Source organism: Dermacentor andersoni, chromosome 7 (genome assembly GCF_023375885.2).
Source record: "Dermacentor andersoni chromosome 7, qqDerAnde1_hic_scaffold, whole genome shotgun sequence".
NCBI classification, from domain to species: Eukaryota; Metazoa; Arthropoda; class Arachnida; order Ixodida; family Ixodidae; genus Dermacentor; species Dermacentor andersoni.
In genome coordinates, this window is record NC_092820.1 from 123,895,630 (window position 1) to 124,039,808 (window position 144,179).

Genomic DNA, 144,179 nt, shown 5'->3' on the forward strand with positions numbered 1-144,179 from the left:
GGGATTTTTTTAAGGTTTCGATGGCCTCTCGCGAGTAGCATACGGTTGAAAGAATGCCCACATTAGGGCTGGTGGGACTTTTATGTGAGGGATATGTATAAGTTGCATAGGATGTGATGTCCCTCATTTTGTGGTGCATAAGACGTTATTTACATGAGCAACAGTCGTCCTGCGTGGCTACATTGCGAATGGAGCCAAGGAGTGCGAATTCTTTACTTAAAGGCTACGTCACACAACTTCAAAAGAAGCCCTGCTCGACAGCAGGTTATCCTTCTAACTGTTGCTTGCAATTTTAGGCGGAGCAAGCTGCGCAAGAATTGCAATACCACCCGACAATAGCATAGGCCTGTTTACCAAGAAAAACAAAAAAAATATTTTGACGTGGCTCTTGCATGCACATAACAGATACGTAGTCTGCGTTGCTGTAAGCATTGTGGCGTTTTGTTTCCGAGATTCGCCAACATATGGCAGCACCAGAAGTTACACTTCTTACAATCTCCTATGGCTACTTCCTTTCCCCCACTGCCTGATCGCTCCCTGAAGAGGGGGCGCACCGATGATGTCTTAGAATTCTTCGCCCATCGAAAAGAAATATTCCCTCGTTTCCATGTAGTCCACTCCGAAACACAAAACAAACCCGTGCGAACAATCTCACCATTCCTCATGTCCAAGTCTCTTACCCAAGTTTTTGGTACAGGTTACAAATGATCCAGAATGGCAAGCGGTGATCTCCTCTTGGAGCTCCGCAGCCAGAAGCAATAAGAAAAGCCGCCCATTCTAGTATCATTTGGCGACGCCAAAATAACAGTAACTCCGCATCGTACTATGAATACGACCCATGGCGTAGTCTCCGATGATGATCTCTTGGAGCTGACTGAGGCTGAGCTCTTGGAGGGCTTCAGCGAGCAGAATGTCATCAATGTTAAGCGAATTAAGATGAGGTGTGATAATAAGGAAATACCGACCAAACACCTGATACTTACTTTTGGCACAAGTGTTCAGCCCGAGTCCATCGAGGCCGCGTATATCAAGCTCCGTGTTCGCCCATATGGTCCTAATCCCCTGCGTTGATTCAAATGCCAGCGTTTCGGTCCCAGCTCACAGAGCTGCCGAGGCCGTGAAACCTGCGCGAAACGCAGTGCTCATGAGCACACCTCTGAACATTGTGAAAACTCTCTCCATTGTGTAAACTGTGAAGGGGAGCACGCTGCACACTCGCGGTCGTGTCCAACCTGGAAAAAAGAAAAACAGATTGTGACGATAAAACTAAAGGAAAACATAAGTTTCAAGGAGGCACAGAGGCGGGTATCCTACCTGCCCAAGAACACATTTGCCGAAGTAGCGCGTCAGGGGGCAGCGCCACAACGGTCTCCGGCGGCTGTCCGATGCATACGTCCCTTCTGCCTCATCTTAAATGGAATGGGATCAAGAATCCTTTTGGAAGTGACCCAGTGAGCCGGCAGTGACGCCATCCCCCCCCCCCCCCCCCCCCCCCTCCGGCGGACGCAGCTAGTGCTGCTACGCCAACCCAGCAGACGGGGCCATCTACCTCCGGGAAGGTGACCTCAATGGCCTCGTCCAACGTGTCGAGGCCTTCACGCCAAACAAAGCGCTCGGAAGAGGGCGTGTCCAGCGCCTGGCAACAGGTGATGGACACAAGCACCAGCAAGACGGCGCCACCAGCGCCTAAGGAGTGGCGAGGCACTCTCGATCGCTCAAAAAGAGACAAAACTCCGGTCACGGCGCCAGAAAAAGGCCCGTAAGCTAACCTCAGTCTCTTAAAAACACACAGCATACAACACATATTGCATAATGGATACACGAATACTGCAGTAGAATGTTAGAGGACTTCTCCATAACCTTGACGGCATTAAAGAACTACTACACAATCACAATCCCAAGTTGCTGTGTGTTCAAGAGACACATCTAAAACGCACACAAACAAACTTTCTTCGCCAATACACCATCTTCCGCAAGGACCGTGATAAGGCTAACACCTCGTCCGGCGGTGTAGCAGTGCTTGCAGACAAGTCCGTAGCTTGTCGCCAGGAAGCATTACAGACACCCGTCGAGGCAGTGTCAATGAGAGGGACTATTTTCAAGAAGTTGGTAACCGTCTGCTACATTTATATACCTCCAAGCTATCATCTCCAAAAAACCGATTTCTATAACCTGATAAATCAGCTGCCGGAACCCTACATGCTTGTAGGTGATTTTAACGCCCACAACACGTTGTGGGGAGACGCGCGTTGCGACGCAAAAGGCCGACTTATTGAACATTTTATTCTGACCTCTAATGCCTGCCTATTTAATAAGAAGGAAACAACATATTACAGCCTTCAACACAATTTATATTCATCCATAGACCGAGCAATGGGCTCTGCTTCTCTTCTGCCTCATCTTGAATGGAATGGCATCAAGAATCCTTGTGGAAGTGACCACTTCCCTATAACTTTAACATTAATAACGCAACATGACAACCCTCCCCGGTTTCCCATTTGGCAATCAAATTGGTTGACTGGGAGCATTTTAAGGAATCTACTCATTTACCACTCGACCGTATAAACAATTTTAGTATAGGTGAAGTTGTCACATATTTTACTGCTTTTATTATTGATGCTGCTGAAAAGTTTACCCCCAAACAAATGGTGGTTCACTTAAAAGACGTGTTCCCTGGTGGAATGATGACTGTAGAAATGCGCGAAGGAGGCAGAATAAGGCATGGGAAATACTGCGTAGGGCGCCGAATGCAGAAAATCTTATTTAATTTAAACACATAAAGTCACAGGGAAGGCGCATACGGCGTCAGGCGAACAGAGAAGGCTGGGAGAGGTTCCTTTCAGGCATCAGTTGTTACACACAGGAGGCGAAAGTTTGGAATGGCGTAAGAAAGCTAAATGGGCAGCAAATAAATCCGTTACCTTTGGTGAACGATCAAGTAAATACCTTAGAAGAGCAGGCAGACACCCTAGGGGAGCACTTTGAGCGTGTGTCGAGCTCAATCCACTATTCCCAATCCTTCCTTAAACATAGAGAAATAGAGGAACGAAAGCCAATCACACGAAAATGCAGACAGAATGAACCGTGTAACCAGCCTTTTAGTATTGCCGAGCTGAGAGCCGCCTTGAACACATGCAAAAGCTCTGCACCGGGACCTGACAGGGTAATGCATGACATGATCACAAACTTACATACTGACACAAAAGTCACACACTAGTCACACTTTTTAACACAATTTTGGCTGCGGGATACGTAATATCCACATGGAAGGAAGCGATCGTAGTTCCTGTTCTGAAGCTGGGAAAAGACCCTTCCTTGGCGGCGAGTTATTGTCCGATAGCTCTAACAAATTGTCTGTGTAAGCTTATTGAAAAAATGATAAATCGCAGACTTACACATTTCCTTGAGCTCAACAATATGCTCGATCCTTATCAGTGTGGCTTCAGAGACGGGTGGTCGACAACCGATAATCTTGTGCGCATTGAAGGAAATATCCTCGATGCATTTATACATAAACAGTTTTTCCTATCGATATTCCTCGACATGGAGAAAGCGTATGACACGGCATGGCGTTACGGGATCTTGCGAGACCTGTCGGAAATTGGCATCCGTGGAAACATGCTGAACAAAATTGAAAGCTATTTGTCAAATCGTATCTTCCGCGTGAAAATCGGCAACGTACTATCGCGACCTTTTAGACAAGAAACAGGAGTACCCCAAGGAGGAGCACTCAGTTGCTCTCTCTTTATCGTTAATATGAATACACTTCATTCTTCACTGCCCCCAGTCATTTTTTATTCCGTCTACGTAGACGATATACAGATATGTCTCAAATCCTGCAACCTTACAGTGTGTGAAAGTCAGGTACAGCAGGGCTTAAACAAGGTGTCCAAGTGGGCAGACCAAAATGGATTTAAAATCAACCCCCACAAAAGTTCTTGTGTTCTCTTCACAAGAAAGAGAGGCCTGGTACCTGATTCCTGTGTAGAACTGGGTGGACAACAAATCCCTGTTAACAAAGAGCACAAATTTCTAGGTGTTATCCTTGACTCCAGGCTTACATTTATTTCACACATAAAATGTCTTAAAGCAAAATGTCTAAAAACCATGAACTTACTTAAAGTTCTATCCCACACTACAAGGGGTCGCGACAGGAGGTGTCTGTTGAATCTTTACAGGAGCCTAGTTAGACCACGATTAAATTATGGTGCCGTAGTATATCACTCTGCTGCACCGAGTACGCTAAAAATGTTAGACCCCGTTCATCATCTGGGTATCCGCCTGGCCACTGGCGCATTTAGAACAAGCCCGGTGGAAAGTCTATATGCAAAGCCAGACGAGTGGTCACTACATTTTCAGAGAACGTACACCAGCTTTACCTATTTTCTCCGTGTGCGCTCCAATAAAGAACATCCGTGTTTCAAAACTGTTAACGACTTGACGGGTCAAATATTTTTTTTTCAAAATAAACCCTCCATGAAACTTCCTTTCTCACTGCGTGCAAGAGAACTTAGCGCGGGAATGGATGTCCCTGTTCTCGAACACCGACTAATGCCTCCAACTAAGCTATTACCGCCTTGGGAGTGGCAGGTGATAAACTGTGAAGTATCTTTTGTAGAGGTCACAAAACACGCACCTGACATCGAAATCACTATGAATTTCCGTGAACTTCAATAGAAGTACAGCTGCTTCGAATTCTACACAGACGCGTCTAAATCACATGCTAGTGTATCTTATGGTGCTGTCGGTCCCTCTATTTCTAAATCTGAATTATTGAACCCGCAAACAAGTATCTTCACTGCAGAAGCCTATGCAGTACTGTCTGAAGTGAGACATATACAGAAATTAAAACTCGACAGAGCAATTGTATACACCGACTCGCTAAGTCTCGTTAAAGCGTTAATTTCATTACAGAAGCTTAAAAATCCTGTTTTTATTGAACTTTACTCCCTCTTATGCTATGCAGTATTTACATGTCAGATATACACGTAGTAATATGCTGGGTGCCTGGCCATAGAGGTATCGAGGGTAATGTACTGGCTGATAAAATGGCCACATCACTCACACCACTAGACACTTTTCCTACAGCTGCTGTCCCTGTCACAGATCTGAAGCCTTTCTTGCGTAAGAAACTACGACAACACTGGAAACGTACGTGGAACGCAGAAATAAACAATAAACGGCACGTTATAAAGCCACAGTTATGTTTTTGCCCCTTCCCAACAACATCACTTCGAACAGATGTCCTATTCTGCCGCCTCACAATAGGGCACACATTTGGCACTCACAGTTTTCTGCTTACTGGAAATGAACCGCCAACCTGTGGCCTGTCCTCTTGGAGTGTCCCAAAACCGAATCTGAAAGAAAGAAACATTTTGCTCTTGCATATCATTATTGCATACCTCTTCACCCAGCTATGTTTCCTGGTAAGGAACCATTTTTCAACAACAAACTAGTCATCAATTTTTTTTAAATGAGGTTGTCCTACATGTTATGAGCCCAATAATTCGTAGCGCATCCTCTTTGCAGAGGATGCCGCTGCGATAGTTGTCTTATATTGCACATGCCTCCAGGCCCTTGTGACGCGAGGGCTCTAACGAGGCCATGGTACGCTAGTGAATTTTAGAAATATATCCATTTTTTTATATCGTATCATTATATCGCAATGCATCTTAATGCTCATAGTACACGTCATTTGTCATCGCCACAATTTTATTACACGTTCATATTACGCACTTTACACTGACTGTATTTTAGGCCCCTTTACAGCCACCTCACATCAACTTCATGGACCCCATCACTCGATTGCGGAATCAGTAACACTTGCATGGCGCTCTTTGGCCACACCTGGCCCTTGCGCCAATAAAAACCACACATTCATTCATTCATTCATACGCACACTAACAGAAACGCACACACACACACAGAGATACGACACATGCTCGCCCGCATTCACAATTATACGCGCCCACGTACACACATATGCACAAGAATGTACGCACGTTGGCACACACTAACACAATAGTACACACAGAGAGATATGACACATGCTCGCCCGCATTCACATCTATACGCGCCCACGCAGACACATATGCACAACAATGTACGCTCGCACGTTCGGACACACTAACGCATACGCACACACACAGATATTCGACACATGCTTGCCCGCATTCACATTTACAAGCACCCACGCACGCAAACATGCACAAAAATGTACGCACGTTCGCACACGCATATACAAATGAAAACATAGAGAGATATTGCACATGCTCGACCGCATTCACATCTATACGCGCCCACGCACGCACATGTGCGCAAAGATGTACGCACGCATGCACGTTCGCACACACTAACACAAACGCGCACACACAAATATACGACACGTGCTTTCCCGCTTTCACATTTACATGCGCCCACGCACGCACACATGCACAAAAATGTACGCACGTTCGCACGCACTAACAGAAGCGCACACACATGGAGATACGACACACGCTCGCCCACCTTCACATTTATACCCGCCCGTGCTCACCCATATGCACAAAATTCTACTCACGCACGCACGTTCGCACACAATAACAGAAACGCACACACACAGAGACATACGACACATGATCGCCCCGCAGTCTCATTTGCACGGGCCCACGCACGCACATATACACAAAAATGTAAGCACGCACGTTCGCATGCCCTAACACAAACGCACACACAGAGATAAGACACAGGCTCGCCCGCATTTACATTTAGCAGCGCCCACGCACGCACGTATGCACGAAAATGTACGCACGTTGGCACACACTAACATAATCGTGCACACAGAGAAATACGGCACATGGTCGGCCGCATTCACATCTATACGCGCACGCAGACACGTGCACAACAGCGTACGCATGCACGCACGTTCGCACACACTAACACAAACGCACACACACATATACTCGACAGATGCTTCCCCGCATTCGCATTTACAAGCACCCACGCACGCAAACATGCAAAAAATTGTAGGCACGTTCGTACAAACAAATACAAACACACACACACACACAGATACGACACATGCTCGTCCGCATTAACATTTATACGCGCCCACGCACGCACACATGTACAAAAACGTATGTAAGCACGCACGTTTGCACACACTAAGACAAACGCGCACACACAGAGATACGATACATGACCGCGCATTCACATTTGCACACGTCCACACACGCACACATGCAAAACGATGTACGCACGAAGCCAAGTTCGCACACACCAGCATAAACGCACACGCACAGACATACGACACATACTCACCCGCATTCACATTAAGACGCGCCCGCGCACGCACTTATGCACAAAAATGTGCGCGTGCACGCACATTCGCACACATTACCACAAACGCACACACACAGAGATGCGACACAGACTAGCCAGCGTTCCCATTTGCACGCGCAAACCCGCGCACACGTGCAGAAAAATGTACGCACGCACGCAAATTCGCACACACCAGCACAAACGCACACACACAGAGACAAGACACAGGCTCGCCCGCATTCACATTAACACGTGCCCTCCCACGCACAAATGCACCAAAATGTACGCACGTTTGCACACACTAACACAATCGCACACACACAAGACATACGACACATGCTCACACGCATTCACATTTACACGCGCCCACGCACGCACATTCGCATACACTACCACAAACACACACACAAGGAGATATGACACACGCTCTGTCCCATTCACATTTACACGTCACCGCGCACGCAAATATGCACAAAAATGTACGCACGTACGTTTGCACACACTAACACAAACGCGCACACACACGACACATGCGCGCCCGCATTCGCAATTACACGTCCCCACGCACGCACATATGAACAAAAAGGTACGCACGCACGTTCGGACACTAACGCACACACACAGAGATACGACACATCCTCGCCCGTTTCATATTTACATGCGCTCACGCGCGCACACACGCACGAAAATGTAAGCACGCACGCAAGTTCGCACACGCCAGCACAAACGCACACACAGAGAGATAAGACACAGCCTCGCCCGCCTTCACTTTTTACGCGTGGACGCACGCACTTATGCACAGAAATGTGCGCGTGCACGCACATTCACACACACTAACACAAACGTATGTACACAGAGATACGACACATGCTCACCCGCATTCTCTTTTACCAGCGCCCACGCACGCACACATGTACAAAAGTGTACGCAATTTCGCACACACTAACAGAAACGCACACACACAGATATGACACATGCTCGCCCGCATTCACATTTATACACGTCCGCACACGCACACATCCACGAGAATGTACGCACGTTCTCAAAGAGTAACACAAACGCACACACACAGAGGTTCGAGACATACTCCCCCGCATTAACATTTATACGCACCCACGCACGCACATATCTATATGTACGCACGCATGCATGTTCACACAAACTAACGCAAACGCTCACACAACACATACTCGCCCGCATTCACATTTATAAGCGCCCACGTACGCACATACGCACAAACATGTACGCACGCACGTTAGCATACACTAACACAAATCCACATACATAGAGATACGACACAAAGTCGCCCAAATTCAAATTTACACCCGTCCATGCACGCACACATACACAAAAATGTACGCACGTTCGCACATACTAACACAAACGCACAGACATGGAGATACGACACATGCTCGCACGCATTAACATTTATACGCACCCACGCACGCGCATACGCACAAACATGTATGCACGCACGTTAGAAAACACTAACACAAATGCACATACACAGAGATACGACACAAAGTCGCCCAAATTGAAATTTACACCCATCCATGCACGCACACATGCACAAAATGTACGCACGTTGGCACGTTCTAACACAAACGCACGCACATAGCGACACTACACAAGCTCGCCCGCATTCACATTTACCTACACCCAAGCACGCACATATGCACAAAAATGTACTCACGCACTCAAGTTCGCACACACCAGCCCAAACGCACACACACAGAGATAAGACACAGGCTCGCCCGGATTCGCATTAATACGCGCCCACGGACGCACACATGCACAAAAATGTACGCACGCTGGCACACACTAACACAATCGCACACACACAAAGATACGACACATGCTCGCCCGAATTCACATCTATACGCGCCCACAAAGAAACTAATGCATAACAATGTACAGACGCACGCAGCTTCGCACGCACTAACAAAAACGCACACAGATATATACGACACATGCATGCCCGCATTCACATTTACACGCGCCCACGCTCGCACATATGCACAAAAATGTACGCACGCACACACTTTCGCACAACCTAAAAGAAACGCACACACACGGATACAACACAGGCTCGCCCGTGCGCACATTTGCAAAGCAATGTACGGACGCACGCACGTTAACAGACTCTAACACAAACGCATACGACACATAGAGATACGACACAATGTCACTTGCATTCACATTTACACGCGTCCACGCACGCACACATGCACAAAAATGTACGCTCGTTGTGACAGGCTAACACGAACACACGCACACAGAGGTGCGACAAATGCCCGCGCGTATTCACATTTATACGCGCCCGCGCACGCACATTTGCTGGGAAATTTACGTACATTCGCACACACCCTCACAAACACACAGAGATATACAACACATGCTCGCCCGCATTCATATATATACGCGCCCACGCACGCAAAAATGCAGAAAATGTAGCCACCTTCGCGCACACTGACACGTACGCACACATACAGAGATACTACACACCCTCGCCCGCATCCATATTTACACGCGCCCACGCACGCACACACGCACATAAATGTGCGCACATACGCACACCTTAACACAAGCGCACAGCCATACAGAGATGCGACACATGCTCGCCCGCATTCACATCTATACGCGCCCGCGAACGCACATTTGCAGAAAAATGCACGCACATTCTGACACACTTGCACAAACACACACACAGAGAAACAACACATGTTCAACCGCATTCACATTTATACGCGCCCATGCACGCACACATGCACAAAAATGTACGCACCTTCTCACAGTCCACTACAAACACACACACACAGTGAAAGGACACATGCTCGACCGAATTCACAAATATACGCGCCCACGCACGCACTTATGCACAAAAATTTACGCACGCACGTTCGCACACACTAAAAAAAAACGCACACTCACTGAGATACGACACAGGCTCACCCGCATTCACCTCAGTACGCGCCCGCGCACGTACATATACACAAATGTGCACGCACGTTCGCACACACTAAGACAAACGCACACACACAGATATACGACAAATCCTTGCGCGAACTCACATTTACACGCGGCCACGCTCGCAAAAACTCATAAAAATTTACACACGTTCGTACATACTTGGATATGTGCGTACACACGTTCGTACACACGTTCGTACATTCACGCGTACACGTGCTCACGCACGCAGACATGCACAAAAATGTACGCATGCGCGCATTTTCGCACCCACTAACACCAAAGCGCACAGACAAAGATAAGGCACATGCTCGCTCGCAGTCTCATTTATACGTGCCGACCCACGTACATATGCACAATAACGTACGCACGCACGTTCGCACACACTAAGACAAACGCGCACAGACAGTGATACGACACATGCGCGCCCGCATTCATATTTACACGCGCCCACGCACGCATATATGCACGAAAACGCCCGAACGTTCGCACACACTACCAAAAACACACAGAAAAAGAGACACGACACCAACTCGCCCGTATACATATTATTACGCGCCCACGCACCCACATATGAACAAAGATGTGCGCGCGAACGCACGCTCGCACACACTAACAGAAACGCAAGACACAGAGAGATATGACCATGCTCGCCCGCATTCACATTTACACGCGCCCACGCGCGCACATATGCACGAAAATGTATGCATTCACGCACGTTCGCAAACACTAACACAAACGAACACACACAGAGATACGACACACGCTCGCCCGCATTCACACCTGTACGCGCCCACGCACACATGTACAAAATGCACGGACGCACGCACTTTCGCGCCCACTAACACCAAAGCACACACAAAGATAAGAAAAAAGCTTTCCCGCAGTCTCATTTACACGCGCCCACACAAGCACATATGCGCAATATTGTGCTCACGCACGCACGTTTGCACACACTAAGACAAACGCACACAGACCGAGATACGACCCATGCTCGCCCGCATTCGCATTTACACGCGTACAGCCACGCACACATGCACAAAAATATACGCACCCACGCACGTTCGCAAGCACTAACACAGACACACACACACACAGATACCACATAGGCGCTCCCGAATTCAAATTGATACGTGCCCACGCATGTACATGTGCACAAAGATGAACGCACGCACGCACGTTCACACACACAACACGTGCTCGCGCGCATTCATTTTATTACGCGCCCACGCTGGCACATATGCACAAAAAATGTACGCACGTTAGCACACACTAACACAAACACACACACACAGAGATACGACACATGCTAGCACGGATTCACATGTATATGGCCCTACGCACGCACGTACGCATGCACGTTCGCACACACTAATCCAAACGCGCACACACAAAGATACTACGCATACTCGCCGAATTCCCATCTGTACGCGCCCACGCTCGCGAACATGCACAAAGATGTACGCACGTTCGCTCACACTAACACAAAAGCACACACACACAGATACGACACATGCTCACCCGTATTGAAATTTATGCGCGCCCGCGCACGCACATATGCACAAAAATATACGCACATTCGCGCACACCATGAGAAACACACACCGAGAGATACAACACATGCTCGCCCGGATTTACATATGCGTGTCCACGCACGAAACATGCACTAATATGTACGCACGTTATTACAGACTAACACAAACGCAACACACACAAAAGTACGACACATGCGCGCCCGCATTCACATTTATACGCGCCCAAGGACGCACATATCCAAAAAAAGTACACACGCACGCACGTTCGCGCACACTAACACAAGCGCGCACACACACAGACATGCGACGCAAGCTCGCCCGCATTCACATATATAAGCGCCCACGCACGCACATATGCACAAAAATGTTCGCTTCTTCGCACACAGCAACACACACGCACACCCACAGATATTAGACACATGCTCTCCCGCATTTATATATACAGGCGTCCACGCACGCAAACATGCAGAAAAATGTACGCACGTTCGCACATACACAGAGATACGACACATGCTCGCCCGCATTCACATTTATACGCGCCACGCTCAGACATATGCACAAGAATATACGCACGCATGCACGTTCGCGCACAAACAGAGATAGGACGCGTGCTCGCCTGCATTCACACTTACACGCACCGACGCACGCACATATGCACATATGCGCACATATGCGCAGGCACGCACGTTCGCGCACACTAACACGAACGCACACACAGAGAGATACGACACACGCTATATGCACAAGAGTGTACACGCACCTATGTACAAGAATGTACACGCGCATATGTACAAGAATGTATGCAAGAACGCACGTTTGCACACACTAACGCAAACACACACATAGAGATATACGACGCATGCTCACCCGCTTTCACATTTATACGCGCCCATGCACACACATATGCGCTAAAATTTACCCACGTTCACAAAAACTACCACAAGCGCACACACACACACATACACGACACATGTTCGCACGCATTCACGTTTATACGCGCCCACGCAGGCAAAAATGCCCAAAAATGTACGCGCGTTCGCACATACTAACACAAACGCACATACACAGAGATACGACACAGGCTCGCCCATATTCATATTTACATGCGCCCACGCAAGCAGGCACGTTCGCACACACTAGCACAAACGCAAACTCCCAGAGCTATGACACATGCCCGCTCCATTCACATTTACACGTCCCCGCGCACGCAAATATGCACAAAAATGTACGCACGCGGGTTTGGACACACTAACACAAACGAACCGACACAGAGATATGACACATGCTCGCCCGCAATCACATTTACACGCGGCCACACACGCGCACATGCACAATAATGTACGCACGCACGCACGTTCACACACACTAAGACAAAACCATACAGGGAGATAAGACATGCTCGCCCGCTTTCACAATTACACGGGTCCACGCACGAATACATGTACAAACATGTACGCACGCACGCACATTCGCACACACTAGCACAAACGCACACAAACACGACACATGCGCGCCCGCATACACATATACACGTCCCCACAGACACACATATACAAAAAGATGTACGCACGCACGCACGCACGGTCGCACACACCAGCAAAAAAGCACACACACAAAGGTAAGACGCAGGCTCGCCCGCCTCACATTTATACGCGCACACGCCGCACGTATGCACAGAAATGTACGCGTGCACGCACATTCGCACACACTAATACAAACGCACACACACAGAGATACGACACATGCTCACCCGCATTCACATTTACCAGCGCCCATGCACGCACATATGCACGAAAATGTACGCACCTTCGCATACAATTCCACAAACGCACACACACAGAGATAACACACATGCTCGCCCGCATTGACATTTATACGCGCCCACGCACGCACATGCGCACAAGCATGTACGCACGCACGCACGTTCGCACATACACAAACGCGCACACACAGAGGTACAACACTTGCTCGCCCACATTCACATTTCTACGCACACACGCACGCACATACGCACAAACATGTACGCACGCACGCACGTTAGCACACAATAATACAGACGCTCATACAGAGAGGTACGACACCGTGTCGCTCTGAATTCAAATTTACACGCGTCCATGCACGCACACATGCGCAAAAATGTACGCACGTTCGCACACACTAACACAAACGCACACGCACGGAGATACTGCACATGCTTGCCTGCATTACCATTTATACGCGCCCGCGCACGCACACTTGCACAAAAATGTACGCACAATCTTACACACCATCACAAACACACACACACACAGAGCTACAACACATGCTCGCCCACATTCACATTAATACATGCCCATGTAAGCACACATGCACAAAAATGTACCTACACATGCACGTTCGCACACACTAAGACAAACGCGCACACACAGAGATACGACACATGCTCGCCCGCATTCACATTTACACGCGCCCACACACGCACACATGCACACCAATGTACGCACGCACGCACGCAAGTTCGCACACACCAGCCCAAACGCACACGCGCAGAGATAAGACACATGCTCGCCCGCATTCACATTAATACGCGCCCGCGCACGCTCATATATGCACAAAAATGTACCAACGCACACACGTTCGCACATACGTGTGTGCGTTGTGCGCACGTGTGTGTACGCACGCACGCACGTTCGCGCACGCCAACACAAACGCACACTCACAGAGATACTGCACATGGTCGCCTGCACTGACATCTAGACGGGCCTACCCTATTGCAAAACCCAGTGCCACGGGGACCCACTGCGCCGGATTATGGGCCCAGTGCAGCGCGCTGGATGCTGGGGCGCTGGGAAGGTGCAGCGTGCTGGGAGGCACTGGCTACTCGCGCGAAGAACAGCTCTAGCGCGTTAAATATGCGCTGCCTGGACGCCGCATATATTTTTTTGAATACAGAAAGCAACAAAGAGCGTTATTGTGCAATAAAAAAAAGAAAGAAAACGTAAAAATAAAACTGCTCCGACCAGGATTCGATCGTCGGACCTACAGATCCCAAGCCCGGCACTCTACCGCTACGCTACGCCAGCTTCTTTTTTCGTTTTAGTTCTTTTTATTTCCTTTTTTTACATAGCAGGTACCATGCACGGAAGCGTTCTTTCTTCACAGCTTTTCTAACACACACACACATACACAGAGAATTCCACATCTATATAAGTATTCATCTTTGCTGCAGGCGCTTCTGCCACACCTGCCATCGCTTGCTAAACTCATCTTCGCCGCCCAGCAGCGAACTTGTATACGAAAAAGCATCACAAAAGTGCGTCCACGCAGGTTTTGCGTTTTCTAGTGCTAGGACGTAATCAGTTCGGGATCTCCAAATTGCATACAAACCTAGCAATAACAGGGTTTCAACACTGTTGTTATTTTTGTCATCTTCCAGTGTCAGATATTTTACGTTATCCCAATTCGGGTATATCTGCACGTCAAACACAATTCGTATGTTGTGCCAAAATAGTACTGCATTTGTACAAAACAAAAATACGTGCTGCAACGATTCTGGATAGGGACAGAGCGGGCAGTCCGTTGACCACGGCACGAAGAAACCCTTGTTACATAGCCATGTTTTTACAGGTAGAACTTCGACATGTGACCTAACAAAGAAATCCTCAATCGCTGTTTTTACAGGATATTTTGGTAGACGCTTGAAAACGTCAGACTCCAGCTGGCTTCCAACTCGAGACCGATATAGGGGTGGTGGGAATAGCATATCTATAGTGTTCCAGTACAGACACTTCCGTTTTACATTTTTTAGGTACTCTTGAGAAAAATGCTGCTCGAAGAAGCGAGCTGCCTGCTCCACCTCCCTGTAGAATTTTAGGGTGCGGGCTCGTGTGACTCCTTGGGCACCTTCGATCCACTCGCTTAAGTACGCCCCTCCTAATTGTTTGAAAGAATGACGTATAATATGATGGGTTTGGTTTTTGAAAAGAAGGTGCCTGTGAACTTTGAGTTTTACCTCTACGTTTACTAGCCCTAGGCCTCCTTTTGCCTTACTTAAGAATAAATTACTGCGTCTCATGCGCTCAAACCGTGACTCCCAAATATATGTTGCGCAAGATCTATGCACTCGATTCACCTGAGCCGGCAAACAGGGCATCACCTGCGCTGAGTACCATATAGCTGGAAAGAACACAGTGTTACATACAAAGGTTCTGTTCATAAGCGGGACCGTTCTCCCATGCCACCGTTGCACTTTTGCCGCGAGGGTACCACTTCGAATTGTATTTTGTCCATTCTGTAGGTTGGCAGAATTAAAACACACACCGAGGTAGCTGATGATTTCAGACGTCCACTTCACCTCTAGGAAGGTGGTTGGTTTTAAGTCCCAGGCACCTAGCTATGCACCCGCGCACTTTTCTCGATTCACTTTAGCACCAGAAACTTTACAAAAGTCCATGACATGCTGCACTCCTTGGCGGATTTCCTCTCTGGAGTCACCCACAAGCGTAAGGTCGTCGGCGTAGGCGAGGACTTTCAGAGAAGTATCTGCGAAACTGAAGCCTGTTATGTTGCTGTCGTTCAGAATTGTTCGGCACAAGGGTTCTAAGTACAGAGCAAAAAGAACTGGTGACATGGGGCATCCTTGCCTAACGGATCTGTTGAGCTGTATGGTGGGAGTTGTTTGTCCGTTGATTACCAGTCGCGTCGTCACTTGTCTGTAGCAGACACCAATATATTTTAGAAGTCGGTCCCCAATGTTGCAGGCCTTAAGCAAGTTTAAGAGAAAGTCATGTGTTACTCTATCGAAAGCCTTGCTCAGATCCACTTGCAAAACCGCTGCCCTGGATCCACCAACGGAGGTAGCTTCGCACAGTATCCTCATAGCATGCAGGTTATCACTGATGCGACGTCCTTTGATGCCATAAAATTTATGGTTGCCTATAACTGATCCGAGGGCAAAGTCCAGCCGTCTAGCTATAATTTTAGCAAGTATTTTGTAATCAGTTGTTAAAAGACTAATGGGGCGGAAATCGCTCACTGTCGGCACTTGCCATGAATGCTTCTTTGGCAGTAAGACAGTAAGACCTCGTCGCATAGATGGCGGCAGTAATCCTCGTTTCACAATGTCATCGTACACGTCGCGTAATATTGGGACTAATTCCGGTGAAAATTTCTTGTAAAAGGCAGTGCTGAGTCCATCTACTCCTGGCGATTTTCTTGGTTTTAGCTTCTGTATGGCCCATTCTATTTCGCTTTCTGATATGCACTCATCTGTTTGCTGTTTTGTCTCGTCATCTATGCAGTTTAACGTTGAGGCATACTTTTGCAAGAGTTCACGGTTGCATGTGTTACTTCCGTATTCGAAGAGGTCTTTGTATGCTTGAGTGAAGGCAGTCTCGATGTCATTCTGTGATTTGAGAATACTGTCCCCACTCTGTATTGCTTCTATTCTGTTTTTCATGCCGCGCTGTCTTTCTTTTGTCTTGAAAATCTTGAGCGGTTCCTCATCTCTCTGCTGTGATTCCGTCCTAGCCCGGATCATAGCGCCTTTATATTCCTTCTCCATGATTGACAGCAGCTGGCCTTTGCACTCTTTGATATCTTCTGTGAGGGTACCCGGGTGACAGTTTTCGGCTTCGATTAGATTTTTGAGAGTTCGTATCAAGCTCAACTTTTCGCTCTTCATCAGTGCTGATTTTTCCTGTCCTTTTGCAAGTAGAAACATCTTACATTCTTCCTTTATCTCTTCCCACAATATCGCGTCTACCTTTCGTCCTTTCGTTTTTTCCTTGATTAGATTCTTAATGCTGCCGAATATTTCTTTGTCATCCAGCAGACTCTCATTCAGCTTCCACAACTGCCACTCTTTGTGCCTCTTTCTTGTGATTTCCTTTTCTTCAAATATGGCTGTGACAAATGCATGATCTGAGAATGCACCAGGTTGTACTTTATAACGCACGCTGTACGATGAGAGGTCACTAGACACGTAAAACCGATCAAGCCTTGAATGACAGTCCCCTTGCCAATCTGTAAAACCGTCATTATCTCCTGGCGCAAGCTCGGTAACATCTTGCAAGTCATAGTCTCTCAAAAGCTTCCTGAGCTCTGCTAGGCTGGTATCTGAAGATCGCTTTTTCTAACAGTCTGAAGCACGTAAAACACAATTAAAGTCTCCGGCAAATATGGTACGGCATGGTGAGTCAAGATACTGCCTCAGGCCTGAAAAGAATTCTTTTCGTAGCGGTGCGTCATTCGGAGCATGAATGGAAACAAGCTTGTATGGTTCATTCCGGTATATCAAATCCACACTACATACACGCCCGTTTCGGTCCTTGTCCCACTCGGGGTACATTAGTACCGCTGTGTGTTTCTTTACCAAAACTGCCGTCCCTCCACTGTAACCACAGGCAGGCGAAAAATGAAACGAGTAATGGTTGCGAACAAAGTGGTCCATCTCTTCCAACTGCACACTCGATGAAAGTTTTGTCTCCTGAATAAACGCAATGTCAACATTTTCTTGCAGCAGGAGATTTAGAAACCACTGCTTCCTCCTGCGTGCGACCAAGCTCACGCAGTTAAATGTTGCTAGCTTTAAGTAAGCCATAGTGATAAAACTGCCGATAGTCCGGCCAATGATGCATACCTTTGAGGCGTGATCTTTACAGGTCACAAGGAGCGCTTGTGACGTTTTTCTACGTGCGGTATCCGAGGAGCCGTGGTAACACGGTTCCTCTTCATGGCCGCTTTCGATTTTACTTTTTGCACCATGCTTCTCATCTCCGTAATGCTTCCTGATGTGCCTTCATCCTCGTCCGAACCAAGCTCAGGCATCCTTGTAGCCCTATTGCTTGCGTCCTCCGGCTCAGACTCCAGGGAATGGTACGCCTCTGGCGTCTCCGCTTCCGTTGGAAGGTACGGGGCTTCAGACGCCGCTGGCGTCTTGGGACGGTCCTCAATCTCTGCTTCTGTCGCAGATATTGCGTCGTCAGACGCCACGGGCGTCTCCGGGCGTTCTGGTTCTGCTGGGTAGCTCACTTTAGACGCGGTCGGTGACTCTACAGGCACTGAAGGGCACGGAACTTGAAACACTACACTGCACTTTTCTGCGGGCTCCCCCGAGATTTTATCCGTTGTTACAGAGACAACAGGTGATACAGCCTTCACTGGTGAGTCGGCCTCAGCTTCTTTTTGCGTGGTTGGTGTTGCAGGCTCAGGTACCCACGAGGAAAGATTAATGTTACGAGGCTGTAAAGTTTCTACAGCTTCATCCTCGTCCATGAGCGCATCTGTGTCGTCGTTCTCGCCGTCTTCCCGTGTAATGGTAGCGTAAGTTTTCCTGCAGTCGTCAGCTTCATGACCAAATTTGCGGCATGCAGAACACCGCGGGATACGACAATCCTTTCTTATATGGCCCGATTTCTTACATCTCAGACACAGGGGTGGTCGTCCAGGCACAATTACAAGAGTTGCTGCCCTCAATACGAATCTGATGCGGAAGCGATTCGACAGTAAATCCGTGTTTCAGTCTCAAAATCACCGACCTAGATGAGGTTTGCGCTCCCTTGAATTTTCCAGTCAGCCACGTTTCTCTACTCATTTCTTCAATTTTCCCATATGGTTCCAACGCTTTTCGAACGGCGTCGTCACTGATATGGTAAGGAAGCCAGTGAAGTTTGACTCTCACCTGACTGTCGTTGGGATCGATGAAAAGGCATCTTTTACCTTTGATGCGCAGTTCCTTTGCATCTACGAGCACTTGTTTTGCGGCCATGGAATATGTCGTTAGCGCCCAGACATGATTCATCTGGTAGGCACCGATCGACGCTACATCCTTGACTACTTGTAGGCGCTCAATTTCTTCTTCGAAATCGTTGATTCGGTAGGGCCTCGCAGACACATCACAATGAAGAAATACAGTGTTCAGGGAAGCGTTTCCAGTTGGCAGTTGGGGCAGAATAACCTTGTAATCCTCAGCAGATGTACGCACGTTCGCACACACTAACACAAACGCACACGCACGGAGATACTGCACATGCTTGCCTGCATTACCATTTATACGCCATTACCATTTATTCGTGGGCGCGTATATATGCGAATGCGGGAAAGCATGTGTCGCACTTCTCTGTGTGTGCGTTTTTGTTAGTGTGTGCGAACGCGCGTACATTTTTGCATATTTGCGCGCGTATAGATGTCAATGCGGGCAAGCATGTGGATTATCTCTGTATGTGTGCGTTTGTGTTAGTGTGTGAGAACGTGAGTACATTTTTGTGCATATGTGCGTACGTGGGCGCGTGTAAACCTGAATGCCGGCGTGCATGCGTTGAGTGTGCGTTTGCCTTAGTGTGTGCGAACGTGCGTGGGTGCATCCATTTTTGTGCTTATGTGCGTGCGTGGGCTCGTATATTTGTGAGTGCGGGCGAGCGTGTGTCGTACTTCTGTGCGTGTGCGTTTGTGTTAGTCTGTGAGAACGTGCGTACATTTTTCTGCATGTTTGCGTGCGTGGGCGCGTTTAAATGTGAAAGCGGGCGAGCGTGTGTCGTGTCCCTATGTGTGCGCGTTTGTGTTAGTGTGCGAACGTGCGTACATTTTTGTGGATATGCGCGTGCGTGGGCGCGTATGAACGTGAATGCGTGGGAGCATGTGTCGTATCTTTGTGTGTGCGTTTGTGTTTGTGTGTGCGTGCGTGCTTTCGTACATTCTTGTGCATATGTGTGAGCGTGTGCGCGTGTAAATGTGAATGCGGGTGAGCATGTGATGTGTGTGCGTTTGTGTTAGCGTGTGCGAACGTGCTTGCGTGCGTACACTTTTGTGCATTCGTGCTTCCGTGGGCTCGTGCAAATGTGAATGTGGGCGAGCATGTGTGGCAACTCTGTGCGTACATTTTTGAGCATGTGTGCGTGCGTAGGTGCGTAAATTTGTGAGTGCGGGCGAGCATGAGTTGTGTCTCTGTTTCTCTGTTTGTGATGGTATGTGCGAATGTGCGAACATTCTTCTGCGTATGTGAGTCCGCGGCCGCGTATAAATGTGAATGCTGGCGAGCATGTGTCGTATCTGTGTGTGTGTGCGTTTGTGTTAGTGTGTGCGAAGATGCGTACATTCTTTTGCATGTTTGCGTGCGTGGGCGCGTGTAAAAATAGGTGCGGGTGGGCGTATGTCGTATCTCTGTGTGTGTGTGTATGGGTTAGTGTGCGCGTACGTGCATACATTTTGTGCATTTATGCGTGTGTGGGCGCGTATAAATGTGAAAGTGGCGAGCATGTGTCGTATCTCTGTGTGTGTGCGTTTGTGTTAGTATGTGCGAACCTGCGTACATTTTTGTGCATGTTTGAGTGCGTGGGCGCGGGTAAACGTGAATGCGAACGAGCATGTGTCGTATATCTGTGTGTGTGCGTTTGTGTTAGTGTGTGTGAACGTGCGTAAATTTTTGTGCTTGTGTGCGTACGTGCGCGCGTACAAATTTGAATACGGGCGAGGATGTGTTGTGTGTGCGCTTGTGTTAGTATGTGCGAACTTGCGTGCGTGCGTACATTTCTGTGCATATGTGCGTTTCTGGGCGCGTATAAATGTGAATGCCGGCGAGCAAGTGTCGTACCTCTTTGTGTGTGCGTTTCTGTTACTCTGTGAGAATGTGCGTACATTTATGAGCAGGTGTGCGTGCGTGGACGCGTTTAAATGTCAATGCGGGCGACCATGTGTCGTATTTCTGTCTGTGGGCTTTTGTATTAGTGTGTGCGAACGTGCGTGTGGCGTACATTTTTATGCATATCTGCGTGCGTGGGCGCGTATATATGTGAATGCAGGAAAGCATGTGTCGCACCTATCTGTGTGTGCGTTTCGGTTAGGGTTTGCGAACGTGCGTACATGTCTTGCAAATTTGCGTGCGTGCGCGTGTATAAATGTCAATGCGGGCAAGCATTTGGAGTATCTCTGTATTATGTTAGTGTGTACGAACGCGAGTACATTTTTGTTCATATGTGCGTACATGGGCGCGTGTAAACGTGATTGCCGGCGTGCTATCACATATATATTGTCGCACGGTAAGGTAAGAGCAAGCAACAGCACCACCAGCAGCCAGACACCAAAGGACTCTTCTGTAGCTGGCGCGAGACATTTTTTCTCCTCCGCGTCTTCTTCTACGTTTGTGCTGGAGACTCAATGCTGACCGTTTGCTAGCTTCCCCTGAATGACGCATTGACTCGATGCTCGAACACAAGACGTACAAGGAAAATACACAAATGTGGTAAGACAAAAGAAACGAAACGCACTACATATACACGGACATGAGACGAGGCAAATAAAATCAGTTCGGTGGTCGGGAACAAAAAAAAAAAGCTTTTTGGAGGACGACGAGACTAGATCAAAAAAAGAAAGTTAGTTTCACCAGTACACTATATTAACATGACTGTGTAACATAAGGCTTGAGGCGCACGACGTGTACAATCTCTGCACGTTGTAATCGGCGTTGAGCGATCGCAGGTCTCCGTCTCGAATCAGTTTACAGTTCACGTCGCTTAAACGCCTTAATAGGGAGTTTTAGAATAAGGGCCCCAATAGTTTGGTGCCCCAAAGTGCTTTGCGGGTGTTAGCGTTGGGGCACGTAGGAGTGAAGAGCTTTAGAATAGGGTTTTACGTTTGCGGATAGCGTCTTGCGCTGACAGCGCCACTACGGCGTCAAAGAAAAGCTATTAGAAATAATTAAATAAAATATGCCATGTTATGATAGGAATAATAATTTTGACTTTCGTGCATTCGCATTTACTTTCAATTTAGAGGTTATTCTGTAAGCAGCGAACAATTAGTTGTGCTTAGTTTTGAGCAAACCAACTTTACTAGCCTTCACCAGCCAAGCTTAGCCGCGTTAGGCCTACGAGCCATAAAATCCACAATCGAATTCAATATCAACGGCGTCTAATGAGTCAATCTTCATAACACACGCTAGTTGAGAGAAAGCGATAACCGCAGTCACTTCTCTTAGCTTGCGAACTTCACGCGTTACCGCGAATCGAACCCAGTTTGGTGCTAGGTTAGAGCCGTCGCTTCGATAAGTACCGCCATGTTTGCCGACGCAAAACTTTTGGGGCCGCTGTTTGGGCTCCCGCTAAATCGGTCAAATAGCGTTCCCAACGCAAAACCCAAAGGCAGTTTGCGTCTTGCGCATGCGCAGTGGCTTCGACGCTATTTCTTTGGGGCCCCTATTCTAAAACTCGCTAATACTGTGTATCGTCCGAAGTACTTGCTCAGGCGTTTCTCGCAGAGGCCGTCTAATGGGGGTCCAAATCAAAACTTGGTCACCAGGCTCATAGGTAACTTGTCGATGTTGGAGATTGTACATTATTTTATCTGTACACTGCTGCTGTTTTATGTGCACACGGGCCAGGTGACCTGCTCCCTCGGCGCGATGAATGTACTCCTCAACGTCGGGAGCTAACTGGTAGAGCTGATCGATGTATTCATATGGAATCATGGAGTCTAGCATAGTCTGAACATCTCGACCATTAACAAGGGGAAACTGCGTATATCGTGTATCTTCCTGCGTGGCAGTCTTTACGCAAATGTTACGTACGGCAGGATTTCGTCCCACATTTCGTGCTGCATATCCACGTGCATAGATATGTCTGCCAGTGTTTTGTTTAGTCTTTTTGTCAAGCCGTTAGTCTGAGGGTGGTGTGCAGTGGCCTTTCGATGACTCGTGTAACTCAACTTGAGGATGTCGCCCAGAACTTTGGCCGCAAATGCTTTCTCTTGGTCAGTGATGATGAATGACGGTGCGCCATGCCGAAGCACAATGTCATACATAAAAAACTCGGCAACTTCAGATACTGTCTGGCGTGGTAGTGCCTTAGCCTCAGCGTAATGCATGAAGTAATCAGTGGCGACAATGATCTACTTATTGCCGGAGGAATACAAGGGAAATGGTCCGTGACGCTTCATTCCAACTTGATCAAACGGCGTACGTGGATGGTCGATGGGTTGTAGAAGGCGTGCAGGCTTGAAAAATGGTGACTTGCGGCGCTCGCATTCGCGGCATCTTTTCACGTAGCGTTTGACGCAGAGTCCGTCTATGTCAGTAGTACAGTTGTGTTGGCCTGTTCAGAGTCCTTGAGTAGCCCAAGTGACCAGATGTCGGCTTGTCGTGGCAGGCTAATAAGATGTCGTCACGAAGGCCTTGGGCACTATTAGAAGATGTGTTTTGTCGCCGGCACCTGTGTTTCTTTTGCACAAGATGCCCTCTCGTAGGCAAAATAACGACAACCGTCGCCAAATAGGGCGTGGAATGGACGCCATGCCGCCTTCTAAGTCATCGATGATGGGCCTTAACTCAGCATCCAATCGCTGTGTAGTAAGCAGCCCTGACCCGCTGAGGGCTCCCAGGAAGGGACTGTCGTCTTCCTCGTCGGGATAATGAGATTCAACAGGTGCTCGTCATAGCGTGTCAGCATCTTCATGTTTTCTGCCTGACTTGTATGCGATGGTGATGTGAAATTCTTGGAGTCGCACACTGCAACGTGCCACTCGTCCAGAAGGGTCTCGGAGTTTGGCCAACCAGCATTAAGAGTGATGATCGGTGACAACTTTAGGTGGCCGCCCGTTCACATACGGCCTAAACTTTGCAGTAGCCCAAATGAACGCAAGGGACTCCTTCTCTGTGGTGGAACAATTGGACTGGGCGTGTGACAGAGTGCGGCTCACATAGGCGATAACTCGTTCAGTACCGCCTTGCCATTGCACTAGGATAGCTCCGAGACCAATATTGATGGCGTCAATGCGTACTTCTATTTCAGAGCCTCATCAAAATGACCGAGCACAGGAGGATAAGACAATCGACCTTGTAGCTACGCAAAGGCGGTCTGTTCTTTATCAGTCCAGAGGAAGGGCGCCGCGCCACGCATAAAACGAAATAGTAGCTCTGCACTCTTCCAGAAATTGTTAATGCAGCATCGTTAATTGCATACAAGCATGAAAATCGTCGGATACTTTTCTGGTTTGTTAGAGCTGGGAAAGCACCTATGGTAGCAGTCTTCTCGTGATCGGGCCGAACCAATGCCACGCTCACGACGTGACCAAGGAACTTCAGTTCCTCGTAACCGAAATGTAATTTCTCTGGCTTGAGTGTCAGATCAGCGGATCGAATTGGTTTGAGTACATTCTGAAAGCGTCGAAGGTGCTCGTCTAAAGTTTCCAAAAAGATAACGACATCATCGAGATAGACGAGGGAGTTTTCCATTTGACGTCAGCGAGAACGGTATACATAATACGCTTGATTGTGGCTGGAGCAGAACAGAGGCCAAAAGGGAGTACTCTAAATTCGTAAATACCGTCCGCACTCTCAATGTCAGTTTTCTCGGGGTCCCGCTCATGTACTTCAATTTGCCAGTAGCCGCCTTTCAAAATCGATTGAGGTGAAATACTTCACGCGCCTCAGCCTGTCCAGAGAATCATCGACACGAGGCAACCGGTACACATCCTTTTTGTGACGTTGTTTAGCTTCCAGTAGTCAACACAAAACCGAAGCGTGCCATCTTTCTGTTTATTAAGAACAGCCGGCGGTGACCAGGGACTGCACGAAGGCTGTATTACGCCGTCTTGAAGCATTTCCTTCACCTGCGTATGTATCACATGTCGTTCGGTCGGGGAAACACGATAAGGCTGTTGCCGTATGCGGGGCACATCGTCTTATGTGATGATACGGTGTTTCGGAATCGAAGTTTGACGTACCTTCGGCGACCGTGGAAAGCAAGAGTAGAACTCAAGCAACAGCTCGCACAGGGGTTGTTTGTTCCCTTCGGTAATTGTTGGACTAATGTCGACGTTGTGTATAGGTGCTTCAGCGGTGCCGTTTCCCTCGGAAACAAAGCACTCAGTTACATCGGCGATCTGGTCGGCGTAGGCGATGACAGTACTGGGGAAAAGGTGCCGGGGTTCACAGCCGATGTTCATCACAAGAACCTCACAGTGGCCATCATGGAGATCAATGAGGCTTCTTGCTACGCAAACACCTTGAGAAAGCAGGAGAGAGCGATTGCTTTCTGTGACCACTTCACTGTGTAAGAGTCTGTCATATGCCACTTGAACCACGACACTTGCCGCGGTGGTTTCGCGACAGCGTCGACGATGACACAAAGAGATGCTCGAGAGTGGATAGCGCTAGTCACCACCGCGGCGCTCTTAGTCAAGAAAATGATGCAGCGTTGTCGAATGTCGATGATAGCTCCCTGCTCCCTGAGAAAGTCCGTGCCGATGATTATGTCTCGACAACACTGAGGAAGAATGCTCAAGATGGCAACAAACGTAGAGCCGCGAACTCGTATGCGTGCCGTTTCAATTCCGAGGGGAGTGACAATGTGCCCACCAGCTGTACGATCTGGCGGATCATTCCAAGGCGTCGTCACTTTCTTCTGAAGGGTGACCTGTTTTTCACGGATTATAGAATAAACCGCTCCAGTGTCCACTAAATCAGTCAATTCACGACCTTCTAGAATTCAAGGAATGTACAAGGAAACTCTTCTTCCGTAATCAGCAGGTACTGTCGCCGTCGATGTATCGTGGGTCCGCGTACGCGTCAGTGTGTGTCCTTGAGCACGTCTAGACTGAGCGGCCTCGCCACAGAAGTACGTCGTGGTTAGTATTCCTGGCACGGGCTGGGCGACCATACCTGCACCACGCTCGAATACTTACGACGAATCTGAGAAAACCAACGCGCCGAAGGAGAGTGTGACTGGTGTCGAGCTGATGGTGATCCAGCCTGCTGGGCAACATATTCTTCAGTTTCAGGAGAGCACTGGCGAAACCTATGTCACGGCGAGTTTTCGGAGAATCCGCGTAGTCCGAGCTCTCGTTTGGAGCACTGTCGGTAGACATGCCTAGCTTCGCCACAGTCATAGCGAAGGGGACGGCGGTAGGGTGACCGCCACACATCTGATTTCTTTGTGGCCTGTCGGTGGTCCTGGTAGTCCGAGGCCGCTTGGACGGGTTGTAGCATGGCCTGGCACGCGGTGCGAAGCGGGGACGAAGGAGGGCCAGGTTGCCTCAAAGCTTGCGAATATGACATACGGGGTTGTCAGCTCCTTCGCGGTCGAGCTTATGTGTTGAAGGATGGTTCTCTTATCACATGCTGGACTTCGTCACGGAGAACGCTGGACAAAGCTGAGCATCGCCTGTGAGGGTACCGGCAGTTTCTGGGATTCTTGGCGGATGATGGAACGAATGAGCTCTCGAAAGAAATTGACGTGGCTCCCGAGAGCTGCGAAGGAGTCTGTAGGTGAGGCAGCGTTCACTTGGCGCTCGAATGATGGTGTGCGGTGCCGAAGAGTCTGTTCCATGGCGACGGCCTCGGAAAGAAATTTTTATATCGTCTTGGGAGGATGAGCACAGGACTGCCGAACAGCTGCTCTTTCACTCTACGCATCAGGTGCAGCACCTTCTTTTCTTGCGGTGTCCTGGGGTCGAGCCATCGAAAGTGATGCTTCATGTCCTCGACGTACCTTACGACGACTTCGTTCGGCATTTGTATACGTGACTGGAGGTCACGCTCAGCTCGCTCTCGGCCACCAAGGTTAGCATTGGTCTCAAGAAGACGGCGTTTGAATTCTGCCCTTGAAGTTAGGGCATCTGCACGGTTCTCATACAAACACGCGCGCTCACGTTAAGGCTGAAATATACGTTTTTCAGTTTGCCTGCGTCATCCCACTTCTTGAACGCAGCGACACGTTTATAGTGCACTAGCCAATTTTAAACATCCTCATATATGGCGCTTTGGAAGGAATTCGGTGTTCCCGGATTGAGTAGCCTGCAATGAATCGGCATTTAGCCTTCCATACCAATTGGGGTGGTCGGAGCTGGTATTTTCCTTTGGGACGAGTACAAACTCAAGGGCCTGTCCACGGACCCTTCTGCTGGCGCGGTGTACAGGCGTAACCACCAGTGCGGGGCTGGAGCTCCTGCTGCTCGGATAGGTTTGGTGGACAGATTATATTACTGCGCGCCTACCCCAGTTTGTCCCGCGCTAAGGCAAGAGACAGCAACAGTACCAGCAGCCGAAGACGAAAAAGTTCCAGACACGAAGCGACGGTTCTCCAGCATGCGCGGGATCTTTTTTCTCCTCGGCTCGGCCATCAAAGGGGTGCAAGATGAAAGTACTTCGTGTCTAGGCGCCTTTCCGGTAAGATAAGCGAACAGTTTCTCACCATTATCTTAGCCCTCCATGTTCTAAGCGCTGCCAATCGCGGCCGAGACGACTTATATCTTACCGGGTTCTCGGCATGCTGCGCACGTGTGATTCCGGAGCTACGAGGCCATAACCGTTTAGGAATCGTTATATATTGAGTCACCCGTCGCGACCAGCGAAAGGCGTCTATCACGGACAACTCAAGAAAATTTTTAGGCACGTAATATTCACGAAATAGGCAGCAGTAACTCTTGGAATGCGTCGCCGAGGGGTGCGAACTGAGATGCATGCGCCCCTTTTGTGGTGAAAGCGAGCTCATAGTGAACGTTATTTCTGTTCTTATCATTTTCAAATGAGAGTAGCGCATTGTTGACTCTGTGCCGTAGAAAAAATCTGCGTTCGCAGCCTTCCGATTCACCAGTGAGCGAAAGTTTTCGTGTATAGAGGTGTATATATAGGCTTTCCTGGTGTCAACCGACGCAGCAAGTTCACCCGCTTTGGTCACGCCGTCTGTAATCATCGTATGTAAAATCAGCGACGACAATAAGGAAACAAGCAGGTGCATTGACCTCGACCCAGCATCGCTACCCTCGAGCCAAGGCTTTGTAACATAACCAGGCACAGCTATAAAGGAGAGACCCTTCATCGGCAGCACCAGTGGGCACGGCGTAAGCGTAGGGAGCAGTGCATTTACTATGCGACTGTGTTTTCTTGTTCAGGTTAGTAATTATCATTCGATCCGCAGCGGTGATTGTTGCTTGATGGCTTCGCCGTGCCAGCGTAGATCTGAACGTATTTTTTATGAGTGTCTTTGTGTATGCGAGCTTCTTGTGGGCACAGATGTTGAGGAAAATCGCTGACCCACAATGGAAGAAATGTTTCACACTATTATTAATGGGCAGCAAGCTATTGGTTCTGACATTGCTGAGAATCAAAAGTCGCCTGGACAAGACAGAGTCAGCCATAAGAGCTTTTTGAGAGCGATTAGTAAACTTAGTAAACAAGGTGAAAGATTTGCAAATTAATAGTTGTGCCGTGGATGAATTGAACGCATCTATGACTACTATACATGCTGCACTCAGGTCCCAGCAAGCATAACTAGTTGACCTCGAGGATCGAAGCCGCAGGAGTAACCTTGTTGTGTTCGGCATTCCAGAAGAACCAAACGAATCTGAATCTGTCTTGCACAACAATGTCACTAAAATGTTTTAGAGCATAAATTGGAAGTGAAACGCGTATCAATCGCTAGAATCTATAGACTAGGAAAACCTTCCAAAAAGCGGCCTATAATTCTTTACTTTGGATGCAGTGGTGGCGTAGAGGTAGAACACTCGCCTCGCGTGCAAGAGGTCCGTGGTTCGAATCCCGGTGCCGGCAATTTTCCACCGGATTAAAAAAAAAATCCGCGTGTTGATAAAATTGCACAAACAGGCCTGGAGTGTGGCCTGATGCCGGTGACCAGAACCGGTAACGCACTCCCTCACCAGAGCAGGATTGGCCACCCTGGTGCAGTACTTGGCCGCAACCTCCTATATGAACACAACAATCAAACCCCGGCCCTCAGTGCCCAGCAGCTGCGAAGCAACTGACCACGGCGGCGGTCAGACCTGCGGCGCAGCAGAGGGTGCTAAGAATCACTGGCTCCGGGCAGGCCGCCATTGGAATATGAACCTGGCAACGTTTAACGCTAGAACGTTATCTAGTGAGGCGAGTCTAGCAGTGCTATTGGAGGAATTATAGGGCAGCAAATGGGATATAATAGGGCTCAATGAAGTTAGGAGGCCAAAAGAAGCATGTACAGTGCTAAATAGCGGGCACGTCCTGTGCTACCGCGGCTTAGCGGAGAGAAGAGAACTAGGAGTCGGATTCCTGATTAATAAGAATATAGCTGGTAACATACAGGAATTCTATCGCATTAACGAGAGGGTGGCAGGTCTTGTTGTGACACTTAATAAGAGGTACAAAATGAAGATTGTACAGGTCTACGCCCCTACATCCAGTCATGATGACCAGGAAGTCGAAAGCTTCTATGAAGACGTGGAATCGGCGATGGGTAGAGTGAAAACCAAATACACTATACTAATGGGCGACTTTAATGCCAAGGTAGGCAAGAAGCAGGCTGGAGACAAGGCAGAGGGGAATATGGCATAGGCACTAGGAATAGCAGGGGAGAGTTATTAGTAGAGTTTGCGGAACAGAATAATATGAGGATAATGAATACTTTCTTCCGCAAGCGGGATAGCCGAAAGTGGACGTGGAGGAGCCCGAACGGCGAGACTAGAAATGAAATAGAGTTCATACTTTGCGCTACCCTGGCATCATACAAGATGTGGACGTGCTCGGCAAGGTGCGCTGCAGTGACCACAGGATGGCAAGAACTCGAATTAGCCTAGACCTGAGGAGGCAACGGAAGAAACTGGTACATAAGAAGCCGATCAATGAGTTAGCGGTGAGAGGGAAAATAGAGGAATTCCAGATCAAGCTACAGAACAGGTATTCGGCTTTAACTCAGGAAGAGGACCTTAGTGTTCAAGCAATGAACGACTATCTTGTGGACATCATTAAGGAGTGTGCAATGGAAGTCGGTGGTAACTCCGTTAGGCAGTATACCAGCAAACTATCGCAGGAGACGAAAGATCTGATCAAGAAACGCCAATGTATGAAAGCATCTAACCCTACAGCTAGAATAGAACTGGCAGAACTTTCGAAGTTAATCAACAAGCGTAAGACAGCTGACATAAGGAAGTATAATATGGATAGAATTGAACATGCTCTCAGGAACAGAGAAAGCCTAAAAACAGTGAAGAAGAAACTAGGAATTGGCAAGAATCAGATGTATGCGTTAAGAGACATAGCCGGCAATATCATTACTAATATGGATGAGATAGTTCAAGTGGCTGAGGAGTTCTATAGAGATTTATACAGTGCCAGTGGCACCGACGACGATAATGGAAGAGAGAATAGTCTAAAGGAATTCGAAATCCCACAGGTAACGCAGAAAGGAGTAAAGAAAGCCTTAGAAGCTATGCAAAGGGGGAAGGCAGCTGGGGAGGATCAGGGGAACAGCAGATTTGTTGAAGGATGGTGGGCAGATTGTTCAAGAGAAACTGGCCACCCTGTATACGCAATGCCTCATGACCTCGAGTGTACCGGAATCTTGGAAGAACGCTAACATAATCCTAATCCCTAAGAAAGGGGACGCCAAAGACTTGAAAAATTATAGACCGATCAGCTTACTGTGCGTTGCGTACAAACTATTTACTAAGATAATCGCAAATAGAATCAGGAACACCTTAGACTTCTGTCAAGCAAAGGACCAGGCAGGATTCCCTAAAGGCTATTCAACAATAGATCATATTCACACTATCAATCAGGTGATAGAGGAATGTGCGGAATATAACCAGCCCTTATATGTAGCTTTCATTGATTACGAGAAAGCGTTTGATTTTGTCGAAACCTCAGCAGTCATGGAGGCATTGCCGAATCAGGGTGTAGACGAGCCGTATGTAAAAATACTGAAAGATATCTATAGCGGCTCCACAGCCACCGTAGTCCTCCATAAAGCAAGCAACAGAATCCCAATAATGAAAGGCGTCAGGCAGGGAGATACGATATCTCCAATGCTATTCACAGAGTGTTTACAGGAGGGATTCAGAGACCTGGATTCTGAAGAATTGGAGATAAAAGTTAATGGAGAATACCTTAGTAACTTGCGATTCGCTGATGATATTGCCTTGCTTAGTAACTCAGGGGACCAATTGCAATGAATGCTCACTGACCTGGAGAGGCAAAGCAGAAGAGTGGGTCTAAAAATTAATCTGCAGAAAACTAAAGTAATGTTTAACCACCTCGGAAGAGAACAGCAATTTACAATAGGTAGCGAGGCACTGGAAGTGGTAAGGAAATACATCTACTTAGGACAGGTAGTGACCGCGGATCCGGATCATGAGACTGAAATAATCAGAAGAATAAGAAGGGACTGGGGTGCGTTTGGCAGGCATTCCCAGATCATGAACAGCAGGTTGCCATTATCCCTCAAGAGAAAAGTACATAATAGCTGCGTCTTACCAGTGCTCACCTACGGGGCAGAAACCTGGAGGCTTACGAAAAGGGTTCTACTCAAATTGAGGACGACGCAACGAGCTATGGAAAGAAGAATGATAGGTGTAACGTTAAGGGATAAGAAAAGAGCAGATTGGGTGAGGGAACAAACGCGAGTTAATGACATCTTAGTTGAAATCAAGAAAAAGAAATGGACATGGGCAGGACATGTAATGAGGAGGGAAGATAGCCGATGGTCATTAAGGGTTACGGACTGGATTCCAAGTGAAGGGAAGCGTAGCAGGGGGCGGCAGAAAGTTAGGTGGGCGGATGAGATTAAGAAGTTTGCAGGCACGGCATGGCCACAATTAGTACATGACCGGGGTTGTTGGAGAAGTATGGGAGAGGCCTTTGCCCTGCAGTGGGCGTAACCAGGCTGATATAGGCGTTAAGATAGTTGCCCGCAACTATTCTAAATAACACAAGAGTCGGGTGTGCTTAAGTGCAGGCACGTGCAGATAGTTCAACGAAAGCTCGTGGTCCACAGAAGCAATTTTCGAGCGCGTACTGATCACCAAACATGTTTACACTTCGGAACACAAGCCAAAGTTCGAACAAGTGCTGCCCCAATGAGGTGATGCAGTTCCGATGCGGCTTAAGTTTACTGTGATGTATATCACAGTAAAGGAATACTCCTGCATTAACAAGCTCCACCATAAAACACCGTTGTTTACGTGCTTAGCTGACTGCAAGTACTGCATCGGCTGATGGTGGCACTGGATAACGAAAGGTTTTCCGCAAAGGCAAATGTGGAACTTCCGGACAGGCCAGAGAAAGGCTAGACACTCCCGTTCTATTGTGGAATAACGAGTTTCTCTAGGCAGGCTTGGCTCTCTAATGGGCAAGATTTTCATATACAAAATTATCGTTTATTTCGATTGGACCGTCCATCGAGAGGTGGAGGACTTGTTTTCTTGATAGCAACTAAAATATGCCACAAAGTAAAAATTTCCGACCAGTACATGTCTACGGAGTGTGAGATACTAGCAATAGATGTAACTATTCCTGGTTGTTCCCCATTTTCCTTAGTTAATACAGACTTTCCCACAGGCGTGCATGATACTCGGTTCCTCGATACCGTTGTCAACTCTTGTAGGAAAGAAATTGTGATAGCCGGAGACTTTAATTCGCATCATGTATCTTGGGGTTTCAAAACGGACTCACGTGGAAAGCGATTATCCGACTGGGCAATTAATCAAAATTTTTGTTGCTTAAACACGAAGTCAGCTACCTTTATTCAGGGTCTTTCTAAATAGGCATTGGATCTAACATTTGCCAGTTCAGGACTTTCCTTAACTTCCTGGTCTACTGTCGACTCAGCTTCAAATAGTGACCATCTACCCATTAGGTTTGACATTGTCTGCCCTGTTATTCTCCTGGAGTCTCCGACGCGTACTTTTGTCAACTACCAGAAATTTCAGAGTATCTTGAAAACGGTACTCAGTTCCCAGAACATGCTACCGAATGACATCAAAGCCATGAGGCTTTGCGCAGTAGTCAAAAGTTTCTATAAAAAGTCCCAATTTAATGTTAAGATAAACAAAAATACAACCTCCCCTTGGTGGAATTCGGAATGCACGCGGGAATATAGAAGACGAAAAGCCGCGTGGAAGAAATTACTTTACAATCAGTGCCCGAGTAACTGGAGTGATTATAAATTTGCAGCTGCTGCGTTCAAGAGAACAGTTTCGAATGCCAAACACGAGTATGACGTAATACAACATGAATTCCTGTCTAAGCCCAGCAACAAAAAAGCTCTGTTCAGATTCCTTCGATATAGAAAATTCATGCCAACACCAGCGAATACTGAATCGATAATACTTTCACCACGCGAGTTATCTGCTTCTTTAGAATTCATAGGAAAGGGCTTAGCGCAACGCTTAACATCACGTTTGCCGATTGGGCCACTAAGACCTCCCATCGCTGATGTCTTCGTGGAAGTCACAGTGTCAGAGCTCTCTAATGTCCTTAGATCTCTGCCTGCCTCAGCTCCAGGTCTTGACGGCATTTCCAATGCCATGCTAAAAATGTTGTTTGAAATGTCTTCTGATGACATTCTGAACGCAGTTAATTATTCTCTAAAAAATGCTTGGATTCCACCAGAATGGAGGACAGCCAAAGTAATTCCGCTGCTTAAAAAACAAGGAGCTGGCTACAACCTTGACAACATTAGGCCTATCTCTCTTACGTCAAATATGGTAAAACTAATTGAAAGAGTTTTATATGATCGTATGATGGATTATATGTCTGAAAATTCGTTGCTGAGCCCAAGTCAAATAGGTTTCCGGCCCGGTCTCTCCATTTGGTGTGCGCATGTAGATTTGGAAAGCCGCACCCAACTTGCTTAGCATAGAAAAGAAATTAGCGCTTTAGTGACACTTGACATAGCAAAAGCTTATGACAGCGTCGAGTACTCTCTACTGCTGGACACATTACAGTCCTACAGTTTTCCTAAATATATAACGGCATGGATTTTTGAATTTCTGAGAAACAGAAAATTTCATTGTTTTCAAAACGGATTTTCTTCAAGAATGTTCGATCAGACAAGAGGGGTGCCTCAGGGGGCTGTTCTGTCTCCTATACTATTTAACATGTTGACGAGTTCAGTACCACTGCACCAGGATGTGAATCTGTATGTCTATGCAGATGACATTGCATTTTTCGCGACAGCTAGAGACCTCAATTCCCTTCACCTGTCTTTGCAAACGTACCTCTATACTCTACAGACGTGGCTTCACAACCTGCACCTGTCACTAAACGTAAACAAAAGTGCAGTCCTTGTTTTTCCGCTTTCCAGGCCGTTACAGTTATCATTAGTATATGAACAGAGAACCATTCCTCAGGTAGAGTCGCTTAAATACTTGGGTATCACATATGACGGAAAACTGAACTGGCGTTCTCACATAGAAAATATTGGAACGAAGGCGACACGAGCCATAGGTTTACTACGTAGAGTCAGTAACCGACGCTCTGGTATGCGAAGTGACACATTAATTATGATTTATCGTATGTATGTACGACCGATCCTAGAATTTGGTTGTGTTTTGTTCTCCGGAAGTGCAAAATATAAATTAAGGCCCCTTGCTCTGTTAGAAAGAGAAGCTCTTCGACTATGTTTAGGTCTTCCTAAATTCGTTGCTAATAATGTATTATACCAGGAAGCGCGCCTACCTACTCTTCACACACGATTCCGCATGCTTAGGGTTCAAACCTACTTAAGAGCTTATGATTCTTCGCTACGACGTGGACAATATGCATTTATTAGTGAACCAGGTCCATTTTTTGAGACCACGTGGTCACGGTTCCATACCCCGCAAGTTGTATTTGTGCAAGCGCAATTAGCACCTTTAAATGTTCGCCTTAGAGAAATAATTCCGCTCGATAGGTCTCCGCGGGGTCACTGAAAATAAAATTTGCAGACATTTTTCCACACAATGCGAAATTTCTGCCCACAACATATATGAATGACCGTTTACAAGATTATTTGGCCCGTTTCAAAATAAACGTAATTGCGACCGATGCTTCTTCGTGTGAAGAGAAGGCAGGTGTGGGTATCTACTCACCATCCCTCAATTGGTCCTTTTCACTTCGCCTACCAGATTACACATCAGTTTTTCATGCCGAACTTCTGGCTATAGTTCTTGCCTTGCGGAAATTACCCATTCATATTACAAGAGTTATTATCGTCACAGATTCTCTGTCTGTATGCAGCGCACTTACTGCGTCTACAAAGTCGCCAACCGGAAACACGTTTTATTCATTAGCTCCACCTCACTTAAGTTTAGTGCATATAGTATGGGTCCCTGGCCACCGAGACATTGATATAAATGAAAAAGCCGATTCCTTAGCAAGAGCTTCTTTAGCAGGTCCTGTGCTATTTGTGCTGCCGGCAACTGCGCACATTACTGCAGCCAGATATCGCAGATTTTCTTTGAGCGAGGACGAAAAAGCTCTGTCATTAGCAAAATCTTCAGATTTTTTACAATTAAATTATTCTTGGAACCGGCAATGGTGTCCTAACCGGAAATTTGAAGTTTCATTAACTAGGCTGCGTTGCCGCATTCCATCACTTAATTTTTACTTGCACAGATGTGGTCTGGCGGTATCCCCTCTATGCTACCTCTGTGTCAGGAGTGACAAGCGTAAACGAAGAAAGAGGACGAGGAAGAAGGAGTGGAGCGGGCACGTGGAGCCGCCATCTTGGAGAAGGGGCGCGCGCAGGGAAGGACGTGGTGGCCGGGCGCAGCGTTCCAGGAGAAGACGGCCGGAGATCGCCTCTCTGGGTTCTGCCCCAGGTCCTAGGGGGACACATCGACGTCCCGCCCGAGTACCAGGCTCGGCGAGCAGATGTCCGACGTCCCCGGAACTACCGCTGGCCCGGACCTACCTGCCAGGGCACGTCAGCGTTTGTGCCGCTGAACGTAGACGCACGGAGGCTGACTACAGCCAGTCACCATCCCATCCAGAGAACTAAGCTGGGCCGGCGCGCACCGGGAGCGCCAGCCGGCACGAGCCGCGCTCTGCCGGAGCGCGACAGCTCCTCAGCGACCGTGCTTTCGTCACGTCGGCCGGGGCATCGGTGACGCCGGTCACCAACACCGACTAAGGACTACCAGATTACAAAGATGGACCACAGACCGGGGGACGCCGATACCCGCGTCGAACAGAACCGGTACGATAAGCGCCCCTACTACAGCGAATAGACGATCGCCTCACAGACGTTTGTAAACGCGGTAGTGTGAGCGGAAAGCTTAGGAAGGGAGGACGCATTCTGTGTGCAATAAGTGTCAAAAGTTACCCTGTGTTCCTGTAGTTAAAAGTCCATATTGAATTAATGTTACGTGTGCTGCATCTTGCGTTCGTGTGTTCCTTCTGCCCGCTCAAGCTAGCGTACCAGGCGTTAACGTATGCGTGACACTCTGTAATGAACCAGAATCTATAGACCATTTTTTATTATCATGCCGGCGGCTTTCTAACCATCGAAAACTATGTCTAGAAATTCCACTTCAAAATTTTAGAAATTTTAGCTTGTTTCGAGTATGAAGGGGTACAATCTTGAATATATACCTAGGGATGAGCAAAGCAACCCAGACGAAGGACAAAAAGAAGTGCACAATACCAGCGCAGACATACAACTGGTTTATTTTTTCAAACAATAAATTAAATATACAGAGAATCTGACCATGTGATGAAGTGATGCGTACAAGTGGTTAAAGGGTGTCAGCCTCTTGCCATTCAAAAATTGCATTTCTTTATCACGAGGAAAGATAGAAGTCTGGCTGACGCCCGTGCCTGAGTTTACATGCATGATGTAGGTTTCCGCAATCTAGCGGTCGATTTGCTTTCCTTTTTTATAAAATGATTCAGTTTTTTCGAACAAAGGTTTCCGTGGGCAATTTCAACAATGCGTGGCCAGATTCGAGCCTCTTGCATTCCTGATCGCATTTTGGTGCTCCCTGAGGCGGATGTTTAGGCCGCGTTCCGTATGCGCAAAGTACTTTTTTGCAGCACAAAAGTGGAATAGTGTAGACAACTCCAGCCCCATGTGTTTCATGCGCCATATGGCCTTCGATGCCTGTTTAGTTCTATTGACGCGATTGCAAATTTTGTTTAACGAGTTTTTATCTGAAAAGACGACTTGAACAGCACATTTCATGGCTTACTCTTTTAACCCATGCCCCGTCTGATGTGCATTATGAGATGACTGCAAACTTTTTTGCCGCTCAATCTGTTTCTGGGGTTAGGATGGATAGTTGGGCGTGTTGGTTAAGCATGATTTCTGAAGTGAAGGCGCTAAAAAGACGGAGGACAAAGAAGAAACACACACACACAGGGCGCCACTTCCAACAATGTTTATTCAGAAAAAAACGCCACTGATTTATACTAGGAGCGTAATCACAGTTTCTCAGGGCGCATTCGCGTTTGGGTAGAACAGTTCTTTGCGTGACAGTGATATGGATGCAACACTTACGCAGTTATCAGCTGCTTCAATGATTCTTTTGGCCTCAATTATTAATCTAACCCATTTGTCACGGCTTCTGGCGACCACAGCGCAGGCGTGGAAGTCTGGCTTACATCTGCAATTTCTACAATGAATTGCCAAGTGGCCCTCCCTCCCATTGTTCACTTTGTTATTGTGTTGCCTCAGCCTGTCATTCAGGCACTGCTCTGTTTGGCCCACGTACTTTTTACCACAATCTAAAGGAATCTCATAAACAACTCCTGCCTGACATTCTACGTATTTGTTATCGTGTTTAGTAGCACAGGCCGGTGCCTTGCGGGAATAAGGGTTGGTCATTCGACAGAGCTTAGAGAGCTTGCACGGGGCAGAAAACACAACATTTACGTTAGCTCGCTTTGCAATCTTTTTCAAATTATGTGACATACACATAACTACTACATACACCGCATGTCACATAATTTGAAAAAGATTGCAAAGCGAGCTAACGTAAATGTTGTGTTTTCTGCCCCGTGCAAGCTCTCTAAGCTCTGTCGAATGACCAACCCTTATTCCCGCAAGGCACCGGCCTGTGCTACTAAACACGATAACAAATACGTAGAATGTCAGGCAGGAGTTGTTTATGAGATTCCTTTAGATTGTGGTAAAAAGTACGTGGGCCAAACAGAGCAGTGCCTGAATGACAGGCTGAGGCAACACAATAACAAAGTGAACAATGGGAGGGAGGGCCACTTGGCAATTCATTGTAGAAATTGCAGATGTAAGCCAGACTTCCACGCCTGCGCTGTGGTCGCCAGAAGCCGTGACAAATGGGTTAGATTAATAATTGAGGCCAAAAGAATCATTGAAGCAGCTGATAACTGCGTAAGTGTTGCATCCATATCACTGTCACGCAAAGAACTGTTCTACCTAAACGCGAATGCGCCCTGAGAAACTGTGATTACGCTCCTAGTATAAATCAGTGGCGTTTTTTTCTGAATAAACATTGTTGGAAGTGGCGCCCTGTGTGTGTGTGTTTCTTCTTTGTCCTCCGTCTTTTTAGCGCCTTCACTTCAGAAATCGTAATTCTGTTTCTGGGGTTCTTCCCCTTTTTTATTTTATTCACTAGCCCTTCAAAAATTTACACAACAAGAGATATTGGATAACCGTCGTCCTCTAGACGATTAAGCTGTTGCGAAAATATCAGATTGGTGAGGTGGCCGATGGCACGACTTTGCAAGTGCGGAACCTAGACATGTCATAGCAATGCCTCTTCACAATAGTTTTGAATGTGCCGACGCATATGGTTTAGAATTGGTTTGCTTGTCCTGGGGTTAGATTGCCAACAAATATGTTGTGCTGTTATTCTTGAGTGTAGATTTAAATTTTGAATTTCTAAATTTACTGGCAGTTCATCAGTAAATCTGAGACCCATTCCTTCTTCACGAAAGGCTGCGAGATTAACGCCAATATCTTTGGAACTTCTTTGAGAACGGACAGCTACCAAATAGTCATCAGCAAATCCGCGGCACAAAACCATTGTTCCCCCCAAGACGCTCTCGAGCACCTGGTCGACACTGCCGTGAAAGATCTTGCCAAGATTAGGTATGACCTTAGAGCCAAAGCAGACATCCTGCATCTAAATTATAACATCGTTATCTCAGATAACGAACGTGGAATTAAGACTAATATCCAAGTGTTCGAGCAATGACTGAACCGGGACTCCACTCTCATTCATAGAATAACTCGTCTTTATCCATAATGAAATCTTCATCCTCATCAACTGTTTTCTAGGAAGGGAACAATATAAATATGTGATATCAACACTGAAGGCTCTGCATGCTGTATACGCGCCTTCTTGGACAAAAACCGAACGGCTTCTGAGCTTTTTACTCTGAATGTGTTTTCTACCTGGAGGCCTGTTAAGTTTTTGTGAAGATAACCAGAGACTACGTCTAGCAAAGTGTTTCTCTCAGACACAATTGCGCATAAAGGTTGCTCACGCTTATGGGCTCTTATCACGAAGATAACCTCAAAGTTCAACTCCTGACTTTTCATTTCGGTACTACATAGATGCCCAAGGTTCAACTCCAGCAACAATTTCTTTGCTTGATCTTATACTTTTAAGGTTCAGTGTGTGTCTTCTTGACGTTTCTTGTCAAAGTGGTTCAGGCTTTTTCAGAAAACCACCCTTCGGTTAGGAGGACGAAGTACCAGGCCTTATGAGAAGTCAAAACTTTCACTTCGTCATCTCTTAAAAATTGCACATGGGGTTGGATCTTTGCACTCTGCCATTCCGGTTTCCATGAGATTTGACGAACACTTCAACGCCCTGAGAAATGCGCCTGAATTTTCGATCTACTTCTACATCCCTGGACGCTGATCTAATGGCGGCTATCTTACTGACTGGGTGTAGGCAAGGTTCTAGGCATACCTTTGGACGTAATTTCGGAATGTTCATGTGCTTATCTGGAACTACAATATGAGTCAGATTCAGCACTTTGGTGTGGGTTTCGGTTTCTTCTCCTTGGGGTTAGGTTGCACCGGCCTTTGCTACAGAGGAACTCCTGCTAATACTGGCTTGTCCTAGACCACTCGTGGTATCGACGGCACTCTCGTTGTCTTAATTTCATGAAACCGCAAACGGACTTGAGGCAGTCTCGTAGCATCCTGGCTTGGCTCATCCACTCTGACTGCAAGATCTTGCAGATCCTTCTCGTGTGGCCAACCGTGCGGCAAGAAATTCTGTACAGAACCATAACTTCTTCTGAACACGTGCCATGGCGAAGAGGCCAAGACGCTTCCCTTGTACCTTTTGGCAAATTGGACGTCTTGCACGAAATTGCACGAAGCGCGAAATTTTCCGCCCCACGGTGGGTCAGCTTGCAGTCCGATTAAATGAGCCAGGTCAAGATACTGCGAGACTGCCTCATGTCCGTTTGCGGTGTTATGAACCTGGTGCCCCGTCTATGTAGTAAAGTAAATAAAAGTCATGGGTTGAACCTTGAGCTTTTCTTTAAGACAAAAAAGCATAAACCTCAGCAACCTTTAGGGACAATTTTGTCAGTGAGAAAGGGCAACACATAGTATCTTGTTATCTTCAGAAGAACTTAATATGGCTCCCGGCAGAAACCCCATTCAAAGTAAAAAATTCAGAAGTTCGCTTCTTTTTCACGAAGGGGTGTATCCAACGTTGCACAGACTTCACGATTGACGTCACAGATTTATATTATTCCCTTTCTAGAAATCAGCTGATGCAGACAATCAAAGCTGCATCATGGATAACGATCTGCTGAAGCTTAGGGGTGAGAGTGACGTCCCGGTTCAGTCATTTCTCGAACTATTGTTTTTTTTCTATTTAAATTCCGCGTTCATTATGTGTGATAACGAAGTAACGAGTCAGAAGCAGGAGGTCTCCATCGGCTCTCAGGTCGCACCAATTCTTAGCAAGATCTTTCTCGCCAGCGTTGACCGGACACTCGAGAACGTGTCCGCAGGAACAATGATTAAGTGCTTTAGATTTGTTGATGACTACTTAGTAGTTATGTACGCAGAAAGAAGTTCCAAAGATATTGGCGTTATTCTTACTGCCTTTGATGAAGAAGGAATGGGTCATACATTTACTCATGAACTGCAGATAAGTAATGAAATTTAATTTTTGGATTTACAGATAATATTAACAGCCCAACACATATTTGTTGGCAATATAACCCCAGGACAAGAAAACCAATACTAAACTACGCGTCGGCACTCTCAAAACTAGTGAAAAGAGGCAATGCTCAGCAATGCCATCACGTCGCCAATCTGAGCTTTTTCAAACAGCTTAATCGGCTAGAAAAGGCCAGTTTTCCAATATCTATCGTCGTATCACTATATGAAGGGCTGGTGAAGAAAATAGAAAAAAAAGGGGAGCACTTCAGTAACGGATCAAAACGGTAAAAGAGTGCGCAGCCGTCCCTTATGTGCATCAAATGGGGCATGCGTTAAAAAAGACAGCCATGAAATATGGTGTTCAAATCATCTTTTCAGCTAAAAACTCGTTAGACAAAATTTGCAATTGCGTCAATAGACCTAAACAGGCGTCCAAGACCGCGTGCCGCGTCAAACACACGGGGCAGCTTGTGGCATGGTCGGTGGGAGTGGTCTACGTTATTAATCTTTCGTGCAGCAAGAAGTACTTTGGGCAGACCGGACACTGCCTTAACATCCACCTTAAGGAGTACCAAGGTGCGACCAGGAATGGAACAGGCTCGAATTTGGCTGCGTATTGTTGAAGTTGCCCTGGCAAATTTATTTTATTTATTTATTTATTTATTCATTTATTTATTTATTTATTTAAAAATTGAGAAATGGGTAACAAACGAACTTCGGCAGGTAACAAATTCCACTGTTCAATCATGCAGGGGAAAAAAGTGTATTTGAAAGGGTTAGTGCGTGGATGGAGTGGTCTGATATTAGAGGCATGATAAGTTCTGGTTGCAGTCGGGCAAGCAGACATTAAAATGGAGGGATCTGATAGGTGACAAAGAGAGTTCTCATACGAATAGAAAATCTTCAGAGATTCTATGTGCCCCCGTCTAGAAAGAAACAGGAGGATTCATTCCGCAAGAGCAGCTGACGGTGAAATGTCTCGGTCGAAGCGACGGTAAACAAAACGAATAGCCTTCCTCTGCACCGACTCAATACAATTAATTTCACATTGTTTATACGGGCTCCATACGGAGAAAGCATATTCTAAAATTGGGCGAATCAGTGTTTCAGCAGATAACGTCCGGCGGATGTAACCAAGTTTTTTTAACGCTTTACTACAAATGTAATCTATATGTTTAGACCAAGACAAGGTGGGTGTAAAAATGACGCCTAAATATTTGTATTGAAAACCTCTTGTTAGTGGTACTTCGTTGCCTATATAATCATAACATAAGGGCATGTGTCTGTTAGCAAAAGACATAAGTTTTATCAAAATTTATGCTCATTTTCCAAGTAGCACACCAGTCACAATACAAAACAAAGTCATCTTTAAGGCGCTGAAGATCAGCGAGTGAGTCAACTGGGCTGTACATAACACATCTGCATAGAGCCGTATCTTTGAAGTAACATGGTCTGGAAGGTCATTAATAAACAATAAGAATAGTAGACGGCTAAGTACGTATCACTGTGGGACTGCTGAGGTGACGTGGACTGAGGACGAATCCGCAGAATCATTGCATACGAATTGGGAACGCAAAGAAAGAAAACTGGAAATCCAAGACACTAACTGAGAGTTATTTAGAATATTATGGAGTTTCAAAAACAATTTAGAGTGTAGTACTGTGTCGAAAGCTTTCCTAAAGTAAATGAAAATGGTGTCAATCTGATTACCGAAGTCGATATAATGGGAAATGTCACGAGTGAAGTCAGTAAGTTGGGTTACAGTACTAAAACCGCCCCTGAAGCCGTGCTGAAAGCTATTCAATAGGTTATTATGCTCAAGGAACACTATTATATGCTTATAGATTATGTGTTCTAGTATTTTACAGGAGGTTGCAGTTAAAGAAATAGGCCTATAATTATATAAAAGCTGTCTGTCACAAGATTTATATAAAGGTAGTACTTTAGCTCTTTTCCAGGAAGACGGCACAACGCCACTATTAAGGAACTTCTTACATATAGTGAACAGATATTTAGATGTCCATAGCGACAATCGTACTAAAAGGAATTCTGAATTCCATCAGGGCTGGCTGCTCTTATAGTATCTAAGTTTAGTATGAGATTGAAAACACCTTCTAGGCTAATGTTGATATTATCAACAGCATATCAATCGTTAGTTGTAAATGTTGAACGACTGGAATCATCCGAGGCGAATACTGACTGAAAATCGGTATTCGTAAAAAAAAATCTTCGTTAAAAAAACTGAAATGCTTTTCGAAAATTGGGATGAAATCAACCGCGAGATTGAGGAAGCCTACTTCATGCATGTCAACCGAAACGCATGCGTTAGCCAGACTTCTATCTTTCTGCATAATAAAGAAACAGTTTTTGAATGGCAAGATAGGCTGGCACTCTTTCACCACTTGCACACACACACACACACACACACACACACACACACACACAAACGCACACGCACACGCACACGCACACGCACACACGCACACGCACACGCACGCACGCGATCGCATTCTCTGTATATTTAATCACTTGTTTGAAAAAAATAAACTAATTGTTAGTCTGCACTCGTATCATGCACTTCGTTTTGTCCTTCGTCCAGGGTGCGCTGTACTCCCATAGGAATGTGTTCAGTCACCAACTCGCTCAGCTTGCTGTGTTAATACAATCTTCAACCTGAATATGTCAAGCTTACTGTTGTGTTAGTATTGTTTTACAACCCTTGGTCGAATTTGCACCGGAATAGAATTCAATATTTTCATTATTACCTCTGTAAATTACGTGGTAATAGATACATGGTGATGGTATTTATTTTTCTGCACTGCCTTTCTTTTTGGCGCATTGGTCAGACCTGCCGCATGAAACTTGCTCTCTACACCAATGTTTTGCGTTGTTTTCTATTTAATAAGTCTCTTAATTCCTTTGCTATTTACGTTTTCCGTGGTTCTCGTTCCCAGGCTACCGTCGGCCCGCCGACTATCTCCCAGTGTCTATCCTTTGGACACGGCCGCTACCTGTGGACGGCGCTGTTGCTGGGGGCCGCCGTTCTCAAGACTGTGGCCCGCAGGGACCTGGCACATTTTGTTATGCGCAGCCGATGTCCCCTGAAGCTGCGGCTGGTCAACGAACTCCACAACACGGCGTATTGTTTAGTAGGAGTGTTTGCCATTTGTGGTCTACCGGTTATGGATGCCCACAACCATGAGCGGTGGCACGGACTCCTGCTAACGGTATACGTCTTGGGCGCCACGAGAGACGCCATCTGCAAAATGAAGATACTGCAGATGGTGTCATCACCGGTACGTGTTTTCACTATAAGCATCTGTGCATAATTTTGTGATGGATTAGGGGACATGTGTGAAGAAAAATATTTCCATACGGAGGAAAACGATTGGTCATCTCAATATCACGAAGCATGTTAAAAAGCATGCTTTTCTTGTTCTTTATGTAGTTTACGATTATGCACTTGCAGCTAGGCTAGTTCTCAGAGTGGAGGTAGAGGCGTGCACAATGGACACACTACGTGTCATGACGCGATTCGCTCCTATTATGACAAAGTTTTCTTCACCTCTTTTCTTTTTTCGCGACTTCAAGTTTCCTAATATAGTTTGGAACAATAATCTACCTGACTTATTTTACTTTCTTATTCAAAAGAATTCTTGGATATTTCTACTTCATTTTCTTGAACTCGATTAGCTACACAAGACACAAAAATCACCCCCAATACTCTAAATATTCTCGATTTCATCTTAACCAATCGTCCCGATTATGCCTCTTTCATCCATTACTTATCCAGCATTATCGACCATCTAATACTAAATATTCACTCTAATACTCCATTTCCACAACTTCCAAATAGTAAAAGAATCCTTAGAGACTATAAGAGAGCTAACTCTGAATCAATAAATGAGCCAAGTCCATTTCTTAAGATATTCTTGAGTGATTTTGAAAATCTTACTGTGCAGTCAAACCAGAATATATTTTTGACAGAGGTAAATCACTCCATCAAAAAGCACATCCCAACCCGTACTATACCTTGCAACCCGCACGCGCCTAGGTACAACACTCATTTAAAGCGGCTATCCAACAAAAAATAAGACTATCATTCTGCGATGCAATCAACCACTGACTCATGTTAGAAAGCCTTCACGTTAGCGTCATGCGCCTATGTAGCCACACTCAAATGCGCTCAAGAAAGATTCTTATCAACCACATTACCATGTACGTTGACAACTAACGTAAAAAAATTCTGGCGCGTCATACATCCTCCTTCCAAAAATTCTATCCCTCTTAACAATTGGTCTGGGAACCCTGTTCCCAAAAATTTATGCGCAACTTTTCTGAAAGATACCTTTGTTAAAAATTTCTCGTGCACTACAGATATTGAACTACCTGTCTTGAGGGACTAACTTTTTAACCGTCTTCAGTGAATGCTGAAGCTCCCAGTGGTATTTGACTAATAGATTCAATGAAGATACATTCGTCACCTTGCTTTGGTAACATCAGTGATAATTTTCTGAAAAACACCTGCTCTTGTAATTTCATTATATTAACTAAAATATTCCAACAATCGCTAAACACATATAGAGTTCTGTTAGAATGAAAGAAGGAAAATTATTCTTTTGCGCAAATCCGGCGGCAAATCATCACCTACCAATTATCATGAAACGGTACCTGCTTCAAACTACTAGAACAAATCTACACTAACCTTGCGGATTTTCTTGAGTCGAATTAATTTTTTCGCCATCACAACCCGGATATAAAAATCATTCTCATACGAATCGCAAGTATTAACGTTTACTCAAAGACTGCACCAAATATTAGACCAGTCTTCTTTTGCTGATTTCATCTGCATAGACTTTTCGAAAGCCTTTGACAAAGTGTGCCATATACACTTGCTTTATAAATTAAGCAAGTTAAACATTGATCATAGTGTTCTAAAATGGATAGAGTCACTTCTCGTTAACCATTCCCAGTTCGTGACAGCTAATGGTCATAATTCACCGCATAGCGACTTTCAATCTTGTGTGCCACAAGGCTCCGTCCTGGGACCTTTCTTATTCGGTATCTACGTTGATCCCTTACCTTCAGAAATTACTTATGACGTTCACTTATTTGGAGATGAATGTCTCATCTTGAGATAAATACCTAACGAGCACGAAATTACCCTGCTTTAGGCCGACTGTCATAACGATAGCAATTGGTGCCGATAGTGGTGCATGGAACTTAAGGTTAACAAGTATAAATTTATGAGAGCATCCCGGTCTAACGATAACCTTCCTGTGTACCACCTGAACAAAGTTGCTTTAGAAACGACATGTAAATGTAAGTACTGAGGCACGCATATAAAATGTAAATTATTGTGGAATGATCACGTCGAATACTTAATTAACCAAGCCAGCCGCTTGCTCGAGCAGCCAGTAACGCACCAATTTTGCGTGTATTTGCGGGTTACTTTGACATTTGCAAAAACTTTCATGAAGCACGTATTGAGCAACAGAAAGCTGTATCAGGAGATCATGTTGCTCCACAATTCTGTCATTGACATTTTTAATCTAAATATAACTTTTGGGAAGTTGAACAATTAGAGACCTCCAAATGTGTAGTTAGGCGGAATGCAAGAAAATAATATGAGTATCTCCAAGTGACGGCGGACAACAATACTTTGGTTCTGTCCAGCTATGTGACATTTGGAAATTTTTAAATCTGTGTGCATAATAGTTCGGACACCCAGTATATATATATATATATATATATATATATATATATATATATATATATATATATATATATATATATATATATATATAGAGAGAGAGAGAGAGAGAGAGAAGCTGTTTATAAACTATAATTACTTATAATGTGACACTGACACATTCGTAAAATGTACCGGCTGTTTTCTGTTACAGCAGAGCGTCGCGAAGGCAGCCGCTTTCATGAGGTTGTCCACGAGACTCGCAGCCTATTTTCTTTTCACCGCCGGTATATGTAAGGAGATGCTGTCCAGGTACGGCCGTTTCTGGGCTGAGTACGAGCTGTGGGTAGTGATAGGTAAGTGAATGCCGATTTTTCCATTTCAGTTTTCGTGGCTACTTGTTTGCAAAGACTCTCTTTATTTTCTCGAAATATAAATCTTAGATAGAGAAAGGAATAAGTCTGCGTACAATAATGGTGAGCGTCAATGGGAGCGAATAGCCGAGTGATTCTAGCTAGGTATTTGCTTTAATTAGAAGTTGATGAGGGCAGTCATTCATGAGCACTACACCAAAATTTTGAATTGTTCAGGCACTCAGAGCTGTCACAGTGCAGTGCACGCCTCACCGAGCTATACTAGTTATGTTCAGTATCACAACTGTCGTGTGAGAGCACATGGCCATTGCATCAGCACCTTTTGGCTGCAAAGGTTTGACAACCGAAAAGAGCCAAAGAACGATGGCTATTCACATATTAAAAAAAAAAAGATCACTTGCGCTGGTTAGATTCTTGTCGCCCTCATCTGATGTTGATGTAACATAATTTGTGATTTATCTTTTATTTTTTCATACACGCGTGAACTTTGTATAAAACAGTTTTTAAAGAAGAATGCAATCAAATGCACTTCACAGAACTTGTAGGTCAGTGGAGCTTACCTTACGGGTATCATATAAGCAGGTAGAGGTGTACTTAGTCTCCTTGATCCCACAGGAGTTGCAGTAACTTAAACAAAGAACAAAGGGAACACTACGCTGGCAGCTGTGATCCCTCGTGTGCTCTATGCTAACACTAAACCCACACCCCTACATCGCACTCGCTGCATCTTTGCTTCCTTACGGACGGCGCTGAATGTGCACGTGGTTGTATTGATAGGCTGCCGAATTTTCTTTTGTTATTCATAACTCCACTGAATGTAAGCGCCAGCTTGTACAGCAGATGCGAATTGTAGTTTTGAGCAAACTAAGGTTTTGTAGAGTTCTAGTTTTGTAGACGTCAGAACAGTAGAAAAATTACGATCAAGATATCCTAACATGCGATTAGCATTAGCATGCATATCCCATGACAGATCGTTATATATGGGAAGGATAAGGTATTTGTTAGTGATAAAGTATGTTGCCACTTTTGGAAACCACGTTTTTGTTCAAAAACAGCGAATTTCATTTTTTTATTATTTTAAGAATCTACAGACATTCAGAATTGCGCTGCTGCAAAAATTATCTTTTTATCTGGTTCTGTCGAAAGTTATGATGTTTCTGCAAGTACCGGCAGACCTCTCTAAAACTAAAACTTACTTTTTGTGAAAATGAAGCCTACATTTAAAATTTTAAAAGAAACTTACGTTTGTGCACAAATACGCAGGATACATTTAAATGAGTTTGTGACGACGTATTCTAAAGGTTGATAGGATTGAGCAATGGTGATCGTAATCATTTCTTTATTCAAATTGAACACATTGCCATGCGGGTCGCACGACGTGACATCGTGTTTACACTGACGCGACGCGTTGTACTGCCATTTAAAGCTATTGTTTCATCACTTCAGTTACCTACATTGTTGTCTTACATCACATAACAAGCTGTGGCTATGTTACGAGGGAAACAAATGCCGAAACGCAAGTTTTACGGCAATCGGTGCACGACGAACTATTCTATGAAGTGTGAAGTGAATATTGCTCTTCCCGCAAGTGAAGTGAAACTGGGCCAGCTGCAGGAAAACTTTTAAGTGCCAGCGGAAGTGTTGTGGTACAGGGGAAGAGGATTGTAGATGTCGAAATTCTTTTCTCAGTTTTGCCGTCGCTGGCGTGCCCGGAATGCAAAAACATTTCACTGAAGCTTGAGGAGCGTTCGCGCCAAGGGGTATGTTTTGCATACGCCGTGTTATGTAGTGCATGTGTCCACGAACGTTTGTTTTCCTCACCAAAAAAAAAAAAAAACCAGCAAATGCAGCTGAAAACAACGTTCTGCTTGTGTGCGCTATCCGCCAGCTGGGGAAAGGCACTACTGGTATTTTGACATTTCCGAAGGGTATGAATAGACCACTGCCACTTTGTCATTCCGCCTATGACAAGGTTTCTTGCGAGCACTTTGATGCCGGGAAAATTGTCGCGTCTAAGTCAGTGATGGATGCTGCTGCAGAAGTGGTCCAGGTTGTCGGCAGTAACGAGTGTAGCGTATCGGGGGACGGCCCTTGGGAAAAGCATGGACATTCTTTGAATGGTTGTGTCTCTCTGATATCAGTAGTCACAGGAAAGGTGATTGATGTAGAAACAATGTCTAAAAATTGCAAGGCATGTGAAAATATAAAGATGTCAATATCAAAATTCAAGGCAATGTTAATCTTCTCCTTTGATATTAATGGAATTTCATGATTGAGCCGGTTCCCAGAGGTCAGACTGCTAATCAACACTACTAAATTCAAGTACTAAACAAAGTTCGTGAAAAAATTAGAAAAAAGGAGTCACATTTGTGGAGTGATGGATGGCTGTTGCACCAGGACAATGCACCCGCTCACACGGCCCTATCTGTCACGCAGTTTCTGACCAGTAAAAACATTACTGTGATGGGGCATCCTCCCTATTCACCTGATTTGGCTCCATGCGAGCTTTTTTTGTTTCCTAAAGATAAATCTTGCTCAAAGGGAACCCATTTTACCTCAGTTGAAGAGGTTTAGGCAAAAACGAAGAATCTCCTGAAGGGCCTTCCAAAAGCCTCGTTTCAGAACTGTTACCAGCAATGGCCGCATTGAATGCGGAAGTGCGTCAATGCTGAAGGGGGCTACATTGAAGGTGATAATGTCACAGAGAACTGATTCTGTGTGTACAATAATTTATTGTAACAGTCTCGTTTTTTTGTGTCACACCTAGTATATTACATAATCATCTTCAACCAGAATTATTGATTGTGTTGTTATACTCTAGGCAGATTATTAACATAAATCAAGAAGAGCAAAGGCCCCAAGACAGATAGATGCCCGTGGCACTCCGGATGCAATTGATGACATTTATTTACTTATCTCTTTTTTGTTTTCAACACTGTTAGCCCTGCCTGGCTGTTACAGGGTGGGAATACACAGCAGAATGTTCACGCAAAGAGTGCTTTCAAATTTTCTTCAAAAGGGTCAAGCGTGTTATTCGACGGAAATACACACGAAAACCATGAAAAGCGATTGGCTGTGACATGTTCAGCTCTATTGGGAAGCATATATATATATATATATATATATATATATATATATATATATATATATATATATATATATATATATATATATATATATATATATATATATGGCTGAGTAGTTCACGCTGGCCCCTGTAATACATTGAAGAAAAAGAGTACGAGGTACGTTGAACAAGCACAGTGTATTTGACTGACGTTTTGGCAGGCGCGCCAGCCTTTGTCAAAGTGACTTTGACTTTGGCAAAGGCTGTTTCACCAGCCGAAACGTCAGTCAAATATACTGTGCTTGTTGAACGTATGTCGTCGTACTCTATTTCTTCATTACATATATATATATATATATATATATGTGTACAGATTGTCACACATTAAGGCAAGAGTAAGCAACAGTACCAGCAGACGCACACCAACGGACGGTTCTCCAACTGGCGCGGGATCCCTTTGTCGTCATCGTCTTCTTCGCCGTTTTTGCTGGGCACGCAATGCTGAACGTTTGCTGCCTCAAAACACCAGATGGCATTATTTCCCCTCCCAATTAAGAATCGACACGATGCTCAAACACAAGACGTACACGGAAAATACACAAATCAAGTAAGACAAAAAAAGGAAAAGGCGCTAGCACCTACATGTACATGACATGAGGCAAATTAAATGGTTTCGGTGGTCGGGGACAAAAAAAAAAGGCATCGCAGTTAATTAGAGGACGACGGGACTACGGCAAAAAAATAAATAAAGTTTGTTTCACCACTACACTATATTAACATCACCGTGTAACATATGGCTTAAGGGGAACGACAAGTATAGTCTTTGCACGTGTTAATCGGCGCTTGAGCGGTGGCAGGTCTCCGTCTCGAATCACCTTATAGTTCACGTCGCTTACAACCTTAGTACTGTGTATCGTCCGATGTACTTTCTCAGGAGTTTCTCACAGATTCCTCGCCGTCTAATTGGGGTCCAAACCCAAACTTGGTCATCACGCTCATTGTAAGTCGCCGATGGTGGAGGTTGTACATCATTTCCTCTGCGCACTGCTGCTGTCTTATGTGCACACCAGCAGCCGACGCGTTTCGTCGGCGCGCTGAATGTACTCCCCGACGTCAGGAGCTACCTTGTGGAGCTGATCGACGTCTTCATACTAGCATAGTTTGAACATCTCGACCATAAACGAGGCAAAACGACATGAATCGTGCAGTTACCTGCGTGCCAGAGGTCTACGCAAACATTACGTATGGCAGGATTTCATCCCACGTTTTGTGCGGCACATCCACGTACATAGATATCATGTCTTTCAGTGTTTTGTTTAGTCTTTCTGTGAAGCCGTTAGTCTGGGGGTGGTATGCCGTGGTTTCGATGACTCGTGTAACTCAATTTGAAGATGACATCCAGAAGTTTCGCCGTAAAAACTTTCCTTCGGTCAGTGATGATGAATGACAGCGCGCCATGCCGAAGCACCATGTAATGCATAAAAAACTCGGTAACTTCAGAAGCTGTACGGCATGGTAGTGCCTTTATCTCAGCGTAACGCGTCAAGTAATCAGTTGCGACAATGCTCCAATTATTGCCCGAAGAAGACAAGGGAAATGGTCCAAGACGGTCCAAACCAATTTGATCAAACGATGTACGCGGAGGGTCCATGGGTTGTAGAAGGCCTGCAGGCTTGAAGGATGGTGACTTGCGGCGCTCGCATTCATGGCATCCTCTCACGTAGCGTTTGACGCATGCAATCAGTCTAGGCCAGTAGTACAGTTGCCGTACCTTGTCCAGAGTCCTTGAGTAGCACAAGTGGCCAGATATCGGCTCGTCGTGGCAGGCTAATAGGATGTCGTCACGAAGGGCTTCAGGCACTACTAGAAGATGTGGTTTGTCCCCGGCACCTGTGCTTTTTGTATGAGATGCGCTCTCGTAGGCAAAATGACAGCCTTCGTGAAATAGGGCGAGGAATGGACGCCATGCCGCCTTCTATGGGATCGATGATTGGCCTTAACTCAGCGTCCGATCGCTGTTTACGGAGTTGATCCGGCCCGCTGAAGGCTCCCAGGTAGTCGTTGTCGTCTTCCTCGCCAGGATTCTGAGATTCAACAGGTGCTCGTGATAGTGTGTCAGCATCTTCATGTCTTCTGCCTGACCCATACAACGATGGTGATGTTAAATTCCTGTAGTCGCACACTCCAGCGTGTCACTCATTCAGGATGGTATCGGAGGTTGGTCAACAAGCACAAAGAATGATCTGTCACCGCTTTAAATGGCCTCCCGTAGAGATACGGTCTAAACTTTGTAGTAGCACAAAAAACCGCGGGGCACTCCTTCTCTTTGGTGGAACAATTGGACTCTGCGTGTGACAGAGTGCGGCTCGCGTAGGCGATAACTCGTTCAGTGCCGTCTTGCCGTTGCACAAGGATGGCTCCGAGACGGATATTGCTGGCGTCAGTGCGCACTTATGTGTCAGCATCCTCATGAAAATGACCGAGCACCGGAGGAAAAGACAAGTGACGTTGTAGCTTCGCAAAGGTGGTCTGCTGTTCATTAGTCCACAGTAATGGTACGTCGTCACGCGTAACGCGAAATAGCGGCTCTGCAATCTTCGAAAAGTTTTGAATGAAGTGTCGATACTATGCATACCAGCACAAAAATAGTCGGACAGCTTTCTTGTCTTTTGGAGCTAGGAAAGGAGCTTCGGCACCAGTCTTCTCGAGATCAGGCCGACCACCTGGTGCGCTCACGACTTGACCAATTAACTCTGGCTTGAGTGTAATATCAGTCAATCGAGTGGCTTGGAGCACTTTCTGAAGGCGTCGAGGGCGCTCGTCAAATGTTTCCGAGAAAACAACATCATCGAGATAGACGAGGCAGCCTTTCTATTTGAAGTCAGCGAGAATGGTATCCATCATTCGCTGGAATGTGGCTAGAGTGCAAAAGAGGCCGAAAGGGGATACTCTAATCTTTTAAACGTCGTCCGGAGTCACAATAGCAGTTTTCTCCCGGTCCCGCTTATCTACTTGAATTTGCCAGTAGCCATATTTCAAAATCGATCGAGGAGAAATAATTCGCGCCCCTCAGCCTGTCCAGAGAATCGTCGACACGAGGTATCCAGCAGACGTCATTCTTTGTGAAGCTGTTTAGCTTCCAGTAGTGCACATTTAACTGATGTGTGCCATTTTCTTTAACAAGAAGGACTGGCGATGACCAGGGACTGCACGAAAGCTGTATTACGCCGTCTTGAAGTGTTTCCTTCACCTGTGTATGAATCGCATGTCGTTCCGTCGGGGAAACACAATAAGGCTTTTGCCGTGTGGGGGGCACGTCGTCATAGGTGATGATGCGGTGTGTTGTAATCGATGTTTGCGTATCTTCGACGACCATGCAAATCAAGAGTGGAAGTCGAGTTAGAGCTCGCGCAGGAGCTGTTTGTTTTCTTCAGGACTCGTTGTACTAATGTCGACGTTGCGTAGACGTACTTCGACAGTGCCGATTGCCTCGGAACAAAACACAGTTTCATCGGCGATCGAGTTGGTGTAGACGATTACAGTACCGGGGAAAAGGTGCCGATGTTCGTAGCTGAAGTTCGTCACAAGAACCTCACAGAGACCGTCATGGAGATTAATAAGGCTTCTTGCTACGCAAACACCTTGGGAAAGCAGGAGCGAGCGATTGCTTTCTGTGACCGCTTCATCGTGTAAGAGTCTGTCACATGCCACATGAACCACGACACTTGCATGCAGTTGTATCGTGACAGCGTCGTCGATGACGCTAAAAGATGGTCTAGGGTGGATGGTGTTGTTGGTCGTCGCTGTGGCGCGCTTTGTCGAGAAAGTGATGAAGTGTTGCTGGATGTTGATGATAGCTCCGTGCTCCCCGAGAAAGTCTGTGCCGATGATTACGTCTCGAGAACACTGATGAAGAATGATAAAGCTGGCAACAAAGGTAGAGCCGCGAACCTGCATTCGTGCCGCGCACATGCCGAGTGGTGTCACGATGTGCCCTCCAGCTGTACGGACCGGCGTTTGATTCCAAGGCGTCGTCACTTTCTTCAGAAGTGTGGTCAGTTTATCGCTGATTATAGACTAATCCGCTCTAGTGTCCACTAAATCAGTCAATTCACGACCGTCTAGCAGTACAGGAATGTCCAAGGAAACTCTTCTTCCGTAATCCGCAGGTACTGTCATCGTCGATGCATCGTGCGTCCGCGTACGTGTCAGTAGGACACCATGAGTAGTAGGAGTCAGTAGGACACCTTTCTTCACAGTCACTACCACGTGACTACTGCCTACCATACCAATACCATGCCATACCTACCAATACGCCTACCACGCTAGGCATATTGTTATGTAGAAACAATATGCCCCCCGATCACTCAAAACTGCATTGTTCCAAAATAATTGCAGCGGAAGTTAAAATTCTGGCGTATCCGGATGATGTGATAGTCTGTTGTAAACATCAAGAAGGTGCAGCTGCAGGAATCGCAATAATGAAGGGTTTCTCCAAAGTAACCGGAAGCCTGGTAAACTGGGGAAGTGCCTTAGTTTCTCGCACGGAGAGTGGCCTTCGACGAGGGTCACATTCGCCAATGTTAAGTGGTTGACAACACCCGTTGAATACTTAGGCGTCCCGCTAGAATATTACAAAAATAACGATGAGTATTGGCTATAGCGAAAAAGAAAAACGCAGATAAACTGGAACAAATGGAATGGTGGGAATCTGTCAATGTTTGCAAGAGCTACAGTTTGCAATCTATTTTTTGACGCAAAACTCTGGTATGCGATGCAGGTATTGCGTTCATCATCATTATCAGCAGCAGCAGCGGTGTATTTTATGTCTACTGCAGGACGAAGGCCTCTCCCTGCGATCTCCAACTACCCTTGTCTTGCACCAAATCATTCCAACTAGCACCCGCAATTTCCCTAATTTCGTCACACTGCCTAGCCTTCTGCCGTCCTCTCCTGCGCTCCCCTTGGTACCCATTCTCTCACCCTAACGGTCCAACGGTTATCTAATCGGCGCATTACATGACCTGCCCAGCGCCATTTTTTTCTCCTAATCTCTATTAGAATATCGTCTATTGCCGTTTGTTCTGTGATCCAAACCCCTCTCTTTCTGTCTGTTATAGTTATGGATAGCATTTTTTCTTCAATCGCTTCTGGCGCGGTCCTTGCTCTCAAACATCTTTGTCAGTTTCCAAGTCTCTGTCCCATGTATCAGAACCGGTGAAATCCACTGACTGCATACATCATCATCATCATTATCATCATCATCAGCCTCGTTACGCCCACTGCAGGGCAAAGGCCTCTCACATACTTCTCCAACTACCCCGGTCATGTACTAATTGTGGCCATGTTGTCCCTGCAAACTTCTTAATCCCATCCGCCCACCTAACTTTCTGCCGCCCTCTGCTACGCTTCCCTTCCCTTGGAATCCATTCCGTAACTCTTAATGAACATCGGTTATCTTCCCTCCTCATTACGTGTCCTGCCCATGCCCATTTCTTTTTCTTGATTTCAACTAAGATGTCGTTTTCCCGCGTTTGTTGCCTCACCCAATCTGCTCTTTTCTTATCCCTTAACGTTACGCCCATCATTCTTCTTTCCATAGCTCGTTGCGTCGTCCTCAATTTCAGCAGAACCCTTTTCGTAAGCCTCCAGGTTTCTGCCCCGTACGTGAGTACTGGTAAGACACAGCTGTTATAAACTTTTCTCTTGAGGAATAATGGTAATCTCCTATTCATGATCTGAGAATGCCTGCCAAACGCACCCGAGCCCATTCTTATCCTTCTGATTATTTCAGCCTCATGATCCGGATCCGCAGTTACTACCTGTTGTCCTAAGTAGATGTATTCCCTTACCACTTCCAGTGCCTCACTACCTATCGTAAACTGCTGTTCTCTTCCTAGACTGTTAAACATTACTTTAGTTTTCTGCAGATTAATTTTTAGACCCACTCTTCTGCTTTGCCTCTCCAGGTCAGTGAGCATGCATTGCAGTTGGTCCCCCTAGTTACTAAGCAAGGCAATGTCATCAGCGAATCGCAAGTTGCTAAGGTATTCTCCTTTAACTCTTATCCCCAATTCTTCCCAATCCAGGTCTCTAATACCTCTTGTAAACACGCTGTAAATAGCATTGGAGAGATCGTATCTCCCTGCCTGACACCTTTCTTTATTGGGATTCTGTTGCTTTCTTTATGGAGGACTACGGTGGCTGTGGAGCCGCTAAAGATATCTTTCAGTATTTTTACATACGGCTCGTCTACACCCTGATTACGCATGCCTCCATGACTGCTGAGGTTTCGACTGAATCAAACGCTTTCTCGTAATCAATGAAAGCTATATATAAAGGTTGGTTATATTCCGCACATTTTTCTATCACCTGATTAAGAGTGTAAATATAGTCTATTGTTGAGTAGCCTTTACGGAATCCTGCCTGGTCCTTCGATTGGCGGAAGTCTAAGGTGTTCCTGATTCTATTTGCAATTACCTTGGTAAATACTTTGTAGGCAACGGACAGTAAGCTGATAGGTCTATAATGTTTCAAGTCTTTGGCGTCCCCTTTCTTATGGATTAGGATTATATTCGCGTTTTTCCAAGATTCCGGTACGCTCGAAGTCATGATGCATTGCGTATACAGGGTGGCCAGTTTCTCTAGAACAATCTGCCCACCATCCTTCAACAAATCTGCTGTTACCTGATCCTCGCCAGCTGCCTTCCCCCTTTGCATTGCTTCTAAGGCTTTCTTTACTTCTTCCTGCGTTATTCTATTCTATTCCATTCCATTTATTACTATTCTCTTTTCCATTATCGTCGTCGGTGCCACTGGCACTGTATAAATCTCCATAGAACTCCTCAGCCACTTGAACTATCTCATCTATATTAATAATAATATTGCCGGCTTTGTTTCTTAACGCATAATCTGATTCTTGCCAATTCCTAGTTTCTTCTTCACTGCTTTTAGGCTTCCTCCGTTCCTGAGAGCATGTTCAATTCTATCCATATTATACTTCCTTATGTGAGCTGTCTTACGCTTGTTGATTAACTTCGAAAGTTCTGCCAGTTCTATTCTAGCTGTAGAGTTTGAGGTTTTCATACATTGCCGTTTCTTGATCAGATCTTTCGTCTCCTGCGATAGCTTACTGGTATCCTGTCTAACGGAGTTATCACCGAGTTCTATTGCACACTCCTTCATGATGCCCACAAGATTGTCGTTCATTGCTTCAACACTAAGGTCTTCTTCCTGAGTTAAAGCTGAATACCTGTTCTGTAGCTTGATCTGAAATTCCTCTATTTTCCCTGTTACCGCTACCTCATTTATCGGTTTCTTATGTACCAGTTTCTTCCGTTCCCTCCTGAGGTCTAGGCTAATTCGAGTTCTTGCCATCCTATGGTCACTGCAGCGCACCTTACCGAGCACGTCCACATCTTGTATGATGCCACGGTTAGCGCAGAGTATGAAGTCTATTTCATTGCTAGTCTTGCCGTTCGGGCTCCTCCACGTCCACTTTCGGCTATCCAGCTTGCGGAAGAAGGTATTCATTATCCGCATATTATTCTGTTCTGAAAACTCTACTAATAACTATCCCCTGCTATTCCTAGTGCCTATGCCATATTCCCCCACTGCCTTGTCTCCAGTCTGCTTCTTGCCTACCTTGGCATTGAGGTCGCCCATCAGTATGGTGTATTTTGTTTTGACTTCGCCCATAGCCGATTCCACGTCTTCATAGAAGCTTTCGACTTCCTGGTTATCATGACTGGAAGTAGGGGCGTAGACCTGTACAACCTTCATTTTGTACCTCTTATTGAGTTTCACAACAAGGCCTGCCACCCTCTCGTTAATGCTATGGAATTCCTGTATGTTACCAGCTATATTCTTATTAATCAGGAATCCGACTCCTAGTTCTCGTCTCTCCGCTAAGCCCCGGTAGCGCAGGACGTGCCCGCTTTTTAGCACTGTATATGCTTCTTTTGGCCTCCTAACTTCACTGAGCCCTATTGTATCCCATTGACTGCCCTCTAATTCCTCCAATAGCACTGCTAGACTCGCCTCACTAGATAACGTTCTAGCGTTAAACGTTGCCAGGTTCATAATCCAATGGCAGCCTGTCCGGACAGGCCGCCATTGATTGTATACATTCCTTTTCAATGATAACGATTAGCTCAAAGTCAGGAGCTCCCGATGTCTGCTGTATGCGATCCCTCCCATTTTTATTCTGTCAATTTCTTTCTTACGGTCAGGGTTCCCTGTGACTAGCTGACATAAACGTACTCATTCACAGACTCCAGAGCCTGACTTGCGATCTTGAACTCTTGATCCCTTGACATGTTATTTATCATTATCTTTGTCTTCTGCATATTAATCTTCCACCCGACTCTTACAGTCTCCCTGGTAAGGTTCTCGATCATTTGTTGTAACTCGTACGCACTGTTGCTGAATAGAACAATGTTATCGGCAAACCGACGGATGTTGCGGTATTCGCCGTTGATCTTTACTCCTAAGCCTTCCCAGTTTAATAGCTTGAACACTTCTTCTATGCACGCAGTGAATAGCATTGGAGAGATTTTGTCTCCTTGTCTGACCCCTCTCTTCACAGCTTCCGACTTTGCTTGTCTAGAATTAAGGTGGAAGTGGAATTTCTGTAGATACCTTCCAGGGTATTTGCGTAAGCTTTCTCCACTCCTTGATTACGCAATTACACAACTTGAGTACGATTACACAACTTGATTAATGACATGGATGTGATCTATTGTAGAGCATCCCTTCCTGAACCCAGCCTGTTCCCTTGGTTGACTAAATTCCAGTGTAGCCCTCATTCTATTGTAGATTGTTTTGCTAAATATTTTATATATTTCTGCGAGTAAGCTATAGGGCCTATAATTGTTCAGCTCTTTAACGTCTCTCGTTTCGTGGATTAGGCAAATGCTTCCATTATTCCAGTTTTCTGGGACCCTTCCACTCAATAGACACTTCGTATAGAGAGCCGCCAGTTTTCCTAGCAGTATGTCTCCTCCATCTTTGAATAAATAGTCCGCTATTCCATCCTATCCTGCCGCTTTTCCTCATTTCATGACTTGCAAGGCCCTCCTGACCTCATCTCTAGTTATACGAGGAGCTGCTACATACTGCTCATTATTATTTCGAATAGAGTACTCCTGAGTCCTCTGGGTACTGTACAAGTCAGGATAGAATTCTTCCGCTCCTTTTATTGTGCCATCGAGATTGCTGTCTATATTACCCTGCTTATCTTTCAGTGCCTACATCGTGGTTTGTCCTATGCTATGTTTCCATCTCTCTGATTTCGAGTTGCGTTCATATTTTAGAGCTTCTTCAGTCTTTCTCGCGTTATAATTTTGAATATCACTTATTTTGGTTTTGTTGATCAGTTTTGACAGTTCCGCGAATTCTATCTTATCTCTCGAATTGCACACTCATTCTTTGTCGTTTCTTTAATAGGTCCTTTGTTACTTGGGAGAGCTTGCCTACTGGTTGCCTTGGTGCCTTGCCTCCCACTTCAATTGCTGCCTCTGAAGCCAGCCGCGTTACGGTTTTGTTCATTACCTCTATTTCATCATCATCATCATCATCATCATCATATCTCTGTTCTAAGGCTGCATATCTGTTTACAAGTACCAGCCTGATTTTGTCTGCTTTTACCCATATTGCCTCTAAGTTAACCTGTTCTTTCTCCACCAATTTTACTCTTTCTCTATTCAAATTTAGCTGAACTCTAGCCCTCCCTATCGTATGGTCACTGCACTGTACCCTACCTGTCACTTCTACATCCTGCGCTATGCTGGGATCCGCATCCTTACGCAACTTCCCAAATGACAATACGGGTCGGTATGTAATACAGTAAATAAAAGTCATGGGTTGAACCTTGAGCTTTTCTTTAAGACAAAAAAGCATAAACCTCAGCAACCTTTAGGGACAATTTTGTCAGTGAGAAAGGGCAACACATAGTCTCTTGTTATCTTCAGAAGAACTTAATATGGCTCCCGGCAGAAACCCCATTCAAAGTAAAAAATTCAGAAGTTCGCTTCTTTTTCACGAAGGGGTGTATCCAACGTGCACAGACTTCACGATTGACGTGACAGATTTATATTATTCCCTTTCTAGAAATCAGCTGATGCAGACAATCAAAGCTGCATCATGGATAACGATCTGCTGAAGCTTAGGGGTGAGAGTGACGTCCCGGTTCAGTCATTTCTCGAACTTTTGTTTTTTTTCTATTTAAATTCCACGTTCATTATGTGTGATAACGAAGTAACGAGTCAGAAGCAGGAGGTCTCCATCGGCTCTCAGGTCGCACCAATTCTTAGCAAGATCTTTCTCGCCAGCGTTGACCGGACACTCGAGAACGTGTCCGCAGGAACAATGATTAAGTGCTTTAGATTTGTTGATGACTACATAGTAGTTATGTACGCAGAAAGAAGTTCCAAAGATATTGGCGTTATTCTTACTGCCTTTGATGAAGAAGGAATGGGTCATACATTTACTCATGAACTGCAGATAAGTAATGAAATTTAATTTTTGGATTTACAGATAATATTAACAGCCCAACACATATTTGTTGGCAATATAACCCCAGGACAAGAAAACCAATACTAAACTACGCGTCGGCACTCTCAAAACTAGTGAAAAGAGGCAATGCTCAGCAATGCCATCACGTCGCCAATCTGAGCTTTTTCAAACAGCTTAATCGGCTAGAAAAGGCCAGTTTTCCAATATCTATCGTCGTATCGCTATATGAAGGGCTGGTGAAGAAAATAGAAAAAAAAGGGGGAGCACTTCAGTAACGGATCAAAACGGTAAAAGAGTGTGCAGCCGTCCCTTATGTGCATCAAATGGGGCATGCGTTAAAAAAGACAGCCATGAAATATGGTGTTCAAATCATCTTTTCAGCTAAAAACTCGTTAGACAAAATATGAAATTGCGTCAATAGACCTAAACAGGCGTCCAAGACCGCATGCCGCGTCAAACACACGGGGCAGCTTGTGGCATGGTCGGTGGGAGTGGTCTACGTTATTAATCTTTCGTGCAGCAAGAAGTACTTTGGGCAGACCGGACACTGCCTTAACATCCACCTTAAGGATTACCAAGGTGCGACCAGGAATGCAGCAGGCTCGAATTTGGCTGCGTATTGTTGAAATTTCCCAGGCAAATTTATTTTATTTATTTATTTATTTATTTATTTATGCATACTGCAGCCCGTTAGGGCTATGGCAGGAATGGGTGTACATGTCAGGAAAACTGATTACGATATGCAGAAACAAGAACATAAAATATAAATATGTGAAGGAACTATACATCAGCAATAGCATTTAAAAATTGATAAATGGGTAACAAACGAACTTCGGCAGGTAACAAATTCCACTGTTCAATCATGCAGGGGAAAAAACTGTATTTGAAAGTGTTAGTGCGTGGATGGAGTGGTCTGATATTAGAGGCATGATAAGTTTTGGTTGCAGTCGGGCAAGCAGACATTAAAATGGAGGGATCTGATAGGTGACAAAGAGAGTTCTTATACGAATAGAAAATCTTCAGAGATTCTACGTGCCGCCGTCTAGAAAGAAACTGGAGGATTCATTCCGCAAGAGCAGCTGACGGTGAAATGTCTCGGTCGAAGCGACGGTAAACAAAACGAATAGCCTTCCTCTGCACCGACTCAATACAATTAATTTCACATTGTTTATACGGGCTCCATACGGAGAAAGCATATTCTAAAATTGGGCGAATCAGTGTTTTGTATGCTACTAATTTAGTGTCCCTCGGAGCAGCAGGCAACGTCCGGCGGATGTAACCAAGTTTTTTTAACGCTTTACTACAAATGTAATCTATATGTTTAGACCAAGACAAGGTGGGTGTAAAAATGACGCCTAAATATTTGTATTGAAAACCTCTTGTTAGTGGTACATCGTTGCCCATATAATCATAACATAAGGGCATGTGTCTGTTAGCAAAAGACATATCAGTTTTATCAAAATTTATGCTCATTTTCCAAGTAGCACACCAGTCACAATACAAAACAAAGTCATCTTTAAGGCGCTGATGATCAGCGAGTGAGTCAACTGGACTGTACATAACACAATCATCTGCATAGAGGCGTATCTTTGAAGTAACATGGTCTGGAAGGTCATTAATAAACAATAAGAATAGTAGACGGCTAGCTACGGATCACTGTGGGACTCCTGAGGTGACGTGGACTGCGGACGAATCCACAGAATCATAGCATACGAATTGGGAACGCAAAGAAAGGAAACTGGAAATCCAAGACACTAACTGAGGGTTATTTAGAATATTATGGAGTTTCAAAAACAATTTAGAGTGTAGTACTGTGTCGAAAGCTTTCCTAAAGTAAATGAAAATGGTGTCAATCTGATTACCGAAGTCGATATAATGGGAAATGTCACAAGTGAACTCAGTAAGTTGGGTTACAGTACTAAAACCGCCCCTGAAGCAGTGCTGAAAGCTGTTCAATAGGTTATTATGCTCAAGGAACACTATTATATGCTTATAGATTATGTGTTCTAGTATTTTACAGGAGGTTGCAGTTTAATAAATAGGCCTATAGTTAGATAAAAGCTGTCTGTCACCATATTTATATAAAGGTAGTACTTTAGCTCTTTTCCAGGAAGACGGCACAACGCCACTATTAAGGAACTTCTTACATATAGTGAACAGATATTTAGATGTCCATAGCGACAATTGTACTAAAAGGAATTCTGAATTCCATCAGGGCTGGCTGCTCTTATAGTATCTAAGTTTAGTATGAGATAGAAAACACCTTCTAGGCTAATGTTGATATTATCAACTGCATATCAATCGTTAGTTGTAAATGTTGAACGACTGGAATCATCCGAGGCGAATACTGACTGAAAATCGGTATTCGTTAAAAAAAATCTTTGTTAAAAAAACTGAAATGCTTTTTAAAAATTGGGATGAAATCAACCGCGAGATTGTGGAAGCCTACTTCATGCATGTCAACCGAAACGCATGTGTTAGCCAGACTTCTTTCTGCATAATAAAGAAACAGTTTTTGAATGACAAGATAGGCTGGCACTCTTTCACCACTTGCACACACACACACACACACACACACACACACACACGCACACGCACACGCACACGCACACACACACACACACACATACACACACACACACACACACACACGCACGCACGCACACGCACACGCGCACGCACGCACGCACGCACGCACGCACACGCACACGCACACACACACACACACGATCGCATTCTCTGTATATTCAATCACTTGTTTGAAAAAAATAAACTAATTGTTAGTCTGCACTCGTATCATGCACTTCGTTTTGTCCTTCGTCCAGGTTGCGCTGTACTCCCATAGGAATGTGTTCAGTCACCAACTCGCCCAGCTTGCTGTGTTAATACAATCTTCAACCTGAATATGTCAAGCTTACTGTTGTGTTAGTATTGTTTTACAACACTTGGTCGAATTTGCACAGGAATAGAATTCAATATTTTCATTATTACCTCTGTAAATTACGTGGTAATAGATACATGGTGATGGTATTTATTTTTCTGCACTGCCTTTCTTTTTGGCGCATTGGTCAGACCTGCCGCATGAAACTTGCTCTCTACACCAATGTTTTGCGTTGTTTTCTGTTTAATAAGTCTCTTAATTCCTTTGCTATTTACGTTTTCCGTGGTTCTCGTTCCCAGGCTACCGTCGGCCCGCCGACTATCTCCCAGTGTCTATCCTTTGGACACGGCCGCTACCTGTGGACGGCGCTGTTGCTGGGGGCCGCCGTTCTCAAGGCTGTGGCCCGCAGGGACCTGGCACATTTTGTTATGCGTAGCCGATGTCCCCTGAAGCTGCGGCTCGTCAACGAACTCCACAACACGGCGTATTGTTTAGTAGGAGTGTGCCATTTGTGGTCTACCGGTTATGGATGCCCACAACCATGAGCGGTGGCACGGACTCCTGCTAACGGTATACGTCTTGGGCGCCACGAGGGACGCCATCTGCAAAATGAAGATACTGCAGATGGTGTCATCACCGGTACGTGTTTTCACTATAAGCATCTGTGCATAATTTTGTGATGGATTAGGGGACATGTGTGAAGAAAAATATTTCCATACGGAGGAAAACGACTGGTCATCTCAATATCACGAAGCATGTTAAAAAGCATGCTTTTCTTGTTCTTTATGTAGTTTACGATTATGCACTTGCAGCTAGGCTAGTTCTCAGAGTGGAGGTAGAGGCGTGCACAACGGACACACTACGTGTCATGACGCGATTCGCTCCTATTATGACAAAGTTTTCTTCACCTCTTTTCTTTTTTGGCGACTTTAAGTTTCCTAATATAGTTTGGAACAATAATCTACCTGACTTATTTTACTTTCTTATTCAAAAGAATTCTTGGATATTTCTACTTCATTTTCTTGAACTCGATTAGCTACACAAGACACAAAAATCACCCCCAATACTCTAAATATTCTCGATTTCATCTTAACCAATCGTCCCGATTATGCCTCTTTCATCCATTACTTATCCAGCATTATCGACCATCTAATACTAAATATTCACTCTAATACTCCATTTCCACAACTTCCAAATAGTAAAAGAATCCTTAGAGACTATAAGAGAGCTAACACTGAATCAATAAATGAGCCAAGTCCATTTCTTAAGATATTCTTGAGTGATTTTGAAAATCTTACTGTGCAGTCAAACCAGAATATATTTTTGACAGAGGTAAATCACTCCATCAAAAAGCACATCCCAACCCGTACTATACCTTGCAACCCGCACGCGCCTAGGTACAACACTCATTTAAAGCGGCTATCCAACAAAAAATAAGACTATCATTCTGCGATGCAATCAACCACTGACTCATGTTAGAAAGCCTTCACATTAGCGTCATGCGCCTATGTAGCCACACTCAAATGCGCTCAAGAAACATTCTTATCAACCACATTACCATGTACGTTGACAACTAACGTAAAAAAATTCTGGCGCGTCATACATCCTCCTTCCAAAAATTCTATCCCTCTTAACAATTGGTCTGGGAACCCTGTTCCCAAAAATTTATGCGCAACTTTTCTGAAAGATACCTTTGTTAAAAATTTCTCGTGCACTACAGATATTGAACTACCTGTCTTGAGGGACTAACTTTTTAACTGTCTTCAGTGAATGCTGAAGCTCCCAGTGGTATTTGACTAATAGATTCAATGAAGATACATTCGTCACCTGGCTTTGGTAACATCAGTGATAATTTTCTGAAAAACACCTGCTCTTGTAATTTCATTATATTAACTAAAATATTCCAACAATCGCTAAACACATATAGAGTTCTGTTAGAATGAAAGAAGGAAAATTATTCTTTTGCGCAAATCCGGCGGCAAATCATCACCTACCAATTATCATGAAACGGTACCTGCTTCAAACTACTAGAACAAATCTACACTAACCTTGCGGATTTTCTTGAGTCGAATTCAATTTTTCGCCATCACAACCCGGATATAAAAATCATTCTCATACGAATCGCAAGTATTAACGTTTACTCAAAGACTGCACCAAATATTAGACCAGTCTTCTTTTGCTGATTTCATCTGCATAGACTTTTCGAAAGCCTTTGACAAAGTGTGCCATATACACTTGCTTTATAAATTAAGCAAGTTAAACATTGATCATAGTGTTCTAAAATGGATAGAGTCACTTCTCGTTAACCATTCCCAGTTCGTGACAGCTAATGGTCATAATTCACCGCATAGCGACTTTCAATCTTGTGTGCCACAAGGCTCCGTCCTGGGACCTTTCTTATTCGGTATCTATGTTGATCCCTTACCTTCAGCAATTACTTATGACGTTCACTTATTTGGAGATGAATGTCTCATCTTGAGATAAATACCTAACGAGCACGAAATTACCCTGCTTTAGGCCGACTGTCATAACGATAGCAATTGGTGCCGATAGTGGTGCATGGAACTTAAGGTTAACAAGTATAAATTTATGAGAGCATCCCGGTCTAACGATAACCTTCCTGTGTACCACCTGAACAAAGTTGCTTTAGAAACGACATGTAAATGTAAGTACTGAGGCACGCATATAAAATGTAAATTATTGTGGAATGATCACGTCGAATACTTAATTAACCAAGCCAGCCGCTTGCTCGAGCAGCCAGTAACGCACCAATTTTGCGTGTATTTGCGGGTTACTTTGACATTTGCAAAAACTTTCATGAAGCACGTATTGAGCAACAGAAAGCTGTATCAGGAGATCATGTTGCTCCACAATTCTGTCATTGACATTTTTAATCTAAATATAACTTTTGGGAAGTTGAACAATTAGAGACCTCCAAATGTGTAGTTAGGCGGAATGCAAGAAAATAATATGAGTATCTCCAAGTGACGGCGGACAATACTTTGGTTCTGTCCAGCTATGTGACATTTGGAAATTTTTAAATCTGTGTACATAATAGTTCGGACACCCAGTATATATATATATATATATATATATATATATATATATATATATATATATATATATATATATATATATATATATATATATATATATATATATATATATAGAAGCTGCGTATAAACTATAATTCCTTATAATGTGCCACTGACACATTCGTAAAATGTACCGGCTGTTTTCTGTTACAGCAGAGCGTCGCGAAGGCAGCCGCTTTCATGAGGTTGTCCACGAGACTCGCAGCCTATTTTCTTTTCACCGCCGGTATATGTAAGGAGATGCTGTCCAGGTACGGCCGTTTCTGGGCTGAGTACGAGCTGTGGGTAGTGATAGGTAAGTGAATGCCGATTTTTCCATTTCAGTTTTCATGGCTACTTGTTTGCAAAGACTCTCTTTATTTTCTCGAAATATAAATCTTAGATAGAGAAAGGAATAAGTCTGCGTACAATAATGGTGAGCGTCAATGGGAGCGAATAGCCGAGTGATTCTAGCTAGGTATTTCCTTTAATTAGAAGTTCATGAGGGCAGTCATTCATGAGCACTACACCAAAATTTCCACTCCACTGAATGTAAGCGCGAGCTTTTACAGCAGATGCAAATTGTAGTTTTGAGCAAACTAAGGTTTTGTAGAGTGCTAGTTTTGTAGACGTCAGAACAGTAGAAAAATTACGATCAAGATATCCTAACATGCGATTAGCATTAGCATGCATATCCCATGACAGATCGTTATATATGGGAAGGATAAGGTATTTGTTAGTGATAAAGTATGTTGCCACTTTTGGAAACCACGTTTTTGTTCAAAAACAGCGAATTTCATTTTTTTATTATTTTAGGAATCTACAGACATTCAGGATTGCGCTGCTGCAAAAATTATCTCTTTATCTGGTTCTGTCGAAAGTTATGATGTTTCTGCAAGTACCGGCAGACCTCTCTAAAACTAAAACTTACTTTTTGTGAAAATGAAACCTACATTTAAAATTTTAAAAGAAACTTACGTTTGTGCACAAATACGCAGGATACATTTAAATGAGTTTGTGACGACGTATTCTAAAGGTTGATAGGATTGAGCAATGGTGATCGTAACCATTTCTTTATTCAAATTGCCATGCCATTGCCAAATTGCCATTGCCATGCGGGTCGCACGACGTGACATCGTGTTTACACTGCAGCGACGCGTTGTACTGGCACTTAAAGCTATTGTTTCATCACTTCAGTTACCTACATTGTTGTCTTACATCACATAACAAGCTGTGGCTATGTTACGAGGGAAACAAATGCCGAAACGCAAGTTTTACGGCAATCGGTGCACGACGAACTATTCTATGAAGTGTGAAGTGAATATTGCTGTTTCCGCAAGTGAAGTGAAACTGGGCCAGCTGCAGGAAAACATTTAAGTGCCACCGGAAGTGTTGTGGTACAGGGGAAGAGGATTGTAGATGTCGAAATTCTTTTCTCAGTTTTGTCGTCGCTGGCATGCCCGGAATGCAAAAACATTTCACTGAAGCTTGAGGAGCGTTCGCGCCAAGGGGTATGTTTTGCATACGCCGTGTTATGTAGTGCATGTGTCCACGAACGTTTGTTTTCCTCACCAAAAAAAAAAAAAGAACAGCAAATGCAGCTGAAAACAACGTTCTGCTTGTGTGCGCTATCCGCCAGCTGGGGAAAGGAACTACTGGTACTTTGACATTTCCGAAGGGTATGAATAGACCACTGCCACTTTGTCATTCCGCCTATGACAAGGTTTCTTGCGAGCACTTTGATGCCGGGAAAATTGTCCCGTCTAAGTCAGTGATGAATGCTGCTGCAGAAGTGCTCCAGGTTGTCGGCAGTAACGAGTGTGGCGTATCGGGGGACGGCCCTTGGGAAACGCGTGGGCACTCTTTGAATGGTTGTGTCTCTCTGATATCAGTAGTCACAGGAAAGGTGATTGATGTCGAAACAATGTCTAAAAATTGCAAGGCATGTGAAAATATAAAGAAGTCAATATCAAAATTCAAGGCAATGTTAATCTTCTCCTTTGATATTAATGGAATTTAATGATTGAGCCGGTTTCCAGAGGTCAGACTGCTAATCAACACTAATAAATTCAAGTACTAAACAAAGTTCGTGAAAAAATTAGAAAAAAGGAGTCACATTTGTGGAGTGATGGATGGCTGTTGCACCAGGACAATGCACCCGCTCACACGGCCCTATCTGTCACGCAGTTTCTGACCAGTAAAAACATTACTGTGGTGGGGCATCCTCCCTATTCACCTGATTTGGCTCCATGCGAGCTTTTTTTATTTCCTAAAGATAAATCTTGCTTAAAGGGAACCCATTTTACCTCAGTTGAAGAGGTTGAGGCAAAAACGAAGAATCTCCTGAAGGGCCTTCCAAAACCCTCGTTTCAGAACTGTTACCAGCAATGGCCGCATTGAATGCGGAAGTGCGTCAATGCTGAAGGGGGCTACATTGAAGGTGATAATGTCACAGAGAACTGATTCTGTGTGTACAATAATTTATTGTAACAGTCTCGTTTTTTTTGTCACACCTAGTATATTACATAATCATCTTCAACCAGAATTATTGATTGTGTTGTTATACTCTAGGCAGATTATTAACATAAATCAAGAAGAGCAAAGGCCCCAAGACAGATAGATGCCCGTGGCACTCCGGATGCAATTGATGACATTTATTTACTTATCTCTTTTTTGTTTTCAACACTGTTAGCCCTGCCAGGCTGTTACAGGGTGGGAATACAAAGCACAATGTTCAGGCAAAGAATGCTTTCAAGTTTTCTTCAAAAGGGTCAAGCGTGTTATTCGACGGAAATACACACGAAAACCATGAAAAGCTATTGGCTGTGACATGTTCAGCTCTATTGGGAAGCATATATATATATATATATATATCTTTCAGTGCCTACATCGTGGTTTGTCCTATGCTGTTTCCATCTCGCTGATTTCGGGTTGCGTTCATATTTTAGAGCTTCTTCAGTCTTTCTCGCGTTATAATTTTGAATATCACTTATTTTCGTTTTGTTGATCAGTTTTGAAGGTTCCGAGAATTCTATCTTATCTCTCGAATTGCACGCTCATTCTTTGTCGTTTCTTTAATAAGTCCTTTGTTACTTGGGAGAGCTTGCATACTGGTTGCCTTGGTGCCTTGCCTCCCACTTCAATTGCTGCCTCTGAAGCCAGCCGCGTTACGGTTTTGTCATCATCATCATCATCATCATCATCATCATCATCATCATCATCATCATCATCATCATCATCATCATCATCATCATCATCATCATATCTCTGTTCTAAGGCTGCATATCTGTTTACAAGTACCAGCCTGATTTTGTCTGCTTTTACCCATATTGCCTCTAAGTTAACCTGTTCTTTCTCCACCAATTTTACTCTTTCTGTATTCAAATTTAGCTGAACTCTAGCCCTCCCTATCGTATGGTCACTGCACTGTACCCTACCTGTCACTTCTACATCCTGCGCTATGCTGGGAAAAGCATCCTTACGCAACTTCCCAAATAACAATACGGGTCGGTTTTGGCACTTGGTAGAGCAATAAACGAGGAATCCAAATGAACTGCGTTCCGCAAATATATATTTGCATATTTTTCCATAGATAGGTCAAAGGACGATACTAGAAATCTTTATTTTTCGCTTTAGCTTGTTTACTTGTTGGCAGTGTTCCAGCGATTCCTTCCTGCGTGAGTCCATTTGATGTGGTTCTTTGTTCACCAAGAAAAGGACAGGAGTATCTGAAAGGCATACCTGTGACATACGCCTTGTTTTTATTTAATATTTAATATTTTGTGGGTGTACAACTCGTTATGGCGAACGGTGGGCATTACTCACATTTCTGGTAGTAAAAGTACCCCTCTCATTCAAATAGAAAAGTTACCTTGCGTTGGGTGTCCTCGAAAAAATATCCTAGGTACATACCTGATGGTAATTATTCATGCCTGCTCAGGGCGTTTATAAGCAAAATACACTTTGAAACCATGTTACGTAAATAGTGCTGTCTTCGTCATGGGTCAGTGCAGAGGACGAGCTACCGGCCCAGGTCATGATATTGTGAGCGTCTTTTTTAGGTGGCTGCGCATGCCTCATTAAGTGTGTGCCTAATCAAACTGCATTTATAAAAGGTGAAGTGTGAACAGTGGGTTGTTAGTGGGCAGAAAGTGCGCGTGGCATGTGTTTAGCACAAGTGGGCACTGTTCACTAAGATCACAGCCATCCCAAGCAGCTATAGCATTTGTCATTACTGCAAATTTGTTTCTGCAGCTGCCACAGTAGGATTCGAAATAACTGCTTATGGATATTTTCCGCAGTACCAATATCTAGAGGATTTCGAAGAGCATGAAGACATTGAATGCACGGAAGTACAACCATGATGAACGGACATAGTCAATGTCGAGTCCTCGTATTCAGCCTAGAAATTTTAGCTTGTTTCGAGTGTGAAGGGGTACAATCTTGAATATATTTCTAGGGGTGAGCAGAGCAACCCAGACGAAGGACAAAAGGAAGTGCACAATACCAGCGCAGACATACAACTGGTTTATTTTTTCAAACGATAAATTAAATATACAGAGAATCTGATCATGTGATGAAGTGATGCGTACAAGTGGTTAAAGGGTGTCAGCCTCTTGCCATTCAAAAATTGCATTTCTTTATCACGAGGAAAGATAGAAGTCTGGCTGACTCCCGTGCCTGAGTTTACATGCATGATGTAGGTTTCCGCAATCTAGCGGTCGATTTGCTTTCCTTTTTTATAAAATGATTCAGTTTTTTCGAACAAAGGTTTCCGTGGGCAATTTCAACAATGCGTGGCCAGATTCGAGCCTCTTGTATTTCTGATCGCATTTTGGTGCTCCCTGAGGCGGATGTTTACGCCGCGTTCTGTATGCGCAAAGTACTTGTTTGCAGCACAAAAGTGGAATAGTGTAGACAACTCCAGCCCCATGTGTTTCATGCGCCATCTGGCCTTCGATGCCTGTTTAGTTTTATTGACGCGATTGCAAATTTTGTTTAACGAGTTTTTATCTGAAAAGACGACTTGAACAGCACATTTCATGACTGACTCTTTTAACCCATGCCCCGTCCGATGTGCATTATGAGATGACTGCAAACTTTTTTGCCGCTCAATCTGTTTCTGGGGCTCTTCCGCTTTTTATTTTATTCACTAGCCCTTCACAAATTTACACAAGAGATATTGGATAACCGCCGTCCTCTGGACGATTAAGCTGTTGCGAAAATATCAGATTGGTGAGGTGGCCGATGGCACGACTTTGCAAGTGCGGAACCTAGACATGTCATAGCAATGCCTCTTCACAATAGTTTTGAATGTGCCGACGCATATGGTTTAGAATTGGTTTGCTTGTCCTGGGGGTATATTGCCAACAAATATGTTGTGCTGTTAATCTTAACTGTAGATTTAAATTTTGAATTTCTAAATTTACTGGCAGTTCATCAGTAAATCTGAGACCCATTCCTTCTTCACGAAAGGCTGCGAGATTAACGCCAATATCTTTGGAACTTTTTTGAGAACGGACAGCTACCAAGTAGTCATCAGCAAATCCACGGCACATAACCATTGTTCCCCCCAAGACGCTCTCGAGCACCTGGTCGACACTGCCGTGAAAGATCTTGCCAAGATTAGGTGTGACCTTAGAGCCAAAGCTGACACCCTGCATCTAAATTATAACATCGTTATCTCAGATAACGAACGTGGAATTAAGACTAATATCCAAGTGTTCGAGCAATAACTGAACCGGGACTCCACTCTCATTCCTAGAATAACTCGTCTTTATCCTTCATGAAATCTTCATCCTCATCAACCGTTTTCTAGGAAGGGAACAATATAAATATGTGATATCAACACTGAAGGCTCTGCATGCTGTATACGCGCCTTCTTGGACAAAAACCGAACGGCTTCTGAGCTTTTTACTCTGAATGTGTTTTCTACCTGGAGGCCTGTTAAGTTTTTGTGAAGATAACCAGAGACTACGTCTAGCAAAGTGTTTCTCTCAGACACAATTGCGTATAAAGGTTGCTCAGGCTTATGCGCTCTTATCACGAAGATAACCTCAAAGTTCATCCCTGACTTTTCATTTCTGTGCTACATAGATGCCCAAGGTTCAACTCCAGCAACAATTTCTTTGCTTGATCTTATACTTTTATGGTTCAATGTGTGTCTTCTTGACGTTTCTTGTTAAAGTGGTTCAGGCTTTTTCAGAAAACCGCCCTTCGGTTAGGAGGACAAAGTACCAGTTCTTATGAGAAGTCAAAACTTTCACTTCGTTATCTCTTAAAAATTGCACATGGGGTTGGATCTTTTGCACTCTGCCATTCCGGTTTCCATGAGATTTGACGAACACTTCAACGCCCTGAGAAATGCGCCTGAATTTTCGATCTACTTCTACATCCCTGGACGCTGATCAAACGGCGGCTATCTTACTGACTGGGTGTAGGCAAGGTTCTAGGCATAACTTTGGGCGTAATTTCGGAATGTTCATGTGCTTATCTGGAACTACAATATGAGTCAGATTCAGCACTTTGGTGTGGGTTTCGGTTTCTTCTCCTTGGGGTTAGGTTGCACCGGCCGTTGCTACAGAGGAACTCCTGCTAATACTGGCTTGTCCTAGACCACTCGTGGTATCGACGACACTCTCGTTGTCTTAATTTCATGAAACCGCAAACGGACTTGAGGCAGTCTCGTAGCATCCTGGCTTGGCTCATCCACTCTGACTGCAAGATCTTGCAGATCCTTCTCCTGTGGCCAACCGTGCGGCAAGAAATTCTGTACAGAACCATAACATCTTCTGAACACGTGGCATGGCGAAGAGGCCAAAACGCTACCCTTGTACCTTTTGACAAATTGGACGTCTTGCACGTCTTGGCATCTTTGCCATGACATGTGTCCAGAAAAGGTTGTGGCTCCGCGCGAAATTTTCCGCCCCACGGTGGGTCAGCTTGCAGTCCGATTGAATGAGCCAGGTCAAGATACTGCGAGACTGCCTCATGTCCGTTTGCGGTGTTATGAACCTGGAGCCCCGTCTATGTAGTACAGTAAATAAAAGTCATGGGTTGAACCTTGAACTTTTCTTTAAGACAAAAAAGCATAAACCTCAGCAACCTTTAGGGACAATTTTGTCAGTGAGAAAGGGCAACACCTAGTCTTTTGTTATCTTCAGAAAAACTTAATATGGCTCCCGGCAGAAACCCCATTCAAAGTAAAAAATTCAGAAGTTTGCTTCTCTTTCACGAAGGGGTGTATCCAACGTGCACAGACTTCACGAATGACGTCACAGATTTATATTATTCCCTTTCTAGAAATCAGCTGCTGCAGACAATCAAAGCTGCATTATGGATAACGATCTGCTGAAGCTTAGGGGTGAGAGTGACGTCCCGGTTCAGTCATTTCTCGAACTATTGTTTTTTTTCTATTTAAATTCCGCGTTCATTATGTGTGATAACGAAGTAACGAGTCAGAAGCAGGAGGTCTCCATCGGCTCTCAGGTAGCACCAATTCTTAGCAAGATCTTTCTCGCCAGTGTTGACCGGACACTCGAGAACGCGTTCGCAGGAACAATGATTAAGTGCTTTAGAATTGTTGATGACTACTTAGTAGTTATGTACGCAGAAAGAAGTTCCAAAGATATTGGCGTTATTCTTACTGCCTTTGATGAAGAAGGAATGGGTCATACATTTACTCATGAACTGCAGATAAGTAATGAAATTTAATTTTTGGATTTACAGATAATATTAACAGCCCAACACATATTTGTTGGCAATATAACCCCAGGACAAGAAAACCAATACTAAACTACGCGTCGGCACTCTCAAAACTAGTGAAAAGAGGCAATGCTCAGCAATGCCATCACGTCGCCAATCTGAGCTTTTTCAAACAGCTTAATCGGCTAGAAAAGGCCAGTTTTCCAATATCTATCGTCGTATCACTATATGAAGGGCTGGTGAAGAAAATAGAAAAAAAGGGGGAGCACTTCAGTAAAGGATCAAAACGGTAAAAGAGTGTGCAGCCGTCCCTTATGTGCATCAAATGGGGCATGCGTTAAAAAAGACAGCCATGAAATATGGTGTTCAAATCATCTTTTCAGCTAAAAACTCGTTAGACAAAATATGCAATTGCGTCAATAGACCTAAACAGGCGTCCAAGACCGCGTGCCGCGTCAAACACACGGGGCAGCTTGTGGCATGGTCGGTGGGAGTGGTCTACGTTATTAATCTTTCGTGCAGCAAGAAGTACTTTGGGCAGACCGGACACTGCCTTAACATCCACCTTAAGGATTACCAAGGTGCGATCAGGAATGCAGCAGGCTCGAATTTGGCTGCGTATTGTTGAAATTTCCCAGGCAAATTTATTTTATTTATTTATTTATTTATTTATTTATTTATTTATTTATTTATTTATTTATTTATGCATACTGCAGCCCGTTAGGGCTATGGCAGGAGTGGGTGTACATGTCAGGAAAACTGATTACGATATGCAGAAACAAGAACATAAAATATAAATATGTGAAGGAACTATACATCAGCAATAGCATTTAAAATTGAGAAATGGGTAACAAACGAACTTCGGCAGGTAACAAATTCCACTGTGCAATCATGCAGGGGAAAAAACTGTATTTGAAAGTGTTAGTGCGTGGATGGAGTGGTCTGATATTAGAGGCATGATAAGTTTTGGTTGCAGTCGGGCAAGCAGACATTAAAATGGAGGGATCTGATAGGTGACAAAGAGAGTTCTTATACGAAAAGAAAATCTTCAGAGATTCTACGTGCCGCCGTCTAGAAAGAAACTGGAGGATTCATTCCGCAAGAGCAGCTGACGGTGAAATGTCTCGGTCGAAGCGACGGTAAACAAAACGAATAGCCTTGCTCTGCACCGACTCAATACAATTAATTTCACATTGTTTATACCGGCTCCATACGGAGAAAGCATAATCTAAATTTGGGCGAATCAGTGTTTTGTATGCTACTAATTTAGTGTCCCTCGGAGCAGCAGGCAACGTCCGGCGGATGTAACCAAGTTTTTTTAACGCTTTACTACAAATGTAATCTATATGTTTAGACCAAGACAAGGTGGGTGTAAAAATGACGCCTAAATATTTGTATTGAAAACCTCTTGTTAGTGGTACATCGTTGCCCATATAATCATAACATAAGGGCATGTGTCTGTTAGCAAAAGACATATCAGTTTTATCAAAATTTAAGCTCATTTTACAAGTAGCACACCAGTCACAATACAAAACAGTCATCTTTAAGGCGCTGATGATCAGCGAGTGAGTCAACTGGGCTGTACATAACACAATCATCTGCATAGAGGCGTATCTTTGAAGTAACATGGTCTGGAAGGTCATTAATAAACAATAAGAATAGTAGACGGCTAAGTACGGACCACTGTGGGACTCCTGAGGTGACGTGGACTGCGGACGAATCCGCAGAATCATTGCATACGAATTGGGAACGCAAAGAAAGGAAACTGGAAATCCAAGACACTAACTGAGGGTTATTTAGAATATTATGGAGTTTCAAAAACAATTTAGAGTGTAGTACTGTGTCGAAAGCTTTCCTAAAGTAAATGAAAATGGTGTCAATCTGATTACCGAAGTCGATATAATGGGAAATGTCATGAGTGAACTCAGTAAGTTGGGTTACAGTACTAAAACCGCCCCTGAAGCCGTGCTGAAAGCTGTTCAATAGGTTATTATGCTCAAGGAACACTATTATATGCTTATACATTATGTGTTCTAGTATTTTACAGGAGGTTGCAGTTAAAGAAATAGGCCTATAGTTAGATAAAAGCTGTCTGTCACCATATTTATATAAAGCTAGTACTTTAGCTCTTTTCCAGGAAGACGGCACAACGCCACTATTAAGGAACTTCTTACATATAGTGAACAGATATTTAGATGTCCATAGCCACAATCGTACTAAAAGGAATTCTGAATTCCATCAGGGCTGGCTGCTCTTATAGTATCTAAGTTTAGTATGAGATTGAAAACACCTTCTAGGCTAATGTTGATATTATCAACTGCATATCAATCGTTAGTTTTAAATGTTGAACGACTGGAATCATCCGAGGCGAATACTGACTGAAAATCGGTATTCGTTAAAAAAAATCTTTGTTAAAAAAACTGAAATGCTTTTTTAAAAATTCGGATGAAATCAACCGCGAGATTGTGGAAGCCTACTTCATGCATGTCAACCGAAACGCATGCGTTAGCCAGACTTCTTTCTGCATAATAAAGAAACAGTTTTTGAATGGCAAGATAGGCTGGCACTCTTTCACCACTTGCACACACACACACACACACACGCACACGCACACGCACACGCACACGCACACACACACACGCACGCACGCACGCACGCACGCACGCACGCACGCACACACGCACACGCACACGCACGCGCGCACGCACGCATTCTCTGTATATTCAATCACTTGTTTGAAAAAAATAAACTAATTGTTAGTCTGCACTCGTATCATGCACTTCGTTTTGTCCTTCGTCCAGGTTGCGCTGTACTCCCATAGGAATGTGTTCAGTCACCAACTCGCCCAGCTTGCTGTGTTAATACAATCTTCAACCTGAATATGTCAAGCTTACTGTTGTGTTAGTATTGTTTTACAACACTTGGTCGAATTTGCACAGGAATAGAATTCAATATTTTCATTATTACCTCTGTAAATTACGTGGTAATAGATACATGGTGATGGTATTTATTTTTCTGCACTGCCTTTCTTTTTGGCGCATTGGTCAGACCTGCCGCATGAAACTTGCTCTCTACACCAATGTTTTGCGTTGTTTTCTATTTATTAAGTCTCTTAATTCCTTTGCTATTTACGTTTTCCGTGGTTCTCGTTCCCAGGTTATCGTCGGCCCGCCGACTATCTCCCAGTGTCTATCCTTTGGACACGGCCGCTACCTGTGGACGGCGCTGTTGCTGGGGGCCGCCGTTCTCAAGACTGTGGCCCGCAGGGACCTGGCACATTTTGTTATGCGCAGCCGATGTCCCCTGAAGCTGCGGCTCGTCAACGAACTCCACAACACGGCGTATTGTTTAGTAGGAGTGTTTGCCATTTGTGGTCTACCGGTTATGGATGCCCACAACCATGAGCGGTGGCACGGACTCCTGCTAACGGTATACGTCTTGGGCGCCACGAGAGACGCCATCTGCAAAATGAAGATACTGCAGATGGTGTCATCACCCGTACGTGTTTTCACTATAAGCATCTGTGCATAATTTTGTGATGGATTAGGGGACATGTGTGAAGAAAAATATTTCCATACGGAGGAAAACGACTGGTCATCTCAATATCACGAAGCATGTTAAAAAGCATGCTTTTCTTGTTCTTTATGTAGTTTACGATTATGCACTTGCAGCTAGGCTAGTTCTCAGAGTGGAGGTAGAGGCGTGCACAACGGACACACTACGTGTCATGACGCGATTCGCTCCTATTATGACAAAGTTTTCTTCACCTCTTTTCTTTTTTGGCGACTTTAAGTTTCCTAATATAGTTTGGAACAATAATCTACCTGACTTATTTTACGTTCTTATTCAAAAGAATTCTTGGATATTTCTACTTCATTTTCTTGAACTCGATTAGCTACACAAGACACAAAAATCACCCCCAATACTCTAAATATTCTCGATTTCATCTTAACCAATCGTCCCGATTATGCCTCTTTCATCCATTACTTATCCAGCATTATCGACCATCTAATACTAAATATTCACTCTAATACTCCATTTCCACAACTTCCAAATAGTAAAAGAATCCTTAGAGACTATAAGAGAGCTAACTCTGAATCAATAAATGAGGCAAGTCCATTTCTTAAGATATTCTTGAGTGATTTTGAAAATCTTACTGTGCAGTCAAACCAGAATATATTTTTGACAGAGGTAAATCACTCCATCAAAAAGCACATCCCAACCCGTACTATACCTTGCAACCCGCACGCGCCTAGGTACAACACTCATTTAAAGCGGCTATCCAACAAAAAATAAGACTATCATTCTGCGATGCAATCAACCACTGACTCATGTTAGAAAGCCTTCACGTTAGCGTCATGCGCCTATGTAGCCACACTCGAATGCGCTCAAGAAACATTCTTATCAACCACATTACCATGTACGTTGACAACTAACGTAAAAACATTCTGGCGCGTCATACATCCTCCTTCCAAAAATTCTATCCCTCTTAACAATTGGTCTGGGAACCCTGTTCCCAAAAATTTATGCGCAACTTTTCTGAAAGATACCTTTGTTAAAAATTTCTCGTGCACTACAGATATTGAACTACCTGTCTTGAGGGACTAACTTTTTAACCGTCTTCAGTGAATGCTGAAGCTCCCAGTGGTATTTGACTAATAGATTCAATGAAGATACATTCGTCACCTTGCTTTGGTAACATCAGTGATAATTTTCTGAAAAACACCTGCTCTTGTAATTTCATTATATTAACTAAAATATTCCAACAATCGCTAAACACATATAGAGTTCTGTTAGAATGAAAGAAGGAAAATTATTCTTTTGCGCAAATCCGGCGGCAAATCATCACCTACCAATTATCATGAAACGGTACCTGCTTCAAACTACTAGAACAAATCTACACTAACCTTGCGGATTTTCTTGAGTCGAATTCAATTTTTCGCCATCACAACCCGGATATAAAAATCATTCTCATACGAATCGCAAGTATTAACGTTTACTCAAAGACTGCACCAAATATTAGACCGGTCTTCTTTTGCTGATTTCATCTGCATAGACTTTTCGAAAGCCTTTGACAAAGTGTGCCATATACACTTGCTTTATAAATTAAGCAAGTTAAACATTGATCATAGTGTTCTAAAATGGATAGAGTCACTTCTCGTTAACCATTCCCAGTTCGTGACAGCTAATGGTCATAATTCACCGCATAGCGACTTTCAATCTTGTGTGCCACAAGGCTCCGTCCTGGGACCTTTCTTATTCGGTATCTATGTTGATCCCTTACCTTCAGCAATTACTTATGACGTTCACTTATTTGGAGATGAATGTCTCATCTTGAGATAAATACCTAACGAGCACGAAATTACCCTGCTTTAGGCCGACTGTCATAACGATAGCAATTGGTGCCGATAGTGGTGCATGGAACTTAAGGTTAACAAGTATAAATTTATGAGAGCATCCCGGTCTAACGATAACCTTCCTGTGTACCACCTGAACAAAGTTGCTTTAGAAACGACATGTAAATGTAAGTACTGAGGCACGCATATAAAATGTAAATTATTGTGGAATGATCACGTCGAATACTTAATTAACCAAGCCAGCCGCTTGCTCGAGCAGCCAGTAACGCACCAATTTTGCGTGTATTTGCGGGTTACTTTGACATTTGCAAAAACTTTCATGAAGCACGTATTGAGCAACAGAAAGCTGTATCAGGAGATCATGTTGCTCCACAATTCTGTCATTGACAGTTTTAATCTAAATATAACTTTTGGGAAGTTGAACAATTAGAGACCCCCAAATGTGTAGTTAGGCGGAATGCAAGAAAATAATATGAGTATCTCCAAGTGACGGCGGACAACAATACTTTGGTTCTGTCCAGCTATGTGACATTTGCAAATTTTTAAATCTGTGTACATAATAGTTCGGACACCCAGTATATATATATATATATATATATATATATATATATATATATATATATATATATATATATATATATATATATATAGAGAGAGAGAGAGAGAGAGAGAGAAGCTGTTTATAAACTATAATTCCTTATAATGTGACACTGACACATTCGTAAAATGTACCGGCTGTTTTCTGTTACAGCAGAGCGTCGCGAAGGCAGCCGCTTTCATGAGGTTGTCCACGAGACTCGCAGCCTATTTTCTTTTCACCGCCGGTATATGTAAGGAGATGCTGTCCAGGTACGGCCGTTTCTGGGCTGAGTACGAGCTGTGGGTAGTGATAGGTAAGTGAATGCCGATTTTTCCATTTCAGTTTTCGTGGCTACTTGTTTGCAAAGACTCTCTTTATTTTCTCGAAATATAAATCTTAGATAGAGAAAGGAATAAGTCTGCGTACAATAATGGTGAGCGTCAATGGGAGCGAATAGCCGAGTGATTCTAGCTAGGTATTTGCTTTAATTAGAAGTTGATGAGGGCAGTCATTCATGAGCACTACACCAAAATTTTGAATTGTTCAGTCACTCAGAGCTGTCACAGTGCAGTGCACGCCTCACCGAGCTATACTAGTTATGTTCAGTATCACAACTGTCGTGTGAGAGCACATGGCCATTGCATCAGCACCTTTTGGCTGCAAAGGTTTGACAACCGACCATCAGCAGCTGACCACCGCAAACACGGGTAAAAGAGCCAAAGAACGATGGCTATTCACATATTAAAAAAAAAAAAAGATCACTTGCGCTGGTTAGATTCTTGTCGCCCTTATCTGATGTTGATGTAACATAATTTGTGATTTATCTTTTATTTTTTCATACACGCGTGAACTTTGTATAAAACAGTTTTTAAAGAAGAATGCAATCAAATGCACTTCACAGAACTTGTAGGTCAGTGGAGCTTACCATACGGGTATCATATAAGCAGGTAGAGGTGTACTTAGTCTCCTTGATCCCACAGGAGTTGCAGTAACTTAAACAAAGAACAAAGGGAACACTCCGCTGGCAGCTGTGATCCCTCGTGTGCTCTATGCTAACACTAAACCCACACGCCTACATCGCACTCGCTGCATCTTTGCTTCCTTACGGACGGCGCTGAATGTGCACGTGGTTGTATTGATAGGCTGCCGAATTTTCTTTTGTTATTCATAACTCCACTGAATGTAAGCGCCAGCTTGTACAGCAGATGCGAATTGTAGTTTTGAGCAAACTAAGGTTTTGTAGAGTGCTAGTTTTGTAGATGTCGGAACAGTAGAAAAATTACGATCAAGATATCCTAACATGCGATTAGCATTAACATGCATATCCCATGACAGATCGTTATATATGGGAAGGATAAGGTATTGGTTAGCGATAAAGTATGTTGCCACTTTTGGAAACCACGTTTTTGTTCAAAAACAGCGAATTTATTTTTTTTACTATTTTAAGAATCTACAGACATTCAGAATTGCGCTGCTGCAAAAATTATCTCTTTATCGGGTTCTGTCGACAGCTATGATGTTTCTGCAAGTGCCGGCAGACCTCTCTAAAACTAAAGGTTACATTTTGTGAAAATGAGACCTACATTTAAAATTTTAAAATGAACTTACGTTTGTGCACAAATACGCAGGATACATTTAAATGAATTTGTGACGACGTATTCTAAAGGTTGATAGGATTGAGCAATGGTAATCGTAATCATTTCTTTATTCAAATTGAACACATTGCCATGCGGGTCGCACGACGTGACATCGTGTTTACACTGCAGCGACGCGTTGTACTGCCATTTAAAGCTATTGTTTCATCACTTCAGTGACCTACATTGTTGTCTTACATCACACAACAAGCTGTGGCTAAGTTACGAGTGAAACAAATGCCGAAACGCAAGTTCTACGGCAATCGGTGCACGACGAACTACTCTATGAAGTGTGAAGTGAATGTTGCTGTTTCCGCAAGTGAAGTGAAACTGGGCCAGCTGCAGGAAAACTTTTAAGTGCCACCGGAAGTGTTGTGGTACAGGGGAAGAGGATTGTACATACATACTGCAGCCCGTTAGGGCTATGGCAGGAGTGGGTGTACATGCTAGGAAAACTGATTACGATATGCAGAAACAAGAACATAAAATATAAATATGTGAAGGAACTATACATCAGCAATAGCATTTAAAAATTGATAAATGGGTAACAAACGAACTTCGGCAGGTAACAAATTCCACTGTTCAATCATGCAGGGGAAAAAACTGTATTTGAAAGTGTTAGTGCGTGGATGGAGTGGTCTGATATTAGAGGCATGATAAGTTTTGGTTGCAGTCGGGCAAGCAGACATTAAAATGGAGGGATCTGATAGGTGACAAAGAGAGTTCTTATACGAATAGAAAATCTTAAGAGATTCTATGTGCCGCCGTCTAGAAAGAAACTGGGGGATTCATTCCGCAAGAGCAGCTGACGGTGAAATGTCTCGGTCGAAGCGACGGTAAACAAAACGAATAGACTTCCTCTGCACCGACTCAATACAATTAATTTCACGTTGTTTATACGGGCTCCATACGGAGAAACCATATCCTAAAATTGGGCGAATCAGTGTTTTGTATGCTACTAATTTAGTGTCCCTCGGAGCAGCAGACAGCAGTCCGGCGAATGTAACGAAGTTTTTTAACGCTTTACTACAAATGTAATCTATATGTTTAGACCAAGACAAGGTGGGTGTAAAAATGACGCCTAAATATTTGTATTGAAAACCTCTTGTTAGTGGTACATCGTTGCCCATATAATCATAACATAAGGGCATGTGTCTGTTAGCAAAAGACATATCAGTTTTATCAAAATTTATGCTCATTTTCCAAGTAGCACACCAGTCACAATACAAAACAAAGTCGTCTTTAAGGCGCTGATGATCAGCGAGTGAGTCAACTGGGCTGTACATAACACAATCATCTGCATAGAGGCGTATCTTTGAAGTAACACGGTCTGGAAGGTCATTAATAAACAATAAGAATAGTAGACGGCTAAGTACGGATCACTGTGGGGCTCCTGAGGTGACGTGGACTGCGGACGAATCCGCAGAATCATAGCATACGAATTGGGAACGCAAAGAAAGGAAACTGGAAATCCAAGACACTAAATGAAGGTTATTTAGAATATTAGGGAGTTTCATAAACAATTTAGAGTGTAGTACTGTGTCGAAAGCTTTCCTAAAGTAAATGAAAATGGTGTCAATCTGATTACTGAAGTCGATATAATGGGAAATGTCATGAGTGAACTCAGTAAGTGGGGTTACAGAACTAAAACCTCCCCTGAAGCCGTGCTGAAAGCTGTTCAATAGGTTACTATGCTCAAGGAACACTATTATAGGCTTATAGATTATGTGTTCTAGTATTTTACAGGAGGTTGCTGTTAAAGAAATAGGCCTATAGTTAGATAAAAGCTGTCTGTCACCAGATTTATATAAAGGTAGTACTTTAGCTCTTTTCCAGGAAGACGGCACAACGCCACTATTAAGGAACTTCTTACATATAGTGAACAGATATTTAGATGTCCATAGCGACAATCGTACTAAAAGGAATTCTGAATTCCATCAGGGCTGGCTGCTCTTATAGTATCTAAGTTTAGTATGAGATTGAAAACACCTTCTAGGCTAATGTTGATATTATCAACAGCATATCAATCGTTAGTTGTAAATGTTGAACGACTGGAATCATCCGAGGCGAATACTGACTGAAAATCGGTATTCGTAAAAAAAAATCTTCGTTAAAAAAACTGAAATGCTTTTCGAAAATTGGGATGAAATCAACCGCGAGATTGAGGAAGCCTACTTCATGCATGTCAACCGAAACGCATGCGTTAGCCAGACTTCTATCTTTCTGCATAATAAAGAAACAGTTTTTGAATGGCAAGATAGGCTGGCACTCTTTCACCACTTGCACACACACACACACACACACACACACACACACAAACGCACACGCACACGCACACGCACACGCACACACGCACACGCACACGCACGCACGCGATCGCATTCTCTGTATATTTAATCACTTGTTTGAAAAAAATAAACTAATTGTTAGTCTGCACTCGTATCATGCACTTCGTTTTGTCCTTCGTCCAGGTTGCGCTGTACTCCCATAGGAATGTGTTCAGTCACCAACTCGCTCAGCTTGCTGTGTTAATACAATCTTCAACCTGAATATGTCAAGCTTACTGTTGTGTTAGTATTGTTTTACAACCCTTGGTCGAATTTGCACCGGAATAGAATTCAATATTTTCATTATTACCTCTGTAAATTACGTGGTAATAGATACATGGTGATGGTATTTATTTTTCTGCACTGCCTTTCTTTTTGGCGCATTGGTCAGACCTGCCGCATGAAACTTGCTCTCTACACCAATGTTTTGCGTTGTTTTCTATTTAATAAGTCTCTTAATTCCTTTGCTATTTACGTTTTCCGTGGTTCTCGTTCCCAGGCTACCGTCGGCCCGCCGACTATCTCCCAGTGTCTATCCTTTGGACACGGCCGCTACCTGTGGACGGCGCTGTTGCTGGGGGCCGCCGTTCTCAAGACTGTGGCCCGCAGGGACCTGGCACATTTTGTTATGCGCAGCCGATGTCCCCTGAAGCTGCGGCTGGTCAACGAACTCCACAACACGGCGTATTGTTTAGTAGGAGTGTTTGCCATTTGTGGTCTACCGGTTATGGATGCCCACAACCATGAGCGGTGGCACGGACTCCTGCTAACGGTATACGTCTTGGGCGCCACGAGAGACGCCATCTGCAAAATGAAGATACTGCAGATGGTGTCATCACCGGTACGTGTTTTCACTATAAGCATCTGTGCATAATTTTGTGATGGATTAGGGGACATGTGTGAAGAAAAATATTTCCATACGGAGGAAAACGATTGGTCATCTCAATATCACGAAGCATGTTAAAAAGCATGCTTTTCTTGTTCTTTATGTAGTTTACGATTATGCACTTGCAGCTAGGCTAGTTCTCAGAGTGGAGGTAGAGGCGTGCACAACGGACACACTACGTGTCATGACGCGATTCGCTCCTATTATGACAAAGTTTTCTTCACCTCTTTTCTTTTTTCGCGACTTCAAGTTTCCTAATATAGTTTGGAACAATAATCTACCTGACTTATTTTACTTTCTTATTCAAAAGAATTCTTGGATATTTCTACTTCATTTTCTTGAACTCGATTAGCTACACAAGACACAAAAATCACCCCCAATACTCTAAATATTCTCGATTTCATCTTAACCAATCGTCCCGATTATGCCTCTTTCATCCATTACTTATCCAGCATTATCGACCATCTAATACTAAATATTCACTCTAATACTCCATTTCCACAACTTCCAAATAGTAAAAGAATCCTTAGAGACTATAAGAGAGCTAACTCTGAATCAATAAATGAGCCAAGTCCATTTCTTAAGATATTCTTGAGTGATTTTGAAAATCTTACTGTGCAGTCAAACCAGAATATATTTTTGACAGAGGTAAATCACTCCATCAAAAAGCACATCCCAACCCGTACTATACCTTGCAACCCGCACGCGCCTAGGTACAACACTCATTTAAAGCGGCTATCCAACAAAAAATAAGACTATCATTCTGCGATGCAATCAACCACTGACTCATGTTAGAAAGCCTTCACGTTAGCGTCATGCGCCTATGTAGCCACACTCAAATGCGCTCAAGAAACATTCTTATCAACCACATTACCATGTACGTTGACAACTAACGTAAAAAAATTCTGGCGCGTCATACATCCTCCTTCCAAAAATTCTATCCCTCTTAACAATTGGTCTGGGAACCCTGTTCCCAAAAATTTATGCGCAACTTTTCTGAAAGATACCTTTGTTAAAAATTTCTCGTGCACTACAGATATTGAACTACCTGTCTTGAGGGACTAACTTTTTAACCGTCTTCAGTGAATGCTGAAGCTCCCAGTGGTATTTGACTAATAGATTCAATGAAGATACATTCGTCACCTTGCTTTGGTAACATCAGTGATAATTTTCTGAAAAACACCTGCTCTTGTAATTTCATTATATTAACTAAAATATTCCAACAATCGCTAAACACATATAGAGTTCTGTTAGAATGAAAGAAGGAAAATTATTCTTTTGCGCAAATCCGGCGGCAAATCATCACCTACCAATTATCATGAAACGGTACCTGCTTCAAACTACTAGAACAAATCTACACTAACCTTGCGGATTTTCTTGAGTCGAATTAATTTTTTCGCCATCACAACCCGGATATAAAAATCATTCTCATACGAATCGCAAGTATTAACGTTTACTCAAAGACTGCACCAAATATTAGACCAGTCTTCTTTTGCTGATTTCATCTGCATAGACTTTTCGAAAGCCTTTGACAAAGTGTGCCATATACACTTGCTTTATAAATTAAGCAAGTTAAACATTGATCATAGTGTTCTAAAATGGATAGAGTCACTTCTCGTTAACCATTCCCAGTTCGTGACAGCTAATGGTCATAATTCACCGCATAGCGACTTTCAATCTTGTGTGCCACAAGGCTCCGTCCTGGGACCTTTCTTATTCGGTATCTACGTTGATCCCTTACCTTCAGAAATTACTTATGACGTTCACTTATTTGGAGATGAATGTCTCATCTTGAGATAAATACCTAACGAGCACGAAATTACCCTGCTTTAGGCCGACTGTCATAACGATAGCAATTGGTGCCGATAGTGGGGCATGGAACTTAAGGTTAACAAGTATAAATTTATGAGAGCATCCCGGTCTAACGATAACCTTCCTGTGTACCACCTGAACAAAGTTGCTTTAGAAACGACATGTAAATGTAAGTACTGAGGCACGCATATAAAATGTAAATTATTGTGGAATGATCACGTCGAATACTTAATTAACCAAGCCAGCCGCTTGCTCGAGCAGCCAGTAACGCACCAATTTTGCGTGTATTTGCGGGTTACTTTGACATTTGCAAAAACTTTCATGAAGCACGTATTGAGCCACAGAAAGCTGTATCAGGAGATCATGTTGCTCCACAATTCTGTCATTGACATTTTTAATCTAAATATAACTTTTGGGAAGTTGAACAATTAGAGACCTCCAAATGTGTAGTTAGGCGGAATGCAAGAAAATAATATGAGCATCTCCAAGTGACGGCGGACAACAATACTTTGGTTCTGTCCAGCTATGTGACATTTGCAAATTTTTAAATCTGTGTACATAATAGTGCGGACACCCAGTATATATATATATATATATATATATATATATAGAGAGAGAGAGAGAGAGAGAAGCTGTTTATAAACTATAATTCCTTATAATGTGACACTGACACATTCGTAAAATGTACCGGCTGTTTTCTGTTACAGCAGAGCGTCGCGAAGGCAGCCGCTTTCATGAGGTTCTCCACGAGACTCGCAGCCTATTTTGTTTTCACCGCCGGTATATGTAAGGAGATGCTGTCCAGGTACGGCCGTTTCTCGGCTGAGTACGAGCTGTGGGTAGTGATAGGTAAGTGAATGCCGATTTTTCCATTTCAGTTTTCGTGGCTACTTGTTTGCAAAGACTCTCTTTATTTTCTCGAAATATAAATCTTAGATAGAGAAAGGAATAAGTCTGCGTACAATAATGGTGAGCGTCAATGGGAGCGAATAGCCGAGTGATTCTAGCTAGGTATTTGCTTTAATTAGAAGTTGATGAGGGCAGTCATTCATGAGCACTACACCAAAATTTTGAATTGTTCAGGCACTCACAGCTGTCACAGTGCAGTGCACGCCTCACCGAGCTATACTAGTTATGTTCAGTATCACAACTGTCGTGTGAGAGCACATGGCCATTGCATCAGCACCTTTTGGCTGCAAAGGTTTGACAACCGACCATCAGCAGCTGACCACCGCAAACACGGGTAAAATAGCCAAAGAACGATGGCTATTCACATATTAAAAAAAAAAAAAAGATCACTTGCGCTGGTTAGATTCTTGTCGCCCTTATCTGATGTTGATGTAACATAATTTGTGATTTATCTTTTATTTTTTCATACACGCGTGAACTTTGTATAAAACAGTTTTTAAAGAAGAATGCAATCAAATGCATTTCACAGAACTTGTAGGTCAGTGGAGCTTACCATACGGGTATCATATAAGCAGGTAGAGGTGTACTTAGTCTCCTTGATCCCACAGGAGTTGCAGTAACTTAAACAAAGAACAAAGGGAACACTACGCTGGCAGCTGTGATCCCTCGTGTGCTCTATGCTAACACTAAACCCACACCCCTACATCGCACTCGCTGCATCTTTGCTTCCTTACGGACGGCGCTGAATGTGCACGTGGTTGTATTGATAGGCTGCCGAATTTTCTTTTGTTATTCATAACTCCACTGAATGTAAGCGCCAGCTTGTACAGCAGATGCGAATTGTAGTTTTGAGCAAACTAAGGTTTTGTAGAGTTCTAGTTTTGTAGACGTCAGAACAGTAGAAAAATTACGATCAAGATATCCTAACATGCGATTAGCATTAGCATGCATATCCCATGACAGATCGTTATATATGGGAAGGATAAGGTATTTGTTAGTGATAAAGTATGTTGCCACTTTTGGAAACCACGTTTTCGTTCAAAAACAGCGAATTTCATTTTTTTATTATTTTAAGAATCTACAGACATTCAGAATTGCGCTGCTGCAAAAATTATCTCTTTATCTGGTTCTGTCGAAAGTTATGATGTTTCTGCAAGTACCAGCAGACCTCTCTAAAACTAAAACTTACTTTTTGTGAAAATGAAGCCTACATTTAAAATTTTAAAAGAAACTTACGTTCGTGCACAAATACGCAGGATACATTTAAATGAGTTTGTGACGACGTATTCTAAAGGTTGATAGGATTGAGCAATGGTGATCGTAATCATTTCTTTATTCAAATTGAACACATTGCCATGCGGGCCGCACGACGTGACATCGTGTTTACACTGCAGCGACGCGTTGTACTGCCATTTAATGCTATTGTTTCATCACTTCAGTTACCTACATTGTTGTCTTACATCACATAACAAGCTGTGGCTATGTTACGAGGGAAACAAATGCCGAAACGCAAGTTTTACGGCAATCGGTGCACGACGAACTATTCTATGAAGTGTGAAGTGAATATTGCTGTTTCCGCAAGTGAAGTGAAACTGGGCCAGCTGCAGGAAAACTTTTAAGCGCCACCGGAAGTGTTGTGGTACAGGGGAAGAGGATTGTAGATGTCGAAATTCTTTTCTCAGTTTTGTCGTCGCTGGCTTGCCCGGAATGCAAAAACATTTCACTGAAGCTTGAGGAGCGTTCGCGCCAAGGGGTATGTTTTGCATACGCCGTGTTATGTAGTGCATGTGTCCACGAACGTTTGTTTTCCTCACCAAAAAAAAAAACAGCAAATGCAGCTGAAAACAACGTTCTGCTTGTGTGCGCTATCCGCCAGCTGGGGAAAGGAACTACTGGTATTTTGACATTTCCGAAGGGTATGAATAGACCACTGCCACTTTGTCATTCCGCCTATGACAAGGTTTCTTGCGAGCACTTTGATGCCGGGAAAATTGTCGCGTCTAAGTCAGTGATGGATGCTGCTGCAGAAGTGCTCCAGGTTGTCGGCAGTAACGAGTGTGGCGTATCGGGGGACGGCCCTTGGGAAACGCGTGGGCACTCTTTGAATGGTTGTGTCTCTCTGATATCAGTAGTCACAGGAAAGGTGATTGATGTAGAAACAATGTCTAAAAATTGCAAGGCATGTTAAAATATAAAGAAGTCAATATCAAAATTCAAGGCAATGTTAATCTTCTCCTTTGATATTAATGGAATTTAATGATTGAGCCGGTTCCCAGAGGTCAGACTGCTAATCAACACTACTAAATTCAAGTACTAAACAAAGTTCGTGAAAAAATTAGAAAAAAGGAGTCACATTTGTGGAGTGATGGATGGCTGTTGCACCAGGACAATGCACCCGCTCACACGGCCCTATCTGTCACGCAGTTTCTGACCAGTAAAAACATTACTGAGATGGGGCATCCTCCCTATTCACCTGATTTGGCTCCATGCGAGCTTTTTTTGTTTCTTAAAGATAAATCTTGCTTAAAGGGAACCCATTTTACCTCAGTTGAAGAGGTTGAGGCAAAAACGAAGAATCTCCTGAAGGGCCTTCCAAAAGCCTCGTTTCAGAACTGTTACCAGCAATGGCCGCATTGAATGCGGAAGTGCGTCAATGCTGAAGGGGGCTACATTGAAGGTGATAATGTCACAGAGAACTGATTCTGTAAGTACAATAATTTATTGTAACAGTCTCGTTTTTTTGTGTCACACCTAGTATATTACATAATCATCTGCAACCAGAATTATTGATTGGGGTGTTATACACTAGGCAGATTATTAACATAAATCAAGAAGAGCAAAGGCCCCAAGACAGATAGATGCCCGTGGCACTCCGGATGCAATTGATGACATTTATTTACTTATCTCTTTTTTGTTTTCAACACTGTTAGCCCTGCCGGGCTGTTACAGGGTGGGAATACACAGCAGAATGTTCACGCAAAGAATGCTTTCAAATTTTCTTCAAAAGGGTCAAGCGTGTTATTCGACGGAAATACACACGAAAACCATGAAAAGCTATTGGATGTGACATGTTCAGCTGTATTGGGAAGCATATATATATATATATATATATATATATATATATATATATATATATATATATATATATGGCTGAGTAGTTCACGCTGGCCCCGGTAATACATTGAAGAAAAAGAGTACGAGGTACGTTGAACAAGCACAGTGTATTTGACTGACGTTTTGGCAGGCGCGCCAGCCTTTGCCAAAGTGACTTTGACTTTGGCAAAGGCTGTTCCACCAGCCGAAACGTCAGTCAAATATACTGTGCTTGTTGAACGTATGTCGTCGTACTCTATTTCTTCATTACATATAAATATATATATATACATGTGTACAGATTGTCACACATTAAGGCAAGAGCAAGCAACAGTACCAGCACACACACACCAAGGGACGGTTCTCCAACTGGCGCGGGATCGTTTTTTCGTCATCGTCTTCTTCGCCGTTTTTGCTGGGCACGCAATGCTGAACGTTTGCTGCCTCAAAACACCAGATGGCATTATTTCCCCTCCCAATTAAGAATCGACACGATGCTCAAACACAAGACGTACACGGAAAATACACAAATCAAGTAAGACAAAAAAACGAAAAGGCGCTAGCACCTACACGTACATGACATGAGGCAAATTAAATGGTTTCGGTGGTAGGGAACAAAAAAAAAAACGCTTCGCAGTTAATTAGAGGACGACGGGACTACGGCAAAAAAATAAATAAAGAAAGTTTGTTTCACCACTACACTATATTAACATCACCGTGTAACATATGGCTTAAGGGGAACGACAAGTATAATCTTTGCACGTGGTAATCGGCGCTTGAGCGGTGGTAGGTCTCCGTCTGGAATCACCTTATAGTTCACGTCGCTTACAGCCTTAGTACTGTGTATTGTCCGATGTACTTTCTCAGGAGTTTCTCGCAGATGCCTCGCCGTCTAATTGGGGTCCAAACCCAAACTTGGTCATCACGCTCATTGTAACTCGCCGATGGTGCAGGTTGTACATCATTTCCTCTGCGCACTGCTGCTGTCTTATGTGCACACCAGCAGCCGACGCGTTTCGTCGGCGCGCTGAATGTACTCCCCGACGTCAGGAGCTACCTTGTGGAGCTGATCGACGTCTTCATACGGAATCATTACGTCTAGCATACTTTGAACAACTCGACCATAAACGAGGCAAAACGACATGAATCGTGCAGTTACCTGCGTGCAAGAGGTCTACGCAAACATTACGTATGGCAGGATTTCATCCCACGTTTTGTGCGGCACATCCACGTACATAGATATCATGTCTGCCAGTGTTTTGTTTAGTCTTTCTGTCAAGCCGTTAGTCTGGGGTGGTATGCCGTGGTTTCGATGACTCGTGTAACTCAATTTGGAGATGGCATCCAGAAGGTTCGCCGTAAAAACTTTCCTTCGGTCAGTGATGATGAATGACAGCGCGCCATGCCGAAGCACCATGTAATGCATAAAAAACTCGGTAACTTCAGAAGCTGTACGGCATGGTAGTGCCTTTATCTCAGCGTAACGCGTCAAGTAATCAGTTGCGACAATGCTCCAATTATTGCCGGAAGAAGACAAGGGAAATGGTCCAAGACGGTCCAATCCAATTTGATGAAACGACGTACGCGGAGGGTCCATGGGTTGTAGACGGCCTGCAGGTTTGAAGGATGGTGACTTGTGGCGCTCGCATTCATGGCATCCTCTCACGTAGCGTTTGACGCATGCAATCAGTCTAGGCCAGTAGTACAGTTGCCGTACCTTGTCCAGAGTCCTTGAGCAGCACAAGTGGCCAGACATCGGCTCGTCGTGGCAGGCTAATAGGATGTCGTCACGAAGGGCTTCAGGTACTACTAGAAGATGTGGTTTGTCCCCGGCACCTGTGCTTTTTGTATCAGATGCGCTCTCGTAGGCAAAATGATGACAGCCTACGTGAAATAGGGCGAGGAATGGACGCCATGCTGCCTTCTATGGGATCGATGATTGGCCTTAACTCAGCGCCCGATCGCTGTTTAGTGAGTTGATCCGGCCCGCTGAAGGCTCCCAGGTAGTCGTTGTCGTCTTCCTCGCCAGGATTCTGAGATTCAACAGGTGCTCGTGATAGTGTGTCAGCATCTTCATGTCTTCTGCCTCACCCATACAACGATGGTGATGTTAAATTCCTGTAGTCGCACACTCCAACGTGTCACTCATTCAGAATGGTATCGGAGGTTGGTCAACAAGCACAAAGAATGATCTGTCACCACTTTAAATGGCCGCCCGTAGAGATACGGTCTAAACTTTGTAGTAGCACAAAAAACCGCGAGGCACTCCTTCTCTCTGGTGGAATAATTGGATTCTGCGTGTGACAGAGTGCGGCTCGCGTAGGCGATAACTCGTTCAGTGCCGTCTTGCCGTTGCACCAGGATGGCTCCGAGACGGATATTGCTGGCGTCAGTGCGCACTTATGTGTCAGCATCCTCATGAAAATGACCGAGCACCGGAGGAAAAGACAAACGACGTTGTAGCTTCGCAAAGGTGGTCTGCTCTTCATTAGTCCAGAGTAATGGTACGTCGTCACGCGTAACGCGAAATAGCGGCTCTGCAATCTTCGAAAAAATTTGAATGAAGTGTCGATACTATGCATACCAGCACAAAAATAGTCGCACAGCTCTCTTGTCTTTCGGAGCTAGGAAAGGAGCTTCGGCACCAGTCTTCTCGAGATCAGGCCGACCACCTGGTGCGCTCACGACTTGACCAATTAACTCTGGCTTGAGTGTAATATCAGTCAATCGAGTGGCTTGGAGTACATTCTGAAAGCGTCAAGGGCGTTTGTCAAATGTTTCTGAGAAAACAACGACATCATCGAGATAGACGAGGCTGCCTTTCTATTTGAGGTCAGCGAGAAAGGTATCCATCATTCGCTGGAATGCGGCTAGAGTGCAACAGAGGCCGAAAGGGGGTACTCTAATCTTGTAAACGTCGTCCGGAGTCACCAAAGCAGTTTTCTCCCGGTACCGCTTATCTACTTCAATTTGCCAGTAGCCACATTTCAAAATCGATAGAGGAGAAATAATTCGCGCGCCTCAGCCTGTCCAGAGAATCGTCGACAGGAGGTAACCAGCAGACGTCATTCTTTGTGAAGCTGTTTAGCTTCCAACAGTGCACATTTAACTGATGTGTGCCATGTTCTTTAACAAGAAGGACTGGCGATGACCAGGGACTGCACGAAAGCTGTATTACGCCGTCTTGAAGTGTTTCCTTCACCTGTGTATGTATCGCATGTCGTTCCGTCGGGGAAACACAATAAGGCTTTTGCCGTATGGGGGGCACGTCGTCATAGGTGATGATGCGGTGTGTTGTAATCGATGTTCGCGTATCTTCGACGACCATGCAAATCAAGAGTGGAAGTCGAGTTAGAGCTCGCGCAGGAGTTGTTTGTTTTGTTGAGGAATCGTTGTACTAATGTCAACGTTGCGTAGACGTACTTCGACAGTGCCGATTGCCTCGGAAACAAAACACACAGTTTCATCGGCGATCAAGTCGGTGTAGACGATTACAGTACCGGGGAAAAGGTGCCGATGTTCCTAGCTGAAGTTCGTCACAAGAACCTCACAGTGGCCATCATGGAGATTAATAAGGCTTCTTGCTACGCAAACACCTTGAGAAAGCAGGAGCGAGCGATTGCTTTCTGTGACCGTTTCATCGTGTAAGAGTCTGTCACATGCCACATGAACCACGACACTTGCATGCCGTTGTATTGTGACAGCGTCGTCGATGACACTAAAAGATGGTCGAGGGTGGATGGTGTTGTTGGTCGTCGCTGTGGCGCGCTTTGTCGAGAAAGTGATGAAGTGTTGTTGGATGTTGATGATGGCTCCGTGCTCGCCGAGAAAGTCTGTGCCGATGATTACGTCTCGAGAACACTGATGAAGAATGATCAAGCTGGCAACAAAGGTAAGAGACGCGAACCTGCATTCGTGCCGCGCACATGCCGAGTGGTGTGACGATGTGCCCTCCAGCTGTACGGACCGGCGTTTGATTCCAAGGCGTCGTCACTTTCATCAGGAGTGTGGTCAGTTTATCGCTGATTATATAGACTAATCCGCTCTAGTGTCCACTAAATCAGTCAATTCACGACCGTCTAGCAGTACAGGAATGTCCAAGGAAACTCTTCTTCCGTAATCCGCAGGTACTGTCATCGTCGATGCATCGTGCGTCCGCGTACGTGTCAGTAGGACACCTTGAGTACGTCAAAACTGAGCGGCTTGGTCCCCGAAGGCCGTTGTGGTTAGTTTCCCGGCGCGGGCTGGGCGACCGACCCTGCAACACACTGGAATACGCACGGCGAGCCGAAGAAAACCGTCGCAGCGAAGGGGAGCGTGACTGGTGTCGAGCTGATGGGGATCCGCGCTGCTGGGCAACGTATTCTTGAATTTCAGGAGGACGCTGGCCAAACCTAGGTAGCGGTGAGTTTGCTGAGAATCCCAGTAGCCTGAGCTCTCGATAGGAGCACTGTCGGTAGGCAAGCCCAGCTTCGCCACAGTTAAAGCAAAGGGGAGGGCGATCAGGCGATCACACCTATGAGTTACTTCGGGCCTGTCAGTGATCCTGGTAACCCGAGGCTACTTGGACGAGCTGTAACATCGCCAGGCACGCGTTGCGAAGCGGGGAGGCACGAGGGGCTGGTTGCCTCCAAGCTTGCGAATATTCCAAACGGGGGCTGTCAGTTCTTAGCGGTCAAACTTCTGTGTTGGAGGGTGGTTCTCTTAGCGCATGCTGGACTGCGTCACGGAGAGCGCTGGACAAAGAGCTGAGCGTTGTCTGTGAGGGTAGTTCTTCATGGACTACGGAACGAATGAGCAATCGGAAGAAATTTACGTGGCTCCCGAGAGCCCCGAACGAGTCCGCAGGTGAGGCAGCGTTCACTTGGCGCTCGTATGATGGTACACGCTGCCAAAGAGTCTGTTCCATAGTGACAGCGTCGGAAAGAAAATCTGGCATGGTCTTGGAAGAAATGTGCACGGGACTGCCGAACAGCTACTCTTTCACTCCGCGCATCAGGTACCCCACCTTCCTTTCTTCCGACATGCTGCGGTAGGTTCGTCAAAAGGGACGCTTCATGTCCTCGACATACATTACGACATCTTCATTTGGCATTTCTATACGTTACTGGAGATCACTCTCAGCTCGCTCTCTGCGGTCGGGGCTCGAATACGTCTCAAGCAGCCAGCGTTTGAATTCTGCGCATGAAGTTAGGGCATCTGCACAGTTCTCATACCAAACGCGTGCGTCATCGTTAAGACTGAAACATACGTTTTCAGTTTGTCTGCGTCATCTCACTTCTTGAACGCGGCAACACGTTAATAGTATACCAGCCGATTTTCAACATCCTCATGTATGACGCCGTTGATGGGATTCGACGTTCGCGGATTGAGTAGCGTACAGTGAATCGGCGTTGTGTCTTCCGAACCGGTTGGGGTGGTCTGAGCTGCAATTTTCCCTGGGAGGAGTCCAAACTCAGGGGCCTGTCCACGGACCCTTCTGCTGGCGCGGTGTACAGCGTAACCACCCGTACGTGGCGGGAGCTACTGCTGTTCGGAGGGGTTTGGTGCATAGATTAGATTACCCCGCACCTCTACCCGTTTGTCACGCGCTAAGGCAAGAGCAAGCAACCCTACCAGCAGCCAGACACGAAGGGACGGTTCTCTAGCTGGCACGGAATCTTCTTTGTCTCTCTCTCTCTCTCTCTATGTATATATATATATATATATATATATATATATATATATATATATATATATATATATATATATATATATATATCTGTGTGTGTGTGTGTGTGTGTGTGTGTGTGCGTGCGTGCGTGTCTGTATGTAAAGTCTTTAACTGAACACTTTCAGAAATTTTTGACGCTTGCCTGCAGCAGCTCGCCTAATTTCTCCCCATACGCCCCATTTTCATCAATTTCACAAGTGTTGTGAAGCTAATACAGGGCCTCAAGTTATCGTCTAGTTGGGGGATTGACAACATCAATTCACAGTTTTTGAAAAATACTGCTGTTTATTCCAGCGTATACTCGGCGCACCATTTCGCCCAGTCTGTTCAACACTCCACAATTCCAGCTGATTGGAAGGTAGCAAGGGTGTTTACACTCTTCAAACAATGCTTATCTCTTATAGATACTCTTATATCTCTTATAGATACTCTTATCTTGTTTCTTTTCTTGAAAGCAACTCGTTTTTTTATTTCTTGCCTGCACTGCTTTCGAAGGAATTTTTCTTGCTTGACTTAACTCTCACTAATCGCATCGGCATTAGATAGTGGTTTGCTAACCGACTGTATCATTCTAGACTTTGCTAAGGCTTTCGATAAGGTGTCACATCAATTACTCCATCGTAAAATTAGTTCCCTGAATATTGACCCTAATCGTTTCAAATGGATTGAATGTTTCTTGACTAAACGCTCTCAGTTTGTATGAGCTAACGACTCGTTATCATCACTCTGTGCCGTCACATCTGCTGTTCCCTAACGTTCTGTTTTGCGCCCCCTACTCTTTCTAATACATAATAATGATACTTCGGTTAATGGAGATTAGTAGAGTTTCACTAGAGAGTGTCCTATCTTATAGATATCTTGGCCTTCACATTACTAACAACATATCCGCACGCATGCACATCGAATATGCCACTAGAAATGCGAACCACTCCCTTGGCTACATGAGCAGAAACATCTCTCAGGCTCCATCCCGTTTGAAGTTACTTTTGTCATATTCATCAGCAGAAGCAGCCTGTTTTATGTCGAATGCAAGTCGAAGGCCTCTCCCAGCTAACTTCAATTAACCCTGTCCTGCATCAACCGATTCCAACTAGCTCCCGCGAATTTTCTTATTTCATCGCTCCTACCTAGTCTTCTGCCGTTCTTGACTGTGTTTCCCTTCTCTTGGTATGCATTCTGTAAGCCTAATGGTTCAACGGTTACCTAACCGGCACATTACGTGACCTGCTCAGCTCCATTTTTTTCTCTTGATGTCAATCCGAATATCGGCTATACCCTTTGATCTCTGATCTAAACCGCTCTCTTTCTGTCTTTTAACGTTACTCCTAACATTCTTTGTTCAATCGCTCCTTGCACGGTTCTTAACTTGCCTTCGAGCCTCTTTATCAGTCTCTAAGTCTCCGCCCCTTATTTCAGTACTGGTAAAATGCACTCATCTTACACCTTCATTTTCAGTGATAGTGGTAAGCTTCTACTGAGGAGCTGACAATGTCTGCCGTATGGGATCCAACCCATTTTTATTCTTCTATGAATTTCCTTCTGATGATCAGGGTTCCCTGTCAATTGTTGACCTAGGAAAACGCTCTCCTTCACAGACTCTAGAGGCTCACAGGCAATACTCGTCTTGTTCCCTTGTCCAGCTATTCATTATTATCTTTGTCATCTGCATATTAATCTTGAACCCTACTCTTACACTATCTTTGTTTAGTTCCTCAATCATTTGTTGTAAAACGTCTCCGTTGTTGTTGAATAGAATGATATCATCGGCCAATCGATGGTGGCTGAGATATTCGCCATCATTCCTCAGTTATAAGCCTTCCTAGTTTAATAGCTAGAATACTTCTTCTAAGCACGCAGTGAATAGCATTGGAGAGATTGTGTCTCCCTCTGTGACCCCTTTCTTTATGGATATCCTCCTGCATTTCTTGTGTAGAATTAGGGTAGCTGTGGAACCTCTGTAGATATTTTCCTAGGTATTTATGTAAGCATTGTGCACTACCTGATTACGTAATGCCCCTATGACTGCTGGTGTATCTACTGAATAAAATGTTTTTTTTCTTAATCTATGAGAGCCATATTGAGAGGCTTATTGTACTCTGCGGATTCCTCGATAACCTGAATAATGACATGGATGCGATTTGTTGCAGAGTATCCCTTCCTGAAGCCATTTTGTTCCCTAGTTTGTCCAAATTCCAGTGCGGATCTTATTCTATTGCAGAATATTTTGGTAAATGTTTTGTATAATTCTGGGAGTAAGTTAATGGGTCTATAATTATTCTTTAACGTCTCTTTTATTGCGGATAAGTAGAATGTACATTCTTCCAGTTGCCGGGGACCCTTGCAGTCAATAAACACTTCGTGTAAAGAGCCGCCAGTTTTCTAAGCATTATGACGCCTCTATCTGTCATTAAATGGACTTATTCCGTCTTCTCCTGCCGCTCTTCCTCGATTCATGTCTTGCAAAGCCCTTCTGACCTCATCGCTAGTTATAGGAGGAGTTTCTGTATCCTATTCATTAACATTTCTAATTGAGGTCAATGACTCTTCTGGGTGCTGTACAGGTCAGTATAAAATTCTTCCGCTGCACTACTATATCTTCGAGATTCCTGATGACCTTACAATGCTTACCTTTCGGTGCATGCATACGTTTGTCCTTTGTCAAGTTTCTTTCTCAGTGATTTCAGGCTGCGTCCTTATTTTACGGCTTTTTCAGTCTTGCTCGCGTTATAGTTTCAAATACCACTTATCTTCGCCTTTTTGATCAGTTTCGAAAACTCCGCGAATTGTTCTCTTGAGTTGGCCACTCTCATTCTCTGTCATTTCTTTATTAGGTTCTTTGTTACTTGGGAGAGCTTGCCTACTGTTTGCCTTGGAACCTTGCCTCCCACTTTAATGGCTGCCTCTGAAGCCAGCCTCGTTACGGTTTATTCATTGCCTCAGTGTCATCTTCATCTCTCTGTTCTAAGGCTGCATATTTTTTTGCAAGTACCAGCCTGAATTTGTCTGCTTTTACCCTTACTGCTTCTATGTTGACCTGCTTCTTCTTGACAAATTTTACTCTTTCTCTTATCAAATTGAGGTCAATTATAGCCGTCACTAACCTATGATCACTGCACTTTACCCTACATATACCTTGCACATCCAGCTCTATGGTGGGATCAGCAGGAAGTATGAAATCAATTTGATTTCTTGTTTCACCATTAGGGCTCTTCAGGTCCACTTTCTGTTGCTACGCTTCCTCAAAAAGGTGTTCATTATTCGCACCCTATTCCTTTCTGCGAATTCTACCAGCACCTGTCCTCTAGAGTTGCTAGAGGCAATGCTGCAGTTGCCAATTGCTTGTTCACCAGCGTGCTTTTAGCTCACTTTTGCATTGAAGTCGCCCCTTACTACAGTATAGTGAGTTTGAAATTTTATCATCGCTAATTCAGCATCTTCATAAAACTGCTCGACTTCTGATCGTCGTGACTGGATGTTGGAGCGTAGCCTCGTACTACCTTTATAAGTTTAATAAGTTTGATTACGACTAGAGCTACCCTCTGAATAATGCTGCAGAATTCGTCAATGTTGCCCGCTGTGTCCTTATGGATTATGAATCCTACCCTGTATTCCTTCTTATCTGGGAGACCTCTATAGCAGAGGACAAGTCCCTTATTCAGCAATGTTTATGCCTCACCAGTTCTAATCCCACTAAGGACGATGATATCCTAAACAATGTCCGATAGTTCCTCAAAGAGACACGCTAAGCTAGCCTCATTCGACAGAGCACGCTAAATAAAGGTTGGCTTTTGTATAAAACACTAATACGGCCTCAACTAGAATATGCGTTATTCATATGGGACGCCATAGAACTCATTTCAATCGATGCTATAGAATCTGTTCATAATCGCTCAGCTCGCTTCATCCTTTAGAAATATTCTCGCACAGCTAGTGTTTCTTTAAAGAAATCCATACTTGGTCTAACTAATCTTGCCGTTGGTAGAAAAATTGTACGCCTTGGCCTTTTCCACAGCATTTTCTTTCTTAACCAGACACGAAAACAGGAATTTTTTCTTCAGTCCTATCATATATATCACCACGCGGTGATCTTGGCATAAGGTTGCGATGGCTAGCTGCAAAACAAGTGTGCTTTCTAATTCTTTCTTACGTAAGACTAGCGCTGAGTGGAGCTACCTTCCGCCTCTTATTGCCTGCATTGAAGACATGCTATCCTTAAAAACAGCCATCACTATGGATATCATTTAACAGGCATCTGCATTACGATTTCTGCTTTTTGCTGTGCTTTCTTTGATTGTTTTGTTTTTCACCCAACCACCCCCTGTAATGTGGCTGTTGGCCCTGAAGGTATTGTAATAAATAAATAAATACATAAATAAATAAATAAATAAATAAATAAAAAATAAATAAATAAATAATAATTAAAAATTAATCAATTAATTAATTAATTGTTTCTTGATGAGATGGTCTACTTAACGCGGCGGACACTTCTTGCACACAAAAACATTAAAGTTCATAATCACCTAATTATTAGAAATCTGCTTATGAACATTTTAACCAATGACATTATGGACCATATTGCAATTTACAAATTATAGCTCTGGAGTTCGAAAGGCAAGTCCACTTGGAACAAATTTTCAGGATGACACACCCGCGATGGTTGCTTAGGGGCTATGGTGTTTGGCTGCTAAACATCAGGTCGCGTCATCGAATCCCAGCCATGGTGGCCGCCCTTCGATGGGGGCGAAATGCAAGAACGCCCGTCTACATAGATTTAGGTGGACATTAGAGAACCCCAGGGGGTCCCAATTTCTAGAGTCCCTCACTACGGCGTGCCTCATAACCACATCGTGGTTTTGGCATGTAAAAGCACATAATTAGGTTAAAACACGATGACAGCAGCTTCGAGGCATTAATTGCCAAGCACTGCGGAGAAACGCATTAGCGTTCCGATTACTTTTGGGCTTCAATGGAGGACTTTTTGTGAAGAAAGTCACTAGAACGCCAATGCAGTTCTCCGCAAAGTTTTGGAATATCTCGAAACTGTTGTCATCCTGTGAATTCATTCTACGTGGATCTGACTTGTGAACTCCACGGCTCGAATTTGTAAATTGCAATATGGGCCACAAGGTAATTAGTTAAAAACATAAAGAATTTTTGTTAATTAGTCGATTACGCATTTAAATTTTTTTCAAGTAATATCCACTTTCTTGTGTAGATCAGTTGGCAAACTAGAATTGTGCTATCTGCCAAAGGCAACCTTTAAAAATTTTCGAAAGTGTTCGCTGAAAGAGCCCGCATATAGCACAGAAGATACGAGACGCACGTGAAAACACATTCTTTTTCGCTGTCAACAGTTTCGGCTGGAAGACCGGCCTTGATCAGAATGACGCCAGAGTCAACTTGACCAAGGCTGGCTCAGCATTCATGGTACCAGAGTGTGATACCAAGCATGTTGTATTTATTCTTTTATGCTATACCAACGGAGCCAGTGTACTTTTGCGCCACCATATATATATATATATATATATATATATATATATATATATATATATATATATATATATATATATATATATATATATAATGCGTGGTGTTATGCGCTACCTGTGGTCAGTAGCTTTTTCAACTATTTTCGTTTCCATACATTTCTCATTTCTTTAATCCAATAAGTACAAGGTTTTTTCCATATGCTGTCCTTGGTGTCTTCGTCGGCTTCTCATGATATGATTAACTAAAATCGGGCTCCTCAGTTTCCTTTCTTCTTCTCGTTGATATATCTCTATATACCTCTACAACGTGACCAACATCGCACACGTCTTTTTTACACTTTCACAATCCTAAAGCTAACACACTTAAAAAAATCTTCACACCATCTGCTGTGTTCGCAACCGTCACTTTACGTGTGCAAAGTGGATTCATGTCTTTCAAAGGAAGGAGTGAACTCGGGGACACCTATGTAAAAACATTGTAAAGGAGAAACTGTTTTCTTGGCAATAGCTGCCCTAAATTTGATGAGCCTTTTTGCATTTGAAAGAAAAAAAAATGACTTCTAGGCATTGCTATTAGAGCATATGTAAATCAGGCTGTCAAAATTTGATACAAGAATTGTTAAAATCACATTTTCAACAATAGAAGCTACCTATCAATTTTAGAACTGCCCAATTAGGCAACGATATGATATCACACTTCTTTATATTTAATACCACATCATCATCAGCAGCAGCAGCATATTTTATATCCATGGCAGAACGAAGCCCTCTCCAAGTGATCTCAAATTACCCCTGTCCTGCGCCAAGCGATTCCAAGCAGCGCCCGCGAATTTCCTTATTTCATCGCCCCGCCTAGTCTTCTGCTGTTTTTTACTGCCCTTCCCTTCTATTGGTACCCATTCTGTAACCCTAATGGTGCAATGGTTATCTAACCTACGCATTAAATGACCTGCCCAGAGAATACCTGATTGATGGCATGGATGTGATCCATTATCGAGTATCCCTTCCTGAAACCTGCCGGCTCCTTGGTTGAATAAAGACCAATGTTGGCCTTAGTCTATTCTAGATTATCTTGAATATTTTATATAATACTGGAAGTAAGCTAATGCGCCCATAAGTTTTCCATTCTCTAACGTGCCCCTTTTGTGGATTAGTATAGTGTTTACATTCTTCCAGTCTTCTGGGACATTTGCAGTCCATAGACACTTCATATAGAGAGCCGTCAGTTTTCCAGGCATTATGTCTCCTCCATCTTTGACTAAATCGGCTGTTAGTCTATCTTCTTTTGCCGCTCATCCTCGTTTCATGTACTGCAAGGCCCTTCTGATCTCATCACAAGTTATCGCAAGAGTTTCTATATCCTGTTCATTACTGATTGTAATTGTGGTATTGTGACGCCTCTGGGTACTGTACAGGTCAATATAAAATTCTTCCGCTGCTTTTACTATATCTTCGAGATTGCTGATGATATTACCCTGCTTATCTTTCAGTGCATACATCTTGGTTTGTCCTATGCCAAGTTTCCTTCTCGCTGATTTCAGGATGCGTCAACTTTTTGCGGAGTTTTCAGGCTTTCTCAATGTTATAATTTAGAATTTTACCTTATTTTGTCTTTGCTGAGCAGTTTTGACAGTTTCGCGAATTCTATGTTGTCTCTTGAGTTCGACACTTTCACTTTTTGTCGTTTCTTTATTAGGTCCTTTGTTAGATCGCAGAGCTCGCCTGCTGGTTGCCTTGGTGCCTTTCCTCCGACTTCAATTGCTGCCACTCAAACCAGCCTCGCTACGGTTTTATTCATTGCCTCCAAGTCATCTTCATCTCTCTTTTCTAAGGCTGCACATTTCTTTGCAAGCACCAGCATGAATTTGTCTGCTTTTACCATTACTGCCTCAAAGTTGACCTGTTTCTTCTTCACCAAATTAGCTCTTTCTCCCTTCAAATTGAGGTGAACCCTAGACCTCACTCACCTATGATCCCTGCACTTTACTCTACCTAACACTTATCCTGCCCTTTGCTGGGATCGTGGAAAGTATGAAAATCAATTTCATTTCTTGCTTCACGATTAGGGCTTTTTCCAGGTTCACTTTCTGTTGCTACGCTTCCTAAACAAGGTGTTCAATATTCGTAGCTTAGTCCTTTCTGCAAATTCTACCAGCACCTCTCCTCTAGCATTCCTAGAATCGACGCCTTAGTTGCCAATTGCTTGTTCACTAGCCTGCTTTTCCCCACTTTTGCATTGAAGTCGCTCATTACTACAGTATACTGAGTTTGCATTTTTGTCATCGCAAATTCAACATATTCATAAAACTGATCTACTTCATCATCATCGTGACTGGATGTTGGAACGTCGTAGGACCTTTGATCTATATCTCTCATCAAGTTTGATTACGACTACTGCTACCCTCTCACTAGCGCTGTAGAATTTGTCAGTGTCGCCCGCTACATCCTTATGGATTAGGAATCCTACCTCGTATTGCTTCTTATCTGGGGACCTCTATAGCAGAGAACATGGCCGTTAGTCAGCCCTGTATAAACCTCACCAGTTCTTCTAATCTCGCTTAGGCCAATTATATCCGAAACAATATCTGATTTATTTTTTATTTATTTATTTATTTATGATACCCTCAGGGCCAAAGGCATTACAGAGGGGAGTGGTGTTAATATTCAAGTAAAACGCACAAGAAAAATACAATATTCGCTCATTATACAATGTTAGCTATATCATTGGAAAAATTACGTAAAATATTAGCACAATAACATGAAAAAAACCTTATTTATACATAGTTGTCTAGAAGATTTCGGAAGCGATGGTTATCAATGATAGATACAGCATCAGAAGGAAGGTGATTCCAGTCGCGACTAGTCCTGGGCAAAAAGGAGTGAAAGAAATGCTTAGTGTTGCAAATGTCAATACCAACTTTGTGGCTGTGATCGATGCGATGGGATCGGTAATGAGGCCTAGAGATAAATTGGTCGCGCAAAACAGGATGATAGTACAACTTATGAAAAAGAGTTAGTCTGGAAATTTGGCGGCGCGCAGACAGGGATGGGAGAGCAAGATTAGACTTCATGGCAGTAATACTAGCAGTTCTATCGTAGTTGCACAAAATAAACCTAACGGAGTTATTTTGAACAATTTCTAGTGCCATTACAAGCTTGTCCTGACTTGGATCCCATATCGAGCATGCGTATTCCAGCTTGGAACGTATTAGTGTTTTATACAGCAATAGTTTAAGTGACGATGGCGCTCTAAGAAAGTTACGATGTAGGTAACCTAACATGCGGTTTGCGTTGCTAGCTATATGTTCAATATGAATGTTCCAGGTTAAGTTAGTGGTAATGTGAATGCCAAGGTATTTCTACGAGATGACTGATTCTAATTGAACATTGTTAAGGTAAAAAGGAGATATGGAGGTCTTAGTGCGGGAAATGTGCATTGTTTTACATTTGCTAGTGTTAAGTTCCATGAGCCACGTTTTGGACCAAGTAGCAACCGCATCTAGATCGGACTGTAAGTGGGTAGTGTCATTAACAGTTCTTATTTCACGAAAGATAACACAGTCATCAGTTCACAATGGCAAAGCCTATAGCGCAATTTAAAAAACAGGGATGTGACAGTGAAACAGGATTGCGCTGTCCGGTTTCTTTGTCACGTCCCTGCTTTTTTTTTTAAATTGTGCTGAAGGCTTTGCTATTATGAGTAAACCGTAACAATTAGCCCAAGAATCAGCCTTGTTGGATAGCTGATAGTTACCCAAAGAGTTCTGTAAGCTAGGCGCACTCGACAGAGTTCGACTGTTAAAAGTTGCCAGGTTCAGTGCTCATTCGGACATTGTAGAGGTATTATACATGGCTTTCAAATAAGCCATTAAGATGCGAGTAGAACCATTGCGAAACCCCCGTAAACAATCTAAAGTATTCACATAAAGTATAAATGTATCAATCAAATTCGCCCTCTTTGAATTTCCTAGGCCATGCAGTTTACGAAATTGCCATATCTGTTTTTGGTGCAGAGTGTGCTTTCAATAGCATTAATTGGCAGGGAGGCTTGAATGAGATAGAGCTTTTTTTGAAAAACAATGCTTAGTTTTTTTCTTCTTTTCTTTCAGGCCACAAGTCCTTCGTCTACGCGGAGATATCGATGGCTAGCCTCCATTCTCTGGGAGAAATGCTTCTAATGTTCGTCATCAATTTCTAAGTGCTCGTGCTGACTACCGCTACCAGTTTGTGTAAAGGCCGAGTTTTTTTTTCACTCTTAAATGTAGAAGATATAATTTGAAAGTATAATAAATATAGCTTCAGAAAAACACCTCCAAAGTTGGCTGGAAGTGATTTTTTTGCGATATTCAAGCCAAATTTAATTAGAAGAGGCTTTTAGCTCGGGGACCCCTACCTAAATAAATGTAAAAGGATAATTCTTTTTCCCGGCAACCGCTGCCCCCAATTTGACTAGCTTTGTCACATTTAAAGAAAATTAGAATCTAGTGACTGTTGGCTTCGAGCTTTTATTTACGTCGTCAAAATTTTTTTACAGACAGCGGCGAAAATTGATGGCAAGTCATCAAGTGACCTTGCCTAAATATGAAAGGGGTACACTTGCGTACACATTTTGTCACGTACTGTCGCGCTCAATGCGAGTTCCAACGCCAGCGTCCGTTTATTTTTGTCTGTGAAGGCGCTGGCATGGTACGTGGATATGCCAACACACATACAAAAAAACAAGAAAACTGATGAAGAGCGTTGCTAATAATGCCATACGACAACATCACCAAACAAAAGTGCGTGCCATAAAACTACTAAGCTGCGAGCAAACGCATGAAAAAACTTGGCTTCGAACACAGGCGTGTGAACATAGATGGCATGAGTAAAAATGTTAACCTGAAGTAGCAATGAAGCGTAATGTACGTCATCATAAGAGACATAGTACGAATGTCACTGATTTGAGATGTGAAATGCATAGGCATGTGTATACTCGAAACATGCTATTTTATGTAGGATAGCAAACATTTGTCTCCGCCATTGAACACACAATATGGCATTAGCGTTGGAAATATTATATGTGGGGTCAGTATGCTGTGAGAATGTGCTTGAGCTAAAACAGGGCTCTTATGCTTAGTGCTGATTAGCCAAAAGATAAGCTGCAACAGAATTAGCGAGTACCAACCGGTGAACATCTAGCCTTGTACACCTGTGACAGGCAATGGACAGTCGTCCTGATGGTTATGGTGGCGTGTATTACTGCAACGTATTTAAGTAGGCATTATTCGTGCTCCAAATTCCTTGAGTTGTCAAAGCAGATGTCATCTGGCACGTGGAAATACCATGAAAAAGGAAATGACTCAAGAAATACAGGTATTGCAAGTGTAGAAGTCAGTATCGAGCATGTACGAAAGTCAGGATAGTTTTACTTCTTTACGCAGCCCATATACCAGGCATCAAGAAGGAGCGTGTATGGCAATGGACTGTCATGCACATTACCTAAGCTGTATTTCTCAGAGTTTGAACTTGCACTTACGGCGCAAATACCTCAGACGAACCACAAAAGGAAGATACGACACACACTGGCGCCGACTAACCGCTTCTTTATTTCTTCCTCGTCGATGCATATAGTGGTGATATCAGTGCATCAATGACACCTCTGAATTTGAATTCCTGCGTTTGCGTATGAGATAATTTGCCAGATCTCAGTAAGGTAATCTGTGCGCCTGCGCGTCATCGAGTGTCATCGCTCGCTGCAGACCGGTAAGGCGGTCTCGTGTTCCGGCACAAAGCCTGCTTCGTCAAACTCACCTCGGCTCCTGTAACGAAGAGTCGAGGACGCGCGTAATGTCCTCCGGACACAATTGACTTAGTGACGCCGTGGCTAGAGGGTTGCGGCTGCCTTCCAGGAAAAGTTTGGCGCCGCTGTCGCAACTGGCTGGCAAAACTTGCACCTCAGCAGGTCGTTCTTAACACCACGAACTCATTTCGGGGCGGTTTTTTTTTTTTTGTACTCAGCGTCTATATTTATATCTTGTCACCAGTGCCTCATACATCCGAACTCAGCCACTCACATTCCAAGGACGAAGTGCGTGTGTCCGCCTCGTCGCTTTCACAGGTCACGTGCTTTAATTGGCAATCTAGAGAAGAGGTTACCAGCGTTAATTCTAAGAACGTTTGGGACGGCGACGTGCTAATTTTACCTCATGGCCACGGCTCGTCTAGATTGATCGTGACGGCCCCTGGCCTTTGCTTCTGTGAGGGGTCTGCATTTCTTATACCGTCTTAAATGGCAAATTCCGGCGATTTTTCAATATCCACCGAGGTTCATAAAATTTTGATTATATGTTCTCTTTTGCACTCTGATCATCTATACCAAACAATATGACTGCAAAACATTTAGTTTTCCTGCAAATAAATTTTAAAGATTGGTTGCGTCTTCCCGAATCATGACGTTTTGCTGGCCACCCTGTGTTTGTGACGTCAGAGACTACGCCGTCACTGTTGCCGAAATCGTCACTGAAATTGCCGCTGGCAATTTCGGAAGATCTGTAAAAGCTCCCAGTGTCTTCAGGAGGCATCATCAGCTTTGCTTTGCGTTAGTGCCACGTATACTGCGTGTTTAGCAAGCGTTCTGCGTGTTTACACTGTGCTAGTGTAGGATCTGACGTCATAAACTCATCGTGACGTCACACGAAGCAGCTACCCGCTTCGGCTTTGGTATCTCGTTTATTGGTTATTTAAAATTATTCATGAATTTATACGCAAACTGAACCACCCTACCGGTGACGGACCTGTCAATGCCAATTGAAGATGACATTATCCCAATGTCGTTAAAAAAAACGCCGGCGTTGCCCTTTAAACTCCACTCCCGAACATTGAACTACTGTCCCGATGACCGGCTGTCACTTGCGTTATCGAAACGCATCCCGTTGTAACTGTTGCTCTTTCGACTGCGCCACCAGGGAGAAGCTGGCTGAACTCAATCCCTCTGACGCACATTGCTGTCGGCTACCATATAAGCCCAGACTCGAGATGTACTCGCCTGTTTGGAGAAGCACAGACTTGCCACAGCACAGCACCAGTTGTATTGCAATTCTGCAGCCATTTATATTGTTTGTAAAACACGAACATTTAACAGAGATCGGAAAAAGACAATGCGAGGATTAGCACTTGCTTTAAACTGCTGTGGGTAATGTTGAAATATCAATTTACGTTGGTAGAAAACTCATAAACCTCCGTGTTGTCTTTTTGCGGTTTCACTTTGAGATGTTCATGCTTTACACTCAATATTGTGCCAGAACTAGCCCAATCAGTTACGCAGTGTAGCCACCTACTGTGCAAGTAAGTTCCGATGGCTTGTTGGAATCTAACAGGGCCGGCTGCTTTGTTTACATTTTTGTACAAGGCATACGAGTCCTTTGTGGCAAAACATCCGAGCACTGTGGACACAGAGACAAAGAGGCTCAATGTCCTTAAGCACCTGGCCACCATGCTTCGGGATGCGAAATAAAGATGGTTTGTGTGAGAAATGAGATGTGTGAGTTTGTGTGATGGTTTGAGATTAAGCCGTCGAAGGCGTCACCTCATGGAGTTGGTCGATGGTGCCAACGGGCTTCTAACACCAATACAATTGCTATCGCAATAAAGGTATTATGGACATGAGCTCAGCTGAAATAGAAGCAAGGAGCATACATAACAGGGGACTGCAGGTAAAAGTTTGTGCTGGGGATGCAAGTACCTAAATGCACAATTGAAACAATGTAACGTCCCTATCAACCGTTTTAGGGCGCACCTCCTAGTCCGCCATTCCAGCGGCGAGCGTCGCGGCGTTGTCCCTCTGAAGCGAGCGAACGAGCACAGCGATAGATGAAAGCGACCGCGGAGCGCAGCTGGAGATTAAAGCAGAGAGCGCGTGGAGGAAAGCACAGGAGGAGGCTACAGTGAAAGCATGAGGTGGAAGAGTGGAGAATGAAAGTATGGCGAAAGGGTGAGGAGGAAAGAAGAGTGTCGCACGAGACTACTAGATGGCGCCATAGTATTGTAATCTGATCGTATGCGCGACGCCAATAGTGTATTACTTTGTGGATACTACCGCTGGAGGAACCAGACACAGTATGTGTGGTTCCTCGTGTGTGTCCCGTCTTGACGTGCTGCTCTTTCTCTGACAATGAGCCCAACTAGCCCGTCAGTCAATCCTTGACATGACGATTCCTGCATCTTTTGTAAAGTTTATGAGGCTCGTTCCATGCTATATATGTTGTTATGTCCACCATTTCGTGGGGTACAAATTAATTACATGTTACGACAGGGCAGAACTGTCGATGGAGCCACTGAAGCATATCTGTCACTAAAGGCTACATCACACTACCCCCAAGGATTACCTGCAACTCTGCGGGTTATTTTTCTTTAGAGACTCTTCAACGTTTAGGCGAAACATGCTGCGCAAGTAGAATTGTACAGCTACCTGTCAATAGCGTAGGTCTTCCTACCTAAAACAGAACATAGTGAAAATCTTTCGTCATTACTCTTGCATAAACATGGCAGAAACCTGTCCTGCGTTGTCGTATGGATTCTGGCGTTTCGTGGCCTCCGTGAGTCGTCAACATATCACAGCCGCCGAAACACCTAAACTGCATGTTGAGTTTTTGGGGCTGAATGGTGGCGTACAAAAGGGAAAAGGCGTGGGCGTTTTCAACTAAGAAAAGAAGATGCCTGAAGCGCCATGTGAATCCGTGCCATCCTAGCGATGGATGATGAAATATGGCGAGAAAGATTAAACGAAGAGCGTCACGTAGAGCGTCCCCAAATTTCATATGAAGCCGGCATCTTATAAGGCGTTAAGATTGAGTACCTTAAAGCAATTTTAAGAAGACAAATTTTTCTGCGGAATCTTCAGGTTGTGTTTCTGGGATACCAAAAAAAGAAAACGAAAGCGAATGCCTTGATGAGTCAGAAGCGTTGCAGTATGGGCGAGTTCGTATGTCATGACTTTTTTAGGCTTGTAGCGCCGCTCAGAAACAGCAAAAAGGAAGGTGGAAAGGGTAATGAAAGGGAAGGGAAAAGAGAGTGAGCGCTAAATTCTAACTGATCGTTCGTTTCGTGACACAGAAGGCTACTTATACACTTAGCGAACCATGTGACATCAACAGATTACACAAAACCAAACAATAAAGCCGATAATAACCATGTGAAAATATAATCGGACAGCCTGTGGCGGCAGTCTGGGATACGCCAATTCATTGCTTGATAATGATAATGAAGGCAAGCTTACACATGCATGGCCCAGAACTATGATAGCCTTTGCTTCGATGATTTCTGTTGTGAGCTGATTACGACTACGACCTAGAATGGCGCATTCGTCTAAGGCTGGTTCGCAACCACACGTTTTGCAGTGCTGAGCAAGAAACCCCCCAGCTGTAATGAATGAATGAACTTTATTCCCCTTTTAAGAGAGGGGAGTGGCCGGCGGGGAGAGAGGGAGGTCTAAGTACTCCAGTACCAGCAGGCGTCCGTCACCACATTATGTAGCTAGACGTCCGTTTACCAGTAGTGGTAGGCATCCGCCACCTCCTCAGCCCACCTCAGGACTCGGTTCTGTAGGGTGGGATCGGAGCTGCGCAGGGCAGCCTCCCACAGCTCCTCGCTACTAATTAGTGGTTTGAGCGTGCGGGGGGGGGGGGGGGGGAGGAGTTTTGATGGGACATTGCCACATGATATGGGAGAGAGCTGCTATAGGGCCAGTGCAAGGGGGGGGGAGGAGTTTTGATGGGACATTGCCACATGATATGGGAGAGAGCTGCTATAGGGCCAGTGCAAGGGGGGGGGGGGAGGAGTTTTGATGGGACATTGCCACATGATATGGGAGAGAGCTGCTATAGGGCCAGGGCAAAAGCGACACTTGGGTATCGGGTATGTGGCGCGAAAGAACAAGTGCAATGTGCGCGGGATAAGAAAAGTGCGAGTTTGTAGTTGGCGCCGCAGTATTTCTCCCTGGCGCGTTCTAGGCACAGAGAGAGGTGGATACAGTAGGCGTTGGTGTCTGTAATGTGTGCAAATTTCATGGAATCGGACGAGTGTGTCTTTATTGGCGTGTTGTTAGGAGTCATTTGGTTCTAGAGTTAGGCCCAAATTTGCGGCTACTCGGTCCATGAATCCTCGAGCAGCGGCATGAGCTATTTCGTTACCTTGGAGTCCTTCATGGAATGAACCTAACGAGAGCGATGTCGTTTTCTGGTGGGTGAGCGACAAGTAGAGAATGGTGGAGGTTGTTAATGTAGCCGTTACTGAAGTTCCGGACAGCAGTCTTAGGGCCACTAATGATGACGTCGCAATCGGGTAGCCCCAATGCGAGTGCAATGGCGACGTCTTCCGCGTCGCCCGCCGGGGTGCTCTCGACTGATGCTGAACAAACAGTGTTGCCCTGGTTGTCTACAACCGCTAGAGCACAACGATGTCAAGTGGTGTAGGCTGCAGCGTCCACAGAGTAGACTCCTACAGCCTGTCCATAGCTGTGTTGTAGCGCCTTGGCTCGAAGTTTGCGGCATATGATGTGAAATTCCGGGTGCATGTTTCTGGGTAGGGGCTGGATGCGGTATTGGCCGTGTATGTTCGGAGGAAGTTGTCGCTTCTGCTCTCGTTGAATGGTGGAGCATGATGAAGTTGTCTTAGGATCTCACTCCCAGCTTCTGTAGTGGTAAATCTATGGCATTGCGATGAAAGATGTGCATCGGTTAATTCTTGAAGGGTATTTAGTGTGGCCACGGCCATCACCCTTTGTGTGGATGCTCTAACTGGAACACCAAGAGCGGCTATGTGTATCTTGTGGATCAAGCAATTCACAGTATGCTCTTCCTGCCTAGAGAGTGTAGGTAGTGCGAAGGGGATTTTTCTTAAGACAAAAGCCTTGATTAGCTGAATTAGCCCCTTCTCTCGAAGCCCTCCGTGTTTGTTGGAGATCCTCCCTATTAGGCGGAGCGTATAATCTACCGTTGTTTGTAGTGCTTGCAAGGTATGCTGATTTGCTCGGTTGCGTTGCAGGTGCAATCCTAGGACCCTTATCCTGTCTACCTGGGGTATAGGGTACCCTTAAATTGTGAGCTGGACATTCGGGGTGAAGTCCTGAAGCATCTCGTGGGGGGCAGATAGAGAAGCTGTTATTTGTTTGGGAAGCACCTGAGATTCAATTCGTGACCTACTTGTTCGACCTGATCAATTGTTGCTTGGAGAGTATATTGGATGTACCCGTCAGAGCCTCCGGTCACCCACAGTGTAATATCGTCCGCGTACAGTGTCAATCGGAGGTCAGGAATCTTCCTGAGAGTGAAAGCTAAAGGTCGCATAGCCAAATTGAAGAGGAGGGACGAAAGTACTGCCCCTTGGGGCGTGCCAGTGCTTCCTAAACTTATTTGACCAGATTGTTCGCTGTCCAATTGGAGCGTCGTAGTACGCTTCATGAGAAGCTGCGTATATAGCGGTAGATGCGCTCCCCGCAGTTTATACTGCTAAGTTCGCGTAGCATGGCCAAGTGGGACACGTTATTGAAGGCGCCCTTGAGGTCGAGGCCGAGCAACGCTTGTGTGTCGCGTGCGTCGCTTGGTTCGATAATGTCTTCTTTGAGACTTAGCATGACATCCTGACAAGAAATAGATTTGCGAAAGCCAGTCATTTCCGAAGGTAACAAGTGATTATGTTTGATGTATTTCGAGAGGCGTAGGTGGATTACGTGCTTCAAGACCTTCCCTATGCATGAAGTGAGAGAGATTGGACGGAAGTTATCAATGTGAATTGGCTTATCCGGCTTTGGAATGAAGATCACTTTGGCAGCTTTCCATTGTTGGGGTATGTCCCCCTTTTCGAAACAGTGCTTGTAATACTTGGTGAGTTTGCGTATGCATTGCTCATCGAGGTTGCGAAGCGTTTGTTGGTAACAGAGTCTGGACGTGGTGGGGTCGAGCAGGTGCCGGAGCAATTGTCAGGTCTTTTCAGTGCTAAGATTACCAAGCGCTCCTTTGCAAACCTGAGTTCATTGCTGTGCCGCCAATTTGAAAGCGTATTGTTGGTTCTGAGAGTCTAATTTGGCGATTCTGATTCGGAGTTTGTGATTGTAACATTCAGTCAGCCATTTCCTAAGCAAAGCTTGTTTTGCTTCCCTCATGTATAGGGGCTTGGAATCAATTGTGGCCAAGGGTGTGTCTCGCGGGAGAGTGGTGGTATGGACCTCTACGTCTGCCCTCAAGGCGTTCGCCCGTTGCTCAATGTCGATAATGGTTTCTCCGTTAGTATTGCAGCGAGATTTTCTGAATTCCATCCAAATGGTAAGCCTTAGTGGTTTCGTGGCTAGCGGCGTGTGCTTAAAATCTACACGGAATTCGAGGATGTAATGGTCGATTCCTAAGTTGTTTTGGAGGTTTTGCCACGTCGCCTGAGTGATGCGGTGAGTTAGGCTGAGGTCGGGAGATGCTTCCCTACGGACGCTATTTGCTAGCCGGGTAAGAAGAGTAAGGTCATTGTAGATAGCAAAACCTTGATTTTTGTACGTGCTGCCACAGAGCTCTTCCCTTAGGGGTGGATGCAGAGTGGCCCCACATTTGATGGGGGGCATTGAAGTCACCCGTTACGAATAGCGGCTGTTTATTGGCGTTCCCTTTGGCTTGAGCAAGCATGTGCTCAAAGCGGTGTTTCGAGCATTGGGAGGGCTATAAATGTTCAACACGCATAGGGTGGGTTGTTTGTGGCTTTGAGGTAGAATTTTGATGAAATCGTCGGGGATTTCAGCACTGCTGAATGCGTCCCATTTAACAGAAAGATGTCGTCTTGCAAGTATGGCAGTGTTGGGCTTGTCTATGTGAGGGTCTTGAAACGTGTTGTAACCAAGTAGCATGACTTTACATGTTTTTCCTGCAAGGCTATAATGTCAGGGAGCTTGTTAAGATTCTCTAGAAATAGTGTTGGACATGTGCGCTTCTTTCAGAACCCACTGCAGTTCCACTGCCGGTTGACTAGACTACGGGCTGGCTTCATCATTATTGTCGTTGTTTTGAAGTATGGGAACTTGCAACGTTGCGGAGCTTCTTCCACAGCTGTCGATTAGCTCTTGGAATCTGCAGAACTGTGCAGATGCCTCACAAATGAATGCATCAAGCTTGCTCTGTAGCCGATTTTCCGGGGCAACAAGTTTGTTTTCCAGGATGTCCATGGGGTCAGTGAAGACAAATATAACGTAATCCATGGTGTTCTCGGTGTCTGTTATTTCGGCATTCTTCTTTTTGGCGGGTGGTGGTTGCGTGTGTGACTTTTTCTTCCTTTTTGCGTGTGGGCTGAATTGTGGTTTCTTCGAGATGAAATTGTTAATCTAATATCTGGATATTTTGTTAAGTATCTAAGAGAAGAGTAGTTTTTTGCTCATTCGCGATTTTAATGTGTAGCATTTCTGAGACGCCCTCTCTCAATGATATCCAATCCCCCTGGTTTGTGCGAGCTCATTCTATCTTACGCTTCCAAATTTCCTTACTTCATCACACCACAGAATTCTTTGCAATCAAACTTTGTTCCCATACCTTGGCAATCGTTCGAGGTGTAACTCTGATGGTCCACCGTTTAGATGTCCTACGCATTGCATGGACTGCCCAACTCCGTCTCTTCCTCCTATTGTCAACAAGAACATCGGCTACATTCGCTCGCTGTCTATTCCCCGCCGCTGTCTTCTTGTCTTTTAACCTTACGCCTGATATCCCTGGGCAGCTGGGAGACGCTTTCGTCCTACCGTTTACATGAATAGACTGATAATACTTATTCTTCTCACACTCCTCTCCGAACCGCGACAGTAATCACATTTTTTTACATGATAGCGACCATGTGCCCCTTCCAGACAATGAGTGTCCTTCATGCTTCAACACATATTTTTCATCTATATTTAGCACTAAAGATCACTCCACCCTACCTGACGTTCCCTATTTAGACTATCAGTACATGACACCCATCGACATTACTATCGACGGCATTGTATCTCTTATAAGCAACCTTAAGTTATCTAATTCTTGTCGCATCGATGAGATTAATTCCAAAATACTAAAGAACACTGTTATGACTTCTAGCAAAATACTATATCACATTCTCAAACAGTCACTAACTTCAGGAGCGCTCCCGTCAGATTGGAAGACTGCCAAAGTAGTTCCCATATTCAAAAACGGTGACAGATACTCACCAGATAACTACCGGCCGATTTCGCTCACGTGTATTTGTTGTAAAATGCTCGAACATATAATAGCTTCTCATATATACAACTATCTGGAATCAAACAACTTTTTTTTCACTAATCAGCATGGGTTCAGGAAGGGTTTGTCATGTGAGACACAGCTTTTAGAATTCACGACTGACCTGCATTTAGACATGGACCATAATGTACAGATTGATAGCATATTCCTTGACTTTTCCAAGGCGTTTGATCGCGTAGTCCATTGCCGCCTAATTTCAAGGTAAATGCACTGCGATTGGATTCACTGACACTAACTTGGCTCCGGAACTTTCTTTCTAATCGCCGACAATTTACTATCGTTAACAACCTTTCTTCGCCCCTTTCCTATGTCACTTCCGGCGTGCCACAAGGTAGCGTTCTTGGGTCGCTACTATTCTTAATATACATTAACGATCTTCCTAATAACTTAACATCCCGAGTGCGAATATTCGCAGATGACTGCCTTATTTACCGCCCTCTAACCAGCCCCGATGACCACCTCATTCTTCAAAACGACCTTCATCTCATATTCGATTGGTGTAACACTTGGTTAATGAATCTTAATTCGTCTAAATGCAAAGTAATGTCATTCACCCGTAAACACTCAATCTCTTCCTTCCAATATAACGTAAATAATAAGCCAATTTCTGTAGCTATTTCCTACAAATACTTAGGCATTAATCTCGCACCAAGCCTTTCCTGGGCCCATCACATTACTACTATATGTGCTAATGCTTCAAAATCACTGGGGTACTTACGCCGAAATCTACGTAATTCGCCCTCTAACATCCGTAAGCTAGCTTATCAGACGTTTGTTCGCCCCCAGCTCGAATTTGCCTCCCCAATCAGGTCACCCCATCATAACAACCTAATCAGCTTATTAGAATCAATTCAAAATAGGGCCGCCAGGTTTATCTCGCGTAACTACACTTACAATTCAATCATCTCACAAATAAAACTTGATATTTCACTTCAGCCACTAAGTACTCGACGCGATTTCGCACTCATATCATTATTTCACAAGTACGTTCATGCGGATAGAAAATCTTCTTTACGGCTTGAAGTCGCACCTTTCACATCTCGCAGATTACATAATCACCTCAGCTTCCCACGCATCTACGGGAACACACATGCATTCAACTGGTCGGCGCTTCCTCGTGCCATTCGATTGTGGAACGCTCTTCCTGATTTCATCGTCTCCGAACCTAATCCCGATAAATTCCGCCAGCTCATCATTTCATATTCCACCGCGTAAGTTCAATAAAGTGCACGATGCTTTTTTCCTTTTTTTTTCCAGTTATGTGCTCTCTTGTTTACGAGCTCATTTCGCTTATTATTCTTGTATTCTTTAGTATTGTTTAGTATTTGTACTGGAGTGGCAACATTATTTTTCATTGTTTATTAAAGAAACTGTATCGTTTTTTTTTTCTGATATGTACACTCCAGATCTTGTTATGTTGTACAATGCTTTTAATACTTGTATAAGATAGGCATATATTTTTTCACTGTCAATTAATAATGTATGTCTATTATGTTTTTTATATGTTCTATATACTCTGTTAATCTTATTCTAACGCCCCCCTTACCCAATGCCTCATACGAGGCCTGTAAGGACATTGTTAAATAAATAAAAAATAAATCAATAAAATACATGTGGCCGTAGTCAGTTACCACTCCAGGAGTGCTATAAAGTGTTCCATTTTTCCTTATTCCTCTACCTTAAGTGATTAGTGCTGTCCGATGCTACAGAAAAAGCGGGAAGTTGTACTGCGTAGCTCTGCTTAGCAGACTTGTTAATTTTTGCTAGTAAAATTTTCAGCATTAGTGGTGTAATGACTTGATCATTGTAAGTCATATATCACGGCAAAACACTCTTACATTGTAATTTACAGCGACTCTGTATAGGAAGTCACACGTTATTTCCAACTCGGCGCTATCGAAAAAATATCAGTGCGGATTCAGAAATGTTAACGAGTCGCCGTAGAAAAAAAATTGTTTGAGCACGAAGCGCAAATGTACCACCCAGTTTGGATAATAAAGTTCTGCAGATTACTTCAGAAAAAAAAATGGCTGACATTATTTTTACGACACAGCTAGGACGGGATTCTAGCTTCGATGAAATATGCAACAACAAATGCGACGTCATCAATTTCTGTCACATTTCTTTTTCTTTCAGCTTCCCTTGCTCTTGCACACATACCTACATCGACTGACCAAGGCTGCATTTCGGATAAATTTTTTTTTTTTCGCGACACGTTAGGACAAAGCGCCTGTCACAATCGCCGAGACAAACACATTGATTCACTGTAATGAATCCGCCGTCGAGAAATATAAGCGACACGAGGAATTTACGGCAATAGAAGGAGCACGTTGGAAAGCTGATTTTTGCTTTTTTATTGCAATCAATTCATAAGCACTATGACAAATTATAGAAAAAAGCTTGACCAGATATCTGCTTCTTGGAGAAACGGATTTCTTAAAACACGGACAGAAGCAAGGGTTTCTTGTTCCTCTCTAACATAAGTTGGAGAGTGTGTGTGTTGGAGAGAGAGAGAGAGAGAGAGACAGAGATGGAAAATAACCGAGCGAAGGAGAAAAATATCGACCAACCCATGCAATCCTAGCGACGTGTGATGGAATATAGCGACCAAAATGATTTTAAAGAAAAGAGTGTCATGAAGATTTATGAAACGTCTCGAATATTTTATTTGACTTGCGTTCACGAAAGAGAAGAAAAGCTAAAAATAGAGCACGTCGATTAGTGAACAAGTCGCAGGAATTCTGAGAATGGCATAATATACGAAAGCATTTTATGGCTTGGCAGTCCCTTCATTTTTGCTCAGTTTTGCTTGCTTGTTTTGCCGAGCTTCAGCACTTCTATCCATGGCGTTTCCGATGGCAGACTATGTTTAGGGCTTAGTACACAATTGTGAAATTTTTTTGCCGCATCCGGCCTCTTCAATGCAGTTGTAGCGATTGAGCCGTGACACTGGACACGGGCGCACCCAGACGGAACAGAGCGTAAGAACAAGAACACCAGCAGCTGCCGCAGTATCGCGTGAGGCATTGCGTGAGGGCAGAGTTCATAGCCGCATTGCCATGTGTTACACTCGCTGTCGCTCTCGCAAGCCTGTGTTGTGCGCGCGTTCCTTGTCCACGCAACGCCTCGTCTGCGTTCTCACTGCGCCTTGCGAAGGCCGAATGAAAACGCGCCAAGCGTCCCAACCCTCTCGCTTGCCGGCGAGGTGTTCGTAACTCGAAGGGCGCTCTGCAGTGTGCATTTGGACATTGTCAACCCAAAATCTCAAGTTGGCCCACACGCAAACTTTGACCCCACCTCCAAATCTAAGTTGACTAACTCTCAAATTTCAAGTTGGCCCACCCCTAAATTAAAGAAGGCCCGCCCTGACATTTCAAGTTCGCCCGCCTCCAAGTTTCAAGTTGACACAGCCCCAAATTTCATGTCGGCCCATCCTCAAATATCAATCGACCCACCCCTGCTCTAAGCTTCCCCATGCAAGTTCTAAGGAGCCTTGAGTATCTCCACGAGTGTTCTTTCTATTTTTTGGTTTAAATTGTTCTTTTCGTTTAGAGGCTACCAGTCATCTACATTTACAATATCCTTAGGATTAAATATCAAAACTTTGCAAATTACGCATTTTTGTGCAAATACAAGACATTACACTTTTCGCGTGACATGGTTGGGGAGTTCCTCAAGGAATGCTTACACATTAACAGCTTAAAATAATAATAAACGTTTCCCCAGAGGACGTCACTAACATGCCCTTCTATGCTGCGACGGACGGGCAATAACGTTAGGGCGCAGTTGAAAGTATAGCTTGATCCAAGGCCACTATGAAATACTCGCTCTTTGTAAGACGGCATGTACATCAGACAGACGAAACCAACGCGTCAGCAAACTAGTAACAGATAAGCATTTAAAGAAAAATGAAGAAAGAGCGATGAGAAGATACCAGGGACGTATTGTGAAAAACTCTCCGACTTTGTCTGAGAAAATCCTAAATAGAACTTCATATGAAGCAGCTAGCTTCTAAGGCGTTAATATTGACTTATTTCAAGCAACTTTAAAGAGGAAAGCTTGTTTGGTACATTAGCACGTTATGTTTCTAGAATGCTAAATAAAACGAAGCAAAATCCACTGTTTGCTGAGAAGGTGCTGGGTTAGCCATAAAGGGATCCAACACCAGGGGCTGGTGGCAACGCCATCTTAGAGTACTCTAATCATCCCGACGTGACGTCACTGATGTTTATTGGATGTGCTGTGGCATCTCCTAATTTTACATCAGTAAAAGTGGACTACACTGCCGTTCTTACAAAGCCATACACTAAGCTTAGCAAGTTTCGAGAAATATTACTGCCCCACACCGACTCAAATCCGATGAAATACTTTAAATCCTTCACCTCGCGGCGGCGTATCCGCGCGTAGGCTTCGGCGCCAAATTGAAGAAAAGCAACCTTGGCCTTCAGTTGTTTCTTCTAATTATCAGCCTATTAACCTCGAAGTTAACAGTGCCGGAGTTTTGAAAGAAGGCGGCATAAGTCTAAAGTGACTGTGGCTTTCTTTTCGGCCTGCACATGAGGTCACAAAGTTTTCCGTTTTTCAATATCACGCCCATTCAGAATAAGGTAAGCACTAAAATTTTACGATTGATATGTGTATATGCACATATATATATATATATATATATATATATATATATATATATATATATATATATATATATATACCGGGATTTAGGCTCCAGAGGCAGCTGCGTACTGCGCGGGCGCGCGGGCGCTGTCTTGAAAGCGATGTGCGTTGAGGGGCAGAGTGGGCCGATTGCTGATAGCTTAGTGTGCGCTGTGTCTTCGCTGATTTGTTTGCGTTGAAGCGAGAGGTAGCACAGAGGTCCCTTCGCTCGCCGCTACTGTTGCTGCCACGCCCTCTCGTGCCAGCGTTCTTGACGGCGAGTTTCAGCGGAATCGGGAGAGATGTGTTTATGTTTGCTTGTGCGCGCCCGCCACAATGCTTGTTCATTTAGTCAAAAAGCTAAAGTTTACAAGCTCGTAAGGCCGATAAAACTTCTATAATTACTTCGTATAGCTGTCTTTTAACGAGCTTCTCCTTTCGGGTGAAACTGCGACTTTTATTTTAGTTGTCTTAAGTGTAATAAAAGGCCTCAAATTGGGGGCCTGCTTTAACGAAAATCGTCAGACACTCCTGGCCAGATACCCAGATTCCGTGAACCCCAAATTAATCTGACGTCGCAAAAGAAATATTTGCTTTCAAAATTTAGTAAACCGATATGCAATCAGCAAATCAAGAATCTCTTACAATTTTTTTTTTTGTCGAGGTAAGGAGCATCCCAGTTTCGAACTTGCTAGTATCTGTGCATCGCTTGATAAAACGTGAAGCCAAACTGTGGTGCTAAGGTGACCTGTACCTTTGTTACTAGCAGCACATAGTTCGTGCTGCCAGGCTGCCGCTACGCAGTGAAGATCTGCTGGTTTATTCTGTACCATAGACTGAAATCCGGCGGGTGTTCCGTGAGCTGTATCCACGCTCACTAATAGTGCGGAGCAGCCATCCATTTAGCTTGCAAACAATCACTTGCAAGAGCAGTTTCCCCTCAGCGATGGTTGTCATGGTTTCGAACTCCAGCGCTGCCCCTCAGCAGATTAAAGTGAAGTGACGCTGATAACCAAGCTGTGGGTAGCGTTTAAATTACTGCCATTAAAATTAAATGTAATGCAATTTCCCTCACCTGCCGGTGGATATATTCGCAGATACAAATTGGTGCATAAGTAGGATAATCTGGTATATTGGATTAATAGAGCCAAATTACTCGCTTCTTCACGCTGAAGTTTCTTACATGGCTGGAATTTTGTAATAGGTTTTGTTTATTAACACGCCAGGGTGAATGACTTCGGTTTTCGTGCAAGTTAGGTTCGGTGCGCTTTGTATTTAGCTACGCCAGTAAAAAAAAAAAAGTTCGCCTCAAGTCGACGGTGGCGCCAGCTGTCCTGGCAACCGCAGAAACACAATGTTCACTGCAGCCCCGACAGAGGGCGTCACCGTTCCGTTGCGGCGGAATCGACATGTTTAGAGCGGCGTAGTTGCAGACGATGAGCGCGTCGACTTCATTCTGGAAAAAAAACAAGCAAGTTATTCATATAAGCGTGTTAATAAACTAGACCAATTAGAAAAATTCCGGCTCCATTCTAAACTTAAGCGCGTACGATCGACTGCTTAAGGTCGAAGTGTCATATGTACCTGGCAATGTTACGTCTCCTACACACACTACGCATTTATGCTAGTGAATGTCAGGTCGACGGACCTCAATTATACACCCCTAAATGGTGTGGCTGCCCAGAAGTGCTGTGTCATCTCGACGACACTCAAAGTACATCACTCCGACCTGTGGATCTCGCTGGATCGTCGGAATTTTTTGTGTTCACTGCCTAGTCTTGCCTTACTGCGCTTGCAGTCTCCTACGGAATCGGTTGTGACTTTGTACCGGAGAGCTCGCTGAGAAAAAGGAAGCGTGCGCTAAGTGGTCGAGTGTTTGCCCTGACACTTTTGCACTATTGAATACCGAGCTGCCCTGCATTGCTTGTACAGCGTGCACTTCTTTCCGTGGAACTGCCTTCTTCTTTAGCTGCCTCGTACCACAATCGATGAATGCCTAAATCATATTGGTAGAGCGTCTCGGTGGTGCAATCTATTTCTTTCCACTCGCCCCCTCTCACCGCTTCCTGAAGCGCTAGTAGGCACTTTGCCCCTGGCCGTGGTGTCGTGCTAGCCTGATATTTTCTATTTGCTCCACTGTGCGTGGTCAGTGAGAGGTCCATGCTGGTTCGAAATGAGCGAGATCTTCACAGCAAAATACAATATCCTGTGAAGAATAAGCTCAAAAATCTTAGGCGACGACGAGGACGACCACAACAACATCAAAAACAACAATAATCAATCAAATGTGTTTATTAAATTTCCCAGGAACAACTTCCAGGAACTTGGGGCTGGCGCTCTCGTCAACACAATGCACAGAAGGATGAACAGTGCAAGCTAACAAATACATACACATGCACGCACACATAAAGAAGAGAATAATAATTTAGGCAATAATAATTTTAACAGAGCATAATATGTGTACAAGAAGATAATAGAAAGCAAAAGTGGAGAAACATAAGGAAGGATTACAGAATGACAGAACACACAACAGATATGAGAGTTTTTGTTCAGTTATTGAAATTGCTCTGCAACTCCTTTCAGGAAAATATTAAATTTAGGCATCAAGATACGCAGGCACTCTGAATGGGCGTTATATGTCACCTGCGCTCCAGATAAAAGTTAGAAGATAGAAGCTGCATAAAAGATAGAACCACGCTGTTTCCTTGTGCGTATCTGTGGAATGTAAAAGCGCACATTATAAAGCAAGTGCGAGCAGTAGATTTTTCTACATTTTGTTTTGGTAAAAAGAAAATGAACGTCCGATTTACTGGAGCTACAGGTGAGGTTAGTTAGCGTAACTGTTTATGTTGATTGTGTGGAGATGAATCTTTCGACAGAATCGATGTTTAAATGTAGATGTGAATATTTTTTTTTTCACATCTTCGAGAAGTTCGATATTTGACTTACAAGTGCCGCCCCAAACGACGGAGGCGTCTCAAGAACTGGAAGGCATAGGCTCTTATATAAAGTTACAAATGGCACATGTATGAAGTCTCTCGTCACCTGACATTCTGCGCAGAGCTTTCGAAGTGCACACTGCGTCGGCTGTTTAGCGTGTGGCGTGAAACTCAGACAGCTGTCGAAGTACACTCGAAGCTCCTTCGTTCCCTGAGCTCATGGCAGGAGAACGTCTTCAACGCTATCGGAAATAAAGTCTACTTAGCCTTCCGCGTGAAACATACTACTTTTGTTTTTGATTCATTTGTGACGAGCTTGTTTTCAGCGCAGCATGACGCAAAGTTTGAATGTCCTTTTGAAGAGCGGAGTAATCACTAACATTTTTTACCGCTTTGAAAAGATTCGCATCATCTGAATATAACAAAATTTAAGAGATCTGAATGACTGCCGAAACGTCGTTAATAAACAGCGAGAAATGAAGAGGGCCCAGGACAGACCCTTGAGGAACACCACCCTGAAAAGGCGTTTTTGTTTGAATTCCCACGGAATTCAATTATGCTTTCTGTTATATTCTAACTCCGACGCTGTCATGTCTGTGGGTTGTGTTGAAGTCGTACTTTGCAATTTTTCTGACATAATTTACTTTGAGGAATTCAACTAGTTCAGTAATGCCTCTGCGCCAGGCGGAGGGCCTGCGTGGTTGCAGTTAGGACTGATTTTTCGCAAGTGACCTCTGTCGCCGATATCAAATGTCATGCGACACGGGGCCCTTAACGCTGCCGCGTTATTAGTGCATAATCGTAATACGCGCGGTCGCTGTACTGTCATTATACTCTACGATTGGTGACGCGGGAAATTGCGAGGAAATTCGCCGTGGCAGTGATGTAGGCTTGTATGAGACAGGGAGAGTCAAATGTAATTTATTGGCCTTGAAAGGTGTTCGAGTGATTTGCTGTTATGTCTAGGCGCCGGGAGACCGTTCCCGGCGAGGTAAGAGCGGAACATTAAGCCCATAAGAGGGCTTACCACGCATGTGCACCCCCAAGCGGCCGATATGAACGACCCATATCTGAGCTCTGTACCCAAACCTAGGGAAACGTGGTCAGTCTTGCGAATAGAAACGTGCCAGATTACGTAATTTTCTGTGCGCCTACGCGAGTAAGCGTTAAATATTTCCACCGTATTGCACCTTTGTACCCCTCACATAGACTGGGACCAACACCACTTTTGAGTTCGATAAGTTGTACCTTGTATGGCAAAGTGAGCTCTCTGAAGCGCTACCATTCCTGGCTCGGATGAAGAAATGTAATGCCGAGCTACACAATTCCAAAGTAAGCTGCGTGGGAAACTTATGCTTGCAAAGATATGTGCGATAATGCTATAGCGTGTTTTTCGTTACACCGCTCCTTGAGCAAGCGACCCCCTTTGACCGTCTTAAAGAGGTTCCCCGCGAAAAAGAATTACATGTATTTCTTACTGACTGATTAATCGATTATGATAATATAGCTGGCTTAATATTTAAGGTTTCCATAGTCTCCGGCGCCAGCGTCAGGAAAAATCAAAAACACAAGCGAATGATAATATACCGAGCAGGGACACCGATGACGCGTACACGGCACTTACTCCAATAATCATTCGCTTAAGATAGTGCCAAAAAATACATCGACAAGTAAGAGCACAGGACGAGCGCTGGTCCTATGCTCTTCCTTGGTTATGTGTTTTTTGTAACTGTTTAATATGGATGGCCTGTACCAACTAGCTCACACCCGAACCCTTGTAAGACTTCACTAATTGTTTGCTGTGAGATAATTCTGCATACGTTCCGATAACTCCTACGTGCAAAATAGGTTGTTTCGTTTAGCTTTGTTAATGTGCAACTTTTGCACATAGTTATTGACTTCCGCTGTTCAGCGCTATCACGCAATGACCACAATGGGTTTGTTCAGTGGCTGCATGTAGTATTTTGTAGCAGCGCACACATTTTTTTCATCAGCGATATGCTATTTATGGCACTTAAGTGTGTTGAAGGCAGGCATATATAAGGTATTGTGCAAACTTATCATGCATTTTCAACAAGGCAGTTGCTTGCCTTTGAAATCTTTGTGTTCTTTTCTTTTACAATCTTTGAATATTTTGTTTCTGAGAGCGCCTTCTTTGTAATTTGCACAATGAACTCACTCCTAAAGGGTAGTTAACATACATGCACGTTGAACCAAAAGGCAAGGGCTTGAGGGATGTTGAAAATGAAATGCACTATTCGCGAAGCCTTACGGCTTCTGGAGAGCGTAAAGGGCTCTTCAGAAGAATTTAGCTGTATGTCTGATTACTCTTTTTTTTTAGGGTTTCGAAGGCCTGTTACGAGAAGCATACGAGCTGTTCAGCAAATATCAACGGTAGGGCTTGTAGAGGTCTTATTGAAAGAAATGTACATGTTATAAATGCTTTTACGTAAATCATTTGGTCGATCCATGCACATTCGCGAAGACTGCCGATGAAGCCGAACGAAGCCTCTTCGTCACGCAAAGTCTACGGTTCTAGCCCGCAAAGATTCCCTGCCTGTCTGCAGCTTTTTTTGTCTTAAGGCTGCTTGAAATTTGATGCGGAGCATGCTGCACAAGTATAATTGCAATGCCACGAGTCAACAGCTTGGGCCTTCTTACCTAAAAGCGGACGAAAGAAAAAAACTGTCGTCCTGACTCTTCCATGCGCATGGCAGGAACCTGTCCTGTGCTGCCGTAAGCATTGTGGGCTTCGTGGCTTCCGAGATTCGGCAACATATGGCAGCCGCAGAAGCTACACTTCGATTCAACCTTGAGTTTCTGAGACTGAGCGGTGTCGTACAAAATGAGATATCGCAGTTTTCACGCAGTTAAACACGAAAAAAAAAGAATGATCAACGGAAAAAGAAATAACCGCAGTTTCCTTTGGGTGAAGAATTGAAAGCGATCGCAAGGTTATCCCCTGGGCTTCAGATCCTCACACTGTTTTCTATCACTAGGTGAGGGCGGCAAGGGTTGGCAAAGTAGGTCGTACAACTGTTTTTAAGCAGAATAAAGGGATTCGGGCAACATTGTGACCAGGCGTGTCACAACGGTTGTAAGGGCCAAAGGAAATAACTAGATAGAAGCAGCTTGTCACTTAACAATCCATTCCACTCAGTCCAGTGTATGCGTTATGGTCCGTCATGCACAGTTAACCTCAACAGAAACGCATATTTACTAGCGTGCGAAACTCGTGCCACCGGCCCAAGGCGTACGCTGTAGTGTAAGCACTGTAAAGCCGACATCAAGGAGCTTGAGTTAGGATACGCTCAATGGCGGAAGGAATATGGTGGTAGCATCCCGTGACAGTCTTGAAGCATAGTCGTAAAAAACAAAATAGAGAAGTAGGCCCTAGTCACGCGATACGCATATGCAAGTAGTAGATTCTGGTCGGCTTGCTTTGGTCGTGTCTGCTGTTGAGATTTCAGAACAGGCTGCTACGCATCAGCGCGCCAAAAAGCCTTAATTAAGTGGTTACCACGAGGCAACCCCACCCATCCGTCCAGGCCTATCCCGAAGTCAACGCAGCGTTGGCACTTAGTGTTGACGGGTCCACAGAAGGCCCCTCTACCTGTAGCAGAGAGGCCGAACTAATGACGGAAAGGGCCAACGTCGATAGCTACAGAAAAGCGGCGCCGAAATTGTATTTCCATGTTGCTATGCGGTCACCCATTCCATGCCATCGGAAGTGGAGTGCAGCAGAACGATGCCAGCGATTCGACGTTTGTGAGTGGCCGAGACAGAGTCAACATATTCCTTAGACAAGTCGCCTAGGGAAGACTACCGTAATAAAAACACAGACCTTTCGTATAGGGCGGTGGGGGGGGGGGGGGGTGACGTGTCTTGATGACAACTCAGACGTTTCATGTGCTCTTGTATGGAGTGGCCTTCCGTATCTGGAGTCAGTGTTAACAATATACCACAGATCCTTTTTCTTTCATTCCTACTACCGCACGTATTTGTCGATGGGCTTGGTGGATTCCTGGCTCAAATGCCACTTCGAGCCGCAACAAGGCGCACATGTCAGGCGTAACAAACGCACGAAGAGGTTACCGAATATTCAAGCACGTGACGCAGTCGACTCTGTTATGTCTTTGAGGTAACGCACCGAACACCACACGTTACATAGGTCTGAGTGGTGGTTCAAGGTGCAATACAGCGGGGCAAAAATAGCAAGAAAATACGCACCGCAGTTTAAGGTGCACAACAACTGATTTTACCAAGCACGAGGCCACGTCAGGGCATTCTGGGTGGGTTCCGAGGCGAGAGCGCTCGCAACTCCACCAACGGCGGTGTGTTAAGCGCAAGTGACCGACGCTCTTAAATATTCTGTAATCGTGGATCTGGCGCCCAATACTTTCTCCGGCTTCCAAGGCAATGCAGTTGAAGCAAAGAACGACCCACGCGGTAGCACAAAACCTCTGGTTACTTTACACATGACTCCATGGCTGTGACGACTGGCGCCACTAAAGGTAATCACGTACCGAACAGTCTCGAATGGATCGGAAACCGTGTGGGCCGAATCCTACAAAATACGCACTTACGTGCAGAAGGCCCTGGAGAGCGGGAGGGACGGCGTCTGCGGAGGTGATCTCGCTGAGGCTAGTGGATTCACGTGACGCTTCCTCCAAGTTTTCTTTTTTTCCTTCCTCCATGGTTTTGGCAACCGGCTCCGTCGTGTTTTGCGGCCAAAAGCACTCCAGGTCTATCGCGTCCCTCGAGACTTTCTAACCCTAAACACCACGGCCCGCGCATGCGCTGTCGGAAGCGTCACTGCAGGGCGGCGGCTCCGACGGCGCCAACGTATTTGTAGCATCCTCCAAATACTAGGTTACTATCGCAATAAATTATTATGCACACGAAATCAGCTTGAGTAGAAGCAAGGAGCTTATATAAAAGCGGAAAGCTGGCAAGGGTTTGTGCTGGGAATGCAAGACCACAAATGAACAATTAAAACAGTGCAATGTCACTGTCAAACGTTTTAGAGCATTACACTTAGGCGCCCGTTTCTGTGGCGATCGTCGTGGCGTTGTCTCTTGTGAACGAGCGATCGAGCACTGCGAAAGATGAAAGCAGACGCGGAGCAAAGCGGGAAATGAAAGCAGAGAGCGCGAGGAGAAAAGCGGAGGAGGAGGCTGCAGTGAAAGCATGAGGTGGAAAGCGGAGAAAGAGAGTACGGCGAAAGGCTGAGGAGTAAAGCAGAGTGCGGCACGAGAATACGAGACGGCGCCATAGTATTGTAATCTCATCTTATGTGCGTGTGGTGCTTCAAGGTGCAAACGCGGTGGGGAAAAAGATAGCAAAAAAGTAAGCACCGCAGTTTAACGTGCACAGCAGCTGATTTAACCGAACATGTAGTAGTATCATGTAGCGCTGTGGGCGCTGCCATCACTTCGGTGCGAGACCCGAGCTCGTGCTGCTGATGCCAAGAGCTAGGACTGGTCATTATGAGCTACTTGCGATCCATCGGACGAGCTTCGATAAATCCTCGTTTCAATATATATATATATATATATATATATATATATATATATATATATATATATATAAAAATGCATGGGCAGTACGGAGCATGGTTTCCACGTCGTTTTCATTTTTCTCGCTACACCAGCGAAGCCAGCCTGCTTTTATCGTCACATCTCTCTCCCTCTCTCTCTCTCTCTCTCTCTCTCTCTATATATATATATATATATATACTGCCACACTGCGCTCTCCTCGAGAGCAATTAAGTTCGCCGGGATGCGCGCACGTGGTCGTCTTTGTCTTTGACTATGCGCCGTGTGTCTAAGCACACGCCAGCACGCACCGCCTCCCTCAAAGTCAGCAAGGCGCAGCTACAACAGTTTGAAGCTTGTTGACTGATCTGACGCCAAAACAAACGCTAATACGTCTTTATTCAGACGCTGCACGCTGCAAACGCTGCACGGTCCAAACGCTGCACGACGCACGTCAGCGCCGCAGTGGGCGTGGCAGGCGCCCACTGCGCGCTGACGTGCGTCCTGCCGGACCGTTATTGAAGTTTGTGCAATCCAATCCACCTGCCTCGGCAAGCGTTTCGTCGTGCACGAGGAAAATATAAAACGTCGGATCGCCTTTCGTGGTGTCGAGCACGAGCCGTGCATGAAAATTATGCGCTCTCCGACGCATCAAGGTATCGGGTATCTAGTATTCATGTCGACTTTTGGAAAAAAAAATAAAAGAACCACTTTCTGGTAGTGGGGTTACCATTCGTGTTTCTGTAAACGTCCTTTTAGCTTTTTGTTTGTTTGTTTTTGCCAAGTGCGCCGCTTCACCAAAAGCATGCATCACCAACCAGCTTGTGAGTACCAAGTAAGTAAGTGTTCGTACGAGCGCTGCTGCGTGCTTTTTCTTTTTCTTTCTTTTTGACACGAAAAAAGATGTCGACACTAAGAGATGGAGCCAGCTGCTACTGATTGTCCTTACCTTACCCGAAAAATTCATGATGAAGAATCTCTTAAGCTCGGTGTTGAAGGTTAGTCCTTCAAGCGATGAAGAATAGATATCGATGCTTTGAAATATTGTTGGAAGAAGGACATCGTGAGGTTTTGAATACACTGCTTCATACATGAATAATAATAATAATAATCTCATGGCGTTTCACTGCACGTCTTCTATAGGACGTCTATAACGCAGGCGCACGATCATGTTTCACATTAACTAAGTAGTTCCTCCGACAGTTAATCATATCAGTTGACTCTCCCCGCATTTTGTCATCTAGGTTCAGAAACGGTCCAGCGCATCTTCCACATCGCTGACTAAGCGGCGCCAAAGAGACAAAAAGCACAATAGGAGAAGTTGTGTTCACCCGATTTTGTTATCCTCCTTCATGTTTTCGTCTGTCTCCCGTCCTTTAGTCAGCCACGAAGCCAAGCAAACTTGACCGGACTTTCTGTTCTTGCTGTCCCACAGTGCTTTCGGCAGCAGAATCCTTCCTTTTCGTTCTCGTTAGGAGTTTTGAAAGAGCACTAACTCCTTGCAGTGAGTTAGGGGGTAGAAGGGTAACGGTAGCTGGCGAAACACTACCGCATAGCGCACTTAAGAGGCAGAAAACTAGGAAAATGCTCCCTTCGATTACTCCCGAGAGAGTCTCAGACCGAAATAATCAGGAGATCGTCCGGGAGGAATGAGCTGCTTAACTGCTATGACTCCCTGCTCCTGAGTCTTCTTGAAGCTCTTTCTGCGATGGCGTGCCACTTGGCTTGCATGGTACAAGTTGCGAAACGTTAAGTTGTGCTGATGAGTTCGCCTGGTTTGCGGGAAACGAGGCGAAACACTGCGGAAATGAAGCACTTTGTTTTCTTGTTTCTAGCTGATCTCTTGCTTTTTTATTGGGTCCATTTTAGGAAGCCCGTGCGGTCATCAAGTTGACGTGGCTGGCGTAGAAAAGACAGCTTACGTTCCCCAAGGCTGCGCTTGGGGTGCCTGCCTTGAACAAATTATTCGATGGGAGTCTTGCATAACCAGTCGTATTCGACTGTTGTTTGTCATAAATACGTGCACTAATGAAACGAGCGTCTCGGTTTCATAATTGCAGCAGATATATTATTAACGTCAAAGTAGTAGCAGACGTGGCCAGGCATACTTCGTTCGAGTAGTCGATGTTAGTTGTATAATGAGCAGCGATAAACGATTGAATTGGGAAGCTCTTAGCGAACTGTGTTAGTGTTGTACTCATGCAGTACGTAGCAGTATAAGAGGGGCTTGCATCAGAGGCACTGCCGATTCAATGCTCCCTTTTAAGTAAGCTGTTTTAAGCCTACACAACAACAAGAACAACAATAAGAAAACTAAAATATAAGGCACGCTCGGTGCAGTAACCATAGGTCAGTTGATGTGTGGACATAGGTGGGCTGATGATGACGATAGTTCACTTAAGAAAGGTAAAAATCTAATGTGAAGGAAAAGCCATGAACCGGGTGTTATTATGATGATAAAACACAATATGTAGATGAAAATATGAAATGAACCTATCATAAATCTCAAGTACAGCCGCTTGGTGACGCGCACACAGTCGTGTCTACTCCACTACACAAGGCCAAGATATAGTCCGACGTTCTCGGCGCGCCAGGCCGCGGCAGGCGAAGTCGGATACGCTGCGCTAGCGACGCCAGGGGTGCAAGAAATTTGCTTCCTCTACAGTTCGGCGTGCGCGCGCAGCGCGAGGCTGGCGCCATCTCGGCGTCCGGGAGCGCAACTTCACGGCTCGCGCATAAAACGAAAACTTTTGCAGCATGGCGTTAACTTGTCTTGGAAGCCAGAACATCGCACTCATATTGCTAGTACGTCGGCTACGTCAAAAACGGAAGCGGACCATGTACATACGAGAGCTATTCGACAAGCGCCCTCAACTCGGCGACTACCACCAGCTAGTACAGGAGCTGCGAAATGCAGCTTACCTGTGGCGAGACCACACTGCTTTCGTATAGCTTCCCACGCGTTGTTCTTCCGCTCTGTGTCGCGGTAGTCCATGCGTTTCATCACATCGTATACACATGGATGGTTGCGAATCGCTTCAAGCAGGCGTCCTCACTCGCGCTGTCATCAGACACGGATGTTGAAAAAACCATAGCCGCACTGTCAGCACGCGCACCGCAGGCCGCCATTCTGCCTTCTGCTCGCTGCCGCTACAGCGCGCAGTGCATTCTGGTCTAGCGTCAGCCGCGTGAAATAGAACACGCTCTATCTCCGCGCCGGCGGCGTTGAGTTCGCCAAGCGCACCTGGGCACGCCGGCTACGCCGTGACGCCGAACTGTAGAGTGCGCGTTTTTCACCGACGTCGCTTAACCGCGACGCGCGTGGCCGCGCGCGCGCGTTACGCCGGAGTATATCTTGCCCTTAACTGCCAGGAACTCCGAGATGCAAGCACACGCGTCACCACCCTTAGAGTCTTCATGGCACACAAGCCCCTCGCTCCCAGGATTCGCAATCGCGAAAATTGTTCCATGTCTCAGTGGCTAGTGCGCCTGGCGCTCACATGCAAGCTTACGCAAAAAAACGTGAGTTGAATCTTGAGTATAGCGTCCGTGGCGTGCAAGGTTTCGTTTTCTGGCGTCATACGTAATAGCGAACCCTTCCCCATCCCCCAGCAACCCTAGCACGACATTTACATGACTTAGCAGCCCCGGTCACGTAGTGAATGAAACGAATGTTCAGCAGTCCTCGTCGTCGTCGTCGTCGTTGTCGTCGTCGTCATCATCATCATCATCACCATCACCATCATCATCATCATCACTGTCAGCCTATTTTATGCCCGCTGCAGGACGAAGGCCGCTCCCTGCGACCTCCAATTACCCCTGTCCTGCGTCAACTAATTCCAACTTGCACCTCAGCATTGCTCTTCACTTAAACGTCACTGCGCACAGCTCTAACTTTGCTCCCCAGTTTCGACCTAAGCTTTAATTTAGTCTCCGAGGCCTCGACTGTATTGTTACTAAAAGCCATGATGTTGCAGGGATATCTCGATACCTAGTTTTACACTGCACAGCGCAGTAAAGAGCAAAGAAAAGAAAGAAAGAAAGGTTTGTATAGCGCATTGCTGCGTAGGAATTTGGCGAACTCCGAAGTGAAAAAAAGAAATCAGCTTGGGTGCCTTTTGTGCGAAAACGCGAAGAAAAATATGCAGATGGGCCGCGCAGCTTTCAGCAGACAAACACGACGGAAAGATAATAGAGGCCAGTTGTACTTGTCGACCATGCGGTGCAATGCGGCCCAATAGTCTAATGGAATTGGTTTTCTTGGCTACTTCACAACACTGCCTTCCCACGTGATTCTTTTTAATGCTGCTGCATCGCAAACCCCGTCACAGTCGATGAAGGCCGTAGTAGTGTCGCTGCTAGTTACAGTTAACAGGAAGTTTACTAGGAGAGTGGTTTCGTATAATCTAACTTTGTAATCATTCGAATCTCCGGGGCCCGAACAAAAGTCGCTGTCAGGTCCCGTTTAACCGTTGTTTCAGTTCAAGCGAGCCTGGTCTAATCAAGGAGTGTGTGGCAATGTAGTTGGCATTAAACAAAACAATTTAAGGGAGTTTCTCCCACCGGCAAGAATAGCCCGTCACATGACGAAGACTTCAGGCAACGCACGGCCACTGATGAAATCACCGAAACGTGCAAAATTTTGTTCGATATAGCTATAGAGGCGGCAAGTTGAGCTAGCACTAGACGCCTTTAAATTGCACGTGTTTGTTCAGGGCAGCGTCACATTATTTTGCCTTTTTCGGGAGGACAGGACAACGTTTCCCCGTATAACGATGTTTCCCTGCAACATCTAAATCTCCTTCAACAGGGTTTGTGATTCGGACTAGTTGTCATTCGGAGACATTTTCTTATACCTGATGCTGCATCGTGACGTCACTACAGCCTTCAACAGAGCGTAGTGATCAAATATACATGCCCACAAAGAAAGTCCTTCATGGGACACAATATTCGATGGGAAAGGTGCTTGTAACTTCACCTTAAGATTTCGCCTTTTAATTCATCGCATCCCGAAAAATTGTTGCTCCCAAACGAACTGGGTGTTTCATATTATTGTGCTCACGACAGTGTAGCATCACCTTCAACTGCAGGACGTTCGGCGCCCCAGTTAGGGTAAGGCCTATACATAATAAACCTCCATAGAATAATAACTAACGAAACGATGATAACTTAAGAAAGCGCTGAGCCTTGGTTTTCGTGATCGCCAAACCGTACTCCTTTGGTGGGGAGAAAAAGAAAGTTTAGGAGAATGGTGCATCCACTTCTTTTTTTCTTTTTTGGTAGCGGTGAACTTGGAGGGATTCGTGCTACAAATGATTCGAGGCAAACTGCTTCTTACTATTCTTTGGGTTGCGCACCCTTGGAGAGAGGGTAAGTCGAATTCGGCGAAGAAAAGTGAAAAGAAGGAACCGCAGTTCCAAACTGCTAAACAAAAGCGCATCGTCATTGTTATCGCGTTCGTCCGAGCACGAAGAAGGCTTCTTCGTTTCTTCGAAAATAGGATTACTGTACGTTGTAGCAATGGGACGTAGCTTCAACTGAAGTTTAGCAACAAAAATATGAAAATAAAGTGATAGCAGCGATAGAACTTTTTGAGTTGTATTTGCGAAGGGCCGAAGGACACGGGTGAAAAGGCGATGGCACAATAGGGATGCAAACTATCAAATCGAGCAGGGAAACTTATCCGTCGTAGAAAGGGCAACAATAGATGCCGCACACAGAGCAGCATGCTTCGAGCGCGAAGTAAATACCGAAGGCGCGTGAGGCAAATGGCTTTTGGGCACTCTGAGCGCTCGCGTATTTGGGGCAGAAACGAAAGGTTTCTCGTCCAATTTATTTTCGGTGTGGCCCGAGAGCTCGAGTTTTGTGCCCCCCACCGTCTCGTTACAGTGGTATGTCTTTCTCGCGTCTGCTTTGGTAGCACGAATGGCAGGGAACAGACGCTTTTTTAATGGCCGATCCTCCTGCGTCGCTTACGGCGAGCTCGATCCGGCGAGCAGACAAGCCCGTCTGGCCAACGTCGACGAAGCACCGAAGGTAACTGCGAACAGAAGTCGCTCGATTTTAGCAGTCGACATTTTATTCGAGAGCTTCGAAGAGCCGGTACTGTCATACAAGTCTTGTCGAGAGACAAAGAGTTTGATGGAAACTGAAGACCTCAGCCCTGCCATATGCAGGGCTTTGTACTTCGTATGGGGGTTTTAAAATAACATCTAGAGGAAAATAATGCAGGACCGGGGGAAAAAACAGAAATAACATCTGGAAATATTAAACAAATCAAGCCCAGACGACCAACAGAGGGTCAATGAATGTGTATAAGACGTGACTCGCGTATGTATAACAGCAGGGGTTTTCTGGCTCGGATTGCATTCTCATTTTTGTTCCAGGGCCTGAAAATATCACCGGCCGACATTTGTTCACCTACACTGCGTAAATTTTTTGCTGCAAACCACGAGGTGTAGCGCAGACTTCGACATGGATCATACTCAATATAATGTGGTGCCATATTTTCTGGACTGTAGTCCACATACGGCTTACAGTCCGCAGGGGCCAATTTGGCCTTAAAATAAAAAAAAATGTTTTAAAGATATTTTGTACCCAATGTACAGTCCGCAGGAACGAACTTCGACAGAAATTAGGTCTTTTTGGTCGTCTGCAACCAGTCAACAGTAGATAAGCAAAACTTTTATTGGAAACTTGCAAAAGGCCGAGTCCTTTATTAGGCTTAATATATGAGCCAGTACTAAAAGCCAAAGCCGTCAACATCACTTTTCTTGGGACTACAAGAACACAACAAATCAAGCATGTCGGATTCCACGAACGGCTCTACAATGTCTCCATCACCCTCACAATCTTTAGTTCTTGCGCACGGTAGACTACGCTCAGTTTCAACAATGCCTTGAAGGTGCGGCATTCTCTTGCATATTCTCATGGTATTTCATATTTTACGGTATACTTCATACACCCTAACAATATTCCAAGCTGCCAGGATGACAGCGACGACCATTTCGGAGCTAATTCTGCTACGTGATTTCGCATGGGAAAAGTTGTTGGACGCAGCCTGGCCTCATTTTTCTTCAAGCACGCCTCCAATCTTAAGAAATAAAACCACGTATAGCCCGCACCCAGCGAAATTTCAACTTTCAGAATTTTGTAGTCTGCGGACTTCAGTCGGGAAAATACGGCAATTGTCACTTGGAGCACAGCGGGGAACTGAGTTGCCCGACTTTAAACAAGAAAGACTTCTGGTGTAGGCTAGACGAAGTCTTGTCCAAACGCTGGCTCCGGTGCTGACATATCGTGCTCGGGCACTGTCGACCACTTGAAATCCCCGTCTTCCGGGGACCGTGCCGTCTTATATCGGCCGACTTTAAAGTTACGGAATAATTATCTATATCCTCCTACGTCAACTTGTACATGGCAGTGCACATTGCCTCATTTCCTTTTGTTCTTATTTTAGGTTAGTTGACAGGCAATTGCGTAAAAAATATATTGATCCAAAAAATGAAGTCGTGTGCACGCAGAAAGCGTATAGAAATGGTTTAATTTTATTTTTGCCCCTGATCATATGAAAGTTGTCACTAATTTTATCTAGATCGCTTGAGCCGCAAATACTTAGCCAGGAAGAAGGCGACGTATGATGTTTGCCGAAGGAATTGTGTTGATTAGAGGTGTTCGCGCAGCTTGATCGCACGCGCCACAGTGCACAGCCATGATGGTGGATTGGCCAAGAATGGCCGCATATAAACAGTGGCACATACCCAGTTGCGCATGCGCTGTGCCCAAGTTGCCTGTTCGCATGCACACCCATTGGTCCGTACACGTTGTCTACTCTAACCAGACAGCTGCCAGCAGCAAGTTCTCTTTTCGGGGGCACAGCCAGAGGTCCATGTGTTTGCTCGATCGAAAGAAAGACTTGAAAAGCCAATAGATCCCTTAGAAGTCTTGGGGTATCACGAGGATATTGACTCCCAAGCCTGTCAGGGTAACTGCGCGCTTTAGTATTGCACAGAGTGAAGTTTGGCTCTTCCACGAACAGCCGCGTTTTCTGGCATAGCAATTTCTTTTCATTTCTTCTTTCTTATGTATTATTTTTAGCGGACACACACACTAACACACACACGCGCTGATCGAAAATGTGTCCGACGTCAACATCAGTTTTCCTCTCGCTCACAGTAGTGATCGAAGACGTTAATTTCGCTTAATTCGTGTTCGCTGCTTCGCGCCACTACTATGTGTGGAAGCAATGAAAGAGTGGCTTGTCATGGCACTTGATAGATCGGTGTGCGGCGAGCCTTGCTTGAAGAAAATATAAGCAGAAAATTTAATGTGATCTTCCAAGCACACGGGTTCTTACATGATGTTTAGGACGAACGTAACTGGGGTTTTCTTTTTCTCTCTAATCGTTGTTTTGATTGTTTTCGTCGTTTTGAGCACAGCTATCATGACAGAGAACAGGAGTAGCCAGCGCCAACTACGCACAAGCATCTTCTAAATCACGTCCGGTAATAATTAAAAAAGACGAGCGTAGCAGTCTCACGTGATAGATGGCTACAGGAGCACGCGTGCGGACAATATTTCTTTTCCAAAGAATAACGGAAGCGGATAAACAAACAACGCGTTGAATGAATAATGAATTTGCAACTCTTGATGGAAGAGACACAGCGGAGGCACAAACGAAGACGTTGGAATTACGGTAAGTACACTGTGCCGGGGAAACACGAGAAGTCCAGCGGCGCATGCAGAATCTGCACATATACTTCGGGTCCCCAATTCCGTGCAGCGGAGCGAAGGCTAGAGTTCGCGTCAGTCAATCAATAACGAGAGTCGGTTGAGTGTTTCAGAGACGGTAGACGGACGGTTCGCCCATAGTGATCTGCTGATCCTTCCGTGAAGCTTCCTTCTATTCTGCGTCACGCGAAGGGTGATCGGCGGCTGCCGATGAAGGAGCCCTTCTTCTGGATCTTCCTTCAGGTTGGCTGACGCCATTCGTAGCTTTCGCTGTGCTGTACAGAATTGGGGAGACTGTGCATAGGTTCCAGATCGTGTGCTATATGTAAAACACACAGAAAAGCACACACGCCATAGAAATTCCAGGAAGACACGTAGAATGTGTGGTTCAATACACCGTAATGATGAAAAAACGCAAACGTCGTTGCAACGGACCCAAAAACAAACGTCTGCAAAAGACCATCTAATAAAGGAAAACTGGAGCTGACAAGATGATAGAATGACAGGGAGAAGACCTAGCTGGCTAAGATAAGAACATATACCGAAAGCCTGGCATGCTTATTGCTTGGAAGCCTGACCTGACCGGGTCTAATGATGCCAGCCGGACGGCGAAGTAAACAGTCGCACGCGTCACCAACTTCTGTTGCCGACGCAGGCACCGGAAGGATGTTTCGGTGAAAGTCGAGGGAAAAGGAACTGAACACGCACATTAGGCAAGTACCGCACATTTGCGTGCTTTAGCAGCCTGTGTTTGGGGACGTACTCCCCAACGCTGACGTTGAAAAGAAGTGGTCGTCTAGGTGAAGCTGAGTGAAAGTTGTGTCAATGATAGGTAGCGGAGAGAAAAACAACGTAAACAAAAGTTTTTTTTTTTTTTGTACGAACATTTGAGCAAATTAGGTGGTACGTTCGAGATTCAAAATGTTGGTGAAAAAGTTCTGGCATAGCTTCGCCTGTATCCCCAGGCAATGGCCGCAATGCACTGATGGAGGTAAAGGAACAAGACATTGTTGTTGTCAAATGCCCAGGGGAAAATATCTGACACTGGCGTTCGCCTTACAAGCTGATTCAGCTTCTGCGGTATTGAAGCGAAGTTTCAATTTCTAAATCGTAACTCTTTCGCCTTTGTATAGCAACTACGATTAACGACTATCCACCACCGACCACTACCGCAACCCGCCTAACGGCGTCAACCTCGAAGACGAGCGAAAGACACAAGGAAGAAAGTTATCCGCTTTGACAAGAGCCCACCGGGTGGCAACCTAAGTAATGATCCCGGCATCCGCTACGAGACCCGTCAAACGCAGAACGACGAGCAGCGAGGGCTGTACGAGCTGTACGAGGGCTCCCGGCAAGGTTCCGGGGGCAAAGGAAGCAGGTCGAGGCCGATCCTTGACCTCATGAGGAGGATGATCATGATGCTGATTTGTTGGTATCTCCTTTGCAACGGGGCGGTGGCAAATTGTCACCTGGCCTACTTGAGTTACTGAGGTATGCTATACGTGCCTTCTTATTCTAGCATTTTTGTGCACATCGCTTTAAGATTTTGTCTCTTCTTCAAAATTTCTCTACCTTGTGGCGCTACCTATACCTGTAACGCATCCGGTCGCATCAATTTCCTCCCAGCTTTTTTCCCCCCCAATACGCTAAACCTCTTTTGCTTATCTCGACTGCTGACCGGTTTAAGCTTCCGTCCACTTTAAATAGAAGCGCTTCTGGAAAGGGCACGTTGCCTACGGTTCTCACAGGGTGAATCCCTTCTCATTCCTTTAGGATGAGCTGACAGCTCTCCGGAGTTTCGCTGTAGCTTGCACGTGCCTCATCTCCTTACCAGTATTTGCTCCGGTATGTTTTTGCCCTTAGGCAACCAGCTGGCGCCCTCGTCCCATTCTTTATGCACGTCGCATGCCACATCACGTGGCTTTTATTGGGTTAGCACTTATATGGACACTCCAGGCCCATTTCAATCGCCACCGTCGGCGTCGCCGTCGCCATGATGTTCCGTATAAAGTCCAAGTGTGACTACATTCGGGATCAGCCCACGTATGGGGAGTGCTTAACGCCTGCTTCACCTCCGCTGCGGGTCTGGCCGGCATCGCACTATCTTCGGGATCAGCCCACGTACGGCGAGTTTTTTTTTTTTTTGCTTACGACGCCAACGACAAGAAAATTTTCTTGGACGGTAGCTCACCAGCAGTGAGCTCGCAGCCCAACGGGCAATTGTGCAGCAGGCCTGCGAGGCCGCAAGACTCAGCGGTGTCCTGGAATAGGGGCGCCGACCTTGTGAAGCAGCCAGGACTCAAGACATGAAGACACCGGCCCACCGCCAATCTCTCTGAGATATAGAGAAATAAAGTTTTTCCATTCCATTGGACGGTAGAGGTATGCAGCTTCACTGCAAAAACGAACGAGTAGACGCACGGTCGCGATTGGACACCCGACGTTGGAGCTTGCTGTTTCTGCCACCGCCGAGTTCTTTTTTCGCTCTCTTTGCGGGCACAAGTTCTCCCATTGAACTGCATCAGTTTCTTGCTCTGCGACTCGTCACTTTTGCTTTCCCTCGCACCGCCACTACTACGTGACAAAAGCAATGTGGAGCTTGGCTGAGCTATCACGAGAATTTCTTGCTCGGAATTTTAGCGCTGATTTGTTTTGTTCGCTACGCTTTCCATGCAAGTATGTCGGATGCCACATGAGACACTCGAGGATGAGGACGAGGTCGTTCATATGCAAAAAAAACAGCATCTTTTTGAGTCACTTCCACAGGGATGTTTGAATCCCCATATGGAAATTCCTTTGTGAATCTCGCCGATGTCATTGTTGATATAATTGCTGTTGTTAATTTGTTGTCATTGTTAATTGTTGCTGTTGATATAACTACTGTTCTGGCTTTTAATGATTGATTAATATTAATGTTACCTTCGGATTAATGTCTTCCATATTTATCAAAGCTGTCTGACTGCTGGATCTCCCTGATGTCGTAGATGCCACGACCTTTAGGGTTGTCGTTGTCGTTCTCGTCATCATCACCTCCACCATGAGCAGCAGCAGCATCTTCATCATCATAAAGTCTTAAAGCAAAAGACAGTGTCCACTGTCAGGGCTCGCTGCTGTCTTGGTATAATGAGGTCAGAGCCGGAGCAAACGATGAAACGGGCAAATTTCTTAAAACCTTTATTTGCCGAGAATTACAGTTCGAGTTGCGGAGTGGGATGCATAGGCATGTGATACGCGGGAAAATACAGAATATATGAAGTACGAAAGATTTCGCAGGGAAACTTTCAGATATTGTGGAAACAAGGGCCAGAACACGATGGGCGGTATGAATAGGCTAACATATTTTCTACAGGAGGATCCCCGAGACATTACCTATATACGGAAAATCAGGGCCCTAATTATTGCCGCTGCTATGGCACGTTTTTGTTCGCCTTCTGCCTTTGTTACCCTCCGCGGTTCTATTACGGGCACACCACGAAAAAGCTACAGTTCGCGTGCTTTGACTTCCTCTAGAGTGATGGAGGACAATCACAGAGAGGCAGATAAGCCACAAGGGAAAGGTAGGGAGGTAAACCAGGCTGAGTCCGATAGGCGACCCTACACTGGGGAAACGGGAAAGGGGATCCATAGAGAAAGAAAACAGGACCATCAGAAAACTAGCCACCGTCTACGACTTATTTGTGTAGACTCATCAAGGACGTAAGAGACTTTACCAGAAGCCAGCTGGCTAAATGTAAAGAACGCACTTTACATTCTTATTAACACTGTGGGGTCCAGCGATTCATAATTCTTTACGGTAAATATCTAATATAGACAAGGAGAAACACAAAAAAACTAATGTAAAAAATCGGAGTGTCAGCATCTTGTATAACGTGATGCATGGAATAGACGCCGCAGATAAACATGGTTCCCCTTATCTTACACAAATGCCGGTCAAGTTCAGGTTATGCCTCTGTGCAGTAGCTTTGGAGTCTGCTTTCCGAAGGCATTTCACTTGGCTTGTATGAGTCAAACATTGTCGCCAATTAATTTGTGGCCATACCCCACAGCGTCTATCCCGACACGTACACTAGCAATACCTGCCCTCAGTACGGCGATTCAACTAACTTAGCACACATGCTCTGGCGATGCCGCTTGTTACGAGGCACAGATCAAGCAGACCAGTCAAGATGGAATACCTCACTGCGAAGCCCCGAATACGGGGACCAAATTTGGGCCGTCCAGAGAGTCCACGATGCGGCGGCCAGGCTCGGCCTGCCCGTGCCAACGTGGGAGCGGCCCGCTGCGCGATAATGACGCATCTCAGGACTTTCAATTAAGTTTTCCCATCCATCCATTCACACCTCAGACCGTTATGATTGTGGGTTAGGAAGTCTGAAGAACACGGTGCCTTCAACGCCGTGAGTTGTTGGCAATTCATGAGAAAATCCAATTAATAAGTTTGAAAAACAAACAAACAAGCAAATAAACAAATAAAACAGTTCATTTCTTTCTTACTTTCAGTTTGTAGTCATTCAGATGCACGAAATAATAAGTTTTCACTTCATAATCAAATTCAGACTATAAAGGGTCAACCACTCGACACTTGGTGTTACGCTAAAATCTTTTCTCACCGAAGTGTTATGAACGTGTTTATTTATATTTATAGAATATGTGCGTGATTGGACTTTAGTCTTAGTGTTGCACCCGCAGTCTGTACGTGGCGAGAAGCTTTTATTCAGCTTGCGTCAAGAAAGCGTGCTTGTGTTTCGTAAAACTAGCGCTTAAATCCGGTACGCACCCTCCTTGCCATCACGCATGCATACATCCGAGTGGCTGCGCCGATCAAAAGAGCGGTCTTCAGGGCCACACCTGTGCAACCGCGTTTATCACTTAGCTTTGCTTTTGAGCACGTTCTTTTCTTTTAAATTTTTTTATGATGAGTTACGTAGAGGGCGCTTGTTTCATGTTCCTGGCGGGAAAAAAAAAGCTTGTCGGGTTCACTTACTGCGACAGTTCTTCAGACTCAGAGACCAAAAGGCCGGCAGCGATGCCGTTTTTTTTTCTTCGTTTTCCTTATGCCTGAAACTTGTGCTGAATCTCAAGGAGCGTTGTCGTGCTCGTATTTGCAATCCAGCCTCTGTGGCCACTGCAACAGCCATGTGTGCTTGTGTGCCTGCACAAAGTTTTGGGGTTGTCTGGAAGCGCGGGCGGGACACCATCGGTGCTCATGGAAGCGACTCGTTTTGTGAACGGCCTGTCTTCTACGCGGACACCCGCTTGATCTGGGTGGACGCGCGGAATATTCTGGTGAGTGAGTGCGTACTTGTTTATTGCGTAGTGCTCCTATACG

At 44.6% G+C, this 144,179-nt stretch overlaps 2 protein-coding genes and 1 long non-coding RNA gene across 8 annotated transcripts in view; 2 read left to right on the forward strand and 1 right to left on the reverse strand.

Moving 5' to 3' along the window:
* Positions 1-18,443: 18,443 nt before the first annotated feature.
* LOC140219603 (uncharacterized) lies at positions 18,444-21,969 on the reverse strand. Its single transcript, XM_072289518.1, is given in 3 exon segments — positions 18,444-19,242; positions 19,244-19,750; positions 21,944-21,969. Coding segments are annotated over 3 exon segments (1,332 nt in total).
* A 13,306-nt stretch (positions 21,970-35,275) lies between these two features.
* LOC129385630 (uncharacterized) lies at positions 35,276-107,056 on the forward strand. Of its 6 annotated transcripts, none has more exons than XR_011895814.1 (7): positions 64,465-64,800; positions 67,410-67,551; positions 78,096-78,437; positions 81,051-81,189; positions 85,337-85,678; positions 88,246-88,384; positions 106,849-107,056. XR_011895814.1 is itself a non-coding variant. In XM_072289316.1 (6 exons), exon 1 carries the CDS (start codon positions 35,504-35,506, stop codon positions 36,515-36,517), a length of 1,014 nt encoding a protein of 337 aa, XP_072145417.1. In that variant the 5' UTR covers positions 35,276-35,503; the 3' UTR covers positions 36,518-36,715; positions 78,096-78,437; positions 81,048-81,189; positions 85,337-85,678; positions 88,246-88,384; positions 106,849-107,056. The 6 variants fall into 6 exon arrangements, 4 of the variants coding, with proteins under 4 accessions (XP_072145417.1, XP_072145416.1, XP_072145419.1 ...); XR_008613102.2 differs by having other exon boundaries at positions 67,413-67,551; XM_072289316.1 differs by lacking the exons at positions 64,465-64,800; positions 67,410-67,551 and adding an exon at positions 35,276-36,715 and having other exon boundaries at positions 81,048-81,189.
* A 36,823-nt stretch (positions 107,057-143,879) lies between these two features.
* The window catches only part of LOC129385629 (uncharacterized), a 130,318-nt gene continuing 130,018 nt past the window's right edge, over positions 143,880-144,179 (forward strand). The window contains exon 1 of the long non-coding RNA XR_008613097.1: positions 143,880-144,136. This is a non-coding gene — a long non-coding RNA (uncharacterized lncRNA). The remainder of the gene's footprint in view (positions 144,137-144,179) is intronic.

What these genes read in the sequence shown, in the direction of transcription:
- LOC129385630 (XM_072289316.1), top strand. Translation starts at nt 35,504, where the DNA reads ATGAATGACCGTTTACAAGATTATTTGGCCCGTTTCAAAATAAACGTA.